This window comes from Amblyomma americanum, chromosome 11, assembly GCF_052857255.1.
Source record: "Amblyomma americanum isolate KBUSLIRL-KWMA chromosome 11, ASM5285725v1, whole genome shotgun sequence".
NCBI classification, from domain to species: domain Eukaryota; kingdom Metazoa; phylum Arthropoda; class Arachnida; order Ixodida; family Ixodidae; genus Amblyomma; species Amblyomma americanum.
Genome location: NC_135507.1, coordinates 97,313,677 through 97,457,855, shown reverse-complemented (window position 1 = coordinate 97,457,855; position 144,179 = coordinate 97,313,677). Strand labels below are relative to the sequence as shown.

The window sequence follows — 144,179 nt, the reverse complement described above, 5'->3', positions numbered from 1 at the left end:
TGTACCAACTGTGGTCCTCTGTTAGGAAGTACCTTCCGGACTTGCTTTGCGGGGAAAAACATGACAACCCATAAAGCTGTATAATTATTCCCTGACAACTCCTGACCTTTGTTTGAAACTACCTTCAGGACTTGCTTTGCAGCGAAAAATATGACGCCCCATAAAGCACTGTTGGTATCAACTCCTGTCTTTTGTTAGGCCCTACCTTCTGCACCTGCTTTGCAGCGAAAAATATGACACCCCATAATCCTGTATATTGGTTCTGTACCATGTATTGTCCTTTGTTAGGGTCTTTCCTTCCGGACTTGCTTTGCAGCGAAAAGTATGACGCCCCGTTAAGCTGTATAGTTTTTCTGTACCAACTCCTGTCCTTTGTTGGGTCGTACCTTCCGGACTTGCTTTGGAGCGAAATGTATGACGCCCCATGAAGCTGTATAGTGGTTCTGTACCAACCCCTGTCCTTTGTTGGGCCCTACCTCCCGTACTTGCTTTGGAGCGAAATGTATGACGTACGCCCCATAAAGGTGTATAATGCCCCTGTACCAACTCCTGTCCTTTGTTAAGCCTTACCTTCGGGACATGCTTTGCAGTGAACAATATGACACACCAAAAAGCTGTATAGTGGTTCTCTACCAACTCCTGTCCTTTGTTAGGCCCTGCCTTCCGGACTTGCTTTGCAGCGAAAAGCATGACTCCCCATAAAGCTGTGTAATGGTTCTGTACCAACTCCTGTCCTTTGTTAGGAACTTCCTTCCGGACTTGCTTTGCGGGGAAAAATATGACAACCCATAAAGCTGTATAATTATTCCCTGACAACTCCTCATCTTTGTTTGAAACTACCATCAGGACTTGCATTGCAGCGAACAATATGACACCCCATAAAGCTGTATACTGGTTCTGTACTAACACCTGTCCTTTGTTAGGACCTCCATTCCGTACTTGCTTTGCTGCGAAAAACATGACGCCCATAAAGTTGTATATTGCCACTGTATCAACTCCTTTCCTTTGTTAGGCCTTACCTTCTAGATTTGCTTTGCAGCGAACAGTATGACACAACATATAAGCTGTATAGTTGTTCTGTACCAAGTCCTGTCCTTTTTAGGCTCTACCTTCCGGGCTTGTTTTGCAGCGAACAACATGACACCCCATAAACCAGTATATTGGTTCTGTACCAAATCCTGTCCTTTGTTAGGCGCTTCCTTCCGGACTTGCTTTGGTGCGAAAAACATGACGCCCCATAAAGCTCTACCATGCCCCTGTACCAACTCCTGTCCTTTGTGAAGCCTTACCTTCCGGACTTCCTTTGCAGTGAACAATATGACACACCATAAATCTGTATACAGGTTCTGTACCAACTCCTGTCCTTTGTTAGGCCCTGCCTTCCGGACTTGCTTTGCAGCGAAAAGCATGGCTCCCCATAAAGCTGTGTAATGGTTCGGTACCAACACCTGTCCTTTGTTAGGAACTACCTTCCGGACTTGCTTTGCAGCGAAAAAGATGACGCCTAATAAAGTACTATAGTGGAGCCAACTCCTGTCTTTTGTTAGGCCCTACCTTCTGTACCTGCTTTGAAGCGAAAAATATCACACCCCATAATGCTGTATATTGGTTCGCTACTATACCCTGTTCTTTGTTAGGCCTTACTTTCCAGACTAGCTATGGAGCGAATATGACACAATTTAAAGCTGTATATTGGTTCTTTACCAACTCCTGCCCTTTGTTAGGCCCTACTTTCCGGATTTGATTTGCACCGAAAGACATGGCACCCGATAAAGCTGTATAGTGCCTCTGTACCAACTGTGGTCCTTTGTTAGGAAGTACTTTCCGGACTTGCTTTGTGGGGAAAAATATGACAACCCATAAAGCTGTATAATTATTTCCTGACAGCTCCTGGCCTTTGTTGTAAACTACCTTCAGGACATGCGAAGGTGCGAAAAATATGACGCCCCATAAAGCACTCTGGTGGTATCAACTGCTGTACTTTGTTAGGCCCTACCTTCCGGACTTGCTTTGCAGCGAAAAATATGACTCCCAATAAAGCTGTATAATGATTCTGTACAAACCCCTGTCTTCTGTTAGGCCCTACCTTCTGGACCTGCATTGCAGCAAAAAATATGACACCCCATAATCCTGTATAATTTATTCTGTACCATCTCCTGTCCTTTGTTAGGGTCTTTCCTCCCGGACTTGCTTCGCAGCGAAAAGTATGACGCCCCGTAAAGCTGTATAGTGGTTCTGTACCAACTCCTCCTATCCTTTCTTTGTCCCTACCTCCCGGACTTGCTTTCGAGCGAAATGTATGGCGCCCCATAAAGCTGTATAATGCCCCTGTACCAACTCCTGTCCTTTGTTAAGCCTTACCATCCGGACTGGCTTTGCAGTGAACAATATGACACACCATAAAGCTGTATAGTGGTTCTGTACCAACTCCTGTCCTTTGTTAGGCCCTGCCTTCCGGACTTGCTTTGCAGCGAAAAGCATGACTCCCCATATAGCTGTGTAATGGTTCGGTACCAACTCCTGTCCTTTGTGAGGAACTACCTTCCGGACTTGCTTTGATGCGAAAAATATGACACCCCATAATGCTGTATAATGGTTCTCTACTATCTCCTGTCCTTTGTTATCCCTTACCTACCTGACTAGGTTCGGAGCGAATTTGGCACAACATAAAGCTGTATTGTGGTTCTTTACCAACTCCTCTCCTTTGTTAGGCCCTACTTTCCGGATTTGGTTTGCACCAAAAGACGACACCCCATAAAGCTGTATAATGCCTCTGTACCAACTGCTGTCCTTTGTTAAGAAGTCCTTCCGGACTTGCTTTGCGGGGAAAAATATGACAACCCATGAGGCTGTATAATTTATCCCTGACAACTCCTGACCTTTGTTTGAAGCTACCTTCAGGACTTGCTTTGCAGCGAAAAATATCACTCCCCATAAAGCTGTATAATGATTCTGTACCAACTCCTGCCTTCTGTTAGGCCCCACCTTCTGGACTTGCTTTGCAGCGAAAAATATAACACTCCATAATGCTGTACAATGGTTGTGTACCATCTCCTGTCCTTTGTTAGGGTCTTTCCTTCCGGACTTGCTTTGCAGCGAACAATATGACACCCCATAAAGCTGTATACCTGTTCTGTACTAACTTCTGTCCTTTGTTAGGCCCTCCGTCCTGTACTTGCTTCGCAGCGAAAGACATGACGCCCATAAAGTTTTATATGCCACTGTATCAACTCCTTTCCTTTGTTAGGCCTTACCTTCTAGATTTGCTTTGCAGCGAACAGTATGACACAACATATAAGCTGTATAGTTGTTCTGTACCAAGTCCTGTCCTTTTTAGGCTCTACCTTCCGGGCTTGTTTTGCAGCGAACAACATGACACCACATAAACCAGTATAGTGGTTCTGTACCAAATCCTGTCCTTTGTTGGGCGTTTCCTTCCGGACTTGCTTTGGTGCGAAAAACATGACGCCCCATAAAGCTCTATAATGCCCCTGTACCAACTCCTGTCCTTTGTGAAGCCTTACCTTCCGGACTTCCTTTGCAGTGACCAATATGACACACCATAAATCTGTATACAGGTTCTGTACCAACTCCTGTCCTTTGTTAGGCCCTGCCTTCCGGACTTGCTTTGCAGCGAAAAGCATGGCTCCCCATAAAGCTGTGTAATGGTTCTGTACCAACACCTGTCCTTTGTTAGGAACTACCTTCCGGACTTGCTTTGCAGCGAAAAATATGACGCCTAATAAAGTACTATAGTGGAGCCAACTCCTGTCTTTTGTTAGGCCCTACCTTCTGTACCTGCTTTGAAGCGAAAAATATCACACCCCATAATGCTGTATATTGGTTCGCAACTATACCGTGTTCTTTGTTAGGCCTTACTTTCCAGACTAGCTATGGAGCGAATATGACACAATTTAAAGCTGTATATTGGTTCTTTACCAACTCCTGCCCTTTGTTAGGCCCTACTTTCCGGATTTGATTTGCACCGAAAGACATGGCACCCGATAAAGCTGTATAGTGCCTCTGTACCAACTGTGGTCCTTTGTTAGGAAGTACTTTCCGGACTTGCTTTGCGGGGAAAAATATGACAACCCATAAAGCTGTATAATTATTCCCTGACAACTCCTGGCCTTTGTTGTAAACTACCTTCAGGACATGCGAAGCTGCGAAAAATATGACGCCCCATAAAGCACTCTGGTGGTATCAACTCCTGTACTTTTTTAGGCCCTACCTTCCGGACGCTTTGCAGCGAAAAATATGACTCCCCATAAAGCTGTATAATGATTCTGTACAAACCCCTGTCTTCTGTTAGGCCCTACCTTCTGGACCTGCTTTGCTGCGAAAAATATGACACCCCATAATCCTGTATATTTTATTCTGTACCATCTCCTGTCCTTTGTTAGGGTCTTTCCTTCCGGACTTGCTTCGCAGCGAAAAGTATGACGCCCCGTAAAGCTGTATAGTGGTTCTGTACCAACTCCTCCTATCCTTTCTTTGTCCCTACCTCCCGGACTTGCTTTCGAGCGAAATGTATGACGCCCCATAAAGCTGTATAATGCCCCTGTACCAACTCCTGTCCTTTGTTAAGCCTTACCATCCGGACTGGCTTTGCAGTGAACAATATGACACACCATAAAGCTGTATAGTGGTTCTGTACCAACTCCTGTCCTTTGTTAGGCCCTGCCTTCCGGACTTGCTTTGCAGCGAAAAGCATGACTCCCCATAAAGCTGTGTAATGGTTCGGTACCAACTCCTGTCCTTTGTGAGGAACTACCTCCCGGACTTGCTTTGAAGCGAAAAATATGACACCCCATAATGCTGTATAATGGTTCTCTACTATCTCCTGTCCTTTGTTATCCCTTACCTACCTGACTAGGTTCGGAGCGAATTTGGCACAACATAAAGCTGTATTGTGGTTCTTTACGAACTCCTCTCCTTTGTTAGGCCCTACTTTCCGGATTTGGTTTGCACCAAAAGACATGACACCCCATAAAGCTGTATAATGCCTCTGTACCAACTGCTGTCCTTTGTTAAGAAGTCCTTCCGGACTTGCTTTGCGGGGAAAAATATGACAACCCATGAGGCTGTATAATTAATCCCTGACAACTCCTGACCTTTGTTTGAAGCTACCTTCAGGACTTGCTTTGCAGCGAAAAATATCACTCCCCATAAAGCTGTATAATGATTCTGTACCAACTCCTGCCTTCTGTTAGGCCCCACCTTCTGGACTTGGTTTGCAGCGAAAAATATAACACTCCATAATGCAGTACAATGGTTGTGTACCATCTCCTGTCCTTTGTTAGGGTCTTTCCTTCCGGACTTGCTTTGCAGCGAACAATATGACCCAACATAAAGCTGTATAGTGGTTCTGTACCACGTCCTGTCCTTTCTTAGCCCCTACCTTCCGGGCTTGGTTTGCAGCGAACAACATGACACCCCATAAACCAGTATAGTGGTTCTGTACCAACTCCGGTCCTTTGTTAGGCGCTTCCTTCCGGACTTGCTTTGCAGCGAAAAACATGACGTCCATAAAGCTGTATAATGCCCCTGTGCCAACTCCAATCCATTGTTAGGCGTTACCTTCTGGTCTTGCTTTGCAGCGAACAATATGACACCCTATAAAGCTGTATAGTGGTTCTGTACAAACTCCTGTCCTTTGTTAGGCCCTACCTTCCGGACTTGGTTTCCACCAAAAGAATAACGCTGTATAATGCCTCTGTACCAACTGTGGTCCTTTGTTAGGAAGTAACTTCCGGACTTGCTTTGCGAGGAGAATATGACATCCCATGAAGCTGTATAATGAATCTGTAACAACTCCAGTCCTTTGTTAGGCCCTACCTTCCGGACTTGCTTTGCAGCGAAAAATATGACCTCCATAAAGCTGTATAATGATTCTGTACCAACTTCTGTCTTTTGTTAGGCCCTACCTTCTGTACCTGGCTTGCAGCGAAAAATATGACACCCCAGAAACCTGTATAATGGTTATGTACCAACTCCGGTCCTTGATTTGAGACTTCCTTCCGGACTTGCTTTATAGCGAAAAATATGACGCCCTATATAGCTTCATTAGCATATCATCTCATGTCCTCTGTTAGGCCCTACTTTCCGGAGTTGTTTTGCAGCGAAAAATATGAGTCTCCATAAAGCTGTAAAATGATTCTGCACCAATTTCGCCTCCTTTGTTAGGCCCTGCCTTTCGGACTTGCTTTGCTGCGAAAAACTTGACACCCCAAAAAGCTGTATAACGCCTCTGTACCAACCCTTGTCCTTTGTTAGGAACTACCTTCCGGACTTGCTTTGCGGCGAAAAATATGAAACCCCATAAAGCTGTATAATGCCTCTGTACCAACTCCTGTCATCTTGTTAGGCTTTACCTTCCAGACGGTTTGCAGCGAAAAACATGACCCCCATAAACTGTATGATGCCGCTGTACCAACCCCTGTCCTTGGTTAGGAACTACCTTCCGGACTTGCTTTGCAGCGAAAAATGTGGCGCCGCAAAAAACTGTATATTGCCTCGGTACCAACTCCTGTCCGTTGTTAGGCCTTACCTTCTAGACTTGGTTTGCAGTGAAAAACATGACATCCCATTAAGCTGCATAATGCATATGTACCAACCCGTGTCCTTTGTTAGGAACTACCTTCCAGACATGCTTTGCGGCGAAAAATGTGACACCCCATGAAGCTCTATAATGGTTTTGTACAAACTCTTGTGTTTTGTTAGAAACTACCTTCCGGACTTGCTTTGCAGCGAAAACTGTGACACACCATAAAGCTGTATAATGTTTCTGCACCAAGTCGTGTCCTTTGTTAGGCCTTACCTTCTGGACCTGCGTTGCAGCGAAAAATATGGTACCCCATAAAGCTGTATTGTGGCTCTGTACCAACTCCTGTCCTTTGTTTTAAACTACCTTCCGGACTTGCTCTGCAGCGAAAAATATGACGCCCCATAAAGCTTCATAGTGGTATCAACGCCTGTTTTTTGTTTGGCCCTACCCTCCAGACTTGCTTTGCAGCGTAAAATATGACTCCCCATAAAGCTGTATAATGATTCTGTACCAACTCCTGTCTTTTGTTAGGCCTTACCATGTAGACCTGCTTTGCAGCGAAAAATGACACCCCATAATGTTGTATAATGGTTCGGCACCATCTCCTGTCCTTTATTGCGCCCTGCCTCCGGAGGCTTTGAAGAGAAAAATGTCACGCCCCATACAGCTCTATAATCTCTGTGTACCAACCCTTGTCCCTTGTTAGGCCTTACCTTCTGGACTTGCTTTACAGCGAAAAATATCGCACCCCATAAAGCTGTAGAATAGTTTTGTACCCACTCCTCGCCGAGCAAAATATGACACCCATAAAGGTGTACTCGAAGGACACCCTTTCCGACCTTTTGTTCAGCGTCACCTGTTTTTTTAATTGGGTAGCATGAATGCTGTCTTCACACCAACACAAAATTCGATGATAATTTCAGGGGTCACGCCTCCTGGCGAAGTTATCGCAACTAGCCCTTGTTAGTCACTGCTGTTGGCCGAGAAAGCCCAGCTGAACCTGCCCACCGTGGCAGATGGCAAATTCAGCAGGTAACTGTGAGCATTCCGCCCACTGTTGCAGGAGACATTGCAATTAACGATTGGTCGAGAGAGGTCACGTGACCGTGTGACTGGAGCACAACCTGAGTGCAGTAGTCGGTGGCTACCTGCCCACTGGGTTGCCAAATGGGGGAACGTAATGTACGGTTAAGTAGAATGACCAGTTCCGCATGTAGGCAGAACCTCGCCTACGCAAAAGGAGTTGTGGCGCGGGAGGGATCTGTAATGCTATTGTATGGTACTCCAAAGGGTAGGTTAAGCGTTGTCCAGGTTTTTCTTTCATTAGAGCGAGAGCTCTACTGCTCAGGGTGCAACTTTCCATATCGATGTGAATGAGACAGCGACCTTCAAAGCCTCACAAGGTCGAACCGAACTTAAGTGTGTGGTGGTGTGGCCCAAGCTATGGCAGTATGACCGCGTGTTCGCATGACTATGACTACTGGGTACATGACCTTGACCTTCGACATTGACCTTGACATTTTATTTGATAGCTTGGGTACCTGGCCTTGACCGTTCACCTTGAGCCTCACTTTGACGTTGTCTTTTGATTTGAGACAGTGGATACCATGCTTAACAGAGCTTTCGCTCGTATAACTAGGTTGAAGACACGTAGAAGCTCAGTCATTTTTTTATACGCTCTCTTGAAGCGGGGATCTAGCGAGTACTGCGGAGTATATACTGCTGTTTCTGCACCAAAGAAAGAAAGCCAATTCCCATAGATAACATGAGATGATTTTAGTGTTACACAACGCGAGTCCATTGGGCAATGACACCTGTTGACGGCGTTTTCATCTTCCTCCATCTTCTCTTTTCAATAGGAGCGCCAAAGACGCTGCCCAAGCGGAGGTCTGTGGAAGAGGTGGAAACTCTCAAGGGACTCCAGGAAATGGTACGCGGCGGCTTCCATCAGGGAAATGCTCGCTGTGCAGTTTCATATTGTTGCGAGAATCTCAGCCTGGTCGGGGTGCAGTGCGCCGGAACGCAGAGCTTCCAGAAACTCTGGTTAGCAAGGGGTGCGCGGCGTTTCATTGCTCAGAGGATCCAGACAAGGGCCGTTCACGTAATGACGCGATTATGCGTCATCTTTGCAAAGGGTCACGTATTACGTACTCATATGGCTCGTAATCATACGCAACAAGGGGTGTTGTTGTGTAATGGGGTCACTGGGATCCTGCGTGAATAATAGTGTCACGTACTGGCGAAGGCAGTCGAAACAGCGCTGAAGACGGACAAAGGGGCCTTCTTAAAGAAAACTGTTTATTGCGCTGACTTGCACCCAAAACGGACTGAATCACTCGGCGGCGGCGAAGCGACAAGCGTGCTCGGCGGTCGTCGAACAGAATGCCCGCCGCTGTCGGCCGTGTTCAATTTAAAGCAGATAGCGAACTTTCGAGATAAAGCGTGCAAAGTTACTAGAACATTACGGAACAACGTAGAATCAGCTCTGCCTGGCTGCGATCAATCGAGATAAATCTAGTCGCGTCTCGCTTCGCAAACAAAAGCATGAGAGAGGAGGATACAATTCGACTGATACAGGCTCTAGTTATGAGCCGCCTGTCATACGGTATCCCATTCCTACCACTTCTGGGGAATGAGCGAGACAAAGCAGATGCTATCATCCGTACCGCCTACAAACATGCGTTAGGCCTCCTGATGTACACGGCCAACTGCCACCTCGAGGACCTGGAACTGAGCAACACAATAGAAGAAATTCGAGAAGCCGTCCTAGCATCGCAAAAGGAACGCCTCCTCACCACCAAAGCTGGACGCGCAATCTTGGAAAGAGTGGGTTCCCCGGCTGACATACGCGCCGTCCAGGAAAACCGAGACCTACCCTCAACTCTGCGAACTCGCGTGTATGTAGCTCCACTTTCGAAGAACATGCACTCGGACTCACAAAAGGGACGACGAAAGGCGCGAGTGGACTATCTGCGCCGCACACATCGACAGGCACAAAATGCTGTATACATCGACGCAGCCATGTGCCCCAATTCAACAAACGCGGTGGCGGTCGTCTTGAACACCAATTTCAAGGAAATCGCCAGCACCTCCCTACGAAACTGCTCTCCCACAGTAGCAGAAACTGCTGCAATTGCCCTTGCAATCTAGCGCGGCGATGCTACGAGAAACGAGTTAAAAATTATTTCCGACTCCCAGTCCGCGTGTCGCCTCTTCCTCTCTGGAAGACTTCCACACTCTGTCGCTCCCATTCTGACTACCCCACAAGTTCAAAATTCCACATGCAAGAACCAAATCACTTGGACTCCTGTGCACGAGGCGCTCGAGGGAAACGACGCCGCGGACAGTCTAGCTCGAGAATATACTAACCGAGCGACTAACCTCCCCGACCTCACCCCTCTCCCCTCTACGTACGGCGAGCGCCTCCTCCTTCTCCGAACACAAAGACAAGTCTATCCCCAACCACACCGTGAGCTAACGGCGGCAGAGGCGAGGGAATGGCGACAACTACAGACGAGCACCTTTCCTAACCTACACAATTACCACATCATCTTCCCCGACAGATATGACAGCATCTGCCCCTGGTGTGGCGGAATTCCAACAACATATGTAACATGGGGCTGCTCCGGTCCCAAGCCCCCCGAACAAGACAAACATCACTCCAAGGAACAGTGCTAGTCTGCCCTGCTCAGCTCTGACTTGGCGACGCAGCGAAAGCTGATATCCCAAGCAAGAGCAACTGCGGTGGACATTGGGGTCCTGAAATAAGGACTCCACCCAAAATCTGTATTTTCGGCTCTCTATCCTACCTTTTTTGGAATAAATGTTTTCTACTACTACTACTACTCGACGCAGGCACTCGTCGATTTCCTGCGGACGTTGTCCGAAGCGTGGTCTTGGGGCGTTAACGGCAAATCTTCGAAGACCGATACGTCGGTACGGGCAGTGACGAAGAATATGGCCGGGCTCACCGCAATGGAAGCACAACGGCCGGTTGTCGGAAGACCTCCAGGCGTCGCATTTCCTGGGGTTTGAGCGTCGGTCATAGGCTGGGCGGGCGGGGGCTGGGAGGCAGCGTTGTGGAACAAGTGGCTCATCTCGGGCAGGACGTGGGGGTGGTCGTTGGGGTTGAGCAGTCCTTACTGCAGCGGCGTAGGTCATGGTCTGCGGTTCTGTGGCCGTCGGGGTGCCAAGTGCCTGTTGCACTTCTTCTCGTACCACATCCATCAGATTCGTTGCTTGTGGCTTTGGGGAGGTTGGCAGTAATCGGCGTAGCTCCTCGCAGACAATTTCGCGAGTAACTTCCCTCACGCGAGTAACTTCCCTCAACGGATTGCACAGGCAGTGGAAGGGCGATTGTACTGCCGAGCTCGGACGTCGAGGGTGTTCTCAATCGTGCAGGCTTCTTGCATGAATTCCTCGACTGTTTTTGGTGGCTGGCGGACGAGGCTGCCAAAGAGTTGTTTTTTTACGCCGCGCATTAAAAACTGAACTTTATTTTCCTTGGTCATCTCGGGGTCGGCGCGGCGAAATAGGCGCTTCATCTCCTCGACGTTACCGCGGACGGGCTCATTCGGAAACTGGATCCTGGAATCAAGGAGTCGTTCGGCTGTTTCTTTCCTCACGACACTGTTGAATACCTTCAATAGTTCTTTCCTGAATAGCTCCCATGTCGTAAGGGACGTCTCGTAGTTTTCGTACCACGTGCTTGCGGAGCCATCCAATGAGAAAAACACGTGTCCAATTTTTGCCGCATCATCCCACTTGTTGAATGACGCCACACGCTCAAATTGGTTCAACCATTCTTCAGGGTCTTCCGCTAGGGATCGATCGAAAGTTGGCGGCATCCGCGGCAGCTGCAGTATGATCGGTGTCGACATCTTCGGCGAGGTTGCGGTGCTCGTAGCAGCGTCTTTCCGCGGTCTGGTGCGGTCCGGAAGTTTCCCGAACTCAGGCCCCTCTCCCTGGATACATCGGCTGGCTCGCTGAGCTGATGGCTCGTCCTCGGTTGAGAAGCGCCGAGGGCTGGCTTCACGAATCGAAGGGGGCGTCCGGAACATGGAAGGCCACCCCGCACCTCCACCAGATGTCACGCAGTGGTGACGGCAGTCAAAGCAGCGATGAAGACGGGCAAAAAGGTCTTCTAAAAGAAAACTTTATTGGGCTGACTTGCACCCCAAAATGGACTGAATCTCTCGGCGGCGGCGAAGCGACAAGCGTGCTCGGCGGTCGTCGAAAAGAATGCCCGCACCTGTCGGCCGTGCTCAATTTAAAGCTGATAGCGAACTTTCGAGATAAAGCGTGCAAAGTTACTAGAACATTCCGTGACAACGTAGAATCAGCTCTGCCTGGCTACGCTCAATCCAGATAAATCTAGTCGCATCTTGCGTCGCAAACAAAGAGATAAAGTGGTGAGGCGGCAGATTTGAAAAACGAAAAATACTGCAAATATTCGCGGCAATAGGATGATGGTTTTACTAAGTAGGGTATTCGATGAATCGGCTCTTCGAATGTTCATCGGTTGCATTTGAATACTTAACCGATTCCAACATCTAATGTGGCTGATTTAAATACAAGGCTAGGTTTCGTCATCGTGACGTTGCTTGTGACGACTACGTCATTTTGTGCAAACGCTACCATTCCTGCACCCTTGCCGGGTTGAAAAAAGACTGGCAGTGACAGCCGTAAACTGAATAAATGAAGTTGAGCATTCCATCTAGGGTGCGTGGTAAACCTGAAGGGTAGTAATTCTGATCCTCTTCTTCTCTTGCGAAAAACTTTTTTTTTGCCGCTAAGACTCGAGCCTTCTTCTTAAGGCTCTATTCTCAGACATTTGCCGCATTATGACCGCATGCTCTGTTTTCGGGTTGTGTGATATCGTTGGGCCAGTTTCTGTGGCACTGGTTTTCAGGAGACATGCAAAAATTGCATTTTGAAATGTTAGCAGCCGTGCTTGGTTTGGTCGTTTTAAACATACTTGGAATAGCCTTGAAAACCCATTTGCCGATCTGACACATGCCAACATGTTTCCAATTTTCCTACCGTAATGAAAGAGTTACTGCCTAGAATGCAAAGGCTTCCTATTCCTCTCGTCAAAACTTTTTAGTCTGGGACTTCCCTGCCGTTGCCTGTCAATTTCGCGCTGTCGTACATGTACGGAAGGCAATTGGGAATATCGTGTGCTCTGAAATGGTACGATTCACAAGTTATGCTGTAAAAGCGATAGAGCGCCATGAATCTTGCTTTTACCGATGTTTTCCAGTGTTAACCGCGTTTCTCGTAGGAAGCTTACGGCATTTATGACGCGCAGCGTATTGGTGAATTACCTACAGTGTGACTGTTTATGCCGCAATTTCCTGAGAACGACAGTTTAATGCTGACTGGCAAGTTGAGAGTACAGCTGCAAAAAAATCATGTAAAACATCGTAGATTATAAACAAGGATTGTCATTAACTGACAACGGCGGCGCTCATTTTCCCAAGTTACGATTTGTTGAGTTTGATGCATTCAGGATGCGCATTTTTATTAGTCCCGTAAACGTAAAACTGTAAGGTATTCTGTGTAAAAAGTAAAATGTATATTCCGGGCTTCGAGTACTTGCTCCGTATCGAAAAGTGCTAAAGCGGAACAAAAAAGAGAAAAAGCAGTGGCTAGAATTCGGTGGGATAGGTACACTGACCAGTCAATTGCTGCTGTTGTAATCAACACGATAATCACTCGTACCAAAAGGAAATGAACAAACGTTGGCTGCTGTGGAGGTCAACTTCCATTGAATACTCACTGCACTGATATTAGTCCTTTCCAAGTTAATTGCACGTTAAAGAACCTCAGGTGGTTGAAATTTCCGGCGCGCTTCACTACGGCGTCCTTCATAGCCTGAATCGCTTTGGGACGTTAAACCCCCATAAAGCAAACCAAACCTTTCCAAGTTAACAGCATCGTAGATTCATGTTATCTGCTTTTAGGTCTTGGGATCTTGAGATGTGTTCATTGCTGGCTGGACGGAGTTCATTTACAGAATATCGTTCCTCCGCAGGTACGCATCGGATCTCCGTTTTCACCATCGCCGCGCGGATTAACCGGACGAAGACATGACACCTTCAAGAAGACGGCCGCTATCGTGCTTCTGCTCTTCGTCATCACCATCTTTGGCGCGGTCGTCTTCTACCTTGCAAACACTCTGCCCAGTCGTCGCTTTGTACCCGCGGTTTGCACCACACGGGCTTGCTTGGATCACGCGCAGGCACTGGGCCTGAAAAGAGACAAGAGCCCGGAAGCCTGCGAAGATTTCGGCCAGTTTGTGTGCTCCGGATGGCTGCACGCCGACACCCGACCGAGTGTATCCGCACCACTTTTTCGCTTGGCGTACTGGCTGCTGGGACGAGCACAGCTTCACGAGGACCCCCGCCAGCCCCTAACGAAAAGAGTGAGGATGATGATGGACGCCTGCCTTCGCGTGGGAGGTTCCACGGCGGACATCAATGACTCGAAAAGCCTCGTCGAATTCATGAGCAAAGAGCTGTTCCCTTGGCTGCTAGATCCCACCGATGCTCGGCTTGGAGACACCGATGATAACTCAGTGCCCTTGCGGGCTCTGCTGAACCTGTCCGTCCTGTGGGCCACGCCGTTGTGGTTCTACGTAGACTTCATAGAGCCATAGCACGGCACCGGTCACCGGCGGTCGGCACCCATGAGCCCATCGGGTATACCATACATTACGGAAATAATTAATCACGAGGTTAATGAGCACAATGGCTTCTATAACACAGTCGTCGACTGGGTCTTATCCGGAATATTTGGAGAAAGAGCCGCCTTACCGGCATTTGTTGAATTCATAAAGGCTAGCCAGGACATACAACGCTCTATGATTGGAAACCTGTCACTCTTTTTCAACGCCACGCATCCGAGGCCTCGTTGTCTGCTGATTCGTGAGTTACCACATCTGGTGCCAAAACTCCGAGCTCGTGACTGGGTCGCCGCTTTGCAATCCGCCTTCGACGCGAAACCGCCGCTAAATGAAGAGGACACACTCATCGCCCCCAACGGCAACCTGCTGGATGCCATGCGTGTCCTCTTCTCTTCTTACTCATCCCGGGAAGTGACCTTTCATACGGCGTGGTGGTTCATCCAGTTTATCGCCCCTATCACTAGTAGCTCGGTGCGAGACCTGTTCATGAAACAACCGTACTCCGAGTTCTTCTACCCGATGGCTTGCGGTATGAACGCTGCCCACGTGTACATGGTTCTTTTTTTTTTTTTGGCGTCGACGACAGTGTAATGCCCAGAGTGCAGAGGCTCGCCGTTTCGGCACTCTTGAGCACTTTGCACCAGATGGCGCTAACAGAGTTGGCCTCTGTTATGAAATGAATTTGAATTATAAAGAAAAAGGCCATAGGACGAACATAACATCCTTCCGATCGATTACGATAACATCAGTTACCTACAGGCTGGTGATGCAGGAGATGAAAATAAAAATTCAGTCATGGGTAGAAAGTAATACAATACTCGGAGAACTTCAGAACGGGTTCAGAAGTGGTAGGCGCTTAGATGATAGTATGTTCGTGCTTATCCAGTGCATAGAAATAGCTAAGGCAGAAAACAGACCTCTGTATTTAGCCTTCCTGGACATAAGCGGTGGATACGACAACGTGAACAGGGAACTCCTGTGGAACATATTAAAGGGTTAAGGTGTCGGTCATGAGGTAATTTATTTTCTGCAGGAGATATAGCGAGAAACTGAAGTTGAAATAACATGTAAAGGAATTAAGAGTACAACTACTGTCGAGGTACAGAAACGATTAAGGCAAGGTTGTCCTCTATCACCGCTGCTGTTCATGCTTTATATGATAAGTATGGAAAGAAGGCTACAAGGAAGCAAGCTAGGTTATGACCTGTCGTACACATTAGGCGGAAAGGTTATTGAGCAACGACTACCGGGTTTAATGTATGCGGCCGATATTGTACTGTTAGCAGATAGCCAGGAAGATTTGCAAACTTTGGTGAATTGCTGTGGAGACGGAGACAGTCTGGGTTTCAGTTTTAGTTTTAGCACAGCTAAGTCAGGTGTGATGGTTTTCAACGGTACAACTGATCAGGAGCTTACAATACAATGCCATGAAATACCCGAGTGGCCGAATAGAAATATCTCGAGGTATGGGTAAAGAAAGGGCATATGTACACGGAAAAGCACGAACAGTCTCTCATAGCAAAAGGGCGAAGAGATGACGGGATAATGACACATAGGGTATTGTGGGGCTACAACAGGTATGAAGTCCTCAGAGGTATTCGGAAAGGAATAATGGTGCCGGGGCTTACTTTTGGGAGTGTGGTTCTATGCTTAAAGGCTGAAGTTCAGTCGCGATTAGAAGTAAATCAGAGAACTGTTGGAAGATTAGCACTAGATGCCCACGGGAAAAACACGAACGAGGCAGTAAAGGGGGATATGGGCTGGACAACGTTCGAAGCACGGGAAGCTCAGAGTAAAGTACTATACGAAGAATGCCTGAGGAAATTGGAGGATAACAGGTGGCAGCTAAGGTATTTAAATAGCTGTACAGAAAGAGAGTTGACACAGTGGCGGAAACGAACTAGAAATCTGGCCAGTAAGTTTGCCAGAGACGAGGAAGGAGAAAGAAAGAGAATAAAACGACAGATTAAAAAAGTCGAAGGTAAAAATTGGATAGATTCAATGAAAAAGAAGCATCGTTTAGAACTATATCCATGCTGGAAAAGGCAGATTAGGAAGGAAACGTTTGATGATAACTCAAGAGGCAGTGCCCTCCTCTTTGAAGCTAGGTCAGGGTGTCTTAGAACGCGCAGGTACAAAAAGAAATTTAACGAATAAGATGAGACATGTGCTGCGTGTGGTAAATCTGTAGAAACAATAGAACAGCTCATTCTAAAACGTGATGGTATCCACCCCAATGTTGATGCAGGCACAGTCACTCTTCCTGGGGCCTTAGGGTTTAGAGATAACAAAAGTCATGTAAATAAATCTGCGGTGGAAATTAGCAAAAAGCGATTGGAGGATTGGTGGCTCAAAAGCAGAGAGGTGACATAAGTTTTAAAGTGTAGGAAGACGTATTTTTTAAGAAAATGGCGCATTTTATTAACAATTTACAGCAGAATTCAACAAAAATAAAGAAAAAAACAGCATATTGGCAACTACCACTGCCCTGTTTCAAAGGGGACGCTCCTACTTTCCATCCATCCATCCATCCTGGTTCATTGTGAACCCCAAGCGGTCCGTGTTGTCACCACCCGGCTCCAGAACGCCAGCACGGTGATATGGCCTCCGGGAGAGTACATGGCAAGCAGGAGCCTAGAAATCCTGTACGGGCGCGACTACGAAATGGAACAGAGCTTCTTCGGTCACTGGCGCATGAGCCGCGAGCAGCTGCAGAAGTCGCTCGCCAGTGAAGTGTACCAGGCGAGCCTGCGGTTGTTTCGCTTGCAATCGGCCCACCTGGCTGCGTACAACCGCGCGACGAACGCGATTTCCGTCGCCGTGGCAGCGCTCGCCGCGCCCTACTGCGCTGATGAAGGCACGGACGCCATGGCCTACGGGGGCCTCGGATTCATGTACGCCATGCAGGAAATGTGGATGCTCTCGACGTTTCAAGATTTGCGCCTAGGAAGCAGGGGGCCTTGATTAATAAATGAGATAAAAGTGTTGCAAACGTAAGCTGAAGGAATGAGGCGCACAGGGAGGTGCGGGAAAAGCCACTGTTGCACGGGCGGTGCTCTACCATAAGGCCACCTCTTCGGTGGCCTGATGCTAGATCGTCATTCTCCCTTCTGTGTTAGTAATTTCAGTGTTGGCCTTCTGAAAGTATCATTAATTACGAGCAAACGAAAGGGACCACGCTTTTTTATGGTTGTCTGGGGGGAATGAACGGCCAATAGTAGAAAGCTGCAACCTGTAATTTTCTACCGATATATACTTATGTCTCAGTGCCAGAGCTCTGCGATGGTGTTCGTAACGATCTCTGCCAACAGGGTATTTCATTATACTCCCTCCTCATCGGGTCTCGCAGCTCGCGCGCACCATCAACGCGCTCACGGTTCTGCTCAGCGACGACATGACCCAGACACCGTGGAATCCGGCGTCGTCCGCCTTCGACCCTGGCAAAGGGAGCACCCACAACATCGGCTCACCCGGGCGAGCATTGTGGGAGCTGGGCGGGTGCTCGGCCAACGTCACTTCCGGTAGCAACGTGACGGCGCTCTTCCCTCTACTTCCGGCGCTGAAAATAGCACACGCGGCCTACCTCCACTTCCGCAACGAAGATCGGGACCTGCGGCTTCGAGGCCTAGATGAGTACATCGCCGAGGAGGTCTTCTTCCTCACGGCCTGCCACGTGACCTGCTGGGAGAAGAACGACCACCTCCGCGTGTCGCCTGAGTGCACCGAAGCCATGCGCAACTTCGAGCCATTCGCCAAGGCTTTCAGCTGCCCCGCGGGGTCACCCATGAACCCAAAACAGAAGTGCGTCTTCCTGTGAGGGTGTGGCCGTTGATGCAGCGTGGGATGCATACGAGACATTTTTGCAGTAGCGTTGATGCGACCCACATCTCATGCGCCTAATTTTTTTTTACCAGTTTTGTCAACAGTGCATTTTGAGAATCGTGAAGATCGCTTTTGTTTGAGCACCTTTCTTATCCTCGAATTGAGTGTAAATCAGTGCCGTAGGCCTTCAATACAAAACTAATCGCTCAAAGTCGCGTGTATATTGTGGTCGCGTTTGGTATAGTGTGCTTAGGTTATCTTTGTCGGAGTAATTTAATTTTATGCCTATGGAGAGTTTCATACTATTTTCTTCCCATCTGTGTTCATGTTTGTTGTCACTTCTCTGGCGTTGACGTTAATGTTGTGCAGATATTTGTTTTGGTGCCGGGGAACGCTAGAAATGCAATGGCAGATTTTTTTTTTGCCGCCAGCTTTCGCTGCTATTTCAAATGCGTAAGAAGAGAACAGAGACTATCATGTGAAATCGCTAAGAAAAGAGTACATCTAACCTTTGTGAACCGCCTTTTAAGGCGTGCTCAATCGCTGACCCCGGTTTCTCATCCATGCGTAGAATGGTGCCCGTATAATCAGCTGTGAAGACAGACAGCACAAGGTTACCTACAATTCCCCCATCGAAGATGCTGCCTTCCAACGGTGCTGGTGACGTGTTTAATCTTGGATGTGCTTCATCTCTTTGTTTTAGTTTTTTTGCCAAGTTTACCGGCATGTTCTTCATTTTTTTTTTATGCTTTTGGAAGGACAACTGAAGTATGGTCTCCCGGTGAATACGACCTCTCAAGGAATAATCAAGTTGCCGGACATCGAAAATTAGCCCGGGTTCCGACGTCATGTTCGCAGTTTTCTAGTCTGAGCGGAGTCTAAGTGTTGCTGTCTCAATCCGGTTTCGCAGATTTCTGAGTGCGCGTATTCAAGTATACAGTACCCGGGTATGTAGAAAACTCTCGCTTTAAACGCCAGAAAGGGCCCAAGTTTTACCATCACACTCCACGGATTTTGGGCTAGTGTGATGCAAGCGAGTCCTGTGTGCTTCGACATGTATGGCAGCGATAACGTCATGTCCTAAGACCTTCCTTAAGAGTGAGGTTCCTGCACGCAATTACTTCAACAAATAGCTGTGAACAAGAGAGTAATGGCCCTGGCGAGCAAGAAAACTGCGCCGTTATGCCCATCCACAAGCTTTTTGCCACAAACTAATATCGTGGTTGAATCTGTGCGTATGGGATGAACTTTTGATTGTTTATTCCACCAGACACCTTGCTTTGAGAACTATGCTCATTAAGGTTGTTGCAACAGTCTCGCATTTATCTTTTGTTGTAACAGAAAGTTTATTTGAATATAATGTAAATAATATTTGCATATTTGATAATTACATAAAAAGTAAGCTTTATGCGAATAGAAATTAGTCTCGTGATTTGTTAGCAGTAGAGATGAATTCCCTAGAGGCAGTAGTGTGAAGGGCGCCGTAGCCTTCCAATCGTAGCTTCCACTATAAATTTTTCAGGTGTGCAAGGATTTTCTCTTCTTTTAAGTGCCAGCTAGAAGTGTACCGGATGTATTAAGATGCGAACAGCATAGGTACACGAGTTTTTAAAAGAGTATCTTGAACACATGCTGGCAGAAGTGGACAAGCGCACCCTCTGACGAAAACATCAGTCAACTGTCGCACACAGCGGTACTTTTGAAACACCCTGCCCGTTATAAACTGGGTGGGGCTTTTGATTTAGTATTGGTCCTTCTAAACTCAGTGGTACTTTTGAAGTAGTACTGGCCCTTCTAAACTCAGTGGCGCTTTTGAAGTATTATAGGACTTTCTAAGCTTAGCGGCGCTTTTAAAGTAGTTCTATCCCTTCCAAACTCAGTGCTGCATATAAATACTACAAGCCCTTCATAAATTAAGAGAGGTGCTTTTGAAGTAGTACTGGCCCTTCTATACTCCGTGATGATTTGATATAGCACTGGCCCATCTGTACTCAATGATGCTTTTGAAGTAGCACTGGCCCTTTTAAACCCAGTGGTGTTATTAGAGTAGTACTGGCCCCTCTAAACTCGGTGGTGGTTTTGAAGCAGTACTGGCCCTTTTGAACTCAGCGGTGCTTTTAAAGCAGTACGGGCCTTTCTAAACACTGTGGTGCTTTTAAAGCGGTATGGGCTCTTCTAACTCAGTGGTGCTTTTGAAATGTTTCAGGCCCTTCCAAACGAAATGGTGCTTTCGAAATGATACTGTCACTTCTAAACTTAGGGGTGCCTTTGATGTAGTACCGGCCTTTGTAAACTCTGGTGCTTTCGAAGTAGAACTGGCCCTTCTAAACTCAATGCAGTTTTTGAAGGGCCCTTCAGAACTGAGAGGTGATTTTGAAGCAGTAGTGGCCTTTATAAACTCAGTGGTGCTTTTCAAGTAGTACTGGCCCTCCGAAACTCAGTGGTGCTTTTGTAGTACTGACCGTTCTAAACTCAGTGATGCTTTTTAAGGAGCACTGGCCCTTCTAAACTCAGTGGTGCTTCTGAAGTTGTACTGGCTCTTCTATACCCAGTGCCACTTTTGCAGTGCCACTGGGTATAACGGCGTAGAGCTGCAGCGATGGCGTAGATGTACAGCATCCGCCTCGCATGCATTAGGACAGGGGCTCGAATCCCGGCGCCGCGCAATTCTTCACCGGGTTTGAAAAAAAAAAAATCCGCGTGTCGATGGAATTGCATAGGCAGGCCTGGGGTGCGGCCTGATCTCGGTGACCAGTACCGACAACGCACTCCCTCGCCAGAACAGGATTTGGCCACCCTGGTGCAGTACTTGGCCACACCCTTCCATGAACAAACCAGTTAACCTTCGGCCCTCAGTCCCCAGCGGCTGCGAAGCAACTGGCCAAGGCGGCGGTCATGCCTGTGACGCAGCGGAGGGTGCTAGGAATCTCTGGCTCCGGACAGGACGCCATTGTAATCTGAACCTCGCAACGTTTAACGCGAGAACTTTATCTAGTGAGGCTAGCCTAGCAGTTCTGTTAGAGGAACTAGCGGACATGAAATTAGATGTCATAGGGCTTAGTGAAGTTAGGACAGGTGAGGCGTACACAGTACTAAAGGACGGACACATACTGTACTATCGTGGATTAGCGGATAGAGGCCAACTAGGCGTGGGACTCATCGTTAATCAGGATATAGCGGGCAACGCATAGGAGCTCTATAGTATTAATGAAAGGGTGGCTGCTATCGTATTACGCTATTACGATAGATTACGCTGCTATTACGCTTAATATGAGGTACAAGCTGAAGGTAATGCAGACCTACGCGCCTACGTCTAGTCATAGCCAGACCTTTGAAAGTTTCTATGAAGACGTGGAAGACGTGGAAGTAAAAAGACAAGTACACTCTACTGATGGGCGACTTCAATGCGAAAGTGGGGAAGGAGCAGGCGGGCAACCTGGCGGCAGGCGACTATGGGATAGGATATAGGAATAGCAGGGGGAGCTATTAGTACAGCTTGCAGGTAGAAATAATTTACGCATAATGAATACCTCCTTCCGCAAACGAGACAACAGGAAGTGGACCTGGAAGAGCCCTAATAGTGAGACTAAGAATGAAATTGACTGCATACTATTCGCTCTCTCTGGTATCGTGGAGGATGTGGAGGTCGTCGGAAAGGCTCGTTGTAGCCTCCACTGTATGGTAAGTTCTCGAATTAGCTCAGACTTGAAGAGGGAACGGAAGAGGCTAGTGAAGAGGAAGTCCATTAACGAGCTAGCAGTAAGATGGAAAACCGCTGCAGAACAGATATTCAGCTTTAACTGAGGAAGACGATCTTAATGTTGAGGTAATGAACGATAATTTGACAGATATCATTACGGAGTGCGCCGTAGAAGTAGGTGGTCGGACTGCACGACAGGGTACCGGCAAGCTATCTTAGGAGAGCAAAGATCTGATTAAGAGACGTCAAAGCATGAGGGCGTCTAACCCTACAGAAAAAAATAGAACTTGCAAAGCTATCGTAGTTGATAAATAAGTGCAAGGTAGCCGACATAAATAAGTTTAATATGGAGAGAATCGAGCATGCTGTAAAGAACGGAGGTAGCCTATAAGCGGTGAAAAGGAAACTAGGCATAGGTTAAAAGCCAGATATACGCGCTAAGAGACAAGGAGGGCAATTTCTTTAGCAATACGGGGAAGATAGTAGAAGAAGCCAAAAGAGTTCTACACAAATCTAGACAGTAGCCATTGTAATCAGAATGTAATGATAGAGACCGGAGCGCCCAGCAGTGCGTCATCCCGCCAGTAACGAAAGAGGTACCTTTGCGATGCAAAGGGGAAAAGCAGCTGGTGATGAACAGGTAACAGCAGATCTATTGAAGGATGGAGGAGAAATTATGCTATAAAAACTAGGCACCCTGTAAACGCAACTCCTTATTATGTCGGCCGTAACAGAAGCTTGGAAGAACGCAAATATAATCTTAAATATAAAAAAAGACGCCAAAGACGAAGATTACAGGCCGATCAGCTTACTGTCCGTTGTCTACAAGGTATTTACTACGGTTATCGCTGATAGAGTCAGGGCAACCTTAGACTTTAATCAACCAAATGATCAGACAGGCTTTCGTAAACGATTTTCAGAAGATATCATATTCACACTATCAATCAGATGATAGAGAAATGCACAGAATATAACAAACGCCTATATATAGATTTCATTGACTATGAGAAAGCAGTCGACTCGGTGGAAACCTCAGCAGTAATACAGGCTGCGGAATCAGGTTGCAGATGAGCCTTATATCAAAATACTGGAAGATATATATAGGAACTGTACAGCTACGGTAGTGCTCCATAAAATCAGCAATAAAATTCCAATAAGGAAGGGCGTCAGGCAAGGAGACCTGATCCCGCCCATGTTATTCACCGCATGCTAACAGGAAGCATTCCGAGGCCTGAATTTAGAACAGTTGGGGATAAAAGTTAATGGAGAATACCTAAATAATCTGCGATTCTCTGATGACATTCCCTTGCTGAGTCACTCTGGATATGAACAGCAAATCATGATCAATGAGTTAGAGCAGTTCGGTGGGTCTAAAATTTAACGTTCAGAAAACCAAAGTTATGTTCAACAGTCTAGCAAGGGAACAGCAGTTCACAATTGGCAACGAGGTGCTGGAAGTGATAAAAGAATACGTCTACTTAGGGCAGGTAGCGACAGCTGATCAGGATCATGACAGGGAAATAACTAGAAGAATAAGGATGGGATGGAGCGCATATGGCAGGTTCTCTCAGATCATGAATAGCAGCTTACCAATATCCCTCAAGAGAAAAGTTTAGAGCAGCAGTATATAGCCGGTACTCACCTACGGGCAGAAACGTGGAGGCTGACAAAAAGGGTTCAGCTTAAGTTAAGGACAACGCAGGGAGCCACAGAAAGAAAAATGATAGGTCTTACGTTAATAATTTGGAAGCGGGCAGAGTGTGTGAGGGAAAAACACGTGTTAGTGATATCCTGGTCGAAATCAAGAGAAAGAAATGGGCTTGGGCAGGGCATGTAATGCGAAGGCAATGTAACCGCTGGTCTATAAGGGTAACGTAGTGGATTCCAAGAGAACGTAAGCGTAGCAGGGGGCGACAGAAGGTTAGGTGGGCGGATGAGATTAGGAAGTTTGCAGGCATAGGGTGGATGCTTCTGGCAAAGGATAGGGTTAATTGGAGAGACATGGGAGAGGCCTTTGCCCTGCTCTGGGTGTAGTCAGGATGATGATTATTATGATGATGATGAGTTTTGCAGTACTGGCCCTTTTAAACTCAGTGGTGCTTTTTAAGTGCACTGGTCCTTCTAAGCTCAGGGGTGCTTTTGAAGTAGTTCTGGCGCTTTTAAATTCAGTGGTGGTTTTAAAGTAGTACGGCCTCTGTAAACTTTGTGGTGCTTTTGAAGTTTAGAAGGCAAGACACTTGGGCTTGTTGATTCATTTCAAGGGTAGAAAGCATAGCGCAAAAAAGACCGGGACACACATACATACAAGCAGTGCGCTAACTTCCAACAAACATTTATTTCGCAAAGGAAGGGTGGTTTTTGATACCATCTTATATTACAAGCACTATCAAACCATGGGCAAGCAAAGCGCATCAGAAAGATATAAGAGCTGCTTTGGCAACAGAGCGACTGAAGGACTACTCAGACAGTCATCTTCCAACCGAGAAATCTATTCCGCTTCAATTATTTCTCTTGTTAATCGGTTTTTGTGCACTTTTGTGACCACACATTTTTTTCAGGAGCGGTATGCAACGCCACATAAGTGAACTGGCTGACAAACATTTCCCACACATATCCATTATGTCACGCCAATGTTCCTGAAGCCTATTGTTCAGGCATCTGCCTGTTTAACCTACATACTGCTTTGCCACAGGAAAGAGGTATCTGCTATACGACATTTTCAATGGAATCAAACTTATTCTTGTTTCTTCCTAGACACAACACCCTTTTTGGATTTTGTCAAATTTTTTGTGCGTAAATGACTCAATTTTTTCGGGGCTGTTAACACCACTCTAGCTCCCGAACGCTGCGCTTGTTTTTTAGATTGTGGAAAAGCCAATGAAAGTCAGGGATTGCGGCAAGTTTTTATTTCGTACGTATAGCCTCTTGATTTTCTTGCGGTATTTTCTGGCAGAATATATTTAGAACGGCGTCCGCTACAGCGATCACAACATGGGAAGGGTATCCAGCGTTCTCCAGCTGCTTGCACTGCTCAGAAAAACTTTCTTGCATGAGGTGTCGGCAGGACTTCATGAGAGGATGACGAAATGAAAGGCGAGCAATGGATCTTTTTGCGAGTATGGAGTGCGCTGAATGAAAAGGTAACAATGGTTCTTCGCCTCGTGGGTTGAACATCCAGCATGTCCGATCATGATGCAGTATGATGTTGATGTCTAGGAATTTGATCACCCCTTTTATCAGGTAGTTCAAACATTAGTTCTAGAGGACGGAATTGGTTACGGAACGAAGTGAGGACATTAAGAACATCAGCCTTGACGGAACGGTCATTTATGTTGCGTACAATAAGAAAGTCTTCAACATACCTAAAACCTTGATGACATTGGTATCTTTTACTATATCCACAAAAGACCAGTCCAGCTGGGCTGAAAACAAATCGCTAAGGATGGGTGCTATGCCAACAACCTATACAAATGCCTTCTTTCTGAAGGTGTAGTTTTTTCATCCCACTCTATGAACACGGACTTAAGACAAAATTTTAAAGTTCCAGAAAACTATTTACTGAGATGCCAGATCCATTTTCAAAGGCAATAGGCCCGTACCGGTAAATAAAAACTCCAACACACATCGATCCTCAAACAATGTGTTGTCTTAAAAGCGCACAAAAACCGCTTCACAGGAGAAATAATTGAAGCGCAATTGATCTTCCTGTTGGAAGATGGCTGTGTGAGTAGCTCTTCAGTCGCTCTGTTGCCAAAGGAGCTATAATATCTTTCTGATACATTTTGATACCGCAAGGTTTCATAGTGCTTGTAAGATAAGTCGGCATAAAAAGTATGCAAAACCACCCTTCCTTTGCGAAGGAAATCTTTGTTGGAAATTGGTTCTGTCTGCGTTGTATTTCTGTGTCCCTCTCTTTTTTGCGCTCCGTTTTCTACTTTCGAAGTAGTGCTGGCCCTCCTAAACTCTGTGCTGCTTTTGAAGTAGTACTGTCCCTAATAAACTTAGTGGTGCTCTTGCAGTAATACTAGACTTTCTAAGCTTAGTGGTGCTTTTGAAGTAGTAATGACTCTTCTAAACTCAGTGGTGCTTTTGGAGTAATAAACCCCTTCTAGACTGAGTGGAGCTTTTGTAGTAGTGCTGGCCCTTCAAAACCCAGTGGTGCTTTTAAAGTAGTACTGGCCCTCCTAAACTCAGTGGTGCTTTTGATGTAGTACTGGTCCTTTTAATCTCAGTGGTACTTTTATAGTATACTGGCGCTTATGAAGTAGTACTGGCAATTTAAACTTAGTGGTGCTTTTGAAGCAGTACCGGCCCTTCTAAACTCAGTGCTGCTTTTGAAGTAGTACTGGCCCTTATGAACTAAGTGGTGCTTTTGAAGTAGTATTGGCGCTTCTAAACTTAGTAGTGCTTTTAAAGTAGTACTGTCTCTTCTATACTAAATGGTGCTTTTTGCAGTTCTGGCGCTTCTAAACTCTGGTGCTTTTGAAGCAGTACGGGTCCTTCTAAGCTCATATATGCTTTTGAAGTAGTTCTGGCCCTTCTAAACTGAGTGATGCTTTTAAACTAGTGCTGGCGCTTCTGAAGTAGTAACGGCACTTTAAACTTATTGGTGCTTTTGAAGAAGTACCGGCCTTTCAAAATTCAGCGCTGCTTTTGAAGTTGCACTGGCCCTTCTAATCTTAGTGGTGCTTTTGATGTAGTATCGGCGCATCTAAATTGAGTGCTGTTTTTGAAATAGTAGTGGCTCTTCTATACTCAGTGGTGTTTTTGCAGCACTGGCCTTTCTAAACTCAGTGGTGCTTTTGAAGTAGTACTGGCCCTTCTAAGCTCAGGGGTGCTTTCGAAGTTGTTCTGGCCCTTCTAAACGCAGTGGTGCTTTTGAAGTTATGCTTGTCTTTACAAACTCAGTGGTGCTTTTAAAGTACTGCTGGCGGTTTTGTGGAATTTCTGAATCTATGAATGCGACTGATAGAGTCGTGACGTAATCAGCACCTCGTGAGTAGCAGTGCGTCATTTATATGGCACCGCCAAATTTGTAAATGTGAAGACCCCCAGGTTTGAAAATTGCTCCCCCCCCCCCCCCCCGAAATATATTGAGGCGAAACGCAACAAAGGTGCCCATGTACTGTGCGTTGTCTGGCATGTTAAAGATTCCCTGGTGGTCTAAATTATTCTGGAGACATCCACTACGGCGCATCTATTTTTTTCTTCTTTCACTCCTCCTTTATCCCTTGCTTTACCGCGCGGTTCAGATGTCCGGCCATATGTGTGAGTGAGCTACTGCGTCATTTCCTTTCCTCAAAAACCAATTTTTAATTGTAATTCACCAAGAAAATATTTGAGGTCTTTGAAACTTTTTGAAAGCAGACCCACCCCAGAAAATGAATTAAGGTGGAATAGTGGGTCCGATTAGTATACTCCTATATGGTAATCTAATGGGAGGGACCAGAACATTCCAGAAGGCGGTAACCAATGTATGCGATTTAAGGCCAATGTAACCGGTTCCAATCGACGTTTTGGCGGGAAATTGCTAGAAGAACAATTGACACTAATCGTCGACAGCAGAGTAGGCAGCCTAAATGCTATCGCATTTTAAGAATAAGCTTAAGAAGGCCTTCAAGCTTTTATTTTGAGACTTTCACGACATGAGCCTTGTTTTGTCCTCTTTCCGTTGCGTTACTTTGTCGTAATTGGTGCAGGGGAACGGAAAATTGCGGACTCGCTTGAAATGCTGTGCTTAACTTTTTTTCTCGCAATACTTTTTCTCCATTTCGGGCCAATGGGGCGTTTCCGGCGTATAATGGCATTCTCGTCAACATCATCATCATCAACAACCTGACTACGCGCACGCAGGACGAAGACCTCTCCCATCTTCCTCCAGTTAACCCGGTCCTTTGCCAGCTGCGGGCACCGTATGCCCGCAAATTTCTTAATCTTATCCGCCCGCCTAACATGCTGACGCCCCCTGCTACGCTTCCGTTCTATTCGATTCCAGTCTTCTACCATTGCCTTCGCAACACATTCGCTGCCCAAGCCCATTTTGACAAGGATGTCATTAACACACATTTCATCCCTGCCCACTAAATTCAAGTTAGTTTCGCCCTCTTTTGCAGTTTGACTTCTAAGCTCTGTCATTTTTTTCTCTGTTCTGCTTGCTTGTATCGGATGCCATCACTCGAGCTATAGTGCTGCTATTCTTTAGGGGAGGGGGGAGGTGCGGCCCCTTGTGGACCCCACGTTTGATTTCTGTTTTAAATGTTTGTTTGATTCGCTGTGGGAAAGAACCGACTAAACGACGTCGCCTGACAACTTCCTATCGAGGATGACTCCTTGTAAGGCTGCTGACAGCACTGCTAAAACTTGATGTGCTTTATTTGTTAATTATTTTGTTTTTGCTTTATGTGGACATGTCCGAGTCCGTGGAGGTTTTTAGGGAATGAACTGCTGTCTCACATGCCTCAGAAGAAACTGATAGCAATAATTCATGTATATGACGTAGCCCGAAGTACAAACTCAAATTTTGCATTTTTTGCGTTTTTGTTTCACCAAGTGAAAGCGAGAGCTCTTACGCTATCTTCGGTGGATCGCTTTAATTCGTCATAAGCCAAACATTCACAATATCTGAGGTTCGCACACTGAAGTTTCTTATATACGAGGTGGCGCACTTAGGTTCGTTGTACATCAGAGATGAACATGCGAAGTTCGTTGCATGCATGGTAGAGATGTGAAAGTTCGTAATATTCGAGGTGGCATATTATGTTCCGTATTCCCGAGATAACACACGCAATTTCGTTATATCCAGGGGTAACCTGTGAAAGTTTGCTATATCCAAAGTTAGCGCACGAAGCTTGGTGCTATCCTACGAGGTATACAAATGTTCAGTATATCCGACGTTTACGTACTTAAGGTCGTTATATCCGAGTTGTTATACTAAGCATGTTCATTTTGTCTCTTCGCAGTCTTTTCACTGGCTACTGACAGACAGCGGTCGCCCTTTGATCGTGCGCAGAGCCTTCTAATGCTAACGCATTATCAACTTTATTACGACGCAGCAATAAGCGTCGTGAATATCCTACGCCAGGGTCACCAAGGGGAACTGGTCCGTAAACTAGTCCCAGGCTGGCCAGGTCCGCAGCGTTAGGGGAGAGGGGTACGGCCAAGGGATGATTTAATGGCAACGGGTCTGGAGAAGAGAAAATGTTCCTGATTGGCATTGGGTTCGTAACAACTTGGGCCAGCATGGGAGGATGGGAGACTAGAGGGATGAACAGGCAAGGTAGAGGTGCGTATTTAAATAAATGGACCTAAAAATATCTAGTTCGGGAATGGTGACGGCTTAGTCAGGAATAGGAACCGTAGGAAGTTTCCCTAAAGTTGTTATAGTGAAGATTGATTTCTAGTTTAAAACGCAGAGTAGTGTCCTACCTTGGTGGATAAGGCCAGGAAATTCCAGGGGCCTGGTGTTGTGCAGGAAGGCGCTGAGTTTTACAGGAATGCGACCAAACATGAACTCGAATCGTTGAATATCGTGTATTCGAAGGGGCTAGGGGGTGCTTGGGAGAGAACAAGTGCAGGAACTCATTAGAAGCTTCGTGTGCACAAGACCATCCCTGAGCACAGTGCATAACTGTTCCTCTGAAAACCTGTTGGTTATATGTAGGCTTGCAACTGTGCCCATTCTCCTAGACAGTGTATTCATCGAGCCAGTGTCCAGGTATACGAAGAATGCAATACGAACAGTGCATGAGAAAGCAGTAGCCGCTTACGCTCTGACTCAGCGATTTAGAGTGGCAGCAATGCAAAATGAACCGGAATGTTATCTGCTGGACTGCTTGCTTTAGTGATCTAGGACTACTAGGCGCATTTTCCAATTTCGGGCATATGCATGTGTCTGACTCCTGTTTTGTGGAAGGCGGCCCACCTGACCACCGGGGTGTGGGAAACCTGGCTGGCATGCAAACCAGTTGCTAACCTTTTTTTGGAAAACCTGCATACTGGCATCACTTGAGTAAACAAAGAGCCAAAGAGGAGACTAAATCTTCAAAGAGTATGCTATGGTGGGGGAGCGTAAGAGGTGTCAAAATTATATATTACGCATCGCTAGTTGAAACTAGTTTTTTGTTCGTTAAACGAACCAACAACCGACCTTTAAAAGAAAGCCAATTTCACAACTTAACACAAGCCCTTATGACGAAAATGCTCTTTCACGCCGTGCTCACGTCCCAAACACCGTAAAATAGCTTAAAACTCTTTGTGTCACGGAAAGTCATTTTTTGGCATGAAGATGCAGGAAACAATAATTGATGACGGTGGTGGAGATAAAAGGGTTTAAAAAGTGCCAGCATGAAAACAAATGGGACCTAGCCTTCAGGAGACCGCCGTCGTTGGTTTAACAAGACCACATGACACGAACACGCTCCACGCCGCGGTCATAACTCCTTTGTCATCCCTCTTCTCTTTCTCCAGCCTGCATTTCCTTCTTTCCATCCGCCACTGTGGCGCAGTGGCTGTGGTGTTCGGTTAGTGAAACGAAGGTCCCGGGATAGAATGCCAGCCATGGCGGCCGCATTTTGATGGAGGGGAAAGAAAAAAAAACGCCAACGTGCTGTGCGATGTCACCGCGCGTTAAAGCCCTCCGCTACGGCGTCCCTTGTAGTCTATGGATCGCTTAGGGACGTTAAATTCCACACACCGGCCGATCCTTTCTCTAAATAGAGAAGGGGAGGGAAATAAGGGGCACGTTATGATATACATTTGAAGGAAGACGACAAACACCACAATCAAGGAACATAGAGGAATGTTTCGATCTTTATTCTTTCATTACCGTGTGACGTTGGTCAGTAGCAAAATAACATGAATAAAAGTAGCGAAATTGTTTTACTTTGAAGTAAAAATGATTAGAAAGTAGCGAAATAAAGACAATCACATGCTGCTGGTGGGATCCGAATCTACGATCTCCGAGCACCGGACCTGAAATTTGGAGGTCGTGGGCTCAAATCCCACAGGCGGCATACAGTTGTTTCTCTTCTACTTTCTATCGAATTATCTTTAAGTGTTAAAATAATTACGGTATTAACCTCTCATGATAAACACTAGAAATTAAAAAAAAGTGACACGGTTTGAACTCTGTTAAACCGGGTATGACGTGCGAAAGCGCTTTGTTTCAAATTAACTAGACTACTGCCTAAGCATTGCCTTAACTTTACCTTCGAATTCGCTTACTTTTGCCTCGACATTCCATTACGTTGTCCCCGAATTCTCTTGTCTACAATTCTGGCCCACAGTCTCCAGTGTTATTTAAAATTTATTTGCCATGTGACCATAAAGTAGCCACCACATCTCCTAGACAATTTCTTTTAAACTTTCGTATCACGTGACCTTCCCTTTGTCATTTTATCTAAAAGGTAAAGGGTCGAATGTCAAAGGTCGAGGCTTTAGAGACCCATCAGCTTTTTCAGGATTGCTAGTGAGGCATTGTTCTCGCACCAAAAAGCTCCTTGGTTTCGGTTGCCGTTGCCTGCCTTCATGCTTACTTTCTTCTGTCTCATTTACAGGGCCACTGCGGCGGCGCTGGTCTACAGCGGAGACGACCCACGCTAGATATGTACGCATGCATTGAAATGATGGTAATAAAGAAAAAGATAGTGTCCACTCGGAATCGTTGTCGCCTTGAATCTCTGCATGCTTCTGTTTAAAGCCTGCGTTACGTCTTTTGCGGCAAGCACCATTACTTCGAGCGTGTTCAATCATATAGCAGGTCTGGAACCCCCTGCAACTGCTCACAGTGCGACGTCAGCTGACGCATCTTAAAGCGCGCATCCAAGCGGTCCCTCCTTTTCTGGTGTTGGCTGTTCCGGCAACTAGGCGTCAGCAAAGCGCCGCCACGAGCGCACAGCCAACTGCGTGCAGTGGTGTCGACACCTGCTGCTTGCGTTGCCGAGGGGAACGCGTAGCGTTACAGTCGCCCGTCAAACTCGGCGCTACGCGTGTCGCTTAGCGTGAGCCGCGCCGCTGTCGTCGTTGGCGTGAGGCGTGTTGAAAACGCCTGTCTGAAAGTGGGGGAAGTGCTTCGGCAGCAAGGATTGTTACTCCCTAGTTTCTGACTGCGGGCGTCGATAGTGGCGTTGTCGCAAAGACTCCAGCGTCATGAGTGTCCGCGGAGTGCGCTGGTCATTCCGTGAGTCGACGACTCCTCGCCGGGCGACTTTGGACGGCACTACCGGTGTGGTCGCTCCGTCTTCAGAACCGGAGCCCGGGGAGCGTGCTTTCCGGTGGTGCTACCGCAGCGACCGATGGCACCTTGAAAACAGTGAGTCGCTGCTTGCTTTGAATGCAAATCGGGTCTGTACGCTTACTTTATAAGCCTTGAAAGGCTCTTAGAGCAGCCGGGACAACTCCTCCCCCCCCCCCCCCCCCCCGCACCCCATACGTACAGCTTGTTAACAGTACATCCAGAAAAAGAAAGGTGCTCCGAAAATCAAACAGTACAGACTAACCGGAAAGGGCAAAAATTATACGCGCCTACTTAGGAAAAAGAACTGCCAGCGGCCTACGTAAGAAACACATTCGGTGAAGTGGAACTTTCGGGTCACTAGCCACAAATTCGGATTTCCACAATAGAGCAACTTGCTGCTCAAAAAAATGTTTCATCTTGGCATCAAATGTGTCTGCATATTGAGAGCTCACAGAGTCGCGTGGCAGGTGATTCCATAATTCTATGACTGACGGGAAGAGGAATACTTCAATGTGTTACAGCGGAAAGTAAATGGCCTGAAACTGTGGTCGTATTTTCTTCTGGCTGAGCGCTACTGTGGCGGCTTTAGCCGCTCCGGTTTACTGATGTGATTGCACTCATGATAGGGAAAATAATATGAAAGCTTGAAAGAAGTAACGCATTTCCAGGTCGTCAAAGTTTGAATGTTTGCCCTGTTGCGTAGGGTGGTTTTGCTGACGCCACGTGGATACTGTGAACAGACATACCGAAGAGCTTTATTTTGCATTCTTTCAATTGATACGCTTGGTGTGGATTCCCGAAAACACTGCTGTATTCAGGGAGTGGTCGTACAAGGGCGCTATAACTTGCTAGCCCAACTTGTGCAGGTGCCAGGGCAAGTTTCCTGCACAGGTATTCCAGCTGTCTGTATACCTTTGTGCATGTATCATTGATGGGAACATCCCATTTTAACGTGTTTCCGATAGTAACCCCCAACTATTTAACAGCATCGGCTTCTGTTACATGCAATCATATTTGTGACATCCGAATTTTAAGCGCACCCTTTTTCGAGTTATACGCATGGATGAAGTTTTTTGCCAAATTTGTTCTCATTCCGCTATACTGACACCATATGTAAAGACGAACACGCTGACAGGGAACTGTACCCAGTACGACCGCTGGCTTTCAGCGCAGCGCTTATCGGTCGCGGTGGCTCAGTTGCTTTGCTGCTGAGTCACAGGTCACCAGATCAAATACCGGCCGCGGGTCTCGCGTTTTGAAGAAGGCAAGATGCCCGTTTACTGTGCGTTGTAAATGCATGTTAAAGAACCAACGTGGTAGAAGCTGATCCGGAGCTCTCTACTTCAGCGTCCCACGTATCCTGTGCGTAGCTTTGTGACGGTAGAACCGAGAGTGGTAAACCTTCTTTGCCCTCGTATTTAGTGTATGCTGCCACTGCTTTGTTCTTGTCATCGTTGCTTTTGCTAAGTTCAGGAATGAATTCACACCTACTCGCTTCACTTTCCTTTCAAGCGTACCGATGCCGTATTGGAAGACACCGCCTGCTGGTGATTAGTGACCTATATTCAATGGGCTCCTGAGAACTAGTTGGAGAGTTCATTACTTCGCCCCGCAGACGACATTTTGAGTCGGGACAAGGTGCAAGAATGCACATCTGGTGAGCTTTCGTGTATGTTTCAAGAACCCCGGGTTGTCAATAAGAACGCGTGGCTCTCCCCCATAGGTTTTATTAAACACGTAAACTTGCGATAATTTATCACTTGGGTTTGCGAAAAAAAAAGCTGCGGCTCGAATCCACGCTTTGAAGGTGGTTGGACAGCGAAGCTGCAAAACGACACCCACCTACCCACTGCGACGTCTCTTGAAAATTCACACACGTGGCTCTACAAAGGGTGGAACCAGACACAAGTGAACTGCACTTATGTTACCCTTTATTACTTCACAATGACATTCAAGATTCCTTTATGGTCAGTATGATGTACGCAGAGATTTTATGTTCTAACTGTAAAGATATTCTTTGCTAAGGTTAAATCAGTGCATGAACCATGAACGGTGGTTGGTTCAGTTGCACTGCTGAAACGGTGTTCGCATTGTTTACACGCGCATTATCATCCATCACGTGGTTTTGATGCTTGTTTTGTGTTTTTTTCTTAATGAAAACGAGTGCTGAGCTATATGCTGCATGCCTGTTTTGAAAGGTGGTTTATCATTTATAATTTTGTATATCTCTTCTTTTTCAATAATTTTTGTATTCTTTATTTTTTTTCGTTGTTTTATTTTCAATTTTATTTATCTCACGACTGCTTTATCATGAGTATGATATACGATTTCTATGCTGTTGGGTACTTTTCCACTCGGAATGGCATCCAATTTTTAGCCTGGCGTTCTTTACTGGCGACGCCGATGACACGAAAAATTCCCTATACGGTAGAGGTGTACGGCTTCGCTGTCAAAAAAAAAGTGACGGAGAAGGAGAGGTGATTGTTCTGCTTTACAGAGTGCTGCTCTCTGGTGTGCTTTTTCGCATTACCGGGGCCTATCACCCATACGGCTGTGCCCTTTCGTGAACTAGATAGCGTCGTCGGCTTAATGAAAAAGAATGCGCTAGAGCATGGCAGTCAGCCTGGAACCTTGCATGTGGCGATACGCGGTGGCCGCTTTCAGAAACAAAGTGGAAATGCGATTCTCCATTGCCTGAACCCAAGCAGGACAGGTAATCGGGCCAATATTGCAACAGGATGACTCCGTCCTGGTCCTTTGTAGGGCCCACCTTTGCCAACACGGTTCCAATGTTGGGCCAATTACCTGTGCCGCTTGGGAATCAGGCTAGGCAGCAGAGTCTTTTCCGCAACATTGCTAGAAGCAGTCACCGCGCGTGAACACACGTCTCGGGAAGTGCAGGAGTGAGCAGAAATGGAGACACCAGGAGAGCGGTGGCAGTAGTGCTTGTGAGCGCTATCTGGCGGTGGGTGGCTACTGTCCAGATAATACTTTCTTAATGTTGCCTAAAGAAAAAGGAGGTGGCGCTGCACTTCAACCACTATCGAGAAGCGCATGAATGCCGGGAATATGAGGCTTCAAATTTGACTTGGCTTTTGTTGGGCATGAAACGTGGATCCAGCCATCAAGAAAAGACCCTTCTCACGACACTCCTCGAAGAAATGCTGTGAAAGCTGCCACACTAGCGTGGCACTTGTGTTTATTTTACTAAAAAAGTGAAAAACACTATTAAAATAATTTCATCTGCGCGCAGACGAGAACCTTGTGGCGCAGCTGCCGACTTTGAGGCGGAATCCACGCTTTCAGCTCAGCACTACCCAAGGCGAATAAGAAACCTCGTCTTCGCGACATTCCCGTTGTGACTGAAGTGCTCTATAATGAATTCGCCTAAACAAATGGCGCCATCTTTTCCTCTAGGTTATGTTGAGAAACTTTGTGGTCGAGATATGCGCATTGCACCGACCCTGATATACTGCCCTCTTCACCCATGCATTTCCGTCGGAAAAGGTTTTTTTGACACACAGACGAAAAGGGATGCTTTTCACTCCCAAAAGGACAGGCTGCCCGGGCGAGGGAGCTGCCGCGCGAGAACCGTTTTATAACTAAATCTCTATCGCAAGTTGCTATCGCGCCAGAACTTCGAGCGCGGGTTGTGCAACAGTTTCTGCGCCAATAATCAGGGAAAGACTTCCGCTCTGTGTAAATCTTTTAACCTGAGCTTAGCAATAGGTCGCCTTTCGTTGATTAGCACAGGCGGAAATGTTAACAGGAGACACGTCTCGGCACGAAATAGCGGCTAATAGGGATTTCACTGTGCAGCATGGTCACGTGGGAGTAACCACCATTGAGTGGAAGCCGTACTTCGTTTTAGGCAGCATGCAGAACTCACTCACAATGTTGGACTGCGATAGCGACAGGTGCAGACTGACTAAAGGCTGGCTGGCACTAACTGAGTCACACAGACAGCCTGGACCCTTGGAAGAGATGTCCGTTACGGTTTTTCTGTCGAAAAACCTAGCTTCGGCAAACGTTTGTTTGTTGAGGGGGCAGCATATTAAAAAGGGCGCACTGCTCACGTCTCGACTAGTCTCGACAACAGGTACACTCCTTCAGATCGCGCCGACAAGCACTTCTACCAATGTTTCCGTGGTCCCACCATTTTTGCTCACGCCTGTATGTACATCCTGAGACGTGCTTTTATTTTTCTTATTTTGTGAGCTATAAAGTTTTATGCATTCCTGCAGCTTTCCTTGCTTTCGTGCCTTTTCCATTTTCGTATTGCAATATAAACTAGTGTACAGAAGCACTCTACGTTGCGGTACATTTGCCATGAAAATTGAGATCAGTGAAAGACATCGTGTTCCTACAATAAGCCTTAAATGACTGTCAAAAGTTAGACTGTGTGCAGGGACCAAAGCTAAGCATTTGGCATTAAAGAAATGTCTGGTACAAATAAATGCACTCCCTTCGGTGCTATTGTAGTTACGTATCTTATACCGAGAATTTCTTTCCATTACTTTCATTAATCGATCAGGCGTTGGAGGCAAAAAAATAATGCATTTTTTTCTCATCTAGAAAGCCCATCTGCGACGCGCTGAAACATACGCGCATGTGCCCGAGGTTGATATGCATGGCATCACGCTCGAGCATTCCCTTTCATTTTGGTTCCCCATGTACTTTCAGCCGGAAAAGTAAATGGACCGCGCCTCCGGTGGTTGGAGCGGCTGCTCGGACGTATTGCGGCGCTATGGTCCTGCAGCCACTCCAATCGACGGAGCCATGGTCCATTTAGTTTTTCGGCTGGTAATGCAGTCATCCATATACGAAATTCTCAAGTGCGAGCTTATGACGTGCGAAAAACAACAAAAAATTAATATGGATTAGCCCAGCTAATCCAGGATCTACAAAGCGAAAAACGAGATTGAGGTCTCCACTGACCCACGGATCCGGTTCTGCGCCTTTCATTTCGTGAAAATGAACGGAGATTGCAAAGTTGTCAACGCCAATGGACTCTATGAACGCCATCGGCTCGTTTGTTTTGTTTTGTTTTTGATCCTTTTTCCGCCGTTTAGCAAGGCGTGCCTCTCGTGGTTCTGGCGTTTCAGCGCTTGTCTGGCCTTGCACTTTTGTTATCTTCGCTGCTTTTGAGCCAACTCCCACGCTACCACTTCCGGGTCTTCTTCTCCTTCCATGGCGAAAGGTCAGACGACGGAGGCAGCGCGCGGCGGCGACGACGGCTGCGGCAGCAGCGACCACCTGCGCTCCGCGTGACGTCACTCGGTTTCGCGCATGCGCAGCTGTGGCAAATCTGTAGCGTGGCTCACGCGAAGCCCGGTGTTGACGAGCCAAGTGAAGCTTTTCGCTTCAAAAATAACATACCTGCGCCGTGGGAAAGCGCACTTGCCTCGGGAGAAGTGCGTGACGGCGCATGCGCTGTTAGACCTTTCAATCGAGAACATCGGAGCGTAGCGTCGTTTGCTGAATGTCAGTTCCTTAACGCACAGAATACAAAAAAACTAATTTAATCGCGCTAAGTGATCGATGGGGCGGTAACAAAATTTCTTAACCACTCACGTTATACCACATGTCGGAAATAACTGTCCGGCATCGGTGGCGTCAGCGTTGTCGATCGTTTCAAGCCTGGCAGCCGGAGCAGCTACAGGCCGCTCCGGAAGCCTAGGTGGGCTACATAGGTCACGTGACCTTGTGGCGTCATCCGAACCTGCCCACCGGATTGTGAGCAGACTGGTCGCTGTGGCAGGTGGCAGTTAAATTAATGGTTGCTCACGAGAGTTTACGGGAAAAGAGCAGCCTGGTTCTCACAAACCCCACCTGTGGCAGCACCTGCCATCGCAGGGCAGTGGCGCATCGCTTAATCTGTGCACCACTGCGTCAGGAGTAGTATCAGGGCTTCCAACGATCTAAGAATGCAAAGTAGAGAATGATCAATTGCGCATATTTGGGCATCAACCCCTTAACGCTATCACGTCACGCCTTTAAGGAAGAGCTTAAAGGAATATATACACCTAAATGTGTTGCGTGTTTCCTTCTTTCAAATTATGCTTTAGACATTAGAATACGTGGATCACGACGTGGTTTCCGCCTACGACCGCTAAGCAATGTAGAAGTGAAGCTCTTCTTGCATGCTGTTTCGGTTTCATCAACCGAACGGTGGCTTTGACGTGTAGTTGATGTTTATGTCACGTGACGTACAAAAACATTTGCGGCAATATAAATGCTGATACATAGGTTTAACTAACTACAGAACTCAAACCACCCGGCTTCTACAGCTAGAATTGCTACAAACGACGTATCAACAATAATATTGCTTTTTTTTTGTTGCCTCTCGTCACACTATCAACTACACATCACACCCATCATACAACTACACATCACAGCCATCGTTCGGTTGATGAAACCGAAGCAACGTCAGCAAAAAATTCAATTATAAATTCTTTAGCGCTCTTAGGCGAATACCAGGGTGGGCTTTGTGTACACCAATGTCCACCGCGTCGTTTTAAAGATTAAAACACGCAGGCAAAAATTTGGTGTCTGTAGTCTTTTAGGTGTCCCCTTTCGTGTCTTTGTCAGCGAAAACCCCCGGAGTGGAAAAGTACCGAGATATGTCAGACAGGCGTCATCTCCTTCCCGTAAAACCAATTTTCAGTTCACACTCCTTCCCGTATGGCGCAGTTTGGGTGTCCACCAAGATATGTGCGGCAGGCGTCATTTCCTTTCCTTGAAAATTGATTTTTGGGGAAAGGAAATAGCGCAGTATCTGTCTCACATCTACACTACACCCGAAGGGAACGCATAAAGGAGCGACTAAGAGAAGAAAGGAAGGAAGAGGTGAAGAGCCACCTTGGGAACTTTAGCGAGCCACCGCGGCGGGTAGTTCTTTTCCTTAAATTGTCCAACGGGCAAGGCGCCGCACCAAACAGACGATGGCGTTCCGTTCCGTGGACTCTTTTTTTTTTTTTATTCGAGAAGTGTGCCATGAGGCATAAGTTGAAAAAGGAAAGGGGGGAAGGAATGCACGGGATTGAAAGTTAAAAGAAGGAGTGAAGAACCGTTGCGCTGAGGTAGTCGCAGAGGTTGTTAATGAAACGGTTGTCCATTGTCCACTTCACGAAGTCACTTTCGCGGTTCCACCGCAGGCCCACCTCCCTGAGGAGCCGTTTTCTGATAGCAGCCGTCGCTGGGCACGTCCACAACAAGTGCCGCACATCACATATGTCCGGTGCAGCGCCACAGTGAGGGCACCTGTCAGGTACTGGCAGATCTTTGGCACGCCACCGATGACGGACAGATGGTGTCAGAGCCGCCCCTGCCCGAATCCGGCGCACGGATACCTCCTCCTGCCGAGTAAGACTACGTGGGAGAGGGTGCGAACACGGAGGAATTAGAGCGCGTGTTCGCTGGCGCAGAACTTCGGAATCGGAAACGTGGGACAGGAACGGATCTGGGGGAAGAGGGGAAGGTGGCGGATCGTCTAATGTATGAAGATGAGTCATAGCATCCGCTTGAATGTTATGTGGATCCTGGGCATGGCCGCGAATCCAGTGTATGCGCACAGGACATGGATACTTTGCGCAGAGCACATGAATAGATTGTGAAATCTGGAACGTTCGTCGAACAGCCTTCAGCTGTTTAAGGGCGGCGCGGGAGTCGGTGTAAATGTGAACTGTATTGAATGTTGGAACGAGCGGAAGGGAAGCAATGGCATTGTAAATGGCTTGAAGTTCCAATGCCAGGGGAGTGCACGTATCCGCAGTATACGTCGCGCGAGAGTTGAGATGCGGATGAGATGGACTATACACAGCAGTAACTCCCCTCTCTGCAGAATGAGATGCATCCGTGTATAATATGCACCCTTCAGGCAGATACGCTGCTGATACCGACGGGGAAACAGTGGGGCGATTGTCAGTGAGCTGGCAATAGGACCACGATGGAAGTGTCTTTAAACGATGAAGTTTGAGAGACTGTTTTCGAGCTCTATTTGCCACCCGTTGGTCGATGATCTCACTGAGTGTATTAAGTTGGGCGAACTCCTGTAGCACAGGTATGGGTGTTAAACGAGGCAGATATGTTATGACGCGCATAGCCTCACGATTGATAGCTTCAAGGGAGTCCCACTGTCTGCGGGTGAGACGTTGAAATTGAGCCTGATATACTATCCGTGGCTGAAGGATAGAGCGCACAAGCTGGCGGGCCGTATGAGCACGTGCGCCACCAGAGCGCATAGCTATGCGACGAATCAGACCTAGAGTAGCGTGAGCCGATTTACGGGTGGCTGTCAGCCGCGGGGTGCCAGTCCCAGATGTATGGAGGAGAAGACCAAGAATACGAACAGTTTCTACCTGAGGAATCAGAGAATTATGTACCGTAAAATTTAAAGGGGGAGCTTTCCGTAAGGCGGCTTTATTTCCAATTCGAATGAAACATGATTTAGTAGGAGAGAGTGTTAGACCCAAAGGTGGGAGGCGAGATGTCAATACATCCAGCGCGTGTTGAAGGACCGACTGATGAATAGACGCATCTGGATGACAGCACCACAAGGTGATATCATCGGCATATGCAAGCACGCGGATAGAAGGGATGGTCTCTAGGGCTCGAACCAGAGGAATTAAAGCCACATTAAATAATGTGGGGGCGAGAACGGAGCCCTGCGGCACTCCTCTATTGGAAGTGAAATTACCAAAGGGCTTTCCGTGGACACGCACGCTGAAGGTTCGATTTGCTAAAAAGGAGTGAATGGAGAGGAGGAACCGGTGAGGGAGACCAAGAGTTTGAAGGGAGGCAAGAATGGCAGAGTGAAGGATGTTATCATATGCCTTTGTTATGTCTGTAGCGATTACGGTTCGTACAAGGTGACTCTGTGGAGAGTGGTCAAGCACGTCAGCAGCCAAAGTAGCAAGGCCGTCCTCCGTTCCAATATGTGGGCGGAAACCAATTTGGGAATCTGGGTAACAATCATGGGATTCCAGCCACCATGATAAGCGTGCGGCTAGAATGTTTTCATAAAGCTTGCAGATGGTAGGGGTAAGGGAAATTGGACGAAGGGCCGAGAGAGATACTGGAGGCTGACCTGACTTGGGGATTGGAACCACAATAGAATGCTTCCAGTCTCCCGGCATGACGCCAGAAAGCCACACTTCATTAAAAGTATCAAGTAGGGTTTCCAAAGCCCTCCCTTCCAAGTTACGGAATAAGGAGTTAGGTATGCCGTCGTGCCCGGGAGTAGTAGTAGTTTTTAAACGGTCAATGGAGGCCAGCAGCTCTGCCATGGTGAGGTCAGAAGTAATCCCATCGGGGGGCTCTGTTACCGATAAGTCAGGTGGAGACGTAGCGGTGCAGTCATGGTTTGGAAAAAATTGACGGGCCGCTTGTTGTGCAAATGTGTCCTCATCCACATTTAGCGCGAGGCGAATGCTCTCTGTGTAATCTGCAACCTGAGAAGGGCGCTCCATGGCGTGAAACACTCTCCAAAGATGTCGATTGCCCTGCGTAGAGGACAGGCGGGCACACCATGCAGCCCAGCGTTGCCTGCCTAGCCGCTTTGCATAGCGCCGCGCCCGTGCGGTAGCGCGGTGAAGAGTAGGAAGAGCCGAAGGGTCATCGGGGTGACGAGTAGCGTAAAGATCCGCCTGGCGACGAAGAGCCCACAGATTCAAGAGATGTATGTCCGGGTTTGGGTCATCTTCATTTACAGTAGTGGTAATAGTGTGAGTAGCGAGAACATCAGATAGAGTAGACAATGCTGAAGAGGGGTTGAATGTAGATAAATGATTGTCTGCGCGTACAGAATCCCATGATGTTATTCGTACAGTGCGGCGTATTTTCCGTAGACGCGTAGGCGTGAGGGAGATAAAAATAGGGCTGTGATCGCTACCCCAAGTATCAGAATCAACAGCCCAACGAGGGTTACCGGGGCCTAACCACCAAGTCAAATCAGGTGAATACGGGCCACCTCGTGGGCGGGTAGAAGTATTCGGGTGGTTTAAAAGTTGAAAGGAATGATCTGAAAAGCTCCCTTGGATGTGTGAACCCCTTGAGGAATCCGATGGGTAACCCCACGCAGTGTGTGCGCCGTTGAAGTCACCGCCAACTAGAATAGGGATACCCGAGTTGGTAGAACGTAGAAAACGAACCCATCCCAGATTGGGAGATGCGGAGCCAGGACGACTATAAAAAGAAACTAGAATAAGGGGTGTGCGTGCAGGTTTTACGAGAAGGGCGACAACCTCTTGACGTGTGTTGCACCACCGTGAAAGGTCGAGCGGTGTGTGCGGAACTGAACTGTGAATATAAATTGCAGATTTACCTGGGCTGAGGGAGGAGGCGGTGGAACGGCGATCAGGGATAGATGGTGAATGGTATGCGCAGAAACCTGAAAGGCGTGGGAGTGCATTATGCTCTTGCAGTAGGAACGCCCATGCCCTCAGCTTTCCGTCGCGAAGGCGGATGTTCACTTCAGAGGCCTTATTAGCGAAACCGCGACAGTTCCACTGCACCACCACCGATGATGATGCGCTATCCATGACGAGGCCGAAGAGCTTCCACGATGAGGGATGTCACCTGCTTCATCAGCGCTAATATCTTGTCCACTGTCGGGGTAGTCACGGCTAACAGGTGGTCGGCACCTGATTGTGGGCCAGTGCTTACCCTAGGTGATTCCTCTGATGATTGCTCCCGAGTTATGAGAATTCTTCGAGAGGATTGAGAACGACGCTGTTCCCGGCGCTGGGTGAGTTCGTCTAGTCGGCGGCGAGCCTCCGCGATTGCATTGTCTAAAGCTGTGTCTTCATCTGTAGTATCCACATGTGATGGATGCACTGGACGTTTGGGCGTACCATTTGATCCGGGAAGGTGAGCCGCTTGTGCATATGTACGCTGGCGAGGAGACATATGGTGAGCAGCAGGCTCAGATAAAGGAAGTTCAGGGAAGTCGTTGTCGTCACATGCGAGAGCTGCAAAGCGATTAGTTGTAGGAACATCCATTTTTGCAGGCGACTTGTGAAACTTCTTCGCTAGCTTCTTCTTTGGACAAGCGGGGGAGCGAATGTCATGGTCCGGCGATTTGCACAGGGCACAATGAGCTGTTGGTTCATTCATGTCGGCCACAGCTGCTGGATTAGGGCAGGTATTTTGCATATGTCCTTCTTTGTGGCAGTGATAGCAAAAAATACGACGAGGTCGGAAGGGCTGTGGTTTGACGATCGCACCGTAGTAGGTAAGGTACTTCGGGAGAGTCAACGGGCCTTGCAGGATGAGCAGGTATGAGCCCCGGCGACCCATAGGCCGTGCTTGCAGTACAACATGAGTTGAGCAGCGAATATTTGCGCGCACCTCCTCGGGAGGGCTCGTGCTGTCGACATGATAAACCATGCAGCGGAGTGTGTCAGGACCAGATGCAAAATATATTTGCACCGGGACATGCTTGCTGTCATCCAGGGGGATCCGCGTAACTGCGCAAAGTTTCTGGGCGTCCATCAAGGATGACAAGTTTACCGTGATGGTGTTCGATGGGCGATGGACGACAAACCCGCAGTAGTTCGAAGAGCCAAGGGCATGGTCAATTGTGGCTTGAACATTCCGGGCAGGGATGGCAGTCATATCAAAGCGCAATGTAGGCTTGATGGTAACGCGGAACGAGTTCGCAGCAGGCGGAAGAGAGCCTTGACTCACGGGAGGCATCTGTGGAGGAGGCTCAGACGCTGGTGACGGCCCTTGGTGGGAATACTGAACTGGCGCGACGGGCACAGTTTCTTGAGGGAGTGCCACGGGCACGGAGGCGGTAGAGCAGTCCATGTCACAGGCCAAAGTCGTAGCATCGGAAGACGGCGCAGGCTGGAGGCCTAGAGGCGCTGACGATTGCGTGGACGTGGAGGCTGCGTCAGGTGGCAACACAGCGGGCATCCGCGTAGCCGTCGTCGACAACGCAGAATCCATGCAGACGCGTAGCGCGGCCTCGCTCGGCAGCGCCGAGCTAAGCCTAGCTTGCCCCTGAGGGTTCCGGTTGGGTTTTCTCACTTGAGAATGCGCCCGCCGTGCCGGGAATTTCTCCGTAGGGTCGTCGTCAGCATTCGGTCGCACGGAGGGCACTGTCCGACCCACGCCACACACGAGAAGACAGCGAAAAGCGAAAACACAGACCTAGAAGCAGACACGTATCCACCCACTAGGTCTTCGTCTTCTTCTTCCGTGGACTCCTTGGCAGCGCTGAATCACCTTGGCGCGTCGTGCTGTTAAAGACGAATCATAAGAGTCGTAATGTAAGAAAAGTGTAAAAATGAAGAATAAATAAAAATACTAAAGAGATAAACAAATAAAAATGGAATTCAAAAATGCATCTAAAAATGCCAAAAAAACACCGCCGCCTTTAAAAGCGGCACGCTTTATTGCAGTGTTGTCAAGGCGGTCCAGGGAACGCCATCATCCGTAAAGCACGACGCCAGGCCCGTAGGACAATTTAAGGAAAGGAAATGGCACCTGTCGCACATATCTTGCTGTGCACCCAAACCGCGCCACAAGGAAAAGAAAATGAAATGAAAATGGGTTTTAAGGAAAGGTAGTGACGCCTGACTCACATGTCCCAGTGGACACCCAAACCGCGCCGCAAGGCAAACATATCTCGAATATTTCCGACGCGCGTAGCCAATAATTACAGCTACGCGTTCCGGTAAACATTAGGTTTGCAGCTGCTTCGAAAGGGGTTGACGTCATTCGAAGCCCTTGTGTGAAGTGCAAACAGCATAATGTATGATAACGGCGCCTGCAAACATTGCGATGCTCGTTCCATCTCACCGCGTGTGTTTCTAGGTAAAGATTACGGTTGCATTTTCGAGTACTTGTCGTAAGCAAAAAACGCCAGCCTAAAAATTGAATGCAAGCAGCATAGCTTCGCTGTCCAACCACCTTCGCAACATGGATTGGAGCTGCAGTGTTTTTTTCCTTTCTTAGAACCTTCGAGCAGTTCTTTTTCTCTTGTCGACTCTGCAGAATTGCTTTGTTCCGCATACAACGCTGGCTTGCTACGCAAGGCGAGCTCTCTTGGTGCTCGCGTAGATTGTTCCTCTTTACTATGCGCTGCAGTTCACCAACCCGACAGCATCTCGATAATTGGTCGTTTTCTCCGTAGTGGGTTAGGGCGGATGACTATAATCTGCACAACAGCTTAATTGTTTTCAGATTTCGCACTCAAGCAAACGTTTGTCTCAGCATATAAGCTTAGTTTGTCCGAGTTCAAGCCCGGAGTAGTGCTGTTTGATGCCGTAAAGTTAGGACGCTGCGGCATTACCTAGGCAGCGCCTTTTACGACAATTTCTCGTCGACAGCTGTGTTTATTTTTTGCAAAACACGTCGAATACGAGCTTTTCAATCTACGGCCTATTCTTTTATTCTTGTTCAAACAGTGTTGAAAAGTTCGCTACGGTCGTCTTGTCCTACGGCCATGTTGTTTCAAATGAACACCAGCGAGGACGAGCACTTGCAACACATTAAGAAAAAAAAAACATTGCTTTGGCAGAAAAATAAATCACAAAAGCCTTACCGTCTTTCATCAGTGTTTGAAGAGTCAAAGTGCAGCAAATAAATGCTAGACGTGCTACCGACTGGTTGATTTTTTTTCTTATGTGGTTTTATTCTTATGTTGCTGTAAAGTATGCTGTGTAAATTATTTTTCTCTAAACTATGCTGCTTCAAACTCGTCTATGTTAATTAAAGTACGCTACTCTGCCATTGAACACAACTTGGCCCCAGCAGCCGAACGCCAAAGCCGTTCAGACTTTACAGTGGGTCTACATTACACTACACTATGATATAAGACGCTATGCTGCATCGGAACTGGCGAAACTAGAATCACTTGAGTGATTCCTCCAGTAGTAGTAACCTTCATTCGTTGTTTCGGCAGGAAAGACCATCTAGCTCAAACCGTCCTCATTTGTGCAGTTACTGATGCTCAGCTTCAATCTCGACGGTGCATTTACAGCTGGGCTTTTTGCCCTCATGAACCCAGCTGCAACGCACGTCTCTGTGATAGAAGATAATTTAGAAACAAACTAGATCACACTGCGGTAGGCCCAGAGGATACAAGGCACACTCCGTTTGCAGACTAAACTGCCGTTCATTATTCGTGTTTGAAGGACGTACTCGCGTAGCTTGAACTCTGCAACCAACAAAAAGCTTATAACGTACCTATCCTGTCTAGCGGTCTCCAGGAATAAGAATGACATGTATGCGGTCATAAAATGAGGCAAGTTCAACGCATTCTCCGTAGATTGTTTCCAGCAGGAAACCGGGCGCGTGAACACAATGCGTTCTCGTCTACATAGCTGCCCCCTTCTACGGTTCGTATGACGGCTGTGACAGATAACGTCCGTGTTAGGCCGCACACGTGAAACAGCCAAAAGAAAAATAATAGTTGAGTACGTTGCACTCGAGTCCCGATGTCCCCTAAACGAAAGCAGTTCAACTTGACATGGGTTTCATTTTGGCTCGCCCTTCACGATCCCAGAACGAAACTATGCTCATATTCTATAGGTCAACGGCTGCGCGAGGCGGCTCAAGGGTGCAGTTCATGTTTGGTGCGCTGCTGAGTGCAATGGGTTGCGCTGCACACAGTGAACCGCGTAAAAGCTCAGCAAAGAGAGCTAACCAGTGTAGAGTGCACAGAAAGCCTCATTTCGCGTGAAACAAAAGGCAAAGCCGCCGCGGTGGCTGAGTGGTTATGGCGCTCGGCTGCTGGCCCGAAAGACGCGGTTTCGATTCTGGCCGCGGCGGTCCAATTTTCGATGGAGGCGAAATTCTAGAGGCCCGTGCACTGTGCGATGTCAGTCCACGTTAAAGAACCCCAGGTGGTCGAAATTCCCGGAGCCCTTCACTACGGCGTCTCTCATAGCCTGAATCGCTTTGGTACGTTAAACCCCCATAAACCCAAACCCTCATTTCGCGTTCTTCAGCAGGACGCCATATACTATAGAGTAATAGATTTTTAGCAGAGGGCGTACCGCTAGCCCGCTTACCGCGTGACATGCAATACCCAGGACGATCTGCGCATGCGCACTGCAGGGGCGCGTTACGTGGTAAGCAGTAGCGCTAGTGGTAGACGCTATACTAAATGTATCTAATGACAAGGGGAAACGGCATATGTCAACTGCTAGTGGGATTCAACGACAACGCTGTAGCGTAATTCAGCGAAGTCCGTTCCTACGTCACGAAGAATCCTCGATTTCCAGGACCTTTGGTCTGACATGCTTTCCTTTCCACCACCGCGCTGCTCGCTCATACGAGTGAAACTGGGGAGGAGGTTTCAGGGCACTGTACGCTCTTTAATTTTTTATTGTCACAACGGAAAGCCCTACATGGATGCCTCCGCGACTAAGTGGAGCGTAAAAGCAGGTCACCATCATAATCGTCATTGGATTCCGCTGCGTAATGCAGCCTTTTCCGACGACCCACCTGTCGTGAGAATTCCGCGGTGTCACTATTCGGCCGATTTCGCTGAGCTCGTGGCTCTGCCTGACGCTCTGCCTGCTCAGCTGTTTATTTTGGCATCAACTATGTCAGCCTAAGATAGTCACTTGGCACTGCTGCGCCAGATACACGGGTAATGTCCTCAGCTCGCGCTTATGGTGCGACACATGTTCTTTAAACAACGATTACTTCTCCGGTAATCAGGATGATTAGCGTTAGCTGGCCGACGTGTTTTATGATTGATCAGTCGTATTAAAGCTGCGCGAAGAAGACAGGACAAGAAGAAGATGCACGACCAGGAACACACAAAGCACAGAACACACTGCGCTTTGTGTGTTCCTGTTAGTGCCTCTTGTTGTCCTGTCTTCCTCGCGCAGTTTTAATATGACTGAACAAAAGAACCAACTAACCCAAATTCATGCCTTACATTTAAGATTGGTGCATTTTCCTTTAAATGTCGCTGCCACGCATGAGTCTGTAACGGTTGTAGTTCGGTCTTGGGAGGGTTGCAAAGAGTATTGCTTGGAAGAAGGACACATGAGGAAAACTGAAAATTGGTTTTGAGGAAAGGAAATGGCGCAGTATCTGTCTGACATAAGGGCGGACACTTGAACCGTGCCGTAAGTGAATGAATAAAAGAGGTAGTGAATGAATAAAGGAAGAAAGAGGTGCCGTAGTGTAGGGCTCCTGAATATTTTCGACCACCTGAGGATCTTTAACATGCACTGACATTGCCCAGCACACGGGCGTCTTCTGCGTTTCACCGCCATAAAAAACGCAGTCGCCACGGCCGGGTTCGAACCCGGGGACTCTGTATCAGTACCCGAGCGCCTAACCGCGGAGCCACCACGGCGGGTAGACACATGAGAGCAAACGTACGAACACGGGCAGCGCTCGTCCCGTTCCCTCACTAGGTTCGTGTTCGTACGTTCGCGCTCCTGTGTCTTTACTGTATTTCAGATAGTGCTTTATCGTAGGAGCTTACCTCTACTTGGGGGTTTCTTGCTGCACACTGAGCGTCGCTTGACACTGGTAACGGCTCTTTTCTCAAGATGACGCGATCGATGATAGACTTGTGTGCATCGGTACAAGCCAAGGGTATGGCTGGTATTCCCTCAAGTGCGGCCATTAAACTTCTCCCAGGGCCCGGGGTGGGTGGTGAGAGGAATGCGCCAGGGGCACTCGCAAGACAAAGAGAAAAGAACGGATCTTGAGAGTGAGCGTGTCTCACTTAACTGCGTGTTGGCTTTTGAGATAAAAGGTAAATAATTCCAGATTATTCACTATTGGAGTCAGAAAAGGAAGGGAAGAAAAGGAAGGGAATTCAGAGTGGCTGTTCGGGCGAGTTGGTTTGCCATGACGGAACATGTAGCGCTAAGAAACCAGGACGAACATAGAAAGAGACACCACTATTAATTCTATTAATTCTAAAAATATAGGCGCGCCAAGGGCGGTAAGCAGGCAATGACCACTCTTTTTATGGGTGCTAAAACTATATTAAAATCGGTTAACGTACTCCAAGACTTGGAAAAAATTGCACTGGTAAGGTATACTACTTAAAACGAAAAACCAAGCGAAAAGCTGTCCCCGCGGCGGCGTTTCCGCTGGTGTTCGGCTTTGCTAGCACGCTGTTCATACATAAGCGCATGTTTAGTTGGCGGCGATTTCGTCAGTGACCCAAGGGGGAAGCAAGGCCGGATGCTTCCTTCTTGTGATGCTCCGGAACATACGCTATGTTCCGGAGGGACGCACAGCCCAAGTGTCGTTTCAAGACGTTAAGCCAAACAATTAGCTATATGCTTTCAATTTTAGTATAATTTTAGGGTGAAAAGGGTAGACAGCAAAGTGCGATTTAAATTGGAACTCAAATTATCTTTACCTCGGGATATGTTAAAAGGAAAACCATCAGTATAAGCAAGACGTGCCAGATTTGCCCAGAAGCCTCACTCTACACCTTAGCAAGAACGGTGAGGTTCCGGCCACATGTCAGGCTGACGTGAGAGCTCCAGCTTCCGGTTATAAAGTACTACGCCGACGATGCACATCCACAGTAGAGTCGGTAATACATCTAGTTTCACATCCTGAAATAAATCTGATAGCCAGTGTGTAACTGACTCAATTAGAAGGCTCGCGTAAATGCTTGATCGGGCTGTGCGCCTGTATACAACCGCAAGGACGCAGCAGGTGAACAATTTACGCTGCAACTGCTGCTGGTAGACGCTGCAGTCAAACTAAGTTGCCGAAATGGTTTCTTTCCTTCTTTGCTATTACTTCATTTTTGTGCGCCGGAGAATCGCCGACTGAAATTTCTTAGCTGATCTGTTACTATAGTGTCGGCATAATACGCGGCCTCTACTGCAGCCGGTGGCTGACGCCGCGAGCTTAATTCCTTGGGGGGCATGATGCAGCTGCGGCTGTCATTTTGAAACAGGGCAGGTTGAACGGGCTCGGAGTTTAGTCTTCTAAGTAAGGGAGTGGCAGCACGTGCCGTTTCAATGCCCATTGTGAAGTCGGCGTACTTGATGAGTGATTCGGCCATTGAAGATCTGGCGGCGGTGCCGGTGTTAGTCCCGGAAAGAGGCCTCCATAGGCACAGGCCCTGCGACAAGCGAGAGTGGAAAGGCCGCCTGCATTCTTTCTGAGCAGATGAGACCAATGTACAGACAATGTGCGTCACAGGCGCAGCAGTGGCTGTCTCCGGCAAGTGAAGTGTGCGTTAAGACATTCACATGCCTTTTCCATGCGCTTTGACAAGGGCGTACTTAAAGGTTAAGATAAGTTTTTTTTTTGTGCAGCGTATGATTATGGGACTGCAGAGCTCGGCGTTTTGAAGTCGCTTATGGCTGGAGTTATTTCCCGATTCCAGTCTTAGTATTCCGCGTTTCATTTCCCCACTTGATTTCCCTGTGGCTTCAACGCATCGACTAGGAGGCCTGGACATGTAAAGCCGGTACATTTGGTGCCCTCAGTGTATACGTCCATTGGTGCAACGCTTCCACAATCTCGCATGGCTTTCACGCATGAAGAAGGAGGAGCAAACGTTTTTGATACACTGAAATGATTTGGGCCAGTGAGGTGAGCACTGTTGGTGCGCTGGATGGCACTGCCTATTCCGGGACCCCATTGGCCGCCGCCACTACCCGAGCTCTCTGGACCAGGGCCCGTTAGGCCTCCAGGTGCAAGCTGCACAGGGCCTCCTCCAAGCCCTCTTTAGTTGGCCTTATACTGTATATACTTGTATTGTACTGGCAGGCCCACACCATGTGGGCCGCAATGTTCAGCATACTGCCCGCAGAATTTGCCCCTGCCCATGAAGTATGGCAGGATTTAAGAAAGACCCGGTTTGGAGCCGTTTAAGGTGGCTATCCTCGGTTCTGTCGAGACCCTTGGCGGGTTCAAGGAGTACCCTTCTGCAGACGCGTAAATGATTTATATACTCTCCGTGTTGAAGATTAGCGGGATTGGCAGGAGTGCCGCGGGAGAACAGTTGGTTTTGTGGACCCCCGGGGAAGGAATGCTCGGGCGGCTGCGTGTGTGGTCTCGTTCCGGGCACTCATACAATCTGTTTCTTATTAGTGGCCACACCCGAATTTCTTCCATTTGGCATTCTGCGAGCGAGTGGCGCCGCTATCCCCCCCCCCCCCCCCCCCCCGTAATTTCCGAAGGGCCTACTGCGAGACCGACATTAAGTACGCTGGGTAAGATTTGGTGGCGGCCAGTGTAATCGCCACTTCCTCCAGAATTAGCGCGTAGCTAGATGTTATCGATAGCCCGTTCATCTATTTTCCCTCATGCTCCACCGCAATGGCTCAGATACCATCCTCGGTTGAACGCGCGGCATCCGCGTAGTATATGCTTGTCTTATCACCTCAAAAATCTCGAATTTCGCCCTGGCTTCAAGCCTCCCCTGATTATACACCCAATTCATATTTTTGGGGAGCTGCTCAACCGTCACAGTATTTTTCCACGCCTCCGGAACGCCCACTCTGGCATTTGGTGGTCGGTAGCAGAGTGATGCTGAGGTCACGGAAGACTTGTCTGCCGGCGCTGGTCACCGACAGCCTAGCAATTTGGCTTGTTCTGTGGGCCTCAATTAGCTCCTCCACTCTATTGTGCATCCCAACTCGGAACAGACGCTCCGTAGGCGCTTTGGCCGGGAGCGCGTTTTAAACCGCCGCCCGTATCATCGCATCCAGGTTTCCGTGGACGATTTTCCTTACCTTGAGGTAGGGCGCCACGCACACCACACGACTGAAGAGGAACGCCCGAACTAGGCGAACGGTTTCTTTTTCGAGAAATCCATCGTGCTTGTCGGATATATTGCCAATCATCGCACTAAATTATCCGCAGGTGGACTTAGCAAGTCCGTGGCACCGTTATCCCGGTTATTAGTGCGACAGCGCTATTCCAGACGTACCAACCCCGATCACGAATCTTGTCTTGTGCTCGCAACTAACCTGAGCTTATCCGAGTTACTTCCGACGATAAGGTACGGTTAGATCGGAGGAACGTCGCGCCATCTGTAGCCAATGGGAGGAGGGTGTCGCTCCACCTAGGTCACGCATCATTATGGCGTCATCACAGCCGGCGCCCGGGATGGTGATCAAACTTACCACTGTGGCAGGTGGCAGTTAGTGATTCGTCGCGATAGCTTGCTCGGACGCAGCAACATGGATCATTTATTTAATTTCATTTGCTTTATTGTGTCAATACACAAAATGCGATATCACGCAACCTGCTGGGCGAAAAGCACGCTGCGAGTTTCGGCCCATAGTCCGGCATTTTCGCAAAGTCTGTTCATCACGCCGTAGTGAAGGCAGCAAAACCATTGAAAATCCACTGGCATCAGCAAGCATAAAATATTGCATAATTTTTAATGGTAATCTTTTCTACTGAAAAAGTAAAATTCCCAGGTGCTTTTATTTCTATTGGTATTGTTTCTTCCAAAATAAATCCTTTTTTTAGCGCGACACATCAACGGGGCAAGACAGGTTCTATTGTATTCACTGTTTTCGCAGCGCAGTGTTGTTTTAAGAGCTGTTCGTACACATTGCGATTTGTTGGCAGATTAAAGTACAGATTGCCGGAATTTCTGGGCTTGGAAGTCGGAATTGGTTTATTAAAGGTGGTGTCTGTTTGAAATGATTTGGTTCACAGTGATAGAGTTTTGGTTTATAGTTTATGGAGGTTTAACATCCCAAAGCGACTCAGGCTATGAGGGACGCCGTAGTGAAGGGTTCCGGAAGTTTATACCACCTGCGGTTCTTTAACGTGCACTGACATTGCACAGCACACGGGCCACTAGAATTTCGTCTCCATCGAAATTCAACTGCCACTACCAGGATCGAACCCGCGTGTTTAGGGTCAGTAGGCGAGCGCTATAACCACTGAGCTACCGCGGCGGCGTGCTAGACTTCTAATTCATATATACATGAGTGTCAATGGCAATATACTGAGTTCGCGAAAAAGTTGGAGGCTCGGTACATGGTATTTGGAAAGGTCACAATAGATGCAGCTGTTTTATTGAGGCGAATGGGAGGGTCTGAATATGTTTTATAATTTGAGGTCCATGCGACCGAGCAATGTGTTAAACAGCAGTGGAAAAGCGAGTAAGATATGGCTTTTAGGACAGAGATGTGGAAGAATGCTCGACACCTTAACACAAAGCAGGCTGGCGAAAATTTCGAACGTACCCTGTTAATACACATTTTCCAGTTCACGTTGCAATCAAGCATTACTCCTATGTAGCCCATCGAATCCACTCGCTCAAAATTTTTATAATAATAATACTTTATTCATATTAACACCAGAATACAGGATGTGGACGTGCCAAAGCCACGAAAGGGCTTGCAGGGCGTTGTCCAGCAGCAACTTCTCATTTCAATTGCAGTAAAAAACAGCAAAAAACAAAAAGTATCGCAATTTTCCAGCTTTGTAATATGATCACGTAATGCTCTGCGGGTGGTTAAATCAAAAACATCATCAGGCAGTTCACTGAATATATGCGAGACATAGAATGACTTTGTACATACATTCTCCATAAAGAGTTAGCACTCTGGGAACAATATATCTAGGAATGTTTCTCAATGTAACTTTTGTAACTCCAACGATCTTAAAATACTTTTCCAAAAATATCTAACTACAACAGTTTGGGCGAACAGGGTCTGCAAAGAAAGCAATCCCGAAGAAATACACTTTGTGATTTATTGGGTGTGGAATATTAATCACTTTTAGCTACGTTCTTAAGATGGCTTATCCTATTTTTCCATGTAGTCGAACAGTTAAGGAACTTTGTCAAGGCATATTTTTATTATTCTGTATTAAGGCAATTATGAGGTGATCAGTTAGGTATATACTTAGTTTTAAACCAATTAAATGTCAGCTTATTAGTTTTCAACCAGATGTTAAGCATAGGCACTCATTATTTATGCTCTGCATGATCTGTTCCAGAGTGTTTGCAAGGAGAACAAATGCCGTTTCTTCAGTGTACATTATCACTTTTGGTGCATGTAAAAACAAAGAAAGATTCTTAACATAAAGGGAGAACAAAACAGGGCCTCAGACGGGCACCTGAGAAATTCCTTTGAAGATATTTATTAGTGACGAAGAAAATTCATTTAGACATGCATATTGCTTCCGGCTAGATATGTAACTTGAAAAGAATTGTAATCTTCGTCCGCTGAATCCATATTGATCTAAATTTTTAAACAAAATTGGATGTATTACAGTACGGAATACTTTTTTATAGGTCTAGAAAAAATGAATGATATTTCATTATTATGTAATGATGCATAGATGATTTGGTATACTTCCATGACTGCTGCAGTATCTGTCTCATATATCGTTGGACACCTGAACCACGCCGTAAGGGAAGGGATAAGGAAGGGGGTGAAAGAAGAAAAGACGCGGGTTCGATCTCGGCCGCGGTGGTCGAATTTCGATGGAGGCGAAATTCTAGAGGCCCGTGTATTGTGCGATGTACGGCACACCTTTGTCCTTTCACTCCCTCCTTTATCCCTTCCCTTACGCGTGGTTCAGGTGTCCAACGATATATGAGACAGATACCGCGCCATTTTTTTTCCCCAAAAACCAATTATTAATATTATTATTATCTAATATCCTCAATCATTATTATTTCATCCTTAGTACACTCGATATACGATATACTTTGGCTGTTATTAATGCCTCTTGATATATGCGTTCTTCTATAGCACAATTAAAAAGTTGAAGTAATAATGGACAAGAATGCTGAGGTTTACTTTCAGAACTATAAGAGTGAAACCGTCATAGCCACAGACTTTGTCAACTTTTATGGTGTATATAGCAGCAGTAATTTCAAAGTGATTTGTCTGGTCTACACTGAACAGTGATTACCGTTGAAGGCGCCATATTGCAGTCCTCTAAACATATCTCGTTGGTCACTTGTAAGCTTATGTCTACGAAATGAAGTTTTCTCTCATGTTTTCATTGAGATCGGGAACATCATGTTGTTTAGGAGGGTTTCCTACAACGTTTTTAACGACATGCCAGATTTTTTTACGGGAAGGAGGAGGAGGAGAAAAGGCAGTGAGGGCAACCGGAAGAATAACCGGTCTGTTACCCAGCACGGGGGGAAGGGGTTAGGCGATTTAAAGATGGAGAAAAGAGAGAAGAAGGAAATTGAAGTCACTATGCAAAGTCACAGGGTTTCATAAAGTCAGAGCCTATCGTGCTGGCCAGAAGTCCTCAAGAAGCGGAGAAGTGCTTTGGAGACCTTCACCGCCGACGACCGCAGCGGCCAGTGGCGGATACTCTTTATTTCCGTTAGTGGGCGCGGATCTAGACGCTCCAGGGCACGGCAGAGAGACTGCCTTTCGGCGCTGTAGGTAGGGCATTCATAAAGAATGTTGGCTATAGTCTCATCACAACCGCAGGTGGCACATGCAGGGCTGTCAGCCATACCGATTAAAAAAGAGTAGTGCTTGGTGAAAGCTACACCAAGCCACAGGCGATGCAGCGAAGTCGCTTCACATCTTGGTAGGTCGGATGGAAGCCGGAGTTTGAGATCTGGTTCCAAGGATTTTAAACGCGAATTGAAAAATTGGCCTGAATTCCAAGCGGCAAGCGTGATGTCCCGTGAGAGTGCGCGAAGCTTGCCCGCTGCGTCTGATCTCGAAAGGGGATCGACACAAAATCGCCCTCATGGTGAGCAGTTGGCGCGACCTCGTCCGCACGCTGGTTGCCTACGAGGCCGCTACGTCCTGATAGCCATTGGTGGACAATATCGTGCCATTTATTGATGACGGTGTGGTGGAGCTCTCAGATTTCCGTGGCCAGTTGTTCATGGGACCCATGACGAAGAGCAGATTGTAAGGCTTGGAGGACTGCCTTTGAATCAGTGAAAACAGACCATTGCTGGGGTGTTTCTTCCCTGATATGCTCAATGGCGACACGAACAGCAGTAAGTTCTGCACCATTCGATGAAGTCCGGTGTGATGTTTTCACTTTCTTAGCTGTGGTCCTTACGGGGATGACTACAGAGCCCGAGGAACTGGAAGGGGTCACTGAGCCATATCGGTGTATGTGTGCAGTCGGTGTCCATTCTTCTCATGCAAATATTTAAGGGTGGTCTGTTTTAATGCTGTCGACGATAAATCAGATTTTATTTAGAATTCCTTGTGCCTGTTCAATGAGTGACTTATGACACTTTTTTTCTCGTCCCTATTATAGCCACCAGTTTATTGCTGGTGATACGGAATTACTGTAGACAGTACTTGTTCTGTTTCTGTAGATTCAGTTTTCAAAACGCATCTTTTTCTCCAGTATGCTGTACGGCATACATGGGCATAGCGGTTCATTGTATTTTTGCTTGAAATGTATAGTGGAACTGGATATAATGTTTCTTAAGGTATTAATGAATTGATTCAAAACAGCGTTAACAAATCTTTACACATGCAACTAAGTCCCATGTCCTTAAATTTCTGGTATAATTGCTTTCTGTGCCGCGACTTCACATCTATCAGCAGGTAATCTACTCTAAGGAAAACAAAAGTGGGGGCAGAGACGTCATGTACGCCACGTACAACATTGTCCTGTTTACATAGCATTTGGTCTATAATAGTGGCGGATGGATGTTGTCTTAGCGGAGTTCTATAATCAGGCTGCTGAAATTATACCCATCCAACAGCGGCATGCAATCAATTTTTTCATCTCCTGAGAGTATAAGTATTAATCTCACCTGTAATTATTAATGCCCTCTATTATTTTTGTTCAGAGTAGCGAGAATGTTTTCCTTCTAAAGATTTGTGCACGTTTGTTTTGGGGCGCCTATATACAACACCAGCCGTCATTTACCAGAGGGTAGTGTTATGAAAAAACATTCTATGACCTGAATATTGAGGGAAATGTCATCCTGGACAATGTTTTCGAACGAAGACCTCACAAGGAAGGCAACATATTTCCACCACGAAATCTGACAATTTTACAGCTGGAGACAACGTTAAATCCTTGAATACGAATGTGTTCTTGTTTTAGAATGTCTTGGATAGGGCAATTATATTATATGCGGAGTTGTGGTCCGACAGGAGTTTTTGTAAACTCCAGATGTTGCAATGCAGTACAGATAAGCAACCATGCAATGAATATTTGTAGTTAACTTGGCAATTTGAAAAAGCCGTCGAAAGCTAAGTGTAAGGTATAATAAAGTTCTAAGAAGCCATACACTGTTAGCCAACTATGGCTACATGCTCTTCGAAGGTTACATGCAGCACACGAGAAGTTCTTGTCCTCCTGGTTATAATGTTCCCTTGGGATACCCAGGCGAATTTCCACTTGCGATCACGATTGGGCTACACTGCCTTAACAAAAAAAATTTGTTTTCGTTTGTCCGTTCACATAATTATTTCATGAAAGGTGAGTCTATTTGAAACGGCTGCCAGTCTCTGTTTCCGTGCCCTCTGCAATATACCATCTCTAGCCCTCGAAACAAACTTGACAATGATATTCGGTTTATATTTGTCTTTTGTCGATACACGATGGATTGCATCAACCTCTTTAGGGCGCACTGCTGTTTTCAGGGATGCAGGAATCTTTGGTCGCACAATCCCTACCGGTAACTGTTATCGAAAAAGCTACCTGCCAGTGCAATGGCGCATCCCTTAAACGCCGCGCTGATAGTGGTAAGAGCATTCGCCGCGATCTATGAATAGAAAGTTTAGAATGACCAATTCTGCATAGATGGGCATTAACCCATGTGAAAACCAAAGTGAAAACAGAAGTGCTCGTGCCTAATTCGCATTTGGACTAACCAGGCTAAATCATCCGACTTTTTTTTCTCTCCCCCTCAGTTTCTCTATAATGGCGCACATGTACTATGCCTTTAAGCTTTGGCCTACTCGCTGTCAATAATTTAACGAAACAGCGTTAAGGATCCCTCATCACAGAAAACCTGGAGATTTCGACGGCACCGTTTGCTATGAGTGAAAAGCCCATAAAAAATCCCCAGAAAAGCAAACTAGGTCGCAGGTGGGCCCCCTAGGGCATGTTACCTTCTGACGTGACCACAAGCTGCCCACTGGATGTTAAGTAAACTGCTAGCCACGTCAGGTGACAGTTAAATTAATAACTGGTCACGAGAGGTTGGTCGGGAAGAGTAATCTGGGTCTCTTAAGCCCCACTGGTGGCTGTGTTTGTAACAGCTACCTGCCGGAGCATTGGCGCATCGCTTAACTTCTGTACCACTGCGCCAGGAGTGGTATGAACACTACCAAGGATCTATGAATGTAATGTAGAGAATGACTCCGCTTATATCGGCATTAACCCCTTTAGTTTATAGCATCAATCCCTTAAGGCGAAGCTTATGTGTACGCTCCAGTTTTTCGTACAAGGGCGTAAAGCTTTCAGGTAAAACACATTGCAGTGCATCCTTCATTGGACTATTGGTAAAAAGGAGAACCAAGGTTCACAGCAATCATGAGAGAAGTCGCCTCTCTTCTTATGCCTCATCGAAGGTTACATTTCACAATCGCAATAAAAGGTGAATACGTTTTCTGATACGCACATACCGACGAGGTCGGGGTCGTAGTACGTTAGTAGAAGTGACATGCAGCGTCCTTTGTTACTTATTACCCCAAGAAATATTATTACATCACTTTTGTATTGCCAACGCTTAAGTAACAGGATGTGTTGCACATATATTGAGAATTTATTGAAATATATTACCATTTGAAACGTAACGGCAAATTTATTTCATAACCTGAATAAAAAGTCGTGCATGGATCAATTTATTTTCATAATTTTGTATCGCACAAGCTTAATGCCCTTTTAATTTAAGCATAAAATACGTGTCTGTAAAGGGTCGGGCAGCATCTTTAATAAACGGGGTTGGTAGAAAATTTTATGCACTGCCAACGACCGTATATGATTATGCATTGGTGCGGTGGCGCCAAAAAAGAATCCGTTAGGCTGTTTGTGGAGTGCGGTCTGTTTTTATGGACAGTGAACAGAGCGTGGCCAGAGGTTGACGTTAGTCTCAAACAGCACATTTACAGCTGGCTGGAGTACCGGTTGAAAACACCTGTTGTAAAGACAGCCTTGCAAAGGTCAGGGCACAGTTCGAGCTCATAAAAAATCAAAACATACAGTGGAAAAAACAGAGGAACCTCTCTGCGATATACCTGCGGCCTTCGGCTGAAAACGAACAAAATTCTATAGGGAATCGTGACATCGTTTGTGGAGAAAGCGCTGATGAAAAAATAGCACACGTGCCGAGGACGACGGGCTCTTTACGCGTCATATGTCAGTGTTACGCGGGGACACCGACTGCTGTTTCGTGCGTACCAACTGAACCGATGTGCGGTTTCCCCTCACAGCTGCATGTAAAATTGCTTCTGGGGAGACAGAGGGTGCATCAACGCCGTGCTTATCGTCGTTCCTTTGGCCATGAAGTATCTAGTTATTGATTCTCGGTGTGTAAGGTCCTGAGTAAGAGGTTTCAGCATTAATGTAACGGGCAGAACGGCGGGATCCTTTTTAAAGTCAGAAATGGGCCTTTAAAGGTTCCAACAACGTATATTTTTCCGCAAAAGCTCGGAACTCGGGTATGGATGTCTTTCCCGCTAAATTCTGTGGATGAATTGATCTCTCCGAATTTTTGTCTACTGATTGTTCTGCGCAATGGGTGCACTGAAGAAGCGAGGGTAGAGGGGGAGGGAGGGGGGGGGGGGGGGCGGGCAACGTGTCTGCTCGGCGGGGAATAGGTTGTTGCTTTGAAGCGACGCAGCTTTATACGATGTCTTTGACATCAAGAAGGTTTAGTATTGTAAGTAACAACCAATTGGCGTTTCACTTTTGCATTGCTCGGTATGAGCGTAATGCGGGGCGTATAACTAACATGTTTACTAAGTTTCTGCTTTACAGGTTAAGCCCGATACTCCGACACATGATTTAAATGCGTAATGTCTACAGACGAAATACCAATTCTTTGTTGCTTATTGGACATAGTATGATTTTGGTTACTGATATCGTCCAAATAACCTAATTATTCCACATCAAACATTTTCCCCAGAGGTTGACCTGGGAAAGGAGTGACTAGTTATGTTCGTGGTTGGGGTGTTGATCTTCGTTGGTTCGGTGAACTTGTGAGACGTTGTGTCGAGAGGAGAGGACGACACTTCATCAAAAATGTACCTGTTTATTCGCGCATATTTCCATACGATCGTCAGGCGCGACCAGTATAGGATAACTTGCAGCAGCTCGTGAGGACTACAACCGCAGCTGTGGTCAAGTGGTTGAGCATCCGCCTGCATGCGGGAGGTGCGGGGTTTGATCTCCAGTGCCGCCGGGTACCCACCGGTGATGCAATGGGTACAAGCTTTCCCCTGCCTTGTACTCGGCTTCTTTAGAGCGACGTGCTTGGGAAATTGGTCTTAGAACCCACTTTGAGTAGAAGAAACAACCTTGTGCCATGACGCTCTTTGGCCACAGATGGCCTTGCGCCATAAAAATCTATCATCATGATCATCATCATCATCGTGAGGACTACAGACGTCCACACTCCTGTCTAGAGTACTCGATCAGTGGCGTCATTACACTGGCGTCATTTTACAAGTTATCCCCGCAGGGGAGCGTCTTCAACTTGCAGGCGTTGATGAGTGGCGACACCACGGGTTCCCGAGCATCCGCAGGGACATCCCCGCAGGGTGATGATGGTGAACAGTGCATCACCACGGACCCGAGCACCCGCGCCTCGCCGTGCGTGGCATCGCCGTGTCTGGGGAAAAGGGGATCCTTGTGATTGAGCCGATGCCGAGCGTTTGGACCTTTAATGCCCCTCGGCGGAGGCAACACACCACTTTGGCCCCAGCTTCCTGTAGATGGCACCTCTGGCCTGACCCGACCGGGGAAATTGGCAGTCGCCTTTTCCTGTCCTCCTCTACATCTTTTACTTTCTTATCTTCTTTCTGACTACTGTCCTGTCTCCTCGTTGTTTCTCGGTTTTTTCATTTCTTCATGGGCGGCTAGGGTTAACCTTGTGTGGCGAACAACCCTCGGGTTCGTCATATTTGGTTATAGTTGAGGTGTACAGCTGGCTTGGGCAGGACTTGCGTGTAAGTTTCTGTCCCGTCCCCTTGTTGGGCTCCGTGGTGGGTGGCTGGCACCGTGACTGAAAAATTAATTTTTTTATGGCTCCCCTTCATTCCCAACCTGATCGATCTCTAAAAAGAGGGCAGAATGATGATTTTTTTCAAAAAAGAAGTGTCATTCCCAAAATTTTATGTTATTCACTGGAAAGCTGAAGAACAACAAGCAAGACTGATTTCCCCATTCTTGGTAGCAAAGTGCCTGACAGATACCTTGGGCTTTGGGTACAAGGTATCAAAAATGGCTAGTGGCGACTTACTGCTCGAAATACGTGACACCTTCCAGCACTCGAAACTTGCAAACATTGTATCAATAGGGGAGATTCCTGTCTCCATCACGTCAAAGCGATCTTTGAACACAGTCCGAGGCGTCATATCAGAAATTGATTTTGTTCACCTCTCTGAAAAAGAAATGCTTGAAGGCCTTGCCGACCAAGATGTCATAAATATACAGCGGATAAATATCCGGAAGGATAACAAGGAAATAGATGCGAAACACATGATCCTCACTTTCAACACCAGCACACTACCTGAAAGCATTGTAGACGTGTACCTGAAAATAAATGTAAGGCCATGTATACCCTACCCACGCAGATGTTTCAATTGCCAGATTTTCGACCACGGCTCACAGAGTTGTTGCGGCCGCAAAACTTGCGCGAAATGCTCCTCGAAGGAACACCAGTCAGATTAATGTGTTGCTGCCCCGCGGTGCACAAGTTGTGAGGGAGACCATGCTGCATACTCCAGGGCCTGTCCGTCCTGGAAAAAAGAAAAAGAAATAATTACTCTGAAAACCACTGAAAACATTTCTTACGCCGAAACAAACAGATTCTCCTTCACTGCGAAAACAACCTTCGTCGATGGGGTGCATGGGCGCGGCGCATCACACCAAGCTTCGGCACCTGTCCAGGCCGCACGCAGTGGGCCTATGGCAGGGCCATCCGCGCGCCCTGGCGGAATAGCTGATACTACTCCGTCAACCCCAAAGCAGGCTCTCTTCCCACATGTCGAGGTCTAACTCAAAACTCAGCGCGCATCCTGCACGGTCGTCCAGCACCTCTGCTGAGGCGATGGACACGACCCAGGGCAGCCCTCTGCCGTCCACATCGGGCGGACGGCGGAGGTCTTTGGATCGATCAAAAAAATGTGAGGCTCCGAGTCAAGGGGACAAATCAAAGTTAATCTAATTTAATCTGCACACACGCACACAATATTAAGATGGCTTTCATAATACACTGGAACTGCAGAGATCTCGTAAATAACTATAACTACACAAAATACATTTTAAACAAAATTTCCTCGATTGCTTTATGTGTGCAGGAAACCAGTTTAGGCTCTCAGCACACAAAGGTGCTCAAGTAGTATACTGTCTTCCGCCGTGACCGAGAGGGGGCGAGCAGACTCTCTGGAGGCGTAGGCATCATTGTGCAACCTGGCGTAGCAGCTAGCGAGATCAAACTCAAAACTAGGTTCGAAGCAGTAGCAGCCACCGTGGTTGGTTACAAAACCATTACACTTTGTAGCGTATATCGTCAACCACATCTCGAAGTCAAACAGCATGAATTAGAGAACCTTTTGCAACAGTTACGGACCGTACTTGATAGTTGGCGATTTTAATGCACACTCTTGTTTCTGGGGCAGTGAGAAAACCAATAGGAGAGGTCAGGTTATTGATGATTTATACTATCCAACAATTTTTGTTTATTGAACACCGGTAAATTTACTTATTGCTCCCCTGGTTAAGAAAAATGAGTGTTTAGATTTGTCTTTTAGCTCTCCATAAGTTTTTAACGATTTTAAATGGATGTCTTAGACAGCCCATACAGAAGCGATCATCTCCCTGTTGAAATCTGCCTGTCATCCCCACCATCAGTCACCCAGACAAAACCATGGTGTTGGAAGCTCAATTTAGCAGACTGGCAGCTGTTTAGAACAGCAGCCACGTTAGAAAATAATACGTTAGAAAAACGTAATGTAAACGAAAAAAATGAAAAGTTCACAAATTGCATTCTTGCTGCCGCACACTTGGCTATCCCCTAATCTTCAGGAATAGTACGACGCAACCATTAAATGTGTTGGACACGAGATTGCAAAGAAGCAAAAAACAACAAAATAAAGCTTGGGGCATATTTCGCCGATACCGCACACAAGAGAACATTATAAACTATAAAAAAGCAAGAGCTAAAGCGTGGTACATACGTCGAAATGCCGAAAAATCATCCTGGCAGCGTTTCATTTCCTCGATAAAAAGCAAAGTCGCTTCGAAAAAAAATGTGAGAGGCAGTACACAAAATGAATGGTCGCTACTCTCCATTCACAGTTTCTCTTCTGACAGCCCCTGGTGTACAGACAAATATACAAGAACAAGCAGACATATTAGGTGAACATTTTTTCACTGCATCTAGTTTTTCTATCAATACAGAATTATTTTTAAAATATAAAAACACAGCCGAAAAAGGAAGACTGCCGATAAAGGGCAGTGCTCACGAAGCATATAATAGGCCATTTACACTACAAGAAATTAACAGTGTAATTTCTTCCTGTAAATAAACTGCACCAGGACCAGATGAAGTCCATTACGAAATGCTTGCCCACCTGTCCGAACACGCTGTAGAGTCGCTTCTGAAATTTTTTAACAAAATATGGTTATCAGGAGAGATTCCAGAGGCATGGAAAAAAGCCATTATTGTACCGTTGTTGAAGCCGGGAAAAGTACCTATCTCCCCTGGCAATTACAGGTTTATAGCCCTAACAAGCATACTTGCCAAATCCTTCGAAAGCGTCCTTACATTAGAATGATGTTTATATTACAATCTCGTGATCTACTTGACATCCATCAGTGTGGGTTTAAAAAGGCGTGCTCTACACCCAGGCGTACTTGAAATGAAGGGTTGGTCAAAAAGTCACTCAAGCATTTTAGCATTCTTAAGGGAGACGAATTTAAGGGAGACGAAGACGAAGTTGTTCTGTATCAGAACGCTGCCTTCACGTCTGTGCAGTTTTTTGGTAATTTTTGCTATAATCAGGGAGGCGCCGCTCCCTTTTTGCCACGGCGATGGAAGTGGAGGCTGCTGTGCCTCTATTGCAACCCGGTGGGTCGGCAGCAGCCGCCCAGAGGAAGCGCCTGCACCGCCAGAGTGACTCGAGCAGCCAGGGCACTGTTGTTTACTCGGTGCCAAGTGAAGACTCCTCGTCCTCGGCCGACGACGGTTTCATACCGGTTGTTGGCAAGAAGGCCAAGCGCAGACTGCGTAGACAAGCCGAATCGTCCTCATCGAGCACGTCAACGGTGTCCTCTTCAAGAACGCCAACGATCATCACGGCGCGAAGTTTCTCAGCGCATACAGCCTTGTTTGTGCCGTTTAACTCAACGGACAACTTGAACCTACTGAACAGGCAAGCCATCTCTATTTATCCGGAGGGCATTGTACCGGGAGGCATAAAGGATGTCAGAATCAACCAGTTCAAAAACGTCATTGCCATTGATCTGGTGGAGCGAAGTTCACTAGAGAATTTAACCGCAATCACAAAACTCGGCAACATCACTGTACGCCCCCTTATTCTCCAGGACAGCGGCACTACGGCTGGCGTAATCTACAACGTTGTGATGACCCCCACAATGCGCAGGTCCACACGGGACGGAGAGGCAAAGAGACACCGTATGGCTCAGTTTAAACAAACAGGTATATTCAATAATTACACATGATTAAGATTATACATCAGAGGCTGGGGCGTCCGAGCTTACGTGCCGACGACTTCATGGGGGCGATGGAGTGGCTCCGGAGTTGGGCTCGAGCGGTTGCTGGCAGAAGCTGCACGCCGTCGGGCTTCGGCGCTGAAGGCCCTCTTGGCGAACGATGTCGTCCTGAGCGTGCCTCTTCCGTACTGCTTCTCGATTTTTATATCCTCTTTCCACACTCCCTAGGGTGAGGACGCCCACGCCGGAGGGGAAGGAGGGGGGGCTAGGGCTTTCACTTGGGCGCACAAACATACCACCGCATCGTGGTCTCGCCCCCCTCACGTGTTGAGTCCGCGGGAAAGAAGGTTGTCTTCGAGGTAGCGCATAGCGTCGGCTGTGGTAAGGCGCGCTCTGGCTTGCTGACAGTTCCCGCGGGTCACCGGCCTCCATTCTCCATCCATCAACTGACACTCGCTCCTCAAGGTAAGGCGCGCTCTGGCCCGCTGACAGTTTCCTTGTCCTGGAATGTGCTCGGAAGGGCCGCCCCTGGAACCGCCACGCCAATTGGGGAGGATAAGCCCGTTTCCCCGCGGCGGCGGGTCCGGTTGGGCTTAAACCCCTTCGTTCTGGTTGTCACTCTCAACGAGCAGGGCTGGGTAATTGATGATGCCTGTCATCTGGGTCTCCGTCTACGCCGCGCCGTCGAACGTGGAACCTCGTAGCACACACAAGGAATGTACCTCGTAGCACACACCAGGAATGTACCTCGTAGCACACAAGGAATGTCACAACGTCGATATCGCCATCTGTGATGCAGATTTACCCATGTTGATCAAGCAGGCAACCGATGGCATTTCCATCATTCAAGTTCAGCGGTTAGGCAGATCTCCATGCATCAAGCTGACCTTCAAGGGTGACTGCATACCATCGCACGTGAAGGTTTGGCACTTTCGTCATCCAGTTCGACCTTTTGTGCCTAAGCCACTTCAATGCAGGAAGTGCATGAGGATCGGCCACGTGAGCGGCGTCTGCATCAACTCCATCGTGTGCCCGCGATGCTCCAAGTCACACAGCGGTGATGTTTGCCGCGCCACTACCTTGAAGTGCGCCAACTGTCACGGCCCTCATGACTCTTCTTCGAAAGACTGCCCCCGTCTAAAGACCGAGCGGGCGGTACTGAAGCAAATGGTGCGAGACCATTCTACGCACAAACGAGCCGCCGCAAAAGTGCGACGACGTCGTTCGCGCCGCCGAAGGTCGTCAAAGAAAGCAGTCACATTTGACAATAATGCCCCAAACCCAACTGCAGCTTGTCTGCCTCCACCAAAAACCGTGCCAAATCAAGGGAGCCCGGCGCTTGGTGAGGCTGGACCTGCTGCCTCAGATGCAACTTGGCCACCACTGCCAAAGCCTTCTACGCCTACTGCGTCAGGGATGTTAGCGCACTCAGGGCAGTGTGCAGCGCCTAGGACTGATCCAGCCAACAGGCACGATCAAGGCCATGGCCCAGTTATGCAAGTGATTGCAATGCTCACGACACTAATGAATGCCATGCGTGCTCTGCTTTCCAGCCTACACACGCCAGCCACACATAGCGCACTTCAAGTGCTGGACGCGCTACATCCAGTTCTTTCGGCTCTACAGTAGACGGCATCATGGGTCCTTCGCACCTGTCTTTTCAAAAGAAAGTCAAGCAAGCTTTCATTTTCCAATGGAATGCTAGTGGGCTCCAGTCCCGGATTTCCGATTTATGGCACTACGTCTATGAGAATCGCTTCCCCATTCTTGTGATTTGTGAACCGAAGACCCCGGCAATTTTGCGAATATTCGGTTACGAGGCATTTTCATCACCCACGAGCAAGAGATCCAGCAAAGTCATCGTCTACATTCGACGTGAACTTACATATGTGCAACATTCAGTTCCTCCGAACGAAGACAATCAGTACGTTTGCCTCACAGTGAAGGGCCATGACCTGACGTTTACGCTACTGGCGGTGTACTTGGCGCCATCAAGTAGTTTCGACGCCAGAAGGTTGAGTGGTTTGATGGCAGCTACACCTGCTCCGTGGGTTATTATGGGTGACTTCAATGCTCATCACACCATGTGGGGAGGTGTTAGGATGGACGTTAGGGGAAGACAGCTTGTGTCCTTCGCCTCTGACCATGACCTCCAGCGCCTGAATGACGGAAGCCCGACCTATATACGAGGAGTGACTTATAGCAGCTGCTTGGACTTGACTTTCGTTTCAAAGTGCCTTAACAACAGCGTCCGGTGGTTTTTCAGATGTAGAAACCCATGGCAGCGACCATATCCCAACCTATCTTATTATTACCGGACATTCCACATTTTCCCCAGCCACGTGTAGGCAGCGCATTGACTGGACAGTTTGAAATTTCTTATGGAGGCTGCTTGCGCAGAGGGCTTCTCTACCGGTCTTGAACAAAAAATTAAGGAGGCCATGGAACACGCCACCTGCCCCTTTAACCCTGTCGCTAACTACACTGATTTTCACTTCGAATTGGAGCGACTGCGATCACAACGGCGCAGGGCAGAGCGCAGATACCGACGCACAAAGTCGCGCCTAGACCTAAGAGATGCTAGGCGCATACAGAAGAAGATTAGCGCAGAATTTAGGCACTGCAAACACAACGGTGGAGGACATTTTGCCAAACACTTGATCCACGGAAGCCTTTGTCACGCGTTTGGAGTGTAATTCGGGGTCTTCGCAAGTACCCTCAACAGCGCTACCCGTTCAAATCCGTAGCGCTCCACCAAAGGCGCAGTGTGGTTGAGGTAGCTGAAGATTTCTGTTCAAGAATACCAGGCCCTCCGAATCCAGGCGCAACGCTGCACTGCAACAATGTTCCACCCTCACGGGATTCTCGGATGGATGCACTATTCTCCATGGAAGAACTCGATGCTGCGCTGGCTTGTTGTAGAAGGTCATCATCACCAGGGCCCGATGGTGTGACGTACTCCGCACTTGCCAACCTTGGGAAAGAAGCTCGACGGGCTCTTTTGGACACTTATAACAAGTCATGGACTGCTGGCATAGTTCCTCATGATTGGAAGACCAGTCGTCTGGTTCCACTTCTTAAGCCGGGGAAAACACCGCTCGACCTTTCATCATGCCGTCCAATTGCACTCGCCAGCTGCGTCGGCAGTCATAGAAAAAATGCTGCTCACACGCGTGGAAAGGTACTTGGAGCGATATCAGATTTATCCAACCTTCATTTCTGGGTTCCGACGGGGCCGCTCTTCTATCGACAACGTGGTTGACCTTGTAACGTCGGTGCACCACAGGAAAAGTTTGAAAAGATTGACCGTGGCATTGTTTTTGGACATCAAGGGCGCGTACGACAACTTAACGCATCAGGCAATTTTGGACGCAATCGAAGCTGCTGAGATCGGAGGCCGCACGTTCAGCTGGATACGCAGCTATTTATCAGAGAGGTCGTTTTTTGTCCTGAATGCGGACGGACCAACGTCCTTACACCGAAATTCGCGCGGAGTCTCTCAGGGTGGAGTGCTGAGACCAGTTCTCTTCAACCTTGGTCTCATCGGCCTGGTCGACGTATTGCCACAATCTGCTCAGATCTCGGTATATGCAGACGACATCTGTATTTGGGCATCAGGGGTGACCCGTCCTCAAGACTTCAAAAGGCGGCATCGATATTGACAACTAATCTTCGCTTGCAGGGCCTTAACATTTCGACCGAAAAGTGTTCACTTGTGGCGTTCACACGCAAAATAATGTCACGCTACACCATTCGCATTTATGGTGAAGCCATTCCCTATGAGAGAAGCCAGAGATTCCTTGGTGTTGTCATCGACGGGAACCTCTCGTGGAGTCCACATGTCTACGACATGAGAAAGAGACTAATTGCTATTGTCCACGTCCTCTCCTTCCTCGGGAGAAAGTCCTGGGGCGCATCAGTGCGCTCTATGCTGCAACTCCCCCGCAGGGGGGCGCCTGCAGCTTGCAGGCGTCGCGACGGTGAGTGGCGACACCCCGGGTTCCCGAGCATCCGCAGGGACATCCCCGCAAGAGGATGATGGTGAATTGTGCATCACCACGGACCCGAGCACCCGCGCTTCGCCGTGCGTGGCATCGCCGTGTCCGGGGAAAAGGGGATCCTGGTGGTTGAGCCGATGCCGAGCGTTTGGACCCTTAAGGCCCCTTGGCGGAGGCAACACACCACTTTGGCCCCAGCTTCCTGCAGACGGCACCTCCGGCCTGACCCGACCGGGGGGAATCGGCAGTCGCCTTTTCCTATCCTCCTTTCCATCTTTCACTTTCCTATCTCTGTCTCACAACTCTCCTATATCCTACTCACTCCTAGGTTTTTCCTGTTTTCCTGGCGGCGAGGGTTAACCTTGTGTAACCAACTACCCTGAGTTGAGTCATATTTGGTTATAGTTGAGGTGTACAGCTTGCGTGGGCAGGACTTGCTTTCATGTTCCTGTCCCGTCCCCTTGTTGGACTCCGTGGTGGGTGGCTGGCACCATGACCGAATAACTAAATTTTCTTTATGGCTCCCCCCCCTTTCAAAACCTGATCGCTCTCTGAAAAGAGGGCGGAACGAAGCAACAGACTTTTTCCCGAAAAAGAAAACAACCTTCCCAAAGTTCCATGTCATACATAGTACAGTAGAAGGAAAACAGGCAAGAATACTATCCCCCTTTCTTGTGTCAAAGTGCCTAACAGATGCACTGGGCCCCGGATATAAGCTATCGAAAATGGCCAGTGGCGGCTTATTACTAGAAATCCGTGACCATACCCAAAACTCCAAGATCTCAGACATTCTCTCTATTGGAGACATCCCAGTCTCCATAACAGCCCACAGATCCCTCAATACCGTCCGTGGTGTCATCTCAGAAAACGACTTCATTCATCTAACAGAAAAAGAAATGCTAGAAGGTCTCAGCGACCAAAATGTCACAGATGTCTATAGAATTAACATCCGCAAAGACAACAAAGAACTAGATAATAAACACCTGGTACTCACATTCAGCACAAGCACATTACCTGAAACCATTGAAGTCGGATGCTTTAAAGTTAATGTCAGGCACTACATTCCTAACCCACGCAGATGCTTCAACTGTCAGAGATTCGGGCATGGCTCTCAGAGTTGCCGCGGCCGCAAAACTTGTGCGAAATGCGCTTCTAAGGACCACAATTCAGAGGAATGTGACGCAGCACTGCGCTGCGCAAATTGCGAAGGAGACCACGCTGCGTACTCCAGGGCGTGTCCGTCCTGGAAAAAGGAGAAAGAAATCACCATAAAGACCAAAGAAAACATTTCATTTAAAGAAGCCAGGAGGCGTTTTGCACTAACCAACACATTCTCGTTCACAGCGAAACCAAACTTCGCTGATGTGGTGCGAAGGGGCGTAGCACCACACCGCACTCCGGCACCTGCCGAGGCCACTTCCACCGAGCCTATGGCAGGGCCATCCACGCCCCAGGCAGGGTCAGCGAAAGCTGCCCTGCCATTGTCACAGCAGGGAGCGCCGGTCCATGGGTCGGCATCCCGCAGGACTTCCCCCCGTCAGGGGAGGCCTGAAACTAGCACAACCGCGGCTGCGCGGTCCTCCAGCACCTCTAGCGAGGTGATGGATGCAACTCCCAGTCCGCCCGCTTTGCAGCGGCGGAACAGCTCTCTTGAGCGAAAAAAAGACAGACCCCTCATAACGGGCCCTGAGCATAAGTAAACGCCTTAGCGTTCTCACCCCAAAAATAAACATGGCTTTCTTAATTCAGTGGAATTGTAGAGGAATTATGCGGAACTACAGCGACGTAACACATATTTTAGGGTCAATGCTACCCACAGTTCTATGTCTTCAGGAGACCAATCTTGGTCCACAACATGTGCATATCCTTAAACATTAAAACATTTTTAGACGCGATCGCGAACAGGCAAATCGACTCTCGGGAGGCGTCGCGATTGTCCTCCAAAGCGGCGTCCCTGCTCAAGAAATCAAACTTTACACAAAACCTGCGGCAGTTGCAGTTAGCGTCGTTACCTACAAAACAATAACAATTTGCTCTTTATATCTCCCCCCCACACATCACATTAACATTACAAGATTTAGAAGGCCTGATAAATGAATTGCCGGAGCCATATCTGGTAGTTGGCAATTTTAACGCTCACTCCCCGTTTTGGGGAAGCGAACGCTGCGACACTAGGGGCAAAATAATCGAAGATTTTCTCCTCTCGAATAATGTCTGTCTTTTAAACACAGGAAAGGCCACATATTGTTGCCCAAGCTCAGCAAAAATGAGCTTCCTTGATTTAGCTTTTACATTACCCTCTCTTTTTACCGATTTTAAATGGTATGTTTTAAATGATCCTCTGGGAATTGATCACCTACCCACTGTCATCAAGCTCTCGTCTTCCACTCCAGTCATCCCCACAAGACCACGGCGCTGCAAATTTCACCTCGCCGACTGGTCAATTTTTACAGAAAGTGCCACTCTAGATAAAGAATTTTCTGAAGACCTCAGCATAGATGAAATTAATGAAAGATTTACTACATGCATAATATCTGCTGCAACACTCGCTATACCACAAACAACAGGACTCGTACAGAAGAAACACAAAGTATGGTGGGCAGAAGAATGTACATTTGCAAAAAAACAGCTAAATAAAGCATGGGGCACCCTGCGTCGGTACCCCACTGCAGAGAACTTACTCACTTTTAAGAGGGCCAAGGCGAGAGCGCGTTACGTGCGCAGGAATGCTGAGAAAACCACCTGGCAGAAATATGTGTCCTCTATAAATTATATAGTTCAATACCATCAAAGAAAATGTGGGACAAAGTTCGTAAATTCACTGGTGACCATACTTCCTTCACACTTCCGCTTTTGACAACACCCGGTACACAAACATCGTTGGATGAACAGGCCAATTTATTGGGCGATCACTTTGCTGAAGTCTCAAGGTCATCCCACTACACAAACACATTCCAGAAACACAAAGCTATAGCTGAAAAACAAAAACTTCCATTCGGAGCAGGTATGCAGGAAGACTACAACCAGCCCATTACGCTCCAGGAATTAAATAGGGTATTATCTTCCGGTAAAAAGACAGCACCAGGCCCAGACAATGTGCATTACAATATGCTTGCCCATCTCTCTGATACTGCCGTACAGGCACTGTTAAAATTCTTCAATAAAATATGGATGACTGGCAGAATACCTGAGGAGTGGAAGAAAGCAGTAATAGTACCTTTTCTGAAACCCGGAAAGCCACCAACAAGTCCTGACAATCACAGACCAATAGCCCTCACCAGCTGCATTGCTAAATCTTTTGAAAGTGTAATAAACATTAGACTCACCTTTGTACAAGAATCTCGGCAACTATTAGATGTACATCAATGTGGATTCAGAAAAGCATGCTCAACCACCGATCACCTTGTCCGCCTAGAGAACACCATACGGGAGGCGTTCATCCACAAGCAGCAGTGTATCGGGGTCTTCTTCGACATGGAGAAGGCATACGATACCACGTGGAAGTTCGGCATCCTCCGCGACCTAGCAGAGCTAGGTATCCGAGGCAGGATGCTGAACTGCTTGAACGACTTCCTGGCTAACCGCACATTTAGGGTCCGCCTAGGGACAACTCTCTCCATGACTTTCACCCAAGAGAATGGCGTACCCCAAGGTTGCATTCTAAGCACGACACTCTTCGTAGTAAAAATGAATTCGTTAGCCAAAGTAATACCCAAGTCCATAATGTATTCGGTTTATGTAGATGACCTACAGATAGCATGCACTTCCTCCAGCATGTCGTCCTGCGAGAGACAAATACAAATCACACTCAATAAACTGGCTGCTTGGGCAGAGATAAATGGGTTCAAGTTCTCTCCTCAAAAAACAGTAGCTGTTCTGTTCTCATTGCGACGAGGCCTACAATTCAATCCCAGCCTATACTTGAATCAAGCCACACTACCAATTAAACCAGAACATAAATTTTTAGGACTCACTTTTGACAAGAAACTCACATTTCTACCACACATTAACAACCTTAAAAAGAAAGCATCCCAAGCCCTCAATGCATTAAAGGTGCTCTCGGGAAAACGGTGGGGGTCAGATAGAACATGCCTATTACACATCTATCGCTCTCTGGTACGCTCCAAGCTGGACTATGGATGTATAGTATACGGTTCAGCAAGAGCATCCTACTTGAAACGACTGGACCCTGTCCATAATCTTGGTCTGCGACTATCAACTGGAGCATATAGAGCATCCCCGGTAAACAGTCTTTACATTGAAGCTAATGAGCCTGCACTAGAGGATAGAAGAGTCACACTGACATGCGCATACGTCCTAAAAACCCGTTCTCTTCCTAAACATCTTTGCCATCCCATTGTTACCAAGCGCCCATCCAAAAGATTATTCAACAATAAACCACAATCCATCCGGCCACTAATAATACGCTTTGAAGATAAATGTGAAGAGTTAGGAGTACTGGATGCCCTGCCGAATATTGCACAAAAATTTGAAAATTTACCACCATGGTGCAGCCTGCCTTCAGTGTGTGACTTCACACTGACACACTTACATAAAAAGGAAATGCCACATCAGCTCATACTACAAGAATTCTTTGAACTGCAAGAAAAATATGACACCTTCACTGAATTTTACACTGATGGGTCAAAAACAGAAAGTCATGTTGGAAGTGCAGTAATTCAAGGAAAAAATGAAAAAATGATACGACTTCCACAGTATTCATCGGTTTTTACTGCCGAGAGGTATGCAGTCTTTGTAGCCGTAGACCAAATAGTAAAAGAAAACATTAAAAATGCGTCATTTACACCGATTCACTGAGTATGCTCAAAGCGCTGCACTGTAGAAACGCTGCTGAACCCATTATAGGAAACATCATACATAACATAATTAAAATAAAAAAAACAAAAACATAACATTATATTCTGCTGGGTGCCCAGCCATGTTGGAATTGTCGGTAATGAGAGAGCAGATGCATGCGCAGCACAAGCTCGAGTTGATCAAATAAAACAAGATAACATACCACACAGGAATTTTTTGAAATAAGTGCAAAGTAAACTCAGAATTAAGTGGCAGGCTGCATGGGAAGAACAGGCAAACAACAAACTGCATTCTATAAAACCCGTTTTAGGAGAATGGAAATCATGTAGACATCAAGAACGTTTCACTGAAGTTATTTTATGTCGGCTACGCATTGGGCACACACTCCTTACACACAACTTCTTACTGACAAAAGAAGACAAACCTCTCTGCGAATTGTGCGGCGATGTACTCACTGTAAACCACATTTTAATTTCATGTACAAAACTGGAACAACTGAGGAAAAAATATTTTACAACACTCTACAATGAATACATCCCATTGCACCCCAAGTTCCTTTTAGGTGATCAAGCACTAGTTGATATTTCAAGTATTTTTAAGTTTCTTAATGAAGCAAATGTTTTAAACAAACTCTAGTTATAAAAAAGTGTAACATTTAACAAAACCTAACCTTGTGTTTGGCGCATCATAGCCATAGTTGCTTTTGCGCCAATAAAACCAATATAACTAACTAACTAACTATGCTGCAACTGTACCGCTCCCTATTTCTGGGCTACATGCGGTACAAACTTCCGATATTCAGTTCCATTAGAAAGACAAATATCAAGACTCTTCAAATTGTGCAAGCGCAAGATCTCCGTATCTGCCTTGGACTGCCTAAATGTGCATCAACAGCAGCAACTGTTCTTGTTGCCCGGGAACATCCTGTTACTACATGTATTGCCGTTGACACCATGAGAACACATATTCGGCACCTCACACGGGATCCCTGTCATCACCTCGCAACACTCCCAATAATTTGGCCGCGTACTGCATTCGCCAAAGTCATTGAAGCTCATCGCGCATATCTTTCGTCGGAGTTCACCCCTGCGTCAAGACCGTGCTCACCCTTATGGAGTTTTCATGAATCTCGGGTTCACCTCTATATTCCTGGAATTACGAAGAAAGCTGGTTCATCCCTACCCGCTCTCAAACAACCGACTTTGAATCAGCTGCATTCTTACCACAATCACCGCATACATGTTTACACAGATGGATCAGTTCACTCGACCAGTTCTGCGGGGTCGGTGGTGATACCGGCCAGATCCATCTTCATGAAAGTGAAGACGACCTATCCAACATCTTCAACTGGTGCGGAACTCGCAGCCTTACGGGCTGCGGTAGAGTTCATCAGTCAGGAACCTCCACATGACTGGACGGTTTTCACCGACTCTAAAGCAGCCCTTCAAGCCCTGCAAGCTGCGCTACGACGCGGGTCGCAGGAACAACTTCTTGCTGAGATCCATCTACTGTACCCACTGTACCACGGCACCGTTTCCAAAGGTCATGACATCATTTTTCAATTGCTGCCAGGACACTGTGGTATTAACGGCAATCACCAGGCCGATGCGGCTGCGCGGTCGGCTCACAACGACGGACTTCCAGTGAGGATCCCAATATCAAGACCTGACGCAGCGTGTGGGCTTCGCCCTTTGACGCGAGAGCTCACACTTTTAACGTGGAACACGGGAGAGTTTTGCAACCTGCGCCTCAAGGCACTGGACCCTGGACTGCGCCTTCGTCTTCCACGTAACATAGCACGTCGCGACCCAACGTTGTTACGTCGTTTATGGATCGGCGTTGCTTTTACCAACCACTATGCTTTCCGGATGGGGATGGCCGACAGTCCCGCCTGTGAAAGCTGCGGTTGTGAGGAGACCATCGCTCATCTTCTCTGTGAGTGCCCTGCATTTGCGAGTGCAAGACATACACTGTGTTGTGCCCTGGACCGCCTCGATCCTCGCCCATTAACAGAGCAAAAGATCCTCGGTCCGTGGCCACAGCAGTCGACTGCCCTTAAGGCATACAAGGCACTCTTTGCCTACTTGAGAGCGACTGGATTGAGTGCCAAATTGCGACAGCGTTGTGCGTGTGTGTGTGTTATGCCTTTTTTCCCCTTTTCTCTTCCTCCTTTTATCCCCCTTATCCCTCTTCCCCAGTGCAGGGTAGCCAACCGGAATCCCTTTCTGGTTAACATCCCTGTCTTTCCCTCCTCCTCTTTGTCTATCTATCTACCACGAATTCCGAGGTCTCCAAGGTCCCGCGGTATGCCAAACCTCCATGTGGTGTCATAGGCTTTCTCTAAATCGAAAAGACCGCAAGGCAGTGTTGCTTGTGTATAAATGCTTCTCGGACTGTGTTTTCAAGTCCGCCTAGAAAACACAGTCCGAGAAGCATTTATACACCAGCAAAACTGCCTTGCGGTCTTTTTCGATTTAGAGAAAGCCTATGACACCACATGGAGGTTTGGCATACTGCGGGACCTTGGAGACCTCGGAATTCGTGGTAGAATACTAAAATGCTTGAGTGACTTTTTGACCAACCGTTCATTTCAAGTACGCCTGGGTGCCACTCTAAGAATTTCATTCAAGAGAACGGCGTCCCTCAGGGGTGCATTTTAGGCACCACGCTTTTTGTGGTAAAAATGAATTCCCTAGCAAAAATAATTCCAAAGTCTATCATGTATTCTGTCTACGTCCAAGATCTCCAGATTGCTTGCACATCCTCTAGCGTTACATCGTGTGAGAGGTAGATACAGATGACAGTAAATAAACTAACATGGGCAGACAAAAACGCTTTCAACTTTCCTACGCAGAACTCAGTAGCTGTTTTTTTTTCGCTTAGAAGAGGACTGCACACTGATCCCTCCCTGTATTTAAATGTAGTCGCACTACCAATTAAAGATGAGCACAAATTCCTAGGAATGACTTGTGACAAAAAGCTCACATTCCTACCGCACACACACATACTCAAAAATAAAGCTTCTAAATCTCTCAATATACTAAAAGTACTTTCACGAAAACATTGTGGTTCGATAGGACTTGTCTTTTACGGATTCATCGCTCTGTATTACGTTCTACATTAGATTACGGATGCATAGTTTATGGATCAGCGAGGCAATCGTACCTTAAACGGCTAGACCCAGTACACAATTTAGGCTTGCGTCTTTCCACCGGTGCATACAGGACGTCACCGATAAACAGTCCTTATGTGGAAACCAACGAACCATCACTTACAGAGAGAAGAACCATGCTCACTTGCTCGTACGTTTTAAAAATCCGTTCACTACCTAAACATATCTGTCATCAAAGTCACATAGTGCCCATCCAGAACACTATTTAACAACAAACCATTAGCTATATGGCCACTTCTCCTCCGTTTTGACGATATGTGCAAATACCTCGGCGTAATGGATGCATTACCTGGCGTTGCTCGAAGGCATGGTCCACTGCCTCCATGGCTCAATTTTCCTGCAATCTGTGACCTCACTCTTGCACATTTCCGTAAAAAGCGAACTCCACAGCAACATATAATACAAGAATTCCGCGCCCTTGAAGAAAAATACAGTAGTTTTACAGAATTTTAAACTGATGGATCAAAAACAGATAGTTGCGTAGGGAGCGCAGTGGTGCGAAAAATTCCGAGCAAATAGTAAGACTACCACAGTGTTCCTCCATCTTAATCGCGGAGTGCTACGCAGTATGTATGGCCATAGAAAAAACACAAAGTGAGAACCTCAAAAATGCTATTATTTACACAGACTCCTTAAGTGTACTTAGAGCTCTCCATTCTAAAAATGCAAGCTCCCCTCTGCTTGGTGACATCATACACAACACAGTAACTGCCACAGCTCAAGTACAAAATATTAAACTGTGCTGAGTCCCGAGTCATGTGGGAATAAAAGGCAGTGAGAGGGCAGATGTGTCTGCTACTAAAGCTCGTGGCAAGGTAATAAGGCAAGTAGATATGCCGTTTAATGATTGCATGAAATTAGTAGCAAGGAAACTAAGAAAAAAATGACAGTCAGCTTGGAACAATGAGGTGAAAAATATACTACGCTTGGTAAAACCAATTTTAGGTGAATTTAAGTCGTGTGTGCACCAAGAACATTTCAAGGAAGTGATCTTATGCCGTCTCCGAATAGGCCACACGCACCTTACGCACAACTTCCTACTAACAAAACAAGACAAACCTGTTTGCCAAGAATGTGGAGATGAACTCACGGTTAACCACATTTTATTCTCTTGTGTGGAACTGGAAGAACTAATAAAAACGTATTTTACTGAATTTTATAATAAATGCATTCCTTTTCATCCCGCACTGCTTTTAGGAGATGATGCAATTGTTGATATATCATGTGTTCTTAGCTTTCTTAACGAAACGGGATTTCTCAACATGCTCTAATATTTTTACCCACTGGTTTGTTTGAATTTTATTACACCTCAGACAATTTTTAATGCATGAGAAGAAAGCTGAGGCTTTTATTTTCATTACTTGGGAGCGTCGATATCCTTCCGCAGCCAAAGAAGGCTAGAGAGGTTACCCGGCCCTCTTTAAAGCTTTTACTTATAGCCATTTATAAAATTTGTGTATGTGTTGACTGGGTAATAATAATGTTTGAGGGCCTCTAGCGCAGGGATGATTCTTACATTTCTATATTATACAACAAAAGACTTTTCATATACCTTGTTCTTGGCGCATGATGGCCTCAGTTGCCTATGTGCCATAAAACACAACACAACACAACTCATTTAGAAGTGGTCTAGCGTTTGCTGCAACCTGTTATCACGTATGCATACATCCCCATGGAGTCTGTTTAACTTCGCACATGTCTCCAAAAAGCATATCTGGCCCAAACGAAGCGTTGCGGCCACGTTTGGATGGACCCGAAACGCAAAAGGCGCCAGTGTGCTGTGCACTTTAAAAATGCCAGTGCACGTTAAAAATGGCCTGGTGGTCGAAATTATGCCAAACGGCACCACTTTCTTCCTTTATTATTTCACACCCTACTTTATTCCTTCGCTTACTGCGTGGTTCGAGTGTCCACCGAGACATGTGAGACACATACTGCGCCATTTCCTTTCCCCAAAAACCAATTTTCAGTTTTCACTTTTCAGAGGTACTGGCGGTAGACTTTACCCTTCAAGAGAATTCTAGGCCACCACGCCCCCTTCGTCTGCGCACGGCCCCACTCACGGTGTAAACGTTCATGCAGTGTTGGTTGGTCGATGACGTATTTTGCCCAGCTGCCGACGATCTTCTGTCTGACCAGGTGCGCTGACCCTAGTGAGGTCTCCCAGTCCTCACAGGTTCGGAGAGGTACCTGCCCGGCGGGGGAGGGGAGGCCGGGCAGGATAGGAAGAGTTAGTAAGGGTGGTTTTCGGGGTGGGAGCTGAAGGAAATTGGAAATTGTTATGGGGGGAAATGAAATGGACCCGTCGCGGTGGCTCAGTGGTTAGGGCGCTCGGCTACTGATCCGGAGTTCCCGAGTTCGAACCCCACTGCGGCGGCTGTATTTCGATTGAGGCGGAACGCTAAGGCGCCCGTGTGCTGTGCGATGTCAGTGCACGTTAAAGATCCCCAGGTGGTCGCAATTATTGCGGAGCCCTCCACTACTGCACCTCTTTCTTCTTTCACTCCCTCCATTATACCTTCCCTTACGGCGCGGTTCAAGTGCCCAACGATATATGAGATAGATACTGCACCATTTCATTTCCCGAAAAACCAATTTAAGTTTAAAGAAATGAAATAGCGCCGTATTTGTCGCACATATTGGCGGACACCTGAACCGTGCCGTAAAGGAAGGGTTAAAGGAGGCAGTGAAAAAAGATGGAAGGAAGACGTGCCGCAGCGGAGGGCTCTGGAATAATTTCGATCACCTGGGGATCGTTAATGTGCACTCACATCGCACAGCACACGGGAACCTTAGCGTTTCTCCTCCATCTAAACGCAACCGCTGCACTCCAGATTGAACCCGGGAACTCCGGATCAGTAGCCGAGCATTTTGCATATGGGGGTACTCGGATGGTCCCGACTGCGAATAAGGTCAGTATTGGACAGCCTTATTTTCTTCGTGCAAACGGTCCCTCGAGTCTGTGAAATGTGCAAACAACGTCGTCGAACCGAGACCGCAATCACCCGCCGCAGTGGCTGAGTGGTTAGAGCGCTCGGCTACTGATCTGGAGTTTCCGGATTCGAACCCGACCGCGGCGGCCGCGTTTCGATGGAGGCGAAATGCTAAGGCGCCCATGTGCTGTGCGATGTCAGTGCACGTCAATGATCCCCAGGTGGTCGAAATTATTCCGGAGCCTTCCACTACGGCACCTCTTTCTTCCTTCACTCCCTCCTTTATCCCTTCCTTTACGGCGCGGTTCAGGTGTCCGCCGATAGATGAGGAAGATACTGCGCCATTTCCTCCCCCCCCCCCAAAAAAAAAGAAACCAGCCGAGACTGCAAGCGGAAGAAGGCAGAGAGCGCAAGTTAGCATAGCAACGCCCAACAGGACCGTCCTCTATGAAACGTCAAAACGAGCCTACAGCTACACACCTCTAGGCCGCTAAGGCTACCAGCTTTCGCTGATTACTTCGTAAAGCCTGTAAGCTTAATAAATTTGTTTCCAAGGAAGAGAAATGACACAGTAACTGTCTCACATCTCAGTGGACACCCGAATCGCATCGTAAGGGAGTGGGGGAAGGTTAGAGTGAAGGACAGAAAAAAGGTGCCGTAGTAGACTGCTCCGGAATAATTGCCTGAGGATCTTTAACGTGCACTTACATCGCATAGCACATGGGTGCCCTTGCGTTTCGCCTCCGTCGAAACGCAACCGCAGTCGCCGGGTTCGAACACAGTAACTCAGCGTCAGTACCCGAGCGTTACTGAACCACCGTGGTGGCTGCTAGATAAATCCACGGTGGCTGAATGGTTAGGCCGATACATTTTTTTATGTCTTCATGAATTACGAAAGGAAGCATTTGTAAAACATCGTTGCCAGAAATTCCTTCTTAGGTAGACGAAATATTGCATAGAAACATGAATTGCAAAAAATGGCGGTGGTTTAGCCTTGGTTAAACCTGGAGTGACGCGATAGCTACAGCTTGCCGAGTGGAACCTGGTCACGTGACGAACCACGTGATCAGCAACGTCGCCGCGCCGCTGGCAGCTGATCCGCACCACATGACCAGCCACGTGACAGCGCGGCGGCGCAGCCGCAGGGTGGCAGCGCCGCCACGCTGAAGGCACGAAATCTTACCGTAATGTAGCTATCGCTGCAAAAACTTGCGACAGTGATCGAGCGGTTAGAGCTTCTGCCCAGCTGCCAAGAAGCTTGGGTTCGAATGCTATTGTTACCTGAATTTGTGCTGCGTAGTTTATTTCCGCGAGTTACAGGGTGGTGTGGATTTTTTCCTTTGCTTTTTATTATTTATTCAAGGATTTCTGAAGCGCCTGAAGTCTTTATTGCAGGGGGACGTACAACAAAATCAGGAATTACAAGTGCCACAGTCAGATGATGGGACTATTCGAACGCTCCATGAAACAGCCATACACATAACAAAAACACGCGCACACTCGCCTACATTGAATTATGCAGTATTAGGATAAAACCAATTTATGGATAAATGCATGAAACGCTTCCAGAGATGTGTAGTCAACAATGTTATCAGGCAGCTCGTTCATAGATATGACATATGGAAAAAAGGAATTCTGATAAGCGTTAGCTCGACGTAAGATTTCTGATACCTTAAAAGCGGGACCACACCATGCAGATACAAAATGCGACAGGAAAACAAAAGAGTTTTATCAATCCCGGTTTTATCGAAATAGATTCGGTAGAACATTTCCAATTTATTGCGCAGGCGCCTAGTACCAGGAAGTTCTCTACCAAAAGATTGCCTCATTGTGTAAAATATGAACTGAAAATTGTATACATTGGCGACAAAGCGGGCTACACGGTTTTTTACGCGTTCTAAAGGATCTGATGCTGGGCAAAACGCTAATGCTCTTGCATCAGCTAGGCCGGAGAATGGCCTTTCTCGAGAATGAGCTCTCTTCTGCGAAGGAATCCGATAGAACTATGGTCGCAAAATGAAATCGCATTCCAAGTATGCCTGGCCTTACCTGCATCCAGTGGAACTGCGATAGAACTGGCTACCAAGATCCAGCAGAACTGCTCAAGTGATCGGGAACTGCAGTGGAACTAGCTTTAATTTTTTGTCGCCTTGGAGAACTGAAGTATTAGTTTTTTTCATCTTTTTTTAATTGTGCTGGTGCCGTACCCTTTGAGGAATGAATTTTGCAATACAATGCGAAAATATTCTGTGGCGTTTTCTTTTCTCCACGCAGGTGAAGGTGGTGAGGTGTCTTTGATGTCCACAAAGTCGGAGGTGAGTGTACCTGAAGTGGGCATTATTTATGATACCACGGCCTTTGGGGCCATGACCAGCCTATAATGTTTGCAATGAATCGTCTGCGCCTTTGCGGCTTTGTTTCTGCGGCGTCTCAGAAAAGATTCATTTTCTGATGAGCCACACAGCGCCAGTCCAACACTTCTTTCACATGCCACCCAACATAGCGGAACGCTTGATGGGGATGTTGAAGTGTTTACCCTTTTGGCGTGAGTCAGTGTGCAGCGCAATCTGCGTTCATAGCGATGGCTTCAGAGGAAGCCATTCGGGGTAATTACTGTCGTAGTATGTCGGTAATGAAAACTTCTGGGGTCATCTGCCATCGAATGAAAATTTTGTCCAAGTGGCATATAAAGCGAGGCACAAAAAAAGGAAATGCAGAGAGGTTAACCAGGCAATTACCGTTTGGCTACCCTACCAGAGGGGGAGTTATGATTGAAGCGAAAACGAAAGTGAGATTGCAAGTTCAGTTCACATCATGAAGCGTGTCGTTGTTGCCCATCGGTTCGCAGTCCATCAGCTGTCCATTGGTTGCCTGCGCTTGGGTGGATGTCAGTGATAATCTTCTCCCCTATTAAAATTTACTCCACCTTGGGGATTCCCCTAAACATTTGACCAAAAGGCGGCCTCAGTGAGCCTAATGCCTGACGTTCTAGGACGTCTCAACATTTCAGGAACGCCCTGATGGCTTTCTTGACCGGCGAAGGTTCTTACCAAGGTTCTAGAATTTGGCCTTACTCCTAGGCTACGTCAATTCATCTTAGAAAATTAAGCGCAATAATGGAAATAGTACAAAGGAAGACGACTTCTTCCTTTGTACTCTTTCCTTCTTTCGTGTTTTCTTCCATTGTACTCGTCCCTTTGTTGCACTGAATTTTCCAAGATGCATTCTGTGCAGCTCATCCAGCTCAGTATAACTGCGCAGTACGTGAATTCAAGCCGCGGACTGCTGCCTCTGAAAGCAGTTGTTGACTGTCATAGCAGATACAGTGACGGAGTGGGTGCAAAATAGTACCATTGCACCTAAATTCTCACCCTTTGTACGGTCTGCAATTCCAGTTAGGTGGAGCAGTGCATTTGTTAAAGCCCCTCCCAGACAGAGGCGCCGCAAGAGACGCGTCGCAGCGAGAGCGGTCGGCGAGGGGCTTTACTTGCAGGTGGTTGCAGTTACGGGTCGAAGTTGCGCTCGTGTGTAAAGCAATGCAAACCGGGATGTGGCTACTCTCGGGGATGGACCATTCGTTTAGCCTAAAACAAGTGGGTTTCTATTCCCACGTGGTATTCAGGGAGTCTGCTGGAAAACAAGAAATATTTCTACGAATATGGCGCTCACAGAGAGAACCCGAGCCTTTTGTCATGTATAACATTGGCGAATACGTCGTTCATCCTCATCCTACGCAATGCAGATGTCGAAATATTCGCCGCTGTCGCAAGTTAGCAGCTGTCGTGAAAAACCGGGAAACTCTTTCATAGCATAGATATTGTGAAGCTTGCAGACTTGTTTTTTAGCAATCGCGAATGTGGCGAATGAAAAAAAAAATAAGCATGCCACGAATTCGAGCTTCATATGGAGCAACTGAATACCACGCACAGCATGGCAGGAACTTCATGTGGCTGAGTCGCATGAAAAGAGGAAATTTCGCGATGATTTTCAGCAAGATCCATGTGTAATTGTAATGAGAAATTTGAAAACAAAATTGGTGGTGGATATCTCAGCACACGGAACAAAAATTTCTTATATTTCTAAGCTGTAGAAGTAGTTTAGAAACATGAACGCCTCTGTTTTCAGTGTAGCTAGCATTTTCTTTTTTAATCAGTACAGATCGATTTCTTTACAAATCCTTTAAAGAGGTAACAAGGCGGTCTGTGCAAATGGATTGTACATGACGGACATTATGTCTATGGTAGTAGCTGCTTAAAATTACACTTAACTATTATTATCCGATTAATATTAAAAATTTTGGTACGAGAGCATATTACACGGCGGAATTGCAGGAAATAAAATCTCAGGCGAAGCAATTTTTCGATGATAAATCGACATTACGACTCGAGATAGCGAACGTGGAATCACGCTCACGAAAGAAACTGATACCGAAACTAACGCGCAGTATGCGCAGGAAATTGTACAGTCACACTTCACTTCGGGGCACCACGTTTAATCACCAAAAAAAATGAAGTAGCATTGTTTGGACGTTGGGCCGACCAGCGCCTTTCTTCTCTACGCCGCCAAAGACTAATCGTCAACTTAAGAATGGGAGACGACGCTTTGAGCACAAAGTTGCAGCGTCAAAGAAATGCTGCTGTATTTCCTAAAAGCAACAAATTATGTGTCTGGCGTAGCGTTTAGCGGGATTGCACTACAGAGGAAAATGCATCAGCACGGCCTACTATAAGAAGCGACAAGCGAGACAGGCAGCCGTTGCTGCCGTGTGGCATCACGAGGAGTGGATTGGAAGCCACTTGTAGCATGCGTCTGCACGACTACGCCGTGTCAAGTGGCCCAGCCAGAGCGACCAGCGAGAAACGCTACGAGTGAGGTGGGCGTTTCTCAAAAAGTAGGGCCGAGACTTAGCTAAAGGGTTAAGCCTGGATATCTCAAAGCGAAAAGCGTTTATCAAGGCGTGCCTCTAAAGGCGTTTCAGCCGCTTGTCTAGCATTGCACTTTTCATATCTTCGCTGCTTTTGAACCAACTCCCACGCTACCACTTCTGGGTCTTCTCCTCCTTCCATGGCGAAAGGTCAGACGTAGGGTGCCTCGATGCGCGCGCCCTCTCCGCCGCTCCGTGCAGGGTGGGGACAACCGCGTCGTCTGCTGCAGTGTCCGCCATATTTGAGCCCACTCGTTTCAGAACACTGGAGGTAAGCTTCTCTGCGCAGCGAAGGCCCCTTCACCATCGCGGCGAAACCGGTTTTGGAGGCAGAACTAGGGTGCATCGCTGGGGACATCTATTGTTGCCGAACCCTTTCCTACAGGCTTCTGCCCTGTGTTGCTTTCACAATAAAGAGATTAGGGGCCGCTCTCCCAAGCCATTGCTGCGGTTACAATGCACCCTCCCCGGGCTGCATTCCTGAAGGAAATTTGAAACGCAGCTGTGCCAAGGTGCTCGCCTGGCCGTGCACACCATAACATAAAGGAATAAAAGTCGTTTGCGCTGCACCCAACTCTTCTCCCTCGGACAGTTCGCGTCGCAATCGTAAAGGTGTTTTTTTTTATGCAGAAAAGCTGACTTACGGAGTTTTGTAAATTGTCTGGGACTCAGTGCGCTGACTCGCAAAAACAGAGTTTATCTCGTTCGCCGCAACGTATTAGTCAATATTAAATGCTGAGAATGATAAGGCTTATTAATGAAACATTTTACCCCTCAGAATCAAATGGACGCAATCTGTAGGCCCTTGGACATTCGTAGTCGTTTGATCCTTGGCATCGCTTGTTTTTGTTTGTTAATTTGTGCAGGTAAAAAAAAAGAAACAATGCTGTGGTACAGGAGTTTGCACTGTAGCTGTAATATACAATGCAGCTGCATAATTCGTGCAGCTTTTTTTCATGTAAAGTAACCACTTTAACAAAGCATGGAATAATTTCGGCGCCTTCATACCTTCACCGAAAACATTAAGTGAACGCAAACTTGACTGTGAAAAATACTCTCATGAAAAGGCAAAAAAATAACATCTATCAACAGAGCCTATATTGGGAAAATGCGCGTGTCTCATCGACTGAGGAAGTTTTTCTTATATAGTGTGAAGAGTTAATGAGAAACGTAAGTGCATAAATTTCACTTACTTAGGAGTTGTAATAATGCAGTTTATTTATGTTGTAAATTATTAAAGCTACTGTCAAAAAATAGGAGACAAGCGAACTGTGGTGAATTTGACATTTATACACAAAATTTACAAATCTCTTCACGGCAAGCTGACGCCAGCACACGTTTTGCTTGCATGTCCATTGACTTTTTTTTCTTCCAGTTGTCGCAGGTGAATTCGCAGCCTCGTTCGAGCGTAGGTCGAGTATAACAACTTCTGAATGATTTCGTTGTGAACCTGGCATGTTTCAACATTAAACGGAACCATTTGTCTTAGGTATGTTATCACAGCCTGCACTGGAGATTTCATAGTTAGAAGGCTTTCCGCCCATTCTGTGATGCCCTTAAAATGCTCCTCGCACGACTTCAGCACTTTCATCACTTCAGGACTGGGGTAATGCAGGTTGTCGCCATTTTCGAGGTACTCCTTCAGCCTTGTGAGATATGCATTTTCAGCGTCACTAGAACCGAGCAGAGTAGCTTTGCACTGCTCGCAATTATTTATGGCTTTCAGAATACCTTTAACGAGGAATCCGGCAATATGGAACAGAATGCTGCATTCAGTCGATGTTAGCGCTTCAATGAAAAGAACCTCCGAGTCATCGATTTCCTTTACCTCGGCTTCAGCGAGTTCACGTTTCCCGTTTGACAGAAGGTCAACCAGGTACTCAGAATCGTCAACACTGTAGCTGGTGGTAGACGGCGTGTGCAAAAATTGGCTTATGCACACAAGTTTCAGTGCGCATTTCATATCATAGGCGTCTGGGACAGGCTTCCTGAGACGAACCACAGAGAAAAGATTATCAAGGCAATCTTGTAGCAGCCTGCTGGTGAGTAAGAAGCTGTAGCCCTCCGAGTTCAAAAGAATGTCTTGCAGGCGAAGCACGACCGTTGTGGAGATCAGGAGGCCCGCCTGCGATGGCTTCCACTGAGACGTGCTGCCCATGCTCATCCCTTGAAAGGTGTTTAGAGCCAGGTTTAGAGTTTCCAGAGCTCTATGATGCTTCGCCACATCGTGCAGACTTAGGGCAACAGATGGATGACGCGACGACATTAATGCGTACCATCTTGATACCAGCTCTAAAAACCAAGCTGTTGTTTCTGCCTCTATGTCCAGCACTTTTTCCTTGATGAGGTATCGGATTGCACTGGGAGCTTCTCTGAAAAATTGCACGGCAAGTCCGACTTTCATTTTCGTAAAATGTCCAGATGAGACATGGGCTTCAGAGAGCTTCGGTGCGAGCTTTAGCTCCCTTTCCTTGTCAAACTCCAGCACAGCATGCACATGATCCAGTTTCACTTCACGTGAGGGAAGATCGCACTGGCTGGCTGTTGCTTCACTTAATGTAAATGCATGAGATGTTATCAACTGACCTTTAATATTCTTCAAAACATGAGCAGCGTCTGCGTTGAAGAACAACTCCATATCATTGAGCGAAGGGTGTGGTATTGAGCAGGTTGTCTTCGAATTTCGGTGGCTAGAAAATCCCAGCTCACGCCACATCGCTCGATTTGAGGCGCCCATGTCGGACGTTACAACCCGAACTCTGAGGGAAATATCGGCGCAGAGTTGGACAACTTGCAGAACAATGTCCTTGAGCGTGCGGCCATCCACATGGCTTCCAGTGAAATGATAAGCTATCACCTGCTTCCATCGCTGGTTGAGACCTCCAACCATAAACACCAGAGCGTGATTAGCAGGCTCATCTGGCTTTTGTGACAATGTCACTCCCCCATACACAATGTCTTCAGCGCGGTCAAGCTGAAACCCTCTGGCAATCTCCATCTCATCGATAAAGAGGACGCAGTCTTTTTCTACATCTTCCATGCCTTGTGCCTTCGCTTGGAGAAGTTCTACAACGTCTGTAAGAATTCCTGGTGAGAACTTGAGCCAGTGGAGGCGACGAGATAGAGTTCTTTCTGCCGGAAGTGGATAGCCGAGCTGTCTGAGAGTTCTGTAACCAGACTTCCCACAAGAAAACTTCAGTTGAAGCCCCTGTTTAATAGTCTGCGGCGACCAGATGCTTCCCTTGTTGCTTTTTCGGGAAAGTGCACGAACTTGATCTTTATTTAAAAATTTTATCCTTTTTTTAAAGTGCTCTACGGCGCTTTTTAGCTTTCGCACCTTCTTTCTAAGAGAGTTAATAGTCAAGTTGGCTTTTTTATGCACTTCTTGAAGTTGTCTGTGGTTCTTTCTCACATCTTCCAGTTGTTTTCTCAGTTGAGCGCAACAACTACTGGATGAATGTGCATCGCAGCCTTCATTTTGCTCTGTTTGTCCATCGCTAGGCTGATAGACAACCTCTTCACTTAAGTTCGTTCCCCCAGGCTCATCGCAATCCGCAAAAACGCCAGGTCCTTGTTCCTGCACTGTTGAGTTTGATGTAGTTGGTAGAGCGGGTGTGCCTCTCTCCTTAGGAGCCTTTCTTTGGTGGTGGACCATAGCTACACAAACAAAAGGAAATGCAAGAGCAGAAATGAGTGAAGTTCATCAGAATTGCTCAGTGTCGGCAGTTATTTCATAGCTGCGCGAACCATAACCTAAAAGCGAAAATTTTAAGCTTGAAAAGTTCCAATTCCAATTCAATTCCAATTCCAATTTATTTCAACATCAATACCCACAGACACTGATGTCACGGACAGTGGGCAAAAAGCCACAAAAATAGGGCTTGGCAGCGCCCACTGACCGTCTTCTTGACAGCGACACAGCAGTGCAAATATACATTAGATATGAGCAAGACATGAAATCAATGAAAAGAACTTGTGCAAAAAAACTAGGCAGGTAACACTTTGCATACAAAAAATAATGATAGGAAAGTAACAATATCACCACACATCTGAACAAACAGTCAATAAATAAGTGCAAAAAACACAGAGGCGAACGCGTTGTAACTTGAAAAAAATATATATATATATATATATATATATATATATATATATATATATATATGTGTGTGCGTAATCAGTTAAGTAATTTCGGCAGTTGAAATCGCAGCATCTGGTCACCATATTTTGTGCGGTTACACGGAACCTCCCAAGTCTCGTGATAGCGAGTGTCCCGAACATTTCTGTTTAGTGTTAGACTCGATATAATTTCAAGAGTTTTGTTTTTCTTTCTGATACCTGTTTGATAACGCTTTCTGAGAGTATGGTGGTAAAGTTCAGGAAGCGGCACTAATTTTAACTCCCTGAATAGTGGTTCGGAATGAGCAAGGTATGGGACATTCATGATCGCTCGAACAGCCTTCTTTTGTATTATATGTAACTGATTAATGTTTGATAAAGTGGTTGTACCCCAGACTAAATAACAGTAGTTTATTATTGACATAAAAAGAGAGTTATATATAAAGCGTTTTACACATGTAGGGAGGCAATGTCTCAATTTAGAAAGTACTCCGGATACTCTGGATATTTTCCTAATGATTGTATCTACTTGCAGATCCCAAGACGTGTGCTGTTCAAAGAGCACTCCCAAACATTTGGCAACAGGCACAATTTCAATGACAAAGTTTTAAAATTGCAATTGGTAATGCAATTGGTACTGCATTTAGAAGGCCAGATTTTAAGCGCTATTATTCTAACTCATGAGTCACAACAGTGATGCACATCATATTTGCCATCAATAATAAAATATAGTGCAACTTACGTCTGAACGAAAAAATGGTTGGAACAGCGTTTGACTTTAGCAGCTTCCTTCCATCCGCGCGGTGATTCTCGTAGCAGTTGTCTTCGAAATGGGCCTGCATAAGAAAATAATTCAGGCGTCCAGTATGTAGTACAAACAGAAAGAAATGCCCCTTTTGAAAGATACACAAGTTCTGGCACTGCTCCAGCGATGTTAAGGAGTCGCGCACACTCGGCAGCTGCCTTTATCAAATCCTAAAAGTCAGACTAATAATGGCTGCGCACAAGGGAAATAGCCGGCACTGCACAATAACTGCGCCAACGTTAGAAATGCCAGATAGAAGCAACAAGTTCTTAGCGAAGCTACTATATACGAAAGCTCACATTCACGGGAGTTTTACCAAAAGTAACTAATTCCTGGCTTCGTCAAACAGCCTTGGAACAAATAAAAACTCTACAAAACTATTGTCAAAGTTTCTGACGCTTCTGACGCATGTCTCTTGATGCGTTTGCTTTTAGGGCCATTTGAAAAATTAATCAAGAACCTGTCGGCTCTAAGCTAACCGACTACAAGCAAGCAGTCTGTTATTGCATAAATGCCGAGTGCTTCTGCAAAGCTTCACTTTATATAACTAATATTACCGTTAGTTGTGTTTATTAGCCTGTGCACAGAAATACAAAATCCATGTCCACACCTGCGAGTTATGAAAATGATTTTCCGCCACTCATCTGCTGTATAATTCCTCCTTATATATGTTTCATAAAAGATGTAGTCACGTAGCGTGCGTAGTTACAGCCTTTCCAGGAACACTAACACAACTTCCAGCGCACATATTAAATGTAAACCTGCAGCGACAGACATAACTACAAAAAATCGCAACCGTCCAAATAATCACTGTACTTACATTGCATATGCGCGAAGAGTTTGCAGGCTGCCATTTGTCCCGCTTTATCTTCACCGTCCAGAGGAGCCTTCTTTTAGGGTCTCTTGGGAATGAAAACATTCTCCAGCCATTTCTGGAGTGGTTTGAGCACAGTGGCACGCAACAGCCAGGCATCTTGCGAGTTTTGAAACCGAAGAAAACTGCGACCGGGCGGACGCGCGACCACGCACGTGCAACCGGCCCGTGGGGAAGCGAGGAGTGGGCTCAAATATGGCTGCCCTCTTCCGCGGCGGCGGCACTGACCCTGTCAAAGGATGGCTCCACCCTGCACGGAGCGGCGGAGAGGGCGCGCGCATCGAGGCACCCTAGTCAGACGACGGAGTCAGCGCGCGGTGGCGACGACGGCTGCGGCAGCAGCGACCACCTGCGCTCCGCGTGACGTCACTCGATTCCGCGCATGCGCAGCTGTGGCAAATCTGTAGTGTGGCTCACGCGAAGCCCATTGTTGACGAGCCTAGTGAAGCTTTTCGCTTCAAAATTAGAGCGAGGGTGCACTTTAGGAACGGAGAGTCCCACTGCTTGAAGTGGAGCTATATGACTGCCGGCGCTTGCAACCGTCTCTTCTAGAATCGGGTTGTTTCGTGAACAAAACTGCGCTCCCGACATCAGGGACTGACCTGCCGTTTCATTAATTAAAAGAAAAGCTCGTTTTGGCTGTACGGTGATGATTTCCTTGAATAGCGCTGTGTATTATTGTGCTCTAGAACCAATAATAAAAATTCCTTATTTATTATGATTTTTTTTACTAAACTTCGTTTAACTATCTACTACCTTCGAAATAATGTCACCGTGCTATACAACACACCATAATATACAAGACATAGCGTGTCTTTCACGGCTTTTTAAAGAAATATCTACGGATAAAACTAAAAATGGTATCGAATTGAATATCCGTTTATTCGATTCGATCCACTCAACAAAGAAAATACTGCGTACCCAAAAATATTCCAAACGAATCGAATACGATTTCATTTGTTCGAATTGTCTTAAAATAATAGACACAATGTCTGAATCGTGTTTGCCGTAGTTTTTTCCGCCGACTCCTGTGTTGCTCGATCAAATTCCAGGAATAAACATACCCTCTACTCGGATGACGTAACCATATGGACGACAAAATCCTCCAACGGGCAGATGTAAGACGCATTACAAGAAGCCGTAGACGTAGTCCAATGATATGAGAGAGGCTACGCATTCGAATGAGCTGCCGAAAAATCGGACATACTCATCGTCCTCTCAAAACGAGTGCTGATAAGCGGTCTCCCACTATGAATCATACAACACCTAGAAGATGAACCCGTACATTAGGTGGAAAGCCCTGGGTCAATACATAGAAGCCACTGGACGTGCATCCTACGTGATGCAGTTACTGCAAAAGCAGATCACAGATTTGACACGACGTATCTCCAATAGGCGCGGCGAGCTAAAAGAAAATGATGCTTTGCTTGTGTCCAGGAAGTAATAGTCGCCGATTTCTATTTTATTCCCCGTATCATCGCTTTACACGGATAGAGGTGAAGCGACTCAACGTCCTTTTGCGTGGAGCAGTCAAGGCGTTGCTCAGTCTCCCTTCGTACACATCCACTAGAAGGCTTCTCCAGGCGGGTGCACAAAATGCTTTGGAGGAACTAGTCCAAGCAATGAAAGTTGGACCTCTGATTCGCCTCCGAAACACGGGTACTGGACGAGCCCTTCTGAACAGACTACGCCACCCCGTGCCAAACACTTCTTTACCCCCACACTCCGTAGTCCTGACACTTCCACTAATGGCCAACGTGCAAGGAGCCTCAGTTCCCAAAAACGTGAACCCAGAACATATGTCCATGCGTGCGGTGCGTGCGAGTCCAGGCCCTCACTCTGGAATTCCGTGCGAACCCTCAAGTTTTGCGTACGGACGTGAGCACATACTCGGCGCGAATAGCCGCCATGGACATCGTGGCAACGGACGCAAGAGGCAGAATTCAAATCACCAGCTCCATTTGAGGTGTAAACTCGACGAAGACGGTGATGAGTCTGCCCTTGCACTCGCGATAAAATACCTACATCATAAGTACCATACAGAAGCGGTGAAAGAAATACGAAATGAAAGCAACGCCATAGGAACGGTCGTCAATGACTCGCCAGCAGCACGCTCAGCATACGCATCGGGCATTGTATCAGCACAAGCAAGACACCTTCTACAGCACTGTCAAGCCAGCAACCTTCCTCTTATTCGTATTGTTTGGGCACTTTAGGCCATGCCTCTCCCCCAGGCAATGAACGCGCACGCGCTCTCCCGAGGTCTGACACTCCGGGTACCACTGGAGGAAGAGGCTAGAACATTAGGCCTAACCCGGACTGCAGGCAAAGAAAACGATGAGGCGGCACAAGACCCCTGAGGGGCTTCTAAGCCCAGAGCCACTCACACCAGCATAACCGAGTAATAAAAAACACAGAAAAGAGCGCTCCCACCACCCCGCAAAACCATCAATAAGGCCAACCCGGTCGCGGTGGCTCAATGGTTAGGGCTCTCGGCTAATGAGCCGGAGTTCCCGGGTTAGAAGCCGGCCGCGGCGGCCGCGTTTCGAGGGGGGCGAAACGCAAAAGGCAGCCGTGTGCTCTTCGATGCCAGTGCACGTTGAAGATTTCCAAATGGTGGAAATTGTTACGGAGCCCTCCACTACGGCACCTCCTTCATCCTTTCTTCTTTCACACCCCCTGTATCCCTTCTCTTACGGCGTATTTCGGGTGTCCGCCGAGACGTGAGACAATTATTGCGCCATTTAATTTCATCAAAAACCAATTTTGAATTTTTAAGTGTCGACGCTATCGCCTGGCGCCGGCTCCAGTCTATCACGTACCCTAACACTTTTCACATACGCTTTTTCTTCGCCACGCATTACCTCGAATGCTATCCACAGTGCAAAAATCTAAACCCAACACTCTAGCAGTTTTTTTAGGAATGCCCGAACCTACGAGAAAATTTAAAACCATCTGCCACCCTCCATTCTCCTCCTGAGAGGCTGTCCTGTCCGGTGTTTTGCCTATGATGCCCTCCAGCCCAAGTGGATTAAAACGCGGACTCGCGTCCGGTCTAGAGGCGGCAACAAGCCTCCCCTCAAAGCATCCAGAGCAGCTCTGCCAGTGAACCCTCATCTACATGACGAAGATAGTTGCCAAGGCCGGCCGTAATCAACCTTGAAGACAGGATCTGGGTGTCAGCGTGTTTGGCAGCGCCATCTGTCCTCAAAAGAGCAGTTTCCGGTGGGCGGTTTCCCTACCCCGCGTGGCCTTAGCCTTGCAATCGTGGCCTTACACTGAAGCGTAACTGCCACACGTGTGACCACCTGCAGTCTGTGGGAACGCCACTCGCGAACCTTCCGGTGTCAGCGTGACATATATGGCATCCTGTTCATCCTCAAGCTAAACACGTGATGGGGCATGTTCCTTAAGGAGAGGGTATGTGTGATGAGTGCCGCAGTGAAGTTTTCAGGACACTCCTTCCTCGGCAGGCTCGGCATCCATCTAGAGATTTCAGGGAATGAAAACCCCATAAAACTCGGCATCGAGTACAGCCAAGAAGCTCCCTCTCACCGAAGCTCTCTTCTGCTAAGACGTTCCCTACTTACTGAGAGAGACTTTCAGTTTCTCCTGACTTGTGCATAATGTAAATAGTTCTGTAAAGTTTTCAGTGCCTTCATCGTAACCCAGTATCCGATCTTCCTCGTCCCTTCTCCGGCCCGACCACGCTACCTGCATCCCAACACGTGTCCGGACCCGAGCTACCAGCAATCGCTAATGGAGCTGGAGCGGCGGATCATGTCCGCCATCGAGGTATTGTAGTGAAGACTCCGTCCATTATAGGCAACGCCTGTAACTACCGCTAAATAAATGTTTTTATCATCACTAGTGCCTTGTGACGGTGTTCATGATGCTCATACGTGTGCCCTACAATATAGGCAACCTGGTACGGTTCAGCAGGGTCCGGCAGATCCTGCTTTCATTCCTGATATCGGAGGTTATGAATCTTAACTCCAGTCTCTCTCAAAAACTTGTATCTGGCGCTAGTGTTCTCCCCGTCATAGTCAGTAGCGAAAGCTTATTCTTCGAGGCGCATTAAATGACGGCAACCGAGTTCATACACTGACTTCGTGCTGCGTGCCACGCAGTGGAAATCACTGTTGCGTGTTTCGACGGCTACAGCTCTAACTCCATGTTCGGCGTGAATATTTGCTTTGCACGAATATTAGCAGATGTAGCGAATAATCATACAACTATTCGATTCGTATTGTATTAGGTTTATAGCTAAATTATTCGATTTCGTTTCGGTACCGAAGCAAGGCGGCTATTTGTATTCGATTCGGATTCGAATAAGTACCGTATATATATATATATATATACATATATATATATATATATATATATATATATATATATATATATATATATATATATATATATATATATATATATATATATATATATATATATATATACACACTCTTATGCTTATGAAGGGAGCCAACAGTCACCGAAACGCAGGTGCATAGGGGAATTTTTAATTTTTTTTAATGAGTTGGGTTGATCAGTGGGATAATAATACTTAGATTAATATATCGCATAAAGAAAATTACTTATAAAGCAGCAGAAAAAACAACCACGGTGCCGGTGGGGTCCGAACCCACGACCTCCGAATATCGCGTCCGGTGCTCTACCAACTTAGCTATGGCGACGGCTGTGCAATCTGCTGCTCTCGTGGGTATTTGTTGGGTGTAAGTGAACCTTGAGAGTGTTCATCAGCGCCACCCTCGACCATAGCGGCGGGCGTAGCACGTCCTGTATTACCGCGAGTGTGACGTGGAACGTCATCTAACGGCGAGGGCGGAAGCTGTGCGAGAGCCCTCTTATGCTACCTATGGCATCAAGACTGCCAGAACCGATACCCTCGTTAAGCAATTAGCAGACAAGGTTAATGAGGGGCTCGTGGAGTATATATATATATATATATATATATATATATATATATATATATATATATATATATATATATATATATATATATATATATATATATATATATATATATATATAAAGAAATAAATGGTTTGATGAATGCTGACAGTTCTCGCATTGTATGATCCTGGTGTTATAACCTCCCTACAAAACTTTATTGATCTACTCCTCGCGGTTTTCAGTCTTTTAAAGATCCGGTTTAATAAGCATTAGCGCTCTCTGTGGCAAATACAGAGTGTGTAGGTTGTTTGGCAATTATATCTGTTTTTAAGAAGAAAATAATGTTTAGCGACTTTCAAAAATTATTGAAAACTCGCAGATGCAGCTGAATATGTTTCTTCTTGTTGTTGTTCTCTAACGAAGTACAATAAGCATATCGTACTAGTTTCATGCCTTTGAAGCTTCAGCTTTTTTGTTGGGCCATTTGGTTTTACCAGTGGACTGTACCGCGAGCACCGAATAGAGTAAAATATATGCAGAATATCGTGTGCCTAGTAGCTGAAGCAAAGGGATCCACCTCTGTAGCGGCGACCCTTACTTCTTTGCTCGAATTGTATGTAAACGGAGAGCGAAAGATAGAGGGTGAAATATTATGGTCTTCAGGTTGCAGCGCATTAAACCTTTAAACCGCATTTACACACTACGGAGCACCCTCTGCACGAGGGAAAAACTTCAGCGAAACGCTATTCTATTGGTAGAGTTCGAAAGTCAATAATTAAAATCAGCTGATCAGAATGGCTTCATTTCAGAATGGCTTCATACGGAACACCATTCATTGTGGAAAACATTTATTCGACTGCCTCTGTAAGCGTATCAAGCGGCATCACCGAAAAAAAATATTATAGCGAAGTTCATCTGGTGGATCTGCCTCACCGTTTTATATTCGTGGAACGGAGCTTTGTGCGCTTTGAGGTTGCTGTTTTTGAACCGATTGGCCGAAAATGGTGCAATGCCGCCTTGTTTATACCCCACAAAACAGGCGAAGCTTTCCTCGCTGCATCCTATCGCACTCTCATTCCCACATTCTTTTTCTGGTTCAGGTGTTTTCAAAGCGCCCCTGACACAACAAGGGCGGCAAGTGCTGCACATTTCCAACGAACCGTTGCGGTTGCTCGCATTTACCGTATTTACTCGCGTAATGGGGGCATTCTGTTTTCCAACCAAATCTCTGAAAAGTTGGGACGTGCGTTCATTACGTGAGGTAGAATGATTGAGAAACAATTTCAAGCTTCAAAAACGATTATTAAGGGAGGCTGTGGTAATAAAGACGTCACTGCGTACGACTCTCCTTTTGAATTAAACAAAACGCTCCTCCCTACGGTTCCTTGCTCAAGAGCGTAGGAAACAACTCTAATCTTAAAGCCACATATAAAACTTGCGTGGCGGCCCATAATTCTCTGTAATGAGAGCGCAGCTAGAGTTCAGTGTAGCACAACTCGCAGCATGTAGAGCGAAGCCGAAGTGCAGGAAATTGCTACAATGATTGATATGGCAGAACGAATAGAAAAACCTTTTGAGACCGGACACGGTTTCTATTGGTTCTCAACTACCTCGAGGAACATTATTACTGCCTCTTCATCCCGGAGGTTAAGGTGCAGTATAGATATGACATTTAATAGATGGCACTTCGTAGCCATGCATTGTTTAAAATACGGTGTAAAAACAGTATCAAGCAAATAGAACAGCCGCTTTTATTCATAAGGTGCCCCACCCGCCACCATCCCAATTAAAAAAAGATGCCAGTAAGATCCATTGATCTATCTAGTTGCTTCGGCGTTGATAAAAGAGCGCCTACAAGCATTCATCAACATCATTGGCAGACTGCAGCAAAAAACGGTGTTTTAATTAGGCGAGAGAAAAAACTGTTCTTTTTGAAAGGAAAGCTTGGCGTGGTATCTTGATCCGAGTCAATACAATTGTTTTGTTTCAGTCTCTAAAACATCATTTCTCTAATTGATCTCACTGGTCACGCACCAGCCTACTGAAGTGATCTTGCATTTCCAAACAGCATCTAGGCTTTGGGAAGCGTAGTAAAGTTTACACTTGGTCCCTGCTGGTTTTCTGCCTGCTGTACTTTCTTCTTTTCAGCTCGTGCGTTATCCGTGCTTTGGATTATAACTTTTAGATTTGCTTTTTCTCAACCTCCTAAGAGAAAAATTTTTGGTTCAGAATGGTAACAAAATGGTCAATTAATATCCGCGCTGCCATCGGTCGGCAAACCAAAAAAATGTTTTCTATGAGCTCTACTCTTAAACCAGACACAGACTGCCCAAAAATACACAAGCTAGACTCCTCATGGACCAGAAATGACAGTGGGCTTCTGGCGAGCCTGGCTCGTTCAAGTCCGCTAGTGGTTTAAGCTACCAAGCCCTCCACTTTGGTGCACAAGAATGATTGCGTCACTGTTTCCACGTTTGTTTTCGAAGTGTTAAAGGGCCACAGCTTTTCGTGTGCGTTCGAGCTTTTCTTTAAAATGGTTGCACTATGCAGAGTATAGGCCACCGAGCGTCCACGCCGCCTACGAGACCTCAAAAGCGAGCGGGAAATTCATAAAACAGCTTCCATATAACAGCTTCCATAAAGCTCATTTAAACAAAAATTCTTGCTCGAGGATACTTGTTAAGCGGCATCCTTTAACATTCCAGACATGCTGCAGCTTAACTGAGAGCCCCGTTTCTGAGGCCCTTTAAGAGTTAGTAAACTTGAATTTAATTGATCTTATCTCCACAAATGAACATGTCATACTCTGAACATGCGCTATTGCTGTCAAGCCAGGTGTTTGGTAACAAAAAGAAATGCCCAAAAATATAAAAAATGTGCATGTGTTCCGACCGACACATATTTCTGAATTCATTTCCCGCATGATAATATCGCGTCTGCTGAGGTCTGAAAGGTGCCGTTCGCCTTTGCCTAAGCTCGTTTGATTTTTTTTTTGCACCGCCACAGCTGATTCCCATGAAGGACTTTAGCACCGAGGTGCGAGCCTCGATGGACGTGGACCAGTTTCTTCAGGACGCCACCGTCTTGCTGGATGTGCCACAGACGACGCTGGAAGGCGTCCTGGACGCCGTGTTGGAACGAGTGAGGGCATTGCGGAAATTTACTTCGGGCGACCTCAAAATGGGAAAAGGCAGCAGCTACGTCAGCTTTGGTTCCTTGAGCGGCGCCACTGTGCACGTGCTTCAGAATTAGTCCAGCTGGATGCAGAATGAGGCGAAGCAATGCACATCCGTGACGTGATAAGATCCCGCTATGCCCCCTGGAGTAGCATGCAGGCCAACAACCAGGCAGACCTCTCCGTTTCCAATAAAGTTCCTCCTCCTCCTCCTCCTCTTCACGGTATTCCCTATGAGGACGCACCGTGTTTCGAACAGTCGCCCGAAATGGCGGCGCGATATGTATTTGTGTGCTGTCCTCGTGCTTGTATCAATGGCGTTTAAGTGTTTATGCTAACCCCTATCAAACGAGAATGCAGCAGCAAGTCGGGTGTGCATTTAGGGAGTATGGATAAAGCATAAATTCATGGAAAATGGTTAACAGTAAACGGTGCTGATCGCTTATGCCAAAGATACTAAAGTGAAACTCCTTGACATTTTGGATAGGGGCACTGTCATTTACCGTCGCTTCTGAAATCTATTTTAGGTATACCAATTGGCCATTTGTAACCTTTCCGGAGCGCATACCGAGCATCACACTACAACCGCCGCCGCGGTAGGTTCTGCTCTGATTTTGCTTCTTAGCGGGTTTTTCCACCGCTTGGCCCCCGACACTCCTCCGCTTAGAAAGTTACCGCGAGTTTACATACCGTTCTGCAGTCGGTCATTAGGTTAGATTTACGCAAAGGCCGCCCGCTTGCTGTGTTTCACACTGTGCTAGCAGGCATAAGGCTTAAAGATATCGTGCCTCCGCACAATATGATCCTGCATGGCAGAGCGGTGGCTAGAGGCACTTTTAGTATCTAAAAACCAGTCGTCGTGGCGCCATTTTTCTTGCTCTATCGTGTGGGCTTCAAAACATTGAGCGGTGCTCTGCACGTAGAAGACATGCGAAATAGCTTCCCCACTGCCCAATGCGCAACCTAAGCGTGAAGCGGTCGACGGTGACATAAACGGGGCAGCCATAAAAGGGGCTGCTAACGCCTCCCACTATTCGACTTCGGCGGCCTAGCGTACGCGATTGTTGAGGAAAGCAAACGCAGAAAGGCGAAATTATTTTTAACGCGAAAGCGTTAAAGACTTCGTTGCCCAGAAAATCATGCGTCGGCGTTTTGAGCAAAACATCAGGAGCATGACTCTAATAGGTGGTGCCCAGAGAGCAACATATAGGAGGTAGGTGGACCACCTAGGCACCGTCCCCTTGTGCCGTCATCACAACCTGACCACCGGACTTTGAACGAACGGACCACCGCAGCAGGTGGGAGTAAAATTAATAACTGATCGCTAGGGAAGAGTAACCTGGGGTCCACAGGGCCCACCACCTGGAGCCCCTGCCATCCCTCGGCAGTGGCGCATCGCTTAACCGCTGCACCACTGCGTCAGGACAGGAATGAAGGTTTCTAGGGATATGATTTTAAAATACAGAATGAATTTCTGCATTTATGACAATTAACTCATTACGCTATCGCGTCATACCTATTAGGCGGAGCTTAAGTTTCTGCTCCATTTTTTTTGTACGCTAGTAGCGATACGGGTCGGTGCTTTATCTTTGGCCTGCACCGATCCGAGATGTAGTTTCTCGGCATTGTATCAAATTGCGGCGGATTCCTCGGTGACATATTGTTTATTTGTCGTTACAAGCAAAGGGACGAAATTCTTAGCTACTAGCTGGCGCCGCTTAGACCGACTCGGTGGATATGAACAGGGGAGAGAGAACGTTAGCGAATAGCGGCGTTCGCGATTTGAATAGTGCGTATCTTTCCAGGTTCTCGGATCTAGTGAGCCAACGGCAAGTGTCGCCGAAGCTAAGCAAGACATACTTTTGTCGGAACAAGGTACGCAGCAGCTTTTGCTTTTGCCGTCCACACCTTTCCTACACGAACACCTTAAGATGGTTATAGTTGTCTCTAAGCAAACAGAAACTATAGCAAACAGGAACTATAGCCAATAGCGACAGCGCGTTTTTAAGAAACGTAAGCATGGTTGTTAGGGCGAAGTGCAGGAACGACAACTAATACCACCATGCGCGTCGCGAAAGGATTGGCTAGATTTTCGCCGTGCTCAGTTTTAAATAGGTGTTTCTGTTATCCAGTACATGACAGTGCGCATGTCCACTTTTCGTTCAGAGCATACGGACATATTTTTCAGGATGCACCAACAAGTAAAACCTGATTTGAAGCTGGGCTTTTCTTAGTTTTCAGTTATCATGGAGACAAGACCACTTAAGTTGAAGCCGATAGTGCGGAGAAAATTCGTCTGCTCAGATATGACACTGAACGAAATTACACTGCCCAAATCAAAGGTTAATTTCTGAGACATTCTGAAACATTTCAGCTCTATGCAGTAAAATACCACACAACACAATAGAATGCAGTGCAACGTAATGTAGTGTTATACAATGCAATAAGTTTAACAAGAGTGGAGCGGTTGTGAACAGGCACGTAGTATTTCGGGGCAATCATAGGCGCTGTGAGACTTTACGCAGAACTGGACCTGACAATGTCGAATTATTCATACACGCTGAGCTAAATAAAATAATAAAAACTCTACAAAGCATATCGTACACAGGAGACAGGAGCACGAACACAAAATCAGCGCTCGCAAAAGGAGCACAAATATAACAGAGGTAAGGCACAGTTGGAGACAAAAGTCTGCGGACCTTGTGATCTGCAAAGGAAGGTTATAGTTCCATTGCTAGCTACCGGTTGGAGACCACAATTGTGGAGGTGGCAGATAATAATGGAGCTATCGGCTTCGCTCGTGGGTCATGTGGTCCAGAGACTTTTGTCCCTGACTGTACAAAACCATCAAACGCCACGAACGCAGCCAAGAGCTGGCAAACCTTGTCACGGCGGGGACTGATGTAACAAAGAAAGGTAACTGTAGAGGATGACAGCACGCGAACTCTACACCAAGCAACTTAGCCTTCCTCCTGACTTGACGGTACGGAGCAAGGTACAACACAACTGGCAAACAACGCGGGTGGGTATTTACCGCCGTGGGGCAGAATGACGCGCGCAGTACACAGTGTTGAGGGCGTGATTGCAGGTATGGAAACACCGACACAGATAACAAGGTTAACTACTTTGTTTTTGTCCATGAGACGACTAGCACGCTCGTCCTCATTCACTTAGGGGGCCATGAGTCTGCCGTCACTTCATTGCGCAGTACGTGACGTAATTATCATGCATAGATTGCCAACATGTTTCTGTCTGCTCTATTTGTTTCCTTAGCAGTTGCCTCGATAGTCATTGCCAGCAGTAGCTCTGATAAGTATTCTCCTTTACCATAAGGATTGAGAGTATCACAGTCTATGCTAAGCTCGTGCTTCTCAGTGCGTTCGGCAATGACGCTTCACACGTGATTAGCCACCGTCAAGTCACGTCGGGCAATGATATCCGAGGCTGCCATTATTTATCGACTAAATACATTGCTTTAATGCACTTAGTCCGCGCTGTAGATGGCATGCATCAAGAAATGTGCTTGCTTATAACGAGGACGTAGGGAAGGTTGGGGTCTGGGAAAGAAATCGAAATTCGGTGCTCTTATCTCACAACGTGCGAAAAACATAAGCTATATAGCGTTCTGCAGTCTTGATAAAACATTTCAGAGCCGCCGGCACAGTGCCACATCCTTCTTCCAAATATAAATGCTTAGTAGGGACCTGCGCCAGTACAAAATGGTAGCAGGCAAGCATACTGTGAGTGCTGAGAGGATTATAGGGTGCCAGACTCGATGAATGTACGCTTGCTTCGAAACGGTGGTGTTAGAAGTGAACCTGACGCAGTGGTCTTGTTTTGAAGCAGCACGTTTTTTTATAGACCTGAGAAGGAGTGACCGTAATGATGGTCGGTTCGAGATGTGCAAACGTGAACTCAACTCACTACTGGGGCCAAAGGTATCCACCCTGCACAAATATCAGCGGCGTCAAGTGATGTGCTCCTGTACGCCGCCGTTTACGGGGGTATAGAAATACAGCGCGTTTACCGAGGAAGTTGTAGTGCTTCGTGATCGTGGACGGCGCAAAGTAATTGTTCTTCACTTCGGTTACCAATCTCAGATCACCTTTCCTGCTTACTTTGTCGCTAATCTTAATGCTGTGCTTTCCAGTTCTCATGCCTGCAAGGACAATACAAGGTGTTTGCACCTACGACAATGGCGATTTCGAGTACGACCAGAGCTGGGTGTGTGTCACGTGAGTCTCCCGCCCTTGGGCTTCATTACGTTTACGTCTGCATGCGTTGTGAGAAATTTTGTTCTAGCTGGAACTGTGCTGCCCAAGGACCGTGTACTTTGCAGGGCGCTTCACATAGCCTGAAATGGACCTTTATTACGCTTGTTACTTAGCAAGATGCGTGAACTGCTTTCATGGCAAATGTTTGTTTTAGAACTTTTGATACAAACAGAACTCATCGTGCTATACACAATAACAGTAGGCGCTCTACGATTTAGTCAAAGTGCGGTCGCTTTTGTGCTCAAGCACGGAAGCTTAAACAAGGACGGCATCTCATGTACCTAATCTTAGTACAATGTTGCCGGTATTATATGTACTGTACAAACAGCTACCATTCCGGGAGACCCAAACCGCACACTGCAGGCACTAATTCAAAATAATTTGATCGAGGAAGTTTGTGGTTAGAAATTACGTGGTTTATTTACTACCGCAGCTGGAATACGACTGGGTTATTTGGAGAGATATGGGAGAGGCCTTTGCCTTGCAGTGGATGTAGTCAGGCTGATGATGATGATGATGATGGTGGTTGTGAGTTTCCTTACGCTTCGTGGGGACAGGGTATGACGAATGCAGTATGCATGAACAGTGTGCCTGTGAAAAGCGCTGCTTTTTACTGCACAATAAAATATTGAAAATAGTCGGTCATCTGCTGAGTATTGCGAATGAGTGGCCCTCGACGCGAACGTGAGCCTTGAAATTAAGAGGCGCGCTTCCTTACACAATTTCCAAGGTACAAAGGTTGCACTTAGCTCGAATAATGTGGAGACAACAATTGTAGCGTCGACAGCGAATGTTGTCCCGCGCCTACAAATGTTATTCTGTCTTGTTAGGAACGCTATTTAAAAGAGCAGAAAGCAACATCGTTGCGCGTACGAAGTAGTGCAAGGGCCCTAACATGACTCTCATGCGGAGGACTTTGAAATTGTTTGGCATATGAGTGTCCTCACTGCCATGATTTTGTTATATTAAACGGACCCTAGATACCCGGTTATAAATCATGGGATGCGCCATGGAGACGGTAGTGCGCCTTTCGAGGGGTCAAATCTCGAATGAGTTATTTGTTCAAGCCCTCAGGACAAGATGGCAAATTAAATACACAATGTTTAGTTTCAGTTGAAGTCCTCAACTCGCTCTAAATCGTCCATACTGCCTCGACCTTCGTCACAAGATATTGTCCCATTGCCCATGGCAACGCAGCGCCCACCGCTGTCTCTGAGCGGCGGCGCTAACAGCGATGTGGGTTAATGCGGTGGTTGTTGACTACCCAGCTATTCGGTCTAATAATGAATCACAATGGAGGGGGGGGGGGGGGTGCTTACTTTCGCTTCCCTCTTTGCGAGTGACCCGCCGCCGTGGCTCAGTGGCTTTGCGTTCGGGTGCTGATCCCAAGGTCTCGGCATCGAGTCCCCACAGAGGCGGCCGCATTTCGAAAGAGGCTAAGCGCAAAAACGCCCATGTGCTGTGCGGCACCAGCGCACGTCAAGGAATCCAAGTTCGTATAAATTAATCCGCAGCTGTGAAATCAAATCAAATGCAAACTTCATTTTCCATGAGGTGCTACAGATGGAGGGGCATTCCTCGCTATGGCATTCCTCGTAGCAACTGTGCGGCTTCAGGACCTTAAACTTCACGTACTACTTACCTATTAGCGGACCCGCCGCGTTGGCTCAGTGGTTATGGCGCTGCGCTCGGCTGTGCTGACCCTAAGACGTTGGTTCGATCCCGGAGGCGTCGGTCGCAATTCGATGAAGGTGAAATGCTAGAGGCCCGTGTACTGGGAGAAAGATTTAAAAAAAAGGTGTCCCGGCCCGTGCCAATAACTATAGCGGGCTTAATCCAATATGAAGTAGGAAAACAAAAATATTAAAAATTTTGCATAGGAGAAAAGCAAAGAAATAAAAAAGGAAAATTGTTTATATTTTTAGAGCGGGAGCCATTGGAACGGCTGTTAACCGGATTTATCGTAAGATGAAGGTAAATATTTTTGTTTGTGTTAGATGGCTCATAGTTGATGAAAATTAGAAGATGTAATAAGCATGAGGAAGAGGCCGAACTTCAGTATGTTAGCTCTTGTGGGCAGGTGAGACATAATTTAAAAAAAAATGGAAGGAAAATTATAGTTGAGAATTTTGGGTACTGTGCGATCGCGGCGCGAGTTAAAGATCCTCAGGTGGTCGAAATTGTCCGGAGCCATCCACTACGGCGTCCCTCATAGCTTGAGCCGCCTTGGAACGCTAAACCGCATAAAACCAAAAGCAAACCATACCCTTTTGTGAGTGTTAAGGCCCATGTAAGACCGTTCACTTTGGCTGAGATATGTTGAACCACGGGATGTATATATACCTGTTGAATGCGGTGACTTCCCAAGGAACAGAGAAGAAGAGGGTTGAAGGCCCTTAATGATTATAATTGTATGAGCGTTATTCACTGACTGGCAACTTTGTGCAATCTCGTGCGCACTTTCCACTTCAAACACCTCAAAACTCTTGAATTTAAGTTAAACTGACCCCACACAGGCTAGCTGTTACAAGTTAGGTCCGTTACTCGAAAGAAAAGGCTCAAAGCATGGCATATTAGATCCCCTGCTCGAAGTGCTCGGCGTCGCACATTGGCGAAACCAAGAACTTTCCCAAAACACTGAGGCAGCACAAAGCGGACGTCAAACAATGAACAAAGTTTGAAGCGCGATGGCGGAACACTGCGAGGCATGTGACCACAATATTGACTTCGAGGGGACCATTGGGCTGGACACGTAGCCGCGCCTGCGTGGAAAGCTGTTACTTGAGTCATGGTTAGAAACCCTTGCCCCTATCCCTCTCACATCCGCGGTCTATGGGCAGTGACCCAACGGCTGACTAAACAAGGGCTAAAAAGGCCAGCTGTAACTGGCCCGCAGTCGCACCTGATGAAGGAACCGAGGAGGTTCTGAAAACGTTTTTCAGTTTTTTTGTTGCCGTTCTTTTCTGTTTAAATTTATTTTCCCGAGAAGACAGACCACTGTCAAATCTTTTGTTTTGAGACAAGATTTTGTTTTTCTTGTCTTTGTGCCGTCATCGTAGTTGGCTCTGTTCTTTCCACGAAGAACCAACTGACCTCGCACTTTTATTATTTGGCCTTCATTTGCAGAAAACTTAAGCAGGCAGCAAACATAAGAACCACGTCGTCGATTGTGCGCACTATCAACAATGAATTCTTCACGCACGCTTCTCAGCCTCCTTCTGTTAAGACTGAGCAATAACAAGATCGGTGGCAGTGGTGGAGTTGTGTGAAATTGTGTATAACTTGCTCCACTGCCTAGAAAGAGGCGCCATCTGGTGTCATGGTAAATATTTTCTGAAGGACAAAACCTCTTTGTCTCTGTTTTTTTTTGTACCACCGATACTTCTTCCTCTTATAGCTCAGTCCGACTAACACGTCTTGCTTCAGGCATTGCACACAATGTTCCTCAGCTGTAAGGGTAGCAGCAGCTGAAGGCGTACCGTACGTGTTTGGAATCACGATCTCGCACCACGAAAGACCTCTCTGCAACACGCAGGGGCTCCATGCCGACGCTGCTGAGGAAGCGCGTGGCCATCGCGAGGCTCAAGCACCCGGCTAACATGGGCCAGACGTGCGGAGACGTCCGGTTCCTGGTGCTGGTGCTGACCCCCAGCAGGGAAAAAGGCACCAAGAACGCCCTGGAGACGGGCCGCACATTCGCCACGCTTTTCGCCGAGTCCGAGTTCCGCCAGCGGCTCTGGGATGCTCGCACCGCCGTCCAGTTCGCCGACGAGCTCGCTGTGCGAGCACATAACCTTGCCGCTGACCAGAGGAAGGTCCTCGCGCTTCACGGCTGCCCAGCGGGCAAGCTTGACGAGGATGTGAGTGGATGTAGACTCAGCAATCTCCTAATGTTTACTTGATGTTGGTTTGAAAAAAAAATACTCACAGGGCTGTTACCCGTCGCGGTGGCTCAGTGCTTACGGCGCTCGGTTACTGAGCTGGAGTTCCCAGGTTTGAACCCGGCTGCAGCGGCAGCGTTTCGATGGAGGCGAAACGCAAACAGCGCCCCTGTGCTGAGCGACGTCAGTGCACGTTAAAGATCCCCAGGTGGTTGAAATTATCCCGGAGACTTCCATTACGGCATCTCTTTCTTCCTTTGTTCTTTCACTCCCTCCTTCCTCCTCCGTTCATGGCGCGCTTCGGACGTCCACCGAGATATATGAGACAGTTAATGCGCCATTTCCTTTCCTCAAACAAAAAAAAAATCAATGAACGCTGCGCAACTGAAGAATATTGCCGCCAATATTTGCAGTGTTTGTTCGTTTTTCAAATCTGCCGCGACGCCACCTTATCGCTTTGTTTGCGACGCAAGACGCGACTAGATTTATCTCGATTGATCGCAGCCAGGCAAAGCTGATTCTACGTTGTTCCGGAATGTTCTAGTAACTTTGCGCCCTTTATCTCGAATGTTCGCTATCAGCTTTAAATTGAGCACGGCCGACAGCGGCGGGCATTCTGTTCGACGACCGCCGAGTACGCTTGTCGCTTCGCCGCCGCCGAGTGATTCAGTCCATTTTGGGTGCAAGTCAGCCCAATAAACAGTTCTTTTACAAGACCCTTTCGTCCGTCTTCATCGCTGCTTCGACTGCCGTCACCACTACGTGACATCTGGTGGAGGTGCGGGGTAGCCTTCCATGTTCCGGACGCCCCCTTCAAGTCGTGAAGCCAGCCCTGAGCGCTTCGCACCCGAGGACGAACCAGCAGCTCAGCGAGCCAGCCGACGTCTCCAGGGAGAGGAGCCTGAGTTTGGGAAACTGCCGGACCGCACCAGACAGCGAAAAGACGCTGCTACGAGCGCCGCAACCTCGCCGAAGATGTCGACACCGATCATACTGCAGCAGCCGCGGGTGCCGCCAACTTTCAGTGGATCCCTAGTCGAAGACCCTGAAGAATGGTTGGACCAATTTGAGCGCGTGGCGTCATTCAACAAGTGGGATGATGCGGCTAAGATTGGACACGTTTTTTTTCTCATTGGATGGCTCCGCACGCACGTGGTACGAAAACTACGAGTCGTCCCTTACGACATGGGAGCTATTCAAGAGAGAACTATTGAAGGTATTCACCAGTGTCGTGAGGAAAGAAAGAGCCGAACGACTCCTCGAGTCCAGGATCCAGCTTCCGAATGAGCCCGTCCGCAGTTACGTCGAGGAGATGAAGCGCCTATTTCGCCGCGCCGATCCCGGGATGACCGCGGAAAAGAAAGTTCAGTTTTTAATGCGCGGCGTAAAAGAACAACTCTTTGCAAGCCTCGTCCGCCAGCCGCCAAAAACAGTCGAGGAGTTTATGCAAGAAGCCTGCACGATTGAGAAGACCATCGACATTCAAGCTCGGCAGTACAATCGCCCTTCCTCTGCCTGTGCAAACCGTTCGGACACGCCGGCCACCACCAGCGACAGCTTGCGGGAAGTTATCCGCGAAATCGTCCGAGAGGAGCTACGCCGATTACTGCCATCTTCCCCACAGCCACAAGAAGCGACTCTGATGGATGTGGTACGGGAAGAAGTGCAACAGGCACTTGGCACCCCGACGGCCACAGAACCCCAGGCCATGACCTACGCCGCTGCAGTAAGTACTGCTCAGCCCCAGCGACAACCCCCACGTCCTCCCCGAGATGAGCCAATCGTTCCACAACGCCGCCTCCCAGCCCCCGCCCGCCCAGCCTATGACCGACGCTCAAGCCCCAGGAAATGCGACGCCTGGAGGACTTCCGACAACCGGCCGTTGTGCTTCCATTGCGGTGAGGCCGGCCATATTCTTCGTCACTGCCCGTACCGACGTATCGGTCTTCGAGGATTTGCCGTTAACGCCCCACGACCACGCTTCGGACAACGTCCGCGCGAAATCGAGGAGTACCTGCGTCGAGAAGAGTACACGCCGAACCGCTTTTCGCGCTCGCCATCGCCGTCAACCTCGCGCTTTGCGTCGCCACGCCGCAGCTACGCAGCCGCGGTACGAGGAAGGTCTCCCAGCCCCCGTAGGGGAAACTATAGGCAGCAACCTCTGGAGGTGAGGTTGCTCACGAGCTAAACGCCGAAGATCCTCCACCGACCACGTCCCATGAAGACGATGCACCCGCGACGCCGCATGAAGAACCGACACTCGCTGCACCGACGCCGCACACAATGAGAACCTCGACCACGACGCAAGCTACCTTGAAATCGACGCCGCCACCCAGAGGAGCTTCGACCACACGCCCAACCCGTGACTCGCATACGCGACGAAGCCGTGACCCGACGCCGAGAGCGACATGCAATGCAAGAGCCAGGACCTCCGACCTAGAAGTGACTATCGACGGCCGGAAAGTCACCGCTCTAGTCGACACAGGAGCCGATTACTCGGTGATGAATGGAACATTCCATGCGCAGCTCAGAAAAGTCACAACGGCTTGGGACGGCCCACAAATTCGCACCGCTGGGGGCCACCTCATTACGCCATCAGGACGATGCACAGCGCGAGTGACTGTAAAAGGACATACCTATCCTGCGACCTTTGTTGTGCTACCGCAATGCTCCCGCGAAGTGATCTTGGGTATGGATTTCCTTAATGAGCATCAGGCGATCATCGACCTGCGATCCAAGCTGATCACGCTTTCGACGGACGAAGCCATCGCTTCGATGAAAACTCGGGAAAATCACGTTGCCCTAAGTGTCCTGGAGGAAGAAGTGAGCGTCCCACCCCGTTCAAGCGTTATCGTGACCGTAGGCGCCACGAAAGCCATAACACTGAAGCCATCATCGAGGAGAACATGCAGTTGCTACTAGACCGAGGAATCAGCATCGCAAGAGGCATCGCACATTTCCGCAATGGCCAGGCCGAAGTACTGCTGACTAACTTCTGCGAAGAATACCGGCATATTAACAGAGGAACGACGATTGCTTTCTACGACGAAATATCTGACGTACGAGACTCCTTCGCCCTCTCCGACCCCTCCGCAGAAGATCCGCCTGACCAAGAGAACTCGCCCACTTTCGACATCAACCCAGCCCTGCACCGGAACAGACAAGACCAGATCCGCAATCTGCTTCAAAACTACAGTGAGTGCTTTTCGACATCGCCGAAGGTGCGACAGACGCCAATTGCCAAGCATCGCATTATAACGGATCACCACGTCCGACCTCTCCGTCAAAGCCCCTACCGTGTGTCTCCGCGAGAACGACAAGCCATCCGGGACCAAGTCGAAGAAATGCTTCGCGACGACGTTATCCAGCCTTCAAACAGCCCATGGGCGGCACCGGTTGTTCTAGTGAGAAAGACGGCGCACTTCGATTCTGCGTGGATTACCGCCGCTTGAACAACATAACAAAGAAGGACGTCTACCCCCTCCCCCGCATCGACGACACACTGGACCGCCTCTGCAACGCCAAATATTTCTCATCGATGGAACTCAAGAGCGGCTACTGGCAAATTGAGGTCGACGAAAGAGATCGCGAGAAGACAGCATTCATAACTCCGGATGGGCTGTTTGAGTTCAAGGTGATGCCATTTGGTCTCTGTTCCGCACCAGCGACGTTTCAGCGAGTAATGGATACAGTGCTGGCAGGCCTGAAGTGGCAGATTTGTCTGGTATATTTAGATGACGTCGTTGTCTTCGCCTCGAACTTTGAAGAGCACCTCAAAAGACTTCGAACAGTACTAGACGCAATCAAGTCGTCTGGCCTAACCTTGAAAGCAGAGAAATGCCACTTTGCCTACGAAGAGCTGCTGTTTCTAGGCCACATCGTTAGCAAGGAAGGAATACGCCTAGACCCGCAGAAAACAGCTGCTATTGAACAGTTTCAACCGCCGGCCGATAAGAAAGCAGTGCGCAGATTTCTCGGACTATGCGCATATTACCGACGATTTGTGAAAAACTTTTCGCGCATCGCCGAGCCCCTGACCCAACTGACGAAGGCAGACGTGCCGTTTAAATGGGAAGCGCCGCAAGCAGAAGCCTTCAAGGAACTTCAGCGTCGTTTACAGTCCCCACCGATCCTTGCGCATTTTGATGAAAACGCCGATACTGAAGTTCATACCGACGCAAGCAGCGTGGGACTAGGCGCCGTTCTCGTTCAAAAAAGTGACGGGCTGGAGAAGGTCATCGCATACGCTAGCCGTTCCCTTTCCAAGGCCGAGGCTAACTATTCGACCACTGAGAAGGAGTGCCTTGCCATCATCTGGGCTACGTCGAAATTCCGCCCCTACCTCTACGGACGGCCGTTCAAGGTGGTCAGCGACCACCACGCGCTCTGCTGGCTTGCCAATTTGAAGGATCCCTCTGGCCGACTCGCTCGATGGAGTCTGCGTCTCCAGGAGTTTGACGTCACCGTCGTTTACAAGTCCGGACGCAAGCACACTGACGCCGATTGCCTCTCACGAGCCCCTGTAGATGCACCGCCGCTGGACGACGATGAGGACGCCTTCCTGGGACCCATCAGCGCAAGCTCTTTTGCTCAGCAGCAACGCTCGGACCCCAACCTAAAAGGCCTCATCGAGTACCTGGAAGGCAAGGTTTCTTCACCCCCCGCTTCATTCAAGCGAGGACTGTCTTCTTTCTGTGTGCAGAATCAGGTCCTTGTGAAGAAGAACTTTACAGTGAACAAAACAGCCTACCTCCTTGTTGTACCTACTTGTCTCCGCGAAGAAGTTCTACAGGCTTCACACGACGAGCCGACAGCTGGACATCTCGGGTTTACTCGCACCCTCCGCCGCATTCAAGACAAGTATTACTGGCCCCGACTGTCTGCCGATGTCGCACACTATGTGAAAACATGCCGAGATTGTCAGCGACGAAAGACTCCTCCCACACGACCAGCAGGATTTCTGAACCCCATTGAACCTCCCTCAAGACCCTTTCAGCAGATTGGCATGGACTTACTTGGCCCTTTTCCAACGTCAACATCTGGAAATAAGTGGATTATCATAGCGACCGACTACCTGACCCGCTACACCGAGGCGAAAGCCCTACCGAACGGAACAGCAGCAGAAGTGGCCAAATTTTTCGTGGAGTGCATTCTTCTTCGACACGGCGCCCCCGATGTGCTCATCACGGACAGAGGAACAGCATTTACGGCGGAACTCACGCAAGCCATCCTGCGCTACAGCCAAACCAGCCACCGGAGGACAACTGCATACCGTCCGCAGACCAACGGACTGACCGAGCGCCTGAACAAAACCATCGCCGATATGCTCGCTATGTATGTCGATGCCGAACATAAAACCTGGGATGTCATCCTGCCTTACGTCGTCTTCGCCTACAACACCGCAGTGCAGGAGACCACCCAGATGACGCCTTTTATTCTCGTCCATGGCAGGGATGCCACGACCACGCTAGACGCCATGCTGCCCAACGTTACAGAAGAAGAGAACGCCGACGTTGCCGCCTACCTTCAACGCGCAGAAGAAGCTCGAAGGCTTGCCCGATTACGGATCAAAGATCAGCAGCGGTCCGACGCCAGACGCTACAACCTACGAAGACGCAACGCGGAATACAAGCCAGGAGACCAAGTCTGGGTGTGGACGCCCATTCGCCGCCGTGGATTGAGTGAACAGCTTTTGCGCCGCTATTTCGGCCCGTACAAGGTTCTTCGTCGGCTGGGTGAACTGGATTATGAAGTCATCCCTGACGCAATGACTGCATCCCAGCGACGCCGCGTACGACCAGAAGTTGTCCATGTAGTCCGTCTGAAGCCGTATTATGCGCGCTAAAGGCCGCTGCATTTCCATGCTCTATTTTCGCAAGATCCGTTTTTTTTCCCTTACTAGTCGCATTATTTGTTTTAATGCATCGGGCCGATGCTTCTTTGAGAGGGGAGTAATGCCGCCAATATTTGCAGTGTTTTTTCGTTTTTCAAATCTGCCGCGACACCACCTTATCGCTTTGTTTGCGACGCAAGACGCGACTAGATTTATCTCGATTGATCGCAGCCAGGCAAAGCTGATTCTACGTTGTTCCGGAATGTTCTAGTAACTTTGCGCCCTTTATCTCGAATGTTCGCTATCAGCTTTAAATTGAGCACGGCCGACAGCGGCGGGCATTCTGTTCGACGACCGCCGAGTACGCTTGTCGCTTCGCCGCCGCCGAGTGATTCAGTCCATTTTGGGTGCAAGTCAGCCCAATAAACAGTTCTTTTACAAGACCCTTTCGTCCGTCTTCATCGCTGCTTCGACTGCCGTCACCACTACGTGACAATATGCAATATCTGTTAGCGCTAGTGAACGTATTATTTTCACAATTATTTTTCGTCCTCTCTGATACAGTGTGTGTGACGTCCCTGTTCATGCCAGTCAGCGTGGCGCGTTACAGTGACGTCATGCGGGACGTGTCGTTTACAAAACAGCATTGCGCGTGGCTCCTTCTCTCTCCTTCCGCCTCCCCTTTTCTCCTCGAACTTCTTTGCTTTTCCAAACGTTGCAGAACCGGGCAACGCGCTCTTCATAGCTGTTGGCGCAGAAATTATTCCTCATAGAATAAACCTTGCTGAGACGGCTTGACATGAATGTCACCGCCTTAAAATTAAATGTCGGTAGCCTTAATGAGAAATCGTTCGCAGTGAACAAAGGTAATAAAAGCCTGTCGTCGTATGGGCGAGAGGCATAAATTTCTTTTTAGCTGAATCTCTTCTTGTGCGGTCTCCTCTGTTTTTGTTGCCACTTTTGCTTTTGGTTGCGAAACATGCTCCGGAGGCATGATGGTTTTGAAAGGCAGTAGTTTCTTCGACATGTACTGTCGGTTGAGGCTCATAGAAGAAGACCTCGCCCGCACCACTAATGTGTCCCGGGCAGTGTCTTTGACAACTGATACGTTGTTCATTACGATACTTACCGGTGTATCTACCTGCCATAGGTTTAGCTGCTTACGTGGAATGATGTTAACTCCAGTCAGGTAACATTCGCTAATGCATTTTCAGAAAGCCTCCAAGTGCACCATTGCCAGAGGTCTGAGGGACGATTTCCGGCGCCGAGTGTCCTATTACATTAGCGACTACGTGGATGGTAAGTCCGACGTGGTTCATTTTTTTTCACTGTCACTCTTCAAGGCACTAGCAGGGGTAACCTATCGTTCTTCGCTCTCATCGTCTCAGAGTAGAAAAATCCTTCTGGAATGTGCACCCTTCCTTGCCACTGCGCTCTTTTGCATATTTAACAAATGCATCTACAAATAAAGAAGAGTGAACCCAGAAAATTTCTAACAGGGTGCGGTTGGGACCCGCCAAAGATATGACTCACATTCCCAAACCTAGGTTGGTATCCTAGGCTAGACATCGACCAAAAGCGCAAAAAAATTGCCACTACCCAACTCGGCTCGGCCATTGAAACGCAGCTTCTCACCTAAGACCAATTCGGTCAATTACGTGACGACCGTGAATGCCGCGTGGATTTGAAGACCATAAACTCACATCCAGCTGTGATTTCAAGGCACAATTGACCATATCAAGTTTGTTTTCGTATTTGATGCTCATAGCAAAAATGGAAGACGAGAGAGAAGCCGGAAAAGAAAAAGTAGAATTCAGGCTTTTTTTTTCATTTTTACCAGGAGTCATGCAAAGTCGGGGTGATGAGCGTTCCTAACGTTCTCGCTATTTTCTTGTCGACCGCATTTCCCCCGCCTCGAGGGCTCCTTTCAGAGTGCGCCATGTCGCAAGTGTACAATTTCGAGAGCACAAACACTTTAGCAAACATGTAAACGCCCTCCGCGTTTTGAAAGTTGTGTCCCCACGTGCCGTACTGGGATGCAAGGAAGACCAGCTGGAATGCCGTCGCAAAACACGACCAGGCTGGAATAAAAACTGAATCTTCTATCGGTGATATTCTCCTTATGAAATCTTTAATCTTTGCATGACACTAGCAAGATTTATTATAGGGAGACCTTGCATGTTTCAGGGATATGGAGACAGCGGGGCGGGAGAGCGCATGGGCAGAGCAATTACGCCATTCGCGTAGTGGATAGGGAAATAGCAGAGCGCCAGAGGGAGTGCGCAGAACAAGAACTCCTCTTGGGCTACTGTTCTCCGCATACGCATTGGCACCCCGCTCTTTCCCTATCTCCCTAACCGATAGGGTCCCCGTATTCCAAAACTCGCTAATGCTTAGTGCACGATCTCTTGGAAACGCAATAAAGGAAAATAAGACGTTTTCCTTCAGCAGCGAGGTTTTTGTTTCAGGCCTTTTTTCGAATTCCGTGTGAATCGCGAGCTCTGAACTACAGGAATTGGAAACAAGAACAACGTATAAAGTAAATGGCAAGCCATGCGTCGTCATTTCGCTCTGTTCTTTCGTTTAGTATCTCCAAGCATTGAATAGTGAAAGTCATCAGCTGGTATATCCCAAGCTACAACCGCCCACCGGATTATTGCCATGTAAAAGGTATGTTTGTACTGGCAAGAGAACAGACACAAGAGGTTAGAAGGAGTTGAAAGAATTCCTCATATGTGCCACGAAGTGTTTCAGGGTACATTGGCAGTAATTTGTCAGAGGTCTGTTTTTATTTTACTCCTTAAAAGGTCTCTGTGGCTCTAGCGTTCATTGTCACGTGCTATGTTACGCAAAAATTCACGAAATAAATCAAAGAGTTTTCTTCGGGGGCCAGTGGTTTCGACTACCACTGCCAGCCACGTGACCATATGTTTTCTCGAAAGGGGTATAAGCGGTCGCCCGGACTGGTGATTGGCTTCGGAGGGCTGCATGGCTTGGAAAAGGAGCCTGCGCCTTGAAGTCCCGTCACGTCGGGCTTGAACAGACATACCTAAAAAGGGCGAGAATGGGCTTTACTGCACGGGTCGTATTACGGTCCCTCGCGGACAGAGTTTCCGTCGAGGGAAGGTGAGGTGACCAAAGACCCTTTTCCGAGCATTTCACTCCAACAGAGCCGAACACCAGGCCAGGGAGATCTGGTACCCATCAGAAAACCGCTGGATACGCGGTGACAGTCGGAATCGAACCCAGCCCCTCCCGATTGCGAGGCGGATGCTCTGCCTCAAGGCCACTGAATCTGCCATTTTATTTTTTAAGGAATGGCAATAGCCAAGATGGAATGGCCAATATTTCGTTCATCACATTGCTTTTTGATTTCATCAGCATCTGCTTACAAACTGCTCAGACATCAAATTTCTTGATTCTGATTTTTATTTTATGGACATTTCATTTTCTGCGCTTTCTCTTTTTTTGCGCCTACCGCTCTCCAATATCTGCAATGAGAGAAAAGAGGCTATTTGCTACTGTACGTCCTTGTAACTAGCGCTGTGTCCAGTGGTCTCTGTTCGTTGGTCCTTGCTCTGACCACATCATCACACTCTAAGCTCACTCCTCATTACATAGTAGCTTTCAAGCGGTTTCTGCAAGCTGAAAAAATGTTTGCTGCCCATTCGGTAGCCTTGTGTTCCTCTGTCCAAAACCCTTTGGGTACAAAAAATGGAACGCCCAATTTCTCACCGTCTTTCTCTAACAAAATATGTGAAAGGAGTGTTACAAAACGCCAGCTTTGGTTGCCTAGTGCGCTTCGTTGTCAACTGTTCAGTCGAAGCATTTGTTTCAGTAGAAAGAAGTACGATTACGTCACAGTTGGTAACTTGGTATGCTTAACTTTCGGGGCTGTGGAACAAAATTAGGGAAACTGGACAACCATAAAGTTTGGTAGCAATGCAAAATGCATTAAGATGTCTAGAGTAAGGAAACTTGTAGAAATTGCCCAGTGTAAGCCCTTTTCCTAGCCGCGAGGTTTAAGCAGGGCGATGTAAGACAGCAGTCTTTTAATTCGAAGCATTATAAAGCAGCTTGTGGTAATCTAAAATGACTTTTGCACCGCTTTTGCTTAGATGACTTTTCACCGCTTTTGCTTGTGACGTTTAGGTGTTGTTGGCCCGCGGACGCTGTACAAGACAACATCTACTGTATTCTTCCTCTACTTCGGCTGTCTGCTGCCTACATTAGCATTTGGGGCTCTAAATGACACCAATACACGGGGCAAAATTGGTAAGTGAAATTTGCACTACATTTTAGTACTTTTTGTACTGCGATAGTGGCATAAACATAGTGTGTAATTGGTACCTTCCTGAATCATGGACTGTTATTGTAAATTCTCACTCTCTGCTATTGTACCAAGGGGGCTCGAACAATGTCAAGTGGAAGGATTTCTACTTTTTTTGGAGCACGCTCCGCTTTGACGGGAAATAAAATTAATTAATTATTTATATATGAATTCTTTTATTCATTCGTTAATTATACAGGCCGTTTCAGTACGTTTATTATTTGATGCAAGTGAAAGATATTTTATTTCTCTGTTGACTGTAACTTACTCGGCTGGACCTACTGACGTCGAAGGGGAAACCTAGAAAGGGGAGGATTACCTGAAAGCATGGCGCCGTTTTATAATTTATGAATATCTTAAATTTTTGAGCCAACAGTCCGTACACCGTGCCATCAAAAGTTTGGCTTGTTCTTAAGATGAACATACACTCGTTTCGCATCCAGGAAAGTCACTTGTGGAGGACTCCATTTATTGTGTAAGCCATATTTATTTTTCTCTTGCGGCACACAAAAACTAGTGTGCCATTGGCGAAAGTGTCTCACCGCTAAGAGGACACCGAATGTTTTAATTTGAATACTACAGCTTTAGGTTAGACCATATTATTAAACAAAAATTAGTGAAACCTTCTCGCGTTCTATCTGGTTAGCAACGGCTGGCCAGCACGAAAGCCTAATTAACTCTTTCTCTACCGCTCCCATTGGCCATGGTTAGTTCGGTAAAAGTGTATGCGAACGCCAAATTCAAGCACTTACGCACCATCGATTAACATGATGCGCAGTGGGAATTGAAGTTAGAAAGATACAATTTAGTTTTCATTTTAGTTCCTCTTTTTTTGCGCGTGAGGGTGACTTTTGAACCGCTTGTTAAAGCAGCGGTGGTGGTGGTGGTGGTGGTGAAAAACATTTATTTATGATTATTTACAAGAGTGAGTGGGAACTGGGCTTAAGGTAGAGACGGTGGTCTTTGGGAATGGCCAACAACCGCCGCAGAGGCACACGCCCTGAAATGCGGCAGTTCTCCTTATTCAGTTGCCTACGCGTTTCATTTAATCGACAATATAGGTAGCAGTGACTCTGAGGATGCTGCCTCATCATCTTGCCTTAGTTTATAGTGCGATGAAGACCCGAGTAAGCAGCTCAGAAAGTCTGTGGCGGCACCTCGATTAGTTTCTTAGTTTGGCCCGTTTCGCTCATCTCAACGGACATATTGAACAGCGTATTGGCGCTAACATCGTTATTAGTCTGTCTTGATGACAGTGGCGATTTGGTTTTGATGACGCAAGGGCATCTGTGGAAAGAGAGCCACTACATACGGTATCTTGCTTTACTCATTATGGGATCCTGACGAAATGAGACGAAACTGGCTTCATTTGTAGGACATGAGACCGTTTATGCTGAGCAGCGTTCGCTGACAGCCTCGCCCAACAGCGTGCTCAACTATAGGACCCTTAAGTGATAGTTTTTAGCCAGAAATCTGTATTGCCTAGAACTTCGATTTTTTCTGAAGTATTTGCTGTTACAGGATAGGTAGACATTTTGTATACTAAAATAACTTTAAGAGTTTTATTTTTGGATACTAGCAGATCTTCGGAATTTTTTCAAAATTTATTGACACCTTCATTTCGCGAATAAAATTTGACAAGACAAGGCACAGTTTAACGAAGCTATAACTTTGTCGGCTCGTATTAAAAAGTGCGTTTTTTATTTCATTTTAACTCTTAAAATTATTATTTCATTAAACCACATAATTCTGTAGCCACCAAAAACATAACAAAAACCTAAATACGGCAGTTTTTCCTACTATGGGGAAAGAGTGAAAAAAAAAACTTGTTCCGGGTCTCTAAACTTTCCCGCACCTTGCTCTCGAAGAAATTGGCCTTCTTAGTCTAACTTCTAGTGCAGTGGACGTCAGTTGGTTGTACGTCATTTAACATAGCACGCTTTTCTAGCTATCATGAAAAAGTACTGTTTTCTCGTGAGTGCTTTCAAATAAGGGCACTCGCGACTAGGGCAGCCTGGGTATTTCTAGTCGTGAACATCTGAACAATGCAGCATCAAACTGAGAATTCATTCAGGTGTCGTGATTTTAAAATCCAGAAAGAGAATTATTAGGATGAATTATTGTGATATTAGGATATCATAATATTTTTATATTATGGAAGTGAGGAATATAACAATTGGGCAAGAGCGGTGTTACACTAGCAGAGGCAGAAGTTTGGTATTGAAATGGTTGTTGCATTACGAGTAATGAACTAGCGCACCGCAATGAAATGCAGATGTTTCAACCATCAGTGTAAAAATCAAACAAAAAGAAGTACAGAGGAAAAGCGGTGCTTTTTCCATTGCAAGGCTTTACGAAGTATTGCGACGTGTCAGAGAAGAGCAGTTTGCGAATGCAGTCAGTCGAAGCGGTTCTTAAATGACTAATTTTACCGCTCACCGGACAGCTGATCTTTAATGCAATATTTGCTATGAATATTATGGAGCCGGTTTGGCCTGATAGTACTTCAAGAGCAGCCTAAATTTTGCAGTGAGGGCTTGCTGGTGATCGGTGCTCTGAAACAAGCATAATTCTCATACACCACGCAAGCTCATGTCGTGCGCGTTCTATGTTACCAAGAACTGTGCTTGGAACAAAACCAGGTGCAAATGCAGAGTGCGAGCCTACACTTTCCAGCTTACCATGGCAATCACGCAATATGTAAGTGGGGAGGAATAAAGGCATCGTCGAAGCTTCTATTAAACGCCTCTTAAAAGCAATGGCCTCAGGGTTTATGCTTTGCGCATGAATATCTTGCAGCGTTCTGTTTGTTGCATGTCCTAATCTTTAATTTTTCAGATATTGATGGCGCCGAGGAGAGGCGCGCATTTATATTTCTGGTTAATCATTATCTGTTTAGTGTTCGGGTCCTGATAACAGGGGCTTGTTAGGTGCACCAGCTAAGATGTCAACATTTTGCTTCGTCAAAATGAAATATGACGCAAATTAACAATGATTTCGAAGGATAAAGAGCGATTAAGCGTGTTTATCAGTGCATCCGTACTTTTAGCTAAATGTCTCCGGATTTTCTCTACAAAAAGCTTTCAGTTTGTGCATGCACGTGTGACTGGTATCCCGGATATTGCAGATGTCAAGAGGTGCATGATTAGCCAGACCCTCGGAGGTCTGGGCTTCGCGATCCTAGGCGGCCAGCCACTCGTCATACTGATGACCACTGCTCCCCTCAGCCTTTACATAAAAGGTGAGCGTGCCTACTGAGCTTTACGTGGATATTTTTCGCGAACTTCTTTCTACTTTTAGACTGTATGGCGTCTTTTCTTCGTGGTATTGAATCTTCAGTGTTAGGAAACTGCTTTTAAATTGGGACTAGATCTAATAAGCAATGCTTACGATAGAGCTCAGTGCTCCGCACTCAACCGCAAATATCGCTTCCTCAATGCCGTAATCTTTCGCAGCAGTCCTGCTGTGCGTCTGCTACCAGCGAACGCATGAAAAGAATATTTCCTAGGGATGATTTATCCGGTAATGCAAGTTAAATTCAACACATTGAAGTATAGGTGGGCGATATCTGGTGCTTGGAAATACTTTTTTGTGCATTTCTATTTTCCGTCGGTTCTGCTCCTGCCCGACGTGTAAAGCGCCTTTGTTTGTTCTACTTTGTTGACTGAGATCGCGCGCCAGACTTGGTGAAAAAGTCGCTTCCGTTTGCATGCAAGCTGGTGACGCTTCTTATACGACGATTAACATCCCGAGCTGAGGAGGCATTATCTTGACACTACATAGTCATCTTTTTTTTTAGGCTATCCATTATTGAAAGGATACATATCTTATCTATAGATTTTATATAGACTCTACCGTCTTTATATAGGTATTTCGTGTTGAATTTTATTTTCTATAAACTGTCTGCAGGTAATCCCACTAAATATGTATGGCCATAAATCTACTCATTGTTTATAGATGATCTATAGGATTTGATGTTATGTTATTTGATACGTCTGTATGTGGGATATTATGCTAGGCGAGTAAGTGTGTCTTCCTGTTTTCTGTGAGATGCTGCATACATTTTGAAATTTGCACGAGTTCCTGTATTTGCATGGCCTGTGCGTATTTACTCTGTGTCCAAGAATTCCGTATTTGTACACCCTCTATGTATTTACTTTCTGCGTTGCCGAGAAAACAGGGGCAAAAACCTCGTCAAGCTGCTCGTAGCAGCCTTTTTTTCTTGGCCTAGCATTTCGTTTGTCATACGCGGAAGAATGCTGAATAAAGATTGATTGGTTGATTGACAGATTAATCGATGAATTGATTGAATTATTGACTGACTGACTGACTGATTGATTGATTGATTGATTGATTGATTGATTGATTGATTGATTGATTGATTGATTGATTGATTGAATGAATGAATTTTCTGCCGACGTGTACAGTATTTGTCTGTAGAAAGTCTGCTAACTTCAGTGACAAGACTGTGAACAAATTATAAACTGTCCAAAGAAGCTTTTGTAAGGGATTTCTCTCCGCGCAGTGATCTACGACATCTGTGAGGATTTTGGCTTTGACTTCACCGCCATGTATGCCTGCGTCGGCCTCTGGAACAGCTTCTTCCTGTTCCTATACGTAGTGTTCGACGTAAGCAAGATTATGAAATGGTGCACGAGGTGAGTGTTCTGACGAGGTCTGCCTAAATCTTGTTCCACGCAACATAGCAATAAGGAAACACATTGCACTGGCATGACGTGAGATCTAACGGACGCACTCTTTACTACCGATCGCTACGCCAGTCTAGGCAGCCCTTCAAAGTCGCAGGTGACAAAGTAGCAGGATCTGAAGGAATTCGCGTTGAGTTAACGGAATTTGACGGCATTATTTAGCCGAGTTTAGCAGGTGTTCATGTCACGACCAGTGAACATAAAAGTCGCTTTACAAGTACACTGCTTACGTTCACACCACATGGTCTTTCTTACATCAGGGCCGTATGCTGTTGTGTGCAAAGAAAAGTAATAAAATCCTTTGTTAAAAATTCACGAGTGATCAAAGGGCAAGAGGAAAGGGAAGGGGAAAGGGGAAGAAAATGCACTTTGATGTGTGTTCATACTTCGTGAGCGTTTTGTGTTGTGCTATTGAGCCCATTCCCGCCAATTAAAACCGAAGTTCTTTGTTCAGTAAGGCAGGTTGCTGGGCTAGTTGGCTTAGCATTTTCTGAAGCTCGGAAAAAATCCACCTTGGCTCAAATAAATTCCCACAGACAAAACAAAAGAAACAAGGGAACTACGGACAGTTGCCTGTCCGTTGTCCCCTTGTCTCCTTTGTTTTGTCTGTGTGTATTTGCGCCAAGGTGGATTTTTTTCAAGCTTCAGAAAAGTTCTTTGGTAAACTTCTACGCTCATTTAAATCTCCCGCCATTCCGGTTTCATGCTCGTCAGATGGCGTTCTAACTTCTCTTCGTACGTACATGCCCGAGTCCTTTTGCGTTTCGACTGACTTGCGTACGGATGGAAGCTGATCATGACGACATCCAAAGCGCAGCGCACGAAGCTCGCAGTCTAGCACGTGCGATGCAAAGCCGTGGCGAGGGCCGAGTGGTCAAAAGCAGCGGCCAGTAAGGCTGATCTGTTCCCGCCGTCGAGGGTTCGAATCTGGCTCGTGGCTATCAGTTTGAGAGGGCTTTTAACGTAATAGCGGTAAGGAGCTCGTGTCGCAGAAAATCCGGTGTCATCGTCGGCGTCGTGGACAGTGAACGAAAAATCCAGAAAAGAATCCACAGAGAAGCAACGTATGAGGCCGGTGGGCCACCTGTGTCACGTGACTTTCATGCTTCATCACAACCTGCCGTTCGGACTATGAGCAATCTGCACACAGTGGCAGGTGGCAGTTAAATTAATGCTTGGTCACTCGGGAAGAGCAACCAGCGTCGCTCAAGGCCCACCGTTGGCAGCACCTGCCGTCGCAGAGCAGTAGCACATCGTTTAACCGGTGCATCACTGCACCAAGAGTGCTTGAGGACACTCAGGGATCTATGAATGTAGAGAATGACCAATTCTTCATATATGGGAATTAACCAATACGCTATCGCGTCATACCCTTAAGGTGGACGCGGGTTCGATCCCGGCCGTGGTGGTCGAATTTCGATGGAGGCGAAATTCCAGAGGCCCGTGTACTGTGCGATGTCAGAGCACGTTAAAGAACCCCAAGTGGTTGAAACTTCCGGAGCCTTTCACTACGGCGTCTCTCATATAGCCTAAGTCGCTTTGGGACCTTAAACCCGCATAAACCATAAACCAGAAACTTTAAGGCGTAGCTTAAGTGTCTCCTTCAATTTTTTATTTATTCCTTTGAACCGGGTCACAACGCAACACACCCACCCACATACGACGGGCAGTGGCTTTTCTTTACAGTGGGACTTGCAGGACTTGCTATCAAGTTCCTGTCCCGTCCCTTTGTTGGACACCGTGGTGGGTGGCTGGCACCATGACCGAAAAACTAAATTTTTTTATGGCTCCCCAACTTTCAAAACCTGATCGCTCTCTCAAAAGAGGGCGGAACGAGACAGACAACATCTTTCAAAAGAGAAAAGTAACTTCCCCAAATATCATGTGATCCACAGTGAACAACAATATAAATAGATTCTGACCTCTACTTAGTTCATTCACCAAAACGCAACACCAGAACGAAACATTCACTGCACTTAACAGAGTATAAGTTTAATACTGACACCTTTCGTTATTCATTTTTTTCTGCAAGCGATCAGGGAATGGAATATTTTACCTGGAAATGTTGTTAATTCTGAATCTTTGAGCAGTTTTCTTTGTAACCTGTCATAATTGTGTATTTGAACATTTAGTGAAGCATTGCACGTGCTTTTGTGTTGCTTAATATTGCGTCATGTATTTTGAAGCTGTCTCCCATGATTATCCATTTTACAATGTTATATCAGTTGTATGAACCTTCTCTGTGATTTTTTTTCTTTTGTGACGTACCTAAAAATAAAACAAACCTGTTCCCATTCCTGCAACAGCCTCGAAAGAGGCTAGCAGTATGTTCCAAATAAATAAAATAAAAAACAGGCAAGAATAATATCCCCCTTCCTTGTGTCAAAGTGCTTGACTGAAACCTTAGGCATTGGCTATAAGCTGTCAAAAATGGCCAGCGGCGACTTATTGCTTGAACTGTGTGACAATGTCCAACAATCTAAGCTCTCCAACCTAACGTCCATAGGGGAAATCCCGGTCTCCGTGACTCCTCATCGCTCACTTAACACTGTCCGAGGCGTAATATCGCAAAATGATTTTTTTCACATAATTGAAAAAAATGCTCGAAGGACTCATCGACCAAGACGTCATAGATGTCCACCGAATCAAAATCTGGAAGGACAACAAGGAAATAGACACAAAAAACATGATCCTGACGTTCAACACCAGCACCCTGCCCGACACAATTGACGTGGGATATTTGAAAATCAATGTAAGACCATACATACCAAACCCTCGCAGATGTTTCAGCTGCCAAAGGTTTGGCCACGGCTCACAGAGCTGCCGCGGTCGCAAAACTTGCGCAAAATGTGCTTCGAATGATCACCAGTCTGATGTATGTGATGCAGCCCTGCGCTGTGCAAACTTAAGGAGAACATGCTGCATACTCCAGGGCGTGTCCGTCCTGGAAGAAAGAAAAAGTGATAATCGCCATAAAGACAATAGAAAACATTCCATTTAAAGAAGCGAGAAGGCGTTTTGCGCCCACAAACACATTCTCCTTCAAAGCAAAACAAAACTTCGCTGATTTGGTGCGCAGGGGCGTAGCCCCACACAGCACTCTGGCACCTGCCAAGGCCGCTCCCACCGAGCCTATGGCAGGGCCATCCACGCCCCAGGCAGGGTCAACGAAAGCTGCCCTGTCATCGCCAAAGCAGGGACCGCCGGTTCATGGGTCGGCATCCCGCAGGACCTCCCCCCCCCCCCCCCCCCCCCCCGTCGGGAGAAACCTGTAACTGACACAACCGCGGGTGCGCGGTCCTCCAGCACCTCTGTTGAGGTGATGGATAAAACGCCCACTCCGCCGCCATTACAGCGGCGGAACAGCTCTCTTGAGTGAAAAACAGACAGGCCCCTCACAACGGGCCCACCACATAAGTAAATCCCCTTTCATTTCCTCTCAAAAACAGAAACATGGCTTTCTTAATTCAATGGAATTGCAGAGGACTTATGCGGAATTACAGTGACATAACACATATTTTATGGGCAATGTAACAAATAGTTTTATGTCTTCAGGAGACCAATCTTGGTCCACTACATGTGCATATCCTGAAACATTATAAAACTTTTAGACGCGATCGCGAGCAGGCAAATCGACTCTCGGGAGGCGTCGCAATTGTCGTCCAAAGCGGCGTCCCTGCTCGAGAAATCAAGCTCAATACAAAACTTGTGGCGGTTGCAGTCAGCATCGTCAGCTATAAAACACTAACAATCTGTTCCGTATACATTCCTCCACATTTACATTAACAGTGCATGATCTAGAAGAATTGATAGATGAACTTCCAGAGCCATATCTGGTAGTTGGGGATTTTAACGCCCACTTCTCTTTTTGGGGAAGCGAGCGCTGCGACTCTAGGGGGCAAACAATCGAAGATTTTATCCTCTCAAATAACATCTGTTTTTTAAATACTGGAAAAGCCACTTATTGTTGCCCAAGCTCGGCAAAAATGAGCTTTCTCGATTTAACTTTCGCATCACCATCGCCTTTTAACGATTTTAAATGGGATGTTTTCAATGACCCTCTGGGAAGTGATCACCTACCTATTATCATCAGCCTCTCATCGTCTACTTCAGTCATCTCCACAAGACCACGGCGTTGGAAACTTCACCTCGCCGACTGGTCACTTTTTACAGCTAATGCCACACTAGAAAAATAATTTTGTGAAGACCTCACCATAGACGAAATTAATGAAAGGTTTACTACATGCATAATATCGGCCGCTACACTAGCCATAACACAAACAACAAAACTCGTACACAAAAAACATAAAGTATGGTGGACACAAGAATGCACATTAGCAAAAAAACAACAAAATAAAGCTTGGGGCTCTCTGCGTCGGTAACCAATAGCGGAGAACTTGATTTCCTTTAAGAGGGCCAAGGCCAGAGCGCGATTCATTCGAAAAAATGCCAAGAAATCCTCTTGGCAGAAATATGTGTCCTCAGTAAACAGCTCAATAACCTCAAAAAAGATGTGGGAAAAAGTTCGCAGATTCAGTAGTGACCATACCCCTTTCACACTTCCTCTATTGACTACCTCTATTCACTTCCTCTATTGACACTTCCTCTATTGACACCTTGTCCGCCTCGAAAACACCATCCGAGAGGCGTTCATCCACAAACAGCACTGTATCGGGGTCTTCTTCGATTTGGAGAAGGCCTATGATACCACGTGGAAGTTCGGCAACCTCCGTGACCTAGCAGAGCTAGGGATCCGCGGCAGGATGCTGAACTGCTTGAACGACTTCCTGACCAACCGCACATTCAGAGTCCGTCTAGGAGCAACTCTGTCAATGACATTCACCCAAGAGAATGGCGTACCCCGGGGATGCATTTTAACGAGAACAGAAAGCTGGGCGAGTTGGAATGTATTCATCTCGAAGCAGCGGGAAACACAGGACAAGAGGAAGAAACATGAGACGGCACGAGCGCTTTTGTTGTCTCATGTTTCTTCCTCTTGTCCTGTGTTTCGCGCTGCTTCCAGATGAATGCATTTTAAGTACGACACTCTTATAGTAAAAATTAATTCTTTGGCCAAAGTAATACCTAAGTCCGTAATGTATTCAGTTTATGTAGATGACCTACAGATAGCATACACTTCTTCCAGCATACTGTCCTGCGAGAGACAAATACTAATCACACTAAATAAACTGCCTGCTTGGGCAGAGAAAAATGGATTCAAATTCTCTCCTCAAAAAACAGTAGCTGTTCTCATTACAACGAGGCCTACAGGTCGAGCCCAATCTGTGCTTGAATCAAACCACACTGCCAGTCAAACAGGAACATAAATTTTTAGGCGTCACTTTTGACAAGAAACTTACATTTCTACCACACATTAACAACCTTAAAAAGAAAGTATCCCAAGCCCTCAGTGTATTAAACGTACTCTCGAGAAAACGGCGGGGGTCCGATAGAGCATGCCTATTGCAAATATATCGCTCTTTGGTGCGCTCCAAGCTGGACTACGGGTGCATAGTATATGGTTCAGCCAGAGCATCCTTCCTGAAACGACTGCACCGTGTTCATAATCTTGGTCTGCGCCTATCAACTGGAGCATATATATAGAACATCCCCGGTAAATAGTCTTTATGTTGCAGCTAATGAGCCCACACTACAGGATAGAAGAATCACACTTACATGCACGTACATCCTAAAAATCTGTTCTTTTCCTAATCATCTCTGCTATTCCATTGTTACCAAGTGCTATCTAGAAGATTATTCAATAATAAATCACATTTTATCAGGCCACTAATAATGCGCTTTGAGGATAAATGTGAAGAGTTGGCAGTGCTGGACGCCCTACCAAATGTTGCACAAAGACATGAATATCTGCCATCATGGTACGGCCTCCCTTCGGTGAGTGGATTCACACTGACACAAGTAAACAAAGAGCAAATGCCACACAAGCACATACTGCAAGAGTTCTTTGCCTTACAAGAAAAATATGACACCTACACTGAATTTTACACTGATGGCTCAAAAACAGAAAGTCATTTTGGAAGTGCAGTAATTCAAGTAATTCAAGGAAAAAATGTTACGATTACCACAGTATGCATCGGTATTTACTGCGGAGTGTTATGCCATCTTTGTAGCCATAGAACAAATAGTAAAACAAAACATAGAAAATAGCATCATTTACACTGATTCACTGAGTGTGCTCAAAGCGCTGCACTCTACAAATGCTGCTGAACCCATAATAGGAAAAATCAAACATAATATAGTTAAAATCACAAAGCAAAAACATAACATTATATTCTGGTGGGTCCCTAGCCATGTTGGAATTTTAGGTCATTTTGGAAGGTCATTTGGAAGGTCATTTTGGAGAGAGCAGATGCTTGTGCAGCGTAAGCTTGAATTGGTGATATAAAACAAGTTAACATACCACACAGGGATTTTTCTAATTTACTGCAGAGTAAACTCAAGCATAAGTGGCATATTGAATGGCAAGAACAGAAAAACAACAAACTACACTCTATAAAACACGTTTTGGGAAAGTGGAGATCATCTAAACATCAAGAACGTTTTACAGAAGTTATTTTGTGTCGACTATGCATTGGACACACACACCTTACACACAACTTCCTATTGACAAAAAAAGACAAACCTCTCTGCAAAATGTGTGGCGATGAACTCATGGTAAACCACATTTTAATTGTATGCACAAAACTGGAACAACTGAGGAAAAAAAATGTCACAACATTCTACAATGAATACATCCCACTACACCCCATGTTACTTTTGGGTGATCAAGCACTGGTTGATTTTTTAAGCATTTTTAAGTTCCTCAGAGAAGCCAATGTTTTAAACAAACTTTAGATATAAATAGCATAACCTTTAACAAAAGCTCTAACCGTGGGCTTGGCGCATCATAGCCTCAATTGCTTTTGCGCCATTAAAATCAATATACCTAACTAACTATCTAATGCTAGCATATTAAAAGAGACGAAGCCTCCCGTTTTACAGCGATAGCTTTCAGGCGCCCATTCCTGGCCTTCGCGTCGTAGTCGTCCGCCGTCGTCGGCGTCGGCGTAACCGGTGGGTGCGCGAGTACCCACCGGTTGCACCGTTCAACCTGAGTCGCATAAGCCTCGAGTGTCTCTTTGCAACAGCCACCTGCCAGTGAAGAAGTGCATCACGTAACGCCTAAACTAAACTGAAATAAGTGCCTAAACAGCTATCGCTGAGTCTCGCGTTACACAGTCGTAACAGTCCTGTGAGTTTTTTTCCCCTCTCTGCCGCTGAGGAAGACCATCAGCTGTGTCACCTCTGCCCCTCCCTCTCATGATAATGAGCAATCCAAGACTGGAAAAGGAGAAAAAACGTTGATCACGTGGCAGCGGATGGGGAATGCTGTCAGCAGCAGGTGAATACGGCAGTGCTACACACTGAGAAATAAAGCAGTTGTCACGTGGTCCAGGAATAAGGAAGTCATTTACAGTGTTTCTACGGAGGGCATTATTTGTTAAGGCTTTGACAAATTGCCTGATGTAGCTTTCGCTATAAAAACTAACAATAAAATCGGCGCGTCCTGGGGCCTCGGCCGTCGGCTCCTGGTGACTAGCTGCGGCCAATAAGCTTCGCGGGCCAGGAATCATTCAGCCATCTCCTTCATCGTGGCGGCCGGCACCTCACCACTTTCTCCTTCCTGTGTAGCCATCCTCTGAAGCCCATCACCACTTCGCGCGTCTCTTTGTCACCGATAAGCACGATCGCTCGGTGGCCCCAAGGTAGTGTGACGAAGAAGACGAAGTTGGCAGTGGCCCGAGACGGAGCGCTCGCGCTAAGCCTGCAGCCATTAAAACCATCCCATTGCCATCAGTCATCTTGTCTAATTCTTCGGCTGGCCGTCACGTAACAATATAAATATCGTTAGCCTGCATAGTTTAAAAAAGAATATGCTTTGTCAAGAGGAAAGCGCACACAGGCCACTATTTTACGCATTTCGCAGTTTACGCACCTTTAGATGTTTCGCGACATACTGTTTCAAGTCAGCGTACTTTTCCACCAGCCACATTATCTTTCGGAAATAGTGTCGATGTGGAAAGCGCACTTAATTCAAACTATTAGCAGTGGTTTGCACCGCCACTCTAAATTAAACAGAAGCATCCTTTTGGTCTTGGTGCTTATTTTTAGACTTATTTATGCCGGCATTGGTAGCACGTACAACTACCACACTGTACCACCGAAGTCGAAATGGCAGATGGACCTTCCAAAATTGAAAAAGTGTAGGAAATAACAAAACAAAACTGACACACGAACAAGAGTCTCTAACCAAATGGTCCAGCCGTGTTGCAAAAGACATGAACAGTAAATGGAGGTGCGTTGGTGAAGTCTGCTGGATAATGTGCCTTATAAATGGTGGCGATTGAAATAATGAGCGAGGTCATGGTAAATGTAATTTTTCCTCTGTTATTGTGAGGTAGAACAATGGGCATGTTTAGTCCAAGGTTTACCTCCATCGCAGGTCTACCGAGGAGATCTTCTCACTGTTCATCACGATAGCTTTCTGCGTGGACGCCGGACGTGACGTGTACAAGGACTTCCGGCGCCACTATCTGGCCCCAGAATGTACGAATCCAAGCCTGGCAGCCGGTAACCACCCTGCGTCCGCGGCCGCCGGCAATACAACGACTGTTGCCAGCGCCGCCTTGGCGCTCGTGCCGTGCCAACGAGACGCAAGCATGCTTTTCCTGCTTCTCATGTTCGGAACTGTCATGCTGGGCGTGTTCCTGTACAACTTCAACAAGACGCCATACTTGCTGCCCTATCTGCGGGACCTGCTGGCTGACTACGCTCTACCCGTGGCTGTAGTGGCGTTCAGTTTCATTGGCTCCTTCGTGTTCTCAGATATCCAAAGTGAGTGCCTTTACACAAGCCGCCACCTTGCCCAACATAAAATCAACTGCGACGTATGAGATCAACTAAGAAATTAATGTTTAAAAGCTCGTAAAACATTTAGCAGTATTGACTTACCAGTTGAAACCATTATTCAGCCTGAGCTGCAAGCAATAAAGTGGAGGCTGTAGTAACAAATGATGGATAGCATTAGCCTAGGCGTTAAGAATAGCTAAATGTTTTTTTTTTGTAATTGCAGCTGTCAAACCAGAAATTGTGGCAATCAAAAAGGAAGCGTAAAATCTTTGGAGCTTTAAAACAAAGAAAATGCTCAGAGAATGATGCCTACATAAGACCAAAATAGAATGCTTGTGAGTCTGCGCACAAATCTTTGACGTTAGAGTAAAAAACGAGTTTTTGATGATTTATGGCGGAAAAGTGTTGCTATTGGTGTAGGAAAGCAACAGCAAGAATGGATATTTAAGTTTGTACCTTAGTTTATGGCAGGCTGCGCGCGACACATCTTGAATAGCAATAATTGCGCTGTTTTTGTCTGTTCGAGGTAGCATCGAACAAGTTATAAGATATAGAATGAGCTTTATAAAGTCAATATATACGACCGACAGAACTCAGAATATGATGCAGAGCTCTCGATTACTGCGTGCACGATAAAAGAAGGCTCTTGTTATCCCAGGCGAACAGTTTCAGTACTCGGACGGCTTCTCCTTGGAACGGGCCCACGTCGAATCCCTTCCCGTGTACGGAATCCTGGGTGCGCTGGGCCTAGGATTCGCCCTGTCCTTGTTGTTCTTCATGGACCAGAACATCTCGGCTGCCATGGTCAACAACCCCAGCAACAAGCTCAAGAAGGGCACCGCCTACCACCTGGACCTTCTGGTCGTCGGCCTGCTCAACGCCGGACTGTCGCTCTTCGGGCTTCCGTGGATGCACGGGGTGCTGCCGCATTCGCCACTGCACGCCCGCTGCCTGGCCGACCTCGAGGAGCGCGTGGACCAGGGACACGTCCACGAGGTGGTTGTGCGCTCCCGCGAGACGCGCCTCACGGGAGTCCTTTCGCATGTGCTCATCGGACTGTCGCTTCTCATGCTGCCCTACCCGTTGTCCTACATTCCCACCGCAGTCCTTAATGGGCTGTTCCTCTACATGGCGGTCACGTCTCTCATAGGTTCGTGCCCATGCAGTGCTGGCAAACGCGCTCGTAAACCTCGGTGCACATGCGCGAACAGTCGCGATAGAAGATACTAACCTTACAACGGGTATCGAAAACTATGTTTTTGTTGCCAGGGAATGCGCTGTAATCGCTTATGACAAAAACGAAACAATAGCTACGATGGATATACCCGAGCGACCAGTAAAACGGCTCTTTCCTCCGCGCAATGAACACGCTGTTAGCAGCGCGAAAAAAATAACTCTTTATCGTTGAGGTCAATCAAAGGAACGCAGAGCATCCTTAAGAGATTGTTTATACTGCACCAACTTCTCTTTTTACTGTGGTAGCATCTGAAGCCGCATCCGAAAAGAAAGTGCCTGGTTGCTCACAAAATATCGCTGACCGTAAGTAAGGCCACCAGACCGCTCATGACCGGTTGTGTTAGGCAGACATGTAGGAGTGCGCCAACACACCAGTCAAAGAATGACACAAAACCCCATGTAAAGGGATCAGCAGTTTCTAATCTTATCGCGTTGTCAACATACAATGTAATTGGGTGTCTCTTAGAATTTTTTCCTTGTGTTCTTGTCCCTGTGCTTGCACACCATAATCGTACTGTTTTTCGTCCGTCAAACGCTTGCAGGACTACAGGGGTAGTATACAATGCGCGACGAGGAGAACTCTCACATTAAGCTGGTGTCCTCACAATGCAATAGTGCCATGAATTATTCGTAGCAGTGCAGGAAAGCTTAATAATGCAATTGTTGAGCGACAATTTGGAACTCGATTTCGACGTCTACGAGCAACGCAAGAAAGCATCAGACTGGACGGGCCCTACTTGTGCGCCATCATCCATGTATGTTCGCGCTGTTTTTAGACACCAGCTTGCAACAACTAGCCCTGGCCAGCTTTTTCTGCGACGCATTTCTTCCGTTACACCGGGCGAAGGTGCAATAATTGTGCACTCTAAGCACGAGTGAGCCTATATGGGAGTGAAAAGGGAGTGAGCTTTCCTGTAGCGCAATCCCGTTTAAAAAAGAAGGAAGTGCGCTAGAGGACAACTGAATGTCTTTTAACTGCTTTCTGTTTAGTGCGTACCCTATCCCCGATCCCTTTCCTGCACCCAGCTAGACTATATGTCCGCTGCAACCTATCGAGAGTGGCACACTTTGGCCCACGTGCCTCATCTGCTCAGGCCTACAAGGCAGGAAGGAGTCTTAGGTCCCAACACAATGCACCGAAATCCCTAGGCCGACAGTACTTGTTCTAAATAAAGAGTCCCAACCAGCTACCATCTTAACAGACGCTGCAAAGGATAGAGAGGACCGTGCCAGTTAGGCTTTCGTATTCGATAGTTCATCCTGTGCCATTTTATATCGTGTGTTCTGTATTAATCACGAAGTTGTTTTAGCTCTCGTTCATTGTGCGGGAAACGTGCTGCAAACATCGTGCGGGAAACGCGGCGGGTGAATATGACGCCGAAACGAGAGAACATCAAAGAGAGCTTTCCGAAAGTTTCTTTCCGAGTTGGTGTGCAGCTTGACTCTCGCGGAAGGAAGCGGCACTTCGCCAGAAGAACGCCGTGTGGGCCTTAGAAGTTTCTACACTCAGGGCAAAAGTCGGGTTAGTGGCGGGAGCATGTAGCATTGAGTTAGCGGTTCCGTCCCCACATCACAAGCCACGAAGCCGGCGGGTTGTGTATGTGTGAGCAACAGCTTGTTGCTACCCAGTAAACAGGCGTGAGGTGTGTATAAAGTGACGGGAATACGGCGTTAAAGAGGTGGTTCGGTGGGCGCGCTCTGGCGCCCGAATGGTCCTGCGGGTGGCAGGGACGGGACCCTGAGACGGGCCTCATTTGCGCTCAAGACACAGTAAACTTACAGGCCTGTGTCATTTACTCACGAGGACAGGATCGTGGCAACGTGCGTCTCTGGCTCCTTGTGGGCTCGAATGAGGTTGGCGGCAGAAGTGGTTTGGTGTGTTTGTGTGGCATGGCATGACGAGGACGAGACCGAGTTCAACAATGCAGCTCACGCAATCTATAATTGATCTTTGACAGTACTACGCGGGTATTGCGAAAAATGTCTTGCTTATTTCTACTCTCAACTGCGAGAGACGCTACCATGTTTTAAGGTTGCTAAATGATTCCAAAATTATAAATATCAGTTTTCGAGCCTTACGTCGCGTGCAGTACTTATAGTATGTCGTCCCTTCTGATTTTTAGGCGCTCTTTCGTAAGTAATCTTCACCTGAAAACTAAATACCACCCCTGCACGTATAAATTTGTGATATCGCAGGCAACCAGATGTTCGAGAGAGTAACGCTCCTGTTCATGGAGCAAGCGGCCTACCCTCCGAACCACTACATTCGACGTTGTCCGCAGCGCAAGATACACCTCTTCACCTCTTGCCAGTTGGCACAGCTGGCATTACTCTGCTTCTTTGGGTTCGCTCCCTGGCCGTATGTGCAGATGGTCTTTCCCGTTATCATCCTTTTGCTCCTGCCTCTGAGGTGAGTTTAGGGCAGCTGTACAACGGTAAATACCTCCAACCATTGGGTACACAAACGCCCAAAAAGTGAAGCCAATGTGATGTATATTGATCTCCGAAATTGGCTCAGCTGTTTATGCAAGCAATTTCACCAGCCGCCAAGCTGCGTAGTGGGCGTACTGTAGCAATCCTGGAGAAGTGATGGCTTCAGGCTGTTAAAATTTACCGCTTTTGAAAGATAAGCATTTAAAGAGAAGGACTCACTTCAGGTTATTCGCAGCAATGCTAACAATCAATCCGGTCATATTTTAACTGGCCTGAAAGTAAGCGATAAGTAATTAACACATTTTATCTTAGACAGTTTACATCCCCTTTTTTGCCTTCGCACGTTGTTGACTTGAGTCTAGGACATTTTCTCTAAGCTCACTCATCTCTCGGTCTTAGGGTGGGCTTCATGTGGCCGCAGTTTCACACATACACTTCCCACTCCTTTCTTCCTCTCTCGATCTACCTCATCGCCCCCCTCCCCCCTCGGTCTTGTGCAATGCTCATACTTCAGAGGCGGCGCCACCGTCTTCCATATCATCTGGTATTGGCAGGCCATGTCCATTTCACCGTAGTAGATGTTTATTCATTTTACTCGCTGTCACCTACTGGGTGGAACAGCTTACCGACGCAAGTACCAGAAGGCAGCAAAGATAGGGCGGTGGCAATGGTAGCTGTATATCCAGACGCAGACTTGGGGCATCATTTGGTGGCTGATGAACGCCCATCGGTTGTCACAGCTATTGGCGTTCATCTCCCAATGGGCGTGCTCTTTTGCCCGAAGCCTACTCAAAATTGTTAGCAACAATTCACGAATTTTTGCAACTAAATTTTTTGTCACCTTGCAGGTTCGTAAAGATAAAGAGGTATAAGACGCACTGAATACAGGATACTTAGTGTTAGAATATTAACACGCTTAACAGTGCGCAGGGTGTTTCTCGTAACCTGAACGAAGGAGAGAAGTAGATGAAGCAAAGTATTTTTTTACTAAAGGCATAATTTCAAGACTTCGCTTTTCCTTAATGTGCTTGTCATTACAATGGGTGTGCCTGACTTCAGTCTGCCTGAGTATGTCTCTGAGCATGACTGCCAAGATTGAACATGGCGTCCTCCACCCTCCGCGGTAGATAAGTGCCATGACGTTCAGATTCGAAGCTCAAGGTCGTTGGATGGAATCCCGCTGTGGCGGCCGAATATAGATGCAAATGAGAGCAAAATTTTAATGTGCGTTGAGATGTCAGTAAAGGCTAAAAAACCCCAAGTGAGCAACAAAATCTCCGTAGCCGTCTGAAATATAATGTGCTGTCTTTTTTTTTTTTATTCGGCAAGTGTTCCATAAGTCAGAGTGAGTGAGAAAAGGGTATGTAGGAGAAAGGAGGAGTGAAGACCAATTTTTATCATATAGTACCGGTTGCCTGCGTAGCGACTGTTCATGCAACAACGCAGACTGATCTGCAAGTTGGTGCCACCTTAGCGCACTTGGGCATGCACTCCCAGACACCCATAGAGCGTGTGGGGGTAGCGGTCTCAGTCTCACAGGAGATGCCCTCGACTAAGTGTAGCAAGTTCAGGCAGAAACTAGGTACCAAATGATAGGGAGCGATCATTTGGTGCCCAGCTTTCGCCGGTCGCAAGCCAGAGAATGGGTCGGAGCCAAAGGTTCACAAACGAAACAAAGTTTATAGAACATCAAACAGACGATACAGAGCATTTCAGTCACTCGTACGAGCACATACAAAGTGATCAATACAAGACACAAGTGACACAAGACAGACGTTACAATACAAGAGAGGCCTTGCACTAAAGTGCACTAACAAACTAGGGGTAAACAAAAAAAACGCAATTTGTTCACCCAGAACTGAGACAGTCCGACGACCGGAGGGTAACGATGGAGCCGCCCCGCAGTCTGGCGCACGCTGCCTCGCTGGTCCGTGGCTGGGCGAGGGGTGTCCAACCCCGGATTCGTGGAGGCGCGCTTCTCGGAAGCTTAAACGGCGGAAAGGGCTGAAAGACCGCTCTCGGCGTTCTTCATATATAGGCGCGCACCGCACACAGTACACCGCAATAGACACAGTAAGGTCAGCAGTCACCTCATCGATGGGACTGAGAAACCGATGAGCCGGGAGGATGTGTAGGGGTACAATCCTGGTGTAGGAAGAAGTACGGGCTGCCTGTCGTGCAAATGACTCTTCGTCTACATTTAGAGCTAGGCGAATGCTTTCTGTGTAATCGTCCGCTTGAGAAGGACAGTCTGTGGCATGAAACATCCGCCAAATATTATGTGCAGCCTTATGTAAATTCCCTGCCTTTCAGTTTTTCCATTTCTCTCTATTGAGATGGCAGGGCCCCCATACAACCAAACAGCAGCAACAAGTGTACAGTAGGCTTATATACTGTCTAAGCATTGTAGGGCGGCCGCGTTGGCTCTTATTTTGTTTACCCATAAAACAGACTTTAGGTGCGACATCTAAGTGGTGTTTAATCATCAACGTCTAAATAGTTCCACTGTATGTGCTGGGGTAGTCCATATTCTCGTGTGGCTGTTCGTAGACGCTTTATGAAAAGTTTGCACTAGCAAAGTAAGCACTCGCTATGCAGAAAATTTTCGCAATATAATTGCAACAAAACAACAAAAACTTCAAGAGTTTAGCTGAACTTCCTCGTTTCTGTCACCTAGGTATCTTTATTTAACGGAAGGTGTTTTGTGTACTAGTTTTCGTGAATTCCCCACCTTCGTATTTTGCGTTACCTGTGCTCAGTAGAAAATTTCGCTCTTTTGATCTGCTTGTACTTACAGGCATAATTTCATTCTGCTCATCATAATGTGCATTTGTCTGGGAAACAGCTGCGTTTTCTTCAATGCAATAATCTTCACTTGTTTTTTCCTAACAGGCATAAAGTCATCACCTTGTTCGTGGACCCAAAGTACCTGGCTGCCTTTGACGGCAAACATCAGTAGTGGATAATCTGGCGTTTATGCAGTTTGTCGATCTGTTCCGATGGCGTCAAGCTTGCTGCAGTGGGACGCGGCGTCTCGATCGGTCACCCAAAAGCTCAGCACGTACAATGACTGACCCTAATGATTTCTAAATCGTTCACTGGGTCTGCGCCTCCTGGACCTTCCGAAAAGCGCTTGACACTTCTGACCTCACTGCAGCTTTGATGCTAGGCTGCAAAACATATTATCCTTATATAAGGGGCCTGTTTGAAGAGGGCTTTCTTTCACTGAAAGTATTCCGCTGCAGAACACTTCGTTGAAGGCCTTCGGAGGTAACATCGACACTATGTTGAAATTCGGATTGATTGATTTACGATTCCTCTGCAACTCAAAAACATAACAAAGCCTTAATGTACTTAGCGACATCACGTAAAATTCTGTCGGTGATGAAATAGTTCGAACTTCGTTCATGAGAAGTTCATCATGTGTACTAAATTCTAGCAAAAGAGAAATTTTGCTTCACTTGCCGTACCTTTTCACGGTGCGTTTCACAAACGGGCACAGGAATAGCGCAATTTTCTCCTTTCCGTCACGTTGCACTCTCATACGAGCTTGGCGGCTCTTTCCTGCTTTTCCATTAGTGATTATTCGGCAAGCTGCTGCCTGCAGTAACACATCCATTAAACTCCGAATTACCCGAGAGGTAGTACATGTACTGCCGCACGTATTACCTTTACCTTCATCTCCACCAATAGTTACCTGCCGTTCAAAGCTGGAGTGCAGTGTCCACAGTGTAGCGACTACCATATCGTTCCACACACAGATTGGCAAAGCTACGCCATTCCCACCTTGTCTTCTATCCTCGACCGCAAATATGTCTTTAGGGTGGAGCGGTTGACTCACTCCAAGGCCCTCGACCAGCAATGACTGCTGGAACGGGCTGAGGCCACATGTAAGGTCCCAGGCTAGGGGCTCCACGCACGACGAACGGCACCAACCTGATATCCAAAAATAAAAATTATTCTTCATTCCCCTTACTCGGTCATTCCACAGGCATTGGATTTCTTCGTTGACTTGATTGTTTTCGCGTTTAAAGCAGGAGTTCGTTATTTTAATAGTATAACCATGTTAATAATTCACATCTCTGTCCCGCTGTACTGATACGGTGATTTGTTTTAGCGTTTCACTTTCAGCACACGTCTTCCTGGCTACTGACAGCACGGTAGGCAGACGCAGTGACAACAGTATGAACACAAATACCAGCCCAAACCTTACATTTACCAACAACGTACGCCAAGCTAACTGGACTTACACGGGAGTGAACCTAAGCATCGAGCATTGCATCCTAACAAATACGCAACCTATTCCAGTTTACGCCCGCACTTCAACCTTATCCTATTGTAGACAGGGACCACTATTGCAGAGACAAGTGTTGCAAGATCAGATACCTAAAGCTGAAAAGAAATTCCATGCCCTCAAAGTCTTGGGATTCTAAGCTCCAACGGGACGTAGTTTATAGCAAAAAATTGGTCCCTGAAGAACTTGTTGGCGGCTGAGCAGACATCAGGCTACCACACCTCATGAAGGCTTATCGGAATTTGAAGAAACGGGGCCTCAGTCAAAAAGCGCAATCGCAAATTAAAACAGAAGATGCCGCAAATGCTACAGCTCGTCTCCGAACACGCGGTCATTCTTTCGTCGCTGCACTGCCACAAGTTATGCAACACGGTACTGGAAGGCACTCTTCACATGAACTCCGGGGGTCACTCCTGCGCCAAATGTTAAACACGTGCTCTTCTCGCTCCCAAAATAATAAATAACCAAGTTCATGCACGAGGTTGAGAAGGGCAAGACTTTGAAGAAGGTCTTAAAGCCACATGCTTCTCCAACATAAAGCAGGAACCATCACCGACCTACAAAGGAACACCCATGTATGGCTTGGACACACCAATCATAAAGGCTGAGGTACAGGCTACACTGGGGTAGCTTTGCACCATATTCGCCCCAGGTATAGATTGAATTACCAACAAAGAGCTCCGAAATTTAGACTCTGAATTAGTTGCCGCTCTCACTAATTACATCTATCAGCATCGGGAGCAGGACACGCTATCCCCTGAATAGAAGTCAGCTGAATTTTCTTGCATCCCCAAGACTAACAAGCCTTCAGACTTTAAGAATATGAGACCCATATCTCTCAGTTCATGCACCGGCAAAGTTCTGGAGCATGTGATCCTAAATCGCCTTAACCGCTACATGAAGAAAGAAAAACTCCCCCCCCCCCCCTCTATATTGCAGCTCAAAAAGGGTGTGCTCAATCCCGTTTTCCCCCGCATCATCAGATCGGTCTTTCCATTAGACCTGACGAAGGGTTTTAATGTTGCTCACTCTTCCATTCTATAATCACTGAACGACCTAAATGTGGGCTTTCGCACGCACGAGTACGTTCCTGCCTTACCGCAGCAACAAATCTGTCTGCTTACAATTAGGCACAGTCAAAAGCGACCCCTTCACGCTAGCAGAGGTGGGCAAATGCCCTCATGTTCATTTTTCCTCCTTCACCCTCACTTTTGAATCCATCGCCCTCCCTCATCCTCACTTTAAGAAGTTATCCGGCCCTCCCTCACCCCTAAGAAAAACGTATTTTACTGAATTTTATAATTGCATTCTTTTTCATCCCGCACTGCTTTTAGGAGATGATGCATTTGTTGATAAATCTTGTGTTTTAGCTTTCTTAAGAAAACGGGATTTCTCAAGAGACTAAATTTTTTACCCACTGGTTTGTTTGAATTTTAGTACACCTCAGCCAATTTCTCATGCTTGAGAAGAAAGCTGAGGCTTTTATTTTGATTGGTTGGGAGCCTCGATATCCTTGTGCAGCCAAGGAAAGCTACTGAGGTTACCCGGCCCTCTTTTAATCATTTACTTGTAGCCATTTTTAAAATTTGTGTATGTATTCACTGGGTAATATTAACGTTTGAGGGTGTCTAGAGTAGAGATGATTCTTACAATTCTACAATATTCAACAAAAGACTTTTCCTATACCTTGTTCTTGGCGCATGGTGGCCTCAGTTGCCTATGTGCCATAAAACACAACACAACATAACACCATTCCTCACCCTCACTTCGAAAAATTTGCTCGCCCTCCCTTGCATACGCACTTCTTCGTCCCTCCCTCACCCTCACCCTCATTAACATTCGTTTGAAAACTCGAGTTATTTTTTGCACGCAACCTCTTGCGATAATTATGAGTAATAAACACACAAGACAAGCCCTCAAGGCACAATTGGACGAGAAGCTAGATGCTTATATGTTTGTGTGTGCGCGCGTGTATGTGTGTTGTTTGAGCTAATGCGTGAGCCAAAAGCGAGAGAGTTACGAGTTCAGCCCCAAAAATATCACTCTGCATTTACTTTTGGCACGCACTGAAGGCATACATGTGCCCTGCACTTATAACATTTCATTGTTATCTATATGCACTGTTAAAACGAGACAGCGTGTTTTTGTGTGTATACAAAAACTAAAGTACGCCAAGACTATTTAAAAAGCATCGCAGTAGCGCTTATCACGACAATTACAATAAGTGCGAAGCACAGAATAGACTCAGAACAAGGAAAGCTTATAGCTCGCTTAATTACCATTACCCGATGATATTGCCACAGAGCTGGGTCTTCTGAATTTCACTGCTTCTAATCTGCCGCTATTTAGCAAGGTTTCATGCATGCGCGCCTGGTGACGCTTCTAGGCGCAGGGATGAATCGAAAGATCACGAAGATCACGCTTTCAAACTACAGCGGGACAGACTGGCAATTTAACACGCGTGAACGCGGGTACGTGACGAAGACGACGAGAATTCAACCACAGCTCGAGAGCTCGGTAGTGCATTCAAAAGAGCACAGCACACGGGCGCCTTAGCCCTTAGCCCTTAGTTAAAGATCCCCGGGTGGTCGAAATTATTCCGGAGCCCTCCACTACGACACCTCTTTCTTCTTTCACTCCCTCCTTTATCCCTTCCCTTACGGCGCGGTTCAGGTGTCCAACGATATATGAGACATATACTGCGCCATTCCCTTTCCCCAAAAAAGCAACATTAGCTTGACACCAGTTTACCCTATTCTACGGGATCTCCCCACTGAACCCTGGCCAATCCCCCGTCGTGGGTATGTGCCACGTCACCAAGACGACGACGACGACGAGTGCGTTCAGGCGGGATGATAAGGTTTGATTTCTCCCAATTCATTGTTCATCAGAAGGAGGAGGAAGAAGACGAAGACACCGAGCTGTGTGGACGTATTCTACATGGGCTCTCGCTTCACAGTCAACTTTTGGCGGAAATACTGCATTCTCTGAGCTGCCGTTTTTGGGAAATCTTCGGAGCATTGCCCCGTACCCGCGAACAGCAGTTCTGGCAAGTCAACGCCCTTTTCTGTGTGCCTCACGGACTTCTCTACACGCTGCCGTGCCCTCAGGGCCCTGGGCTTTGCGCTCGCTTGTTCAAGCCAGCCGGCCGCTCACACGACCTCAACTATGAACTACACCGTCGTGGGGGATGACATTTCGCCCGCGGAGCTGGCGTCCGGAGAATGGGAAACCGTTCTTCGCCTACAAGAGCGCGCCCGGCGCCTGCAGCAAGACGCCCCCAACGATGACTTCGGCGTTCCTGCCAAGAAGAAACGGAAGCCGCCCGCTATCAAAAGGCGAGTGCCGCTACCGCAACTCCCAAAGAGCGACTACAAAATAGTCTGCCATCCGCGAGGCTGCAACTCAAACGACTTTGCGCCACGCCAACTCGAACTCGCCATGTGCGCGGCAGCCAAGGTTCCTCTTCAGGCCGCACTAACTGAAGACACCATGCGTGTTAATTCTAATAACAACACGCTCACTCTAAGCACCCCGGCACGCCAGCGAGCTGCAATGTGCTCCGAAGTCAAAGCGTTCCAGCTTGGAGATCACACCTATGAAGTGGCGACGTATGTAGCAGCGCCAGACGACTCAGTCAGAGGTGTCATTTATCAAGCCTACGACGGAAGCTCGCCGGAGGAAGTCCGACAAGGCTTCATTACTCACAACCCGGGTGTCGTGATCCTCGACGCTCGTCAGCTGTGTCGTTCAAAAACGATCCAGATAACATTCCAAGGGAACAAAGTTCCGAGCCAGATCTACTATTGGGGATCCGTATTCCATGTGCACCCTTACCGGGAACAACTCGAAACCTGCTACAACTGCAGGAGAGTCGGACATAGACCCGACGTCTGCTACAGACCCAAAGCCAACCTGTGCTACCGCTGTGGCGAGAACCATCCTGCACCTCCTGATGGGGAGCCACTCACATGTAAACCCGACTGCATCGTGTGCCATGGGGCACACCACACCGGGAGCCGGAATTACAAGCACCGCCTCGTTGTCCAGAGGAAACAACCACATAGGCTTAACGAGGGTGCGGCCCAGCATCACGTGGAAGGTGCGGCCCAACATCACGTGGAGCATCACCCGAGATCCAGGCACCGATCTTCGAGTCGGGCGAGGAACCAAACATGGAACCAGGGCAGAGATAGATCCAGTTCCTTCCCGCCGCTGAGTGGGGCGACTGATGGAGAGAAGAGCACAAGTTCAGACCTGTATCAGTCCCAGACAGGCTGATAAGAGACTGACAATCGACTAAGAATCCGGGAGCGGCAATGCTACCGCTGGGTTTATTGTGAGCGCTTATTTAGGTCGTTCTAGGTTGACGCGCAACACGGTGCGCATCACGTGCCGTATGCCGGCATGACCGAGCACGATACATCTTCCCATCTTTTTTTTGAACAGAACAGCACAGAAAGAGCAATGCGACAAGCAATAAAATATTGAAACAACAAACGGTACAGAGATAAAGGCCACTAAGAGATCTGTTCAAAGTTGGAACCGTATGCTAAACGTCGTGGTTCAGCCGTAGTCCTTGACGATCTTCTAGGTGCCGGCGTAGCCGCACGAGGTGAAGACCGATGCTGAGGCTCTTCTACATCAGCGTCTCCCACGTCACAGTCACTGTCGTCGCTGTAGCTGGAGTGCCTGAATGCCTCCGAGGTGGCCAGCAGATGCTGACGGTTACGTCGCAGCGTTCTGCCCTCTTCTGTTGCAATGTTGTAGGATCTAGGTGCTACTTTTTCTACTACTTTCGCTTTTTGTGTCCAGGCCTGGCCTCTCACGCGAACAATCTGTCCTGGTTGCAGCTGGTGCAGCGGGCTCCCCGACGACTGCTGCTGGCGCTTCTTTACGGGTGGTTTGGGCTCCTGGCTGAAGTCTGGTAGTCTGGTGCGTAGGCGCCTGCCCTGCAGAAGTTCCGCCGGTGACCGACCATCCTGCAATGGAGCAGAGCGGTACGCGAGTAAACCTAACCAAAAATCTTCATGTGCGTTGCCGGTCTTCTTAAGAAGCCGCTTGATAATCTGAACACCCTTTTCCGCAAGCCCGTTGGAACGTGGAAACTCGGGGCTCGAAGTGATGTGTTTGAAATCGTACCGTCTCGCAAAGGCGGTGAATTGGTAGATTGAAAACTGGGGGCCGTTGTCCGTGCAGACTTCCACCGGGATTCCGTATCTTGCAAAGATGGCTGCCAACTTGTCAATGACCGCAGTTGCAGACGTGTCTCCGAGTTTTTCGACCTCTGGAAAATTTGAATATGCGTCAAAAACTGCAAGATACATGGATCCAGCATAGTAGAAGAGATCTACGCCGACTCGGTACCAGGGGTGTTCAGGAGGGGGTCGTAACATGAGAGGCTCGTTCGGCTGTTTGTATGCATAGGTTTTACAAACCGCACATTTGCGTACAACGTCTGCAATGTCGGAGTTCAAACCGGGCCAGAAGACTAGACGCCTTGCCTTCGCTTTGCTCTTATTTAGACCCAGATGGCCCTCGTGAATGCGCCTGAGCATTTCTGGATGCATCTTCTTTGGAATAACTACTTTGCTGCCCTTCAGCAGAATTCCGTCAATCACTGAAAGCTCCGACGCAACTGGTTTGAGTGTTCCTTCGACGGCTTTGTTTGAAGACAGGTTGTCTGCTGCTGCACACAGCTCCGGGTCGTTATAGGTCTCCTGTGCCAAAAGCCGTTTTGTTCTTTCGCTTACCAAGGACGACAGAACAT

At 47.1% G+C, this 144,179-nt stretch overlaps 1 protein-coding gene across 1 annotated transcript; it reads left to right on the top strand.

Annotated features, from left to right (window-relative positions):
- The first annotated feature begins 31,719 nt into the window (after window positions 1–31,719).
- Window positions 31,720–138,884, top strand: LOC144110174 (solute carrier family 4 member 11-like). Its single transcript, XM_077643009.1, has 14 exons — window positions 31,720–32,065; window positions 81,976–82,016; window positions 98,341–98,475; window positions 100,315–100,384; window positions 102,660–102,744; window positions 106,319–106,643; window positions 113,712–113,796; window positions 116,650–116,772; window positions 119,955–120,068; window positions 121,353–121,485; window positions 130,040–130,431; window positions 131,105–131,596; window positions 133,879–134,092; window positions 137,008–138,884. Exons 1-14 carry the CDS (start codon window positions 31,903–31,905, stop codon window positions 137,072–137,074), a joined length of 2,439 nt encoding a protein of 812 aa, XP_077499135.1. The 5' UTR covers window positions 31,720–31,902; the 3' UTR covers window positions 137,075–138,884.
- The last annotated feature ends 5,295 nt before the right edge of the window (window positions 138,885–144,179 follow it).

What these genes read in the sequence shown, in the direction of transcription:
- LOC144110174 (XM_077643009.1), top strand. Translation starts at nt 31,903, where the DNA reads ATGAGTGTCCGCGGAGTGCGCTGGTCATTCCGTGAGTCGACGACTCCT. An exon ending in CCGATGGCACCTTGAAAACA is followed by an intron (nt 32,066 to 81,975) that starts GTGAGTCGCTGC and finishes TTCTCCACGCAG; the next exon opens with GTGAAGGTGGTGAGGTGTCT. An exon ending in CATACTTTTGTCGGAACAAG is followed by an intron (nt 100,385 to 102,659) that starts GTACGCAGCAGC and finishes TGTGCTTTCCAG; the next exon opens with TTCTCATGCCTGCAAGGACA.